Source organism: Heloderma suspectum, chromosome 2 (genome assembly GCF_057233095.1).
Source record: "Heloderma suspectum isolate Gila_16-S chromosome 2, 16-S_ref, whole genome shotgun sequence".
Taxonomy (NCBI): domain Eukaryota; kingdom Metazoa; phylum Chordata; class Lepidosauria; order Squamata; family Helodermatidae; genus Heloderma; species Heloderma suspectum.
The window spans coordinates 82,364,618-82,491,994 of NC_139459.1; the positions used below are offsets into that span (position 1 = coordinate 82,364,618).

General features: G+C 43.4%; 1 protein-coding gene across 1 annotated transcript; it reads left to right on the forward strand.

The window, feature by feature from the left end:
• Positions 1–45,716: 45,716 nt before the first annotated feature.
• GRAMD2B (GRAM domain containing 2B) lies at positions 45,717–102,801 on the forward strand. The gene is made up of 14 exons (XM_084833979.1): positions 45,717–45,853; positions 76,089–76,205; positions 79,544–79,631; positions 80,532–80,598; positions 81,441–81,544; positions 84,969–85,064; positions 86,745–86,816; positions 86,910–86,990; positions 91,701–91,812; positions 92,964–93,074; positions 95,421–95,508; positions 96,772–96,876; positions 98,626–98,719; positions 101,310–102,801. The coding sequence occupies exons 1-14, from the start codon at positions 45,765–45,767 to the stop codon at positions 101,349–101,351; spliced, it is 1,266 nt and encodes a 421-aa protein (XP_084690105.1). The 5' UTR covers positions 45,717–45,764; the 3' UTR covers positions 101,352–102,801.
• The last annotated feature ends 24,576 nt before the right edge of the window (positions 102,802–127,377 follow it).

Consider the following 127,377-nt stretch of genomic DNA (forward strand, 5'->3'; position numbering starts at 1 on the left):
AGATGGCCGCATAACCTTCCCCTGGTCCCACTCCAGACACCAATCATTTGGCGATTTCCTGGCTTTTGTGCCATTTCCCCCCATTCTAAAAACCTGAAGTGCCTCTCCTGAGCAGTGGTGTAGTCCTGGCAGGTCTCACCAGGTCCTCATCCCTGTACCTTTTTTGGAGTCGGGTCGCAGCCGGGTCGCAGGGAAGAAGAAATCCCGCATCCTAGGAAGGGACCATCGAAGTCACTCAGTGGGGGTGGATGTGGCAGAAGTTGTTGGGGAGTGCCTGTGCATTGAGGGTCGCTCTGCTCTGCTCTTCCCACCCCACGTGGCTGACCCGGAAGCTGGTGCCACCAGCGGCTTGTCTCATGGGGGCTCACTCATTGCCTGTTTTACTCAGCACCTCAACAGTGGTGGTGGGTAGTGCAGGAAGAGAGCAAGAGTGCCTCCCCAGCACTTGGCAGGCAAACTTGCGGTGGGGAAGGAGCAAAAAGGGTGGAGGGCACGAAGGGATTTCCCACAAGGAAGGGAAAGGCAGGGTGGGTCCCTCTTTGTGGTGCTGTTCCTGTCACCTCACAAGGGTGGGCAAGCGACCCCCAGTGCGTGTTCTGATGGCCCCATCTCTTTATGGAGACTCAGAGCTACGATGGTTCTCTTTTTTTAAAGGGTTCTGGGGCTCAAGGGTTCCTGGAAGCCCCACCCACTGAACTTAGCAGTCCCCTTGACCCCTACGCTCCAACATGTGAGGTTCTTCAGCTGGGGGCCTTTTGCTCCCTTTTTTTCACATGCTTGGTGCTGGAAATAAGAGGTCCGGGGCTGAGCTCTGGGGGTCTTGAAGCCCTTTCCCTCTCCCGCCCCCTGTACTCTTCTTCCTCCCCTCCCATGTGCAGAACTACTTGGGAGTCCAGCCATTATCGTGGCACACCAATTTTCCTGTTCCCTACCTCGGAGTAAGAAGAAGAGAGAGTGGGAGGCCTTGTAAACCACACTGATGATCAGCTCCTTATGTCTGCCATGGGGAGATTAAAGGGGAATGGAAACCTTGCAGGCCGGTTGTGTTTGTTTCTCTGTCCGTTGTGCGGTGGAGGAGAGAGAGATAAAATGAAATGTAAGAAGAGCAGGGTTTAGAAAAGGCAGAGGAAGTAGAGACCAAATTGCCAATATCCGCTGGATAATGGAGAAAGCCAGGGAGTTTCAGAAAAACATCTATTTCTGTTTTATTGACTATTCTAAAGCCTTTGACTGTGTGGATCATCACAAATTGTGGCAAGTTCTGGGTGGTATGGGGATACCAAATCATCTTGTCTGCCTCCTGAGGAATCTGTATAACGACCAAGTAGCAACGGTAAGAACAGACCACGGAACAACAGACTGGTTAAGATTGGGAAAGGAGTACGGCAGGGTTGTATACTCTCACCCTACCTATTCAACCTGTATGCAGAACACATCATGCAACGTGCTGGGCTTGATGAAGCCAAGGCTGGAGTTAAAATCGCTGGAAGAAACATTAACAATCTAAGATATGCAGATGATACCACTTTGATGGCTGAAAGCGAGGAGGAGCTGAGGATCCTTCTGACGAAGGTGAAAGAAGAAAGTGCAAAAGCTGGGTTGCAGTTAACCTCAAAAAAAACAAGATTATGGCAACCAGCTTGATTGATAACTGGCAAATAGAGGGAGAAAACGTGGAGGCAGTGACAGACTTTGTCTTTCTAGGCACAAAGGTTACTGCAGACGCTGACTGCAGCCAGGAAATCAGAAGACGTTTACTTCTTGGGAGGAACGCAGTGACAAATCTTGATAAAATAGTGAAGAGCAGAGACATCACACTGACAACAAAGGTCCACATAGTTAAAGCAATGGTATTCCCTGTAGTAACCTATGTCTGCGAGAGCTGGACCATAAGGAAAGCTGAGCGAAGGAAGATAGATGCTTTTGAACTGTGGTGCTGGAGGAAAATTCTGAGAGTGCCTTGGACTGCAAGATCAAACCAGTCCATACTCCAGGAAATCAAGCCAGACTGCTCACTTGAGGGAATGATCTTAAAGGCAAAACTGAAGTACTTTGGCCACATCATGAGAAGACAGGATACCCTGGAGAAGATGCTGATGCTAGGGAAAGTGGAAGGCAAAAGGAAGAGGGGCCGACCAAGGGCAAGGTGGATGGATGATATTCTGGGGGTGATGGACTCGACCTTGGGGGAGCTGGGGGTGGCGACGGCCGACAGGAAGCTCTGGCGTGGGCTGGTCCATGAAGTCACGAAGAGTCGGAAGCGACTTACCGAATAAACAACAACAACAAGAAGAAGAGCAGGATAATTCAGTCCAGTTCTGGTGGAATGGGTGTGTTTATTTGGGGGAGGAGGGTAGGTGTTAACGTAGAACAAACACCTCTACAGTATGTTCATTTATTTAAGGTTATAACTGGCTAGTTGTGGGGAAAATAATTCAGATATGCAGGCACCATGATCAGCATTTGAATTCACTTGGCTGCACCTTGAATTTCTCCAGGCACTCTTGCGGGTTTTAATTTTCTAAAATGAGAGATACAGGAGCTCAAATGTCCCCAGGAGTGAACCTATCTGAACTAAAAGCTCTTTCCCTGCTGGGAAAAGGTGGGGAGGAAAAGGCGCTTTGTGCATGCTCAAAGTCATATGGCTGAAGTGAGTTCCCAGTTTTGTCACATTAACCCTGCAATTCCAAATAAGTACATGGGATACTACACTCCAAAATGGCCTTCAGACCACCCCAAATTGTATATCCATACCACCACGTTTCTATATACTCTGTATCCTACAAGTTTCTGTATGCTGCCGCCCAATCCAAAATCCAGACTTCAATCCTTTCTTCATGTTTTTTTAAACTAGTTTTTTTTTTTTTAACTGGAGAGCACACTGGCTGCAGAGTGAAATGCTGCCCTCCAGTGCCATTTTTATTGGGTTCTCAGATCCCACCCCTGCCTTGGTTCTTAGGCAAGTTACTTTTCTTTTAGTTTCACCAGTTTGCCTTCTGGAAAACAAGTGTTTTGTGACTAGCCATGCCCACCATGGCAGTCATTTTATGAATGGATAACCCCCCCATTGCAGCCATTTTGTGAGAGTACCCATAACACACACTAAAAATTCTACACGTTCCCACTGACCCAAAAGGTTTGGGGGGCCCTGTGACCTACAGGGTGACCCAGCTTGTTCATATCATGCAGTATCTCAGGTTGGACACAGAGAACATGCCCCACAATAAGGTATGTTTTTATGATAAACATACAAACCAAGGTGAGACAGATGTTTCAGATGTAGTCTAGAACAGCACAGCCAATAAAAACATTGCCAGGTTCCCCTTCTGCCTCTCTGAACACTGGATTGTCCAGTGCCATGATGTTTTCTGTGGTTAACTTGTTTTCTGTGAGCTAAAGCACATGTTACAAACATGCATAGTCTGCTAGAAATGGCTTAGGGTGCAATCCTATCTGGACGTGGCTGTGAGGGGGCGTGGCTGTGACTATCATGAAGAACCCTGCACATCTGAATTTGCCACTGCACTACTCCTGCGGCTTAGTTACTGGTGGTAAGTTACAATATGCTGGTATTTTTTTTATGCCTCACCGCTTTTGCCTTTGGCTCAGCCCACCATCTATATACAGTCCGTAAGAGGTTCTCTGAAATAAAATCCAGCTCTCAGGCTGGAAGAGATTCCCCACCACTGGTCTACTGCAAGTGACCACCCAACAGAACAGACAAGCCGATTTTAAAATCGGCTTACCTTTCAGCCAGGTATTCTACTGCACCCAGAGCTCTCAAAACACCTCCAGTTGCATCCATATTTCTCCCCAACTGGTGCTATGGCAGTCTAAGCTTGTAGCCCATATCTTGATGCAATTAAAATCTATCTATCATTGAATATGGAGCTTGGTACAATATACAGCCTGGAGTATTGGATAATTGTATTATATTGTGCACCATTATGCCATGTAGAATACTGCTCTTTATTGAAACAAATCAGGTTCCTGTCTATAAGCAAATCCATAATTTGTACAATATCACTGATGGGAAACCATGATCAAACATTAGCTTTCCAGCACTTTAGACAGAGAGATTTGTGTCACAACTGATTGTGAATAACTTAGCTCATGACTATCAGATGTGTTGTTGAAAAAGTCATTCCATCTAACATTTGGTTGCTTTTATATGGGTCATAGCTTACAGGGGTGGCAAGCACTCAAACACCCCCCAGGGATATGAAAGATTCATTTATGGGGGCATGTATAAGTTCAGCTTATAGCTAGGCTTCAACTCTTCTACAGTAGAAACTGGAATAAGATAAAATATTTTTTAATCTTCTCACTGCTCTTCTAAATAAACAGCAGAATGATTGTATTAAAATGTGTGTTGGCCATTTGATGTTTGTCAAGATCCTTTGAAAATTCTCTTTATTATTTTTCCTGGGACATATCCATCTCCAAATAGTGCTTGATAAACCACAGGATGTCATAACCATCAAATCTGATGGATAAATACTCTGCTATATGTCAGCTTCTCTTCAACAGCATTCAGTTTGCCTAGATGGATTGATCCAGGCAGACTTTTCACATCACTCTTTTGCAGTTTTGATGAGAAGCCTTGCCCTCTTATTCAATGTTCTTTGATCTTGGAGTCCCTGGGAGTGTGTTGGTACATTTTCTGTTCGAGTATCTCAATTCCAGCAGAAACATGAATTCTACCATTTTGAATTACTTCTAAATTGCTCTCAGTAATAAACAGTAGCACTCATATCTGTACTTAATTTACATTATTCATAAACATATTCTCATGCTACACTTATTTATTAAAAGTATTTGCATCCCATCTTTGTATATAAAATATCCAAGGTAGCGAACAATGTCAGTTCAATCAAAACAATTAATTAATGGATAACATTAATATATATTTAAATAACATTTGAAACACCAGCTGACAATTAATTAATGGATAGCAGTAATACATTTTAAACAACATTTGAAAAAACAGCTGTTTTTATCTTTTTTCTTTTTGTTGCAACTGATTAACATGGCTACCTCTTTTAAAGTTAAAACTCTGTGGGTTGTATCCAATACTGACTGCCCACAAATGGAACAGAAACTGCTGGCAAAATAGCTTCCCCCACACCATGTACCCCTCCAATCTGCTCTAGAGGGTTGGGGGATCCTCTGGAGCAGATTTGGAAGGTGTCGGAGGGGGGCTGCAAGGAAGAAGGGGAAATCTGTTTGCACAACATTGGATGTAAACCTGTACAACATAATAACTGCTGTTGAGTAGGAATGGATGGTTCTCCATATTCCCATTTCATCTGTATGTTACAATTCTCATATTAAATTCCATTCCATTTCTATAATGCAGATTGTGAGAAACCTTCTGTGTATATGGGTTTGCTAAAATACGTTTAAAAAGTCAGAGTTATACATAAGGTATTTACACAAACCTTTATACTCTTTCCTTAAACATTTGCACCACATCCTTCTGCCTTGTGACAAACCATTTTTGTGAGAGGAGAGGAGGTTAGCTAATATTCGCATCCCTCACTTCCCTCAACCCAATTTGGTTTTCCCTTGCCTAACTTATTTCTCCCATCCTACCTCTTTTTTTTAGGATCAGCTTTAACTCCCTTGAATAACATGGGCCCCATCTACATGAACCATTTGCCCCGGTGCTGCTTCGAAGGGATGATCTTTGCAACAGATGACGCAGTCACCGCTTTGCAACCCAATCGTGGTTTTTATGGAGAAATCCAGGTTTTCTCAAAGTCCATTTGCTGAGAAGTTTTCACTTGCTTCAGGTTCACTGCAGGGGGTTGAGCTGTCTGTCCCTTCCTTGGACTGACATCACAGCATCGTTAGTGATGGTCACTATGTGATGCCTTTTCAGCCCTCCCCGGTCCTCCTCCTTCTCAGCTCTGCAGTTACAGAGGCATGAAGAAGCAGGCTGGTGGAAGGCCCACACACGGTGGTGGTGGTCCACACATTTCCCCTGACTGAAGGGAAAGTAGCCTCGGGTGGGGGTGGGGAGAGAATAGAGGGGCAAACATGTCTACTGGGAAGTACCTTCAATTCCATGTCGCTGCCCCTCTCCCTTTAAATACTGAGCTTGAGAGTGGAGACATTCAGCTACAAAGGAACACAGCTGAGAAACACTGCATGCCTGTGGAGTCGAAGCTGCACAGTTGAGAAAGGGTGGGTGCCAGGGCGGACGATTTTCATAAACATGTACTCAGAAGCACTTCATTGAGCCTGTATTTGTGCGGGGGGGAGGATCCTGTGGATTGGGCAGTTAATAGACTATGTGCTACTCGCTCTCTCCTCCTCCCCAGCTCCGCGCTCTCTGCTCTCAGCGCAGCTCAATCTCCGGAGGCAGTGGCTGCCTGCTTGCCTGCCCGCCTCAGAAATGTGTACGTGGGGCTTATTATGAACATCTACTCACAAGCAAGTCCTACTTGATAGTCATGCACCTTCCTCCCCAGCTCTGCGCCCTCTGCTCTTGGGAAACTTGCTTTAAGCCTCCCATCTACCACCCCAGTTGTTAATTTGCAGCGCTAATACTGCGCAGCTCCTACCAAGCAAACAATGAAATCAGTGCCATGCAGATGCAGCCATGGTCATTCCACATTCCCTCGGCCTCCACACATTTCCCCTAACTTTTGGTAGTCAGGGGAAATTGGTAGTTTGGTAGTTTCCTAGCAGTTGTTATATGTGTATACAATTTGACCACAGAGTTTGGAAAAATGTATCTTAGTACTGGAAGCAGCAAATACACTTGTGGAAGAGACCATTTGATCTGTTAGTTGTGCCACATAGTGGGGATTCATAAAGTATGAAAAGCAATTCATTCTGTGTGGATTCCCCCAGCATCACCACTGCTGAGTCAAGAATTATCTGGGGAGAACTTTCAGCTAAAATGGGGTGACACTTCATAGGAAGTTAAGTTACTCAAGAAGTTTGAGATAAGGGCTCCTTGTCATTAGCGGCTCCTTTTGTTGGTCACTCATGGGCAGCCACCATCACCCCTCCCCTCAATATCCTAAAATGATGCTGTTTGGGTCATTCTGGGGTAAAAATGGTGACTGAGAGTAACTCATTCATTGTAGTCATTGACCCTTTTTTAAAGTAAAAAGAGAGAGAGAACCTGCCCTGCTACTTCCATCAATGAGAAGTTCCCATGGTGAAACTTCTGGAAAAATTCATCAAGTCCCAAAAGATCAACAAAACACCCTCCCTGAATTATCTGCCTACAAAGCACGTGTCACGTTCAGGCCAGTTTCATTCAGCTCTAATAATAACATCAGAAACAATAATATCAAATTGCACCAAAGACCTTCTGAAATGAGAGACTCTTTAGGGTTTCTCTCTAAAGGAGAGGAAGACAGGGAGCTCAGCTCCATGATCCCAAGTGGAAGGACCACTGCGGTGTCAAAACTGTCCTGATTGCACGTTCACATTTGAACAAAGGATGGGGGAGGGCGAGGCCAGGTGGGCTTTCTCTTGCGGTGCCCCAAACTATAGACTGTGCTCCCTCAAGGACTATGATCGCCCCCCCTCCTGGCCTTTAGAAAGGGTGCAAAGACACACCATTTCAATTTAGGCTTTCAAATGTAGTTTTGATGTTTTTACAGTTTGTAATGTTCTTGTTTTTGTTCTAAGGTGGATTTTTTTAGCAGATAAGGTAATGCTCAAGATCTTGCAAGGTAGACTCCAGCGATTCATGGAACGAGAATTGCCAGATGTACAAGCTGGGTTTAGAAAAGGCAGAGAAAGTAGAGACCAAATGGCCAATATCCGCTGGATAGTGGAGAAAGCCAGGGAGTTTCAGAAAAATGTCTATTTCTGTTTTACTGACTATTCTAAAGCCTTTGACTGTGTGGATCATCACAAATTGTGGCAAGTTCTGGGTGGTATGGGGATACCAAGTCATCTTGTCTGCCTCCTGAGGAATCTGTATAACGACCAAGTAGCAATGGTAAGAACAGACCATGGAACAACGGACTGGTTTAAGATTGGGAAAGGAGTACGGCAGGGTTGTATACTCTCACCCTACCTATTCAACCTGTATGCAGAACACATCATGCAACATGCTGGGCTTGATGAAGCCGAGGCTGGAGTTAAAATCGCTGGAAGAAACATTAACAATCTCCGATATGCACATGATACCACTTTGATGGCTGAAAGCGAGGAGGAGCTGAGGAACCTCATGACGAAGGTGAAAGAAGAAAGTGCAAAAGCTGGGTTGCAGTTAAACCTAAAAAAAAAACAAGATTATGGCAACCAGCTTGATTGATAACTGGCAAATAGAGGGAGAAAACATGGAGGCAGTGACAGACTTTGTCTTTCTAGGCACAAAGGTTACTGCAGACGTTGACTGCAGCCAGGAAATCAGAAGACATTTACTTCTAGGGAGGACAGCAATGACAAATCTTGATAAAATAGTGAAGAGCAGAGACATCACACTGACAACAAAGGTCCACATAGTTAAAGCAATGGTATTCCCCATAGTAACCTATGGCTGCGAGAGCTGGACCATAAGGAAGGCTGAGCAAAGGAAGATAGATGCTTTTGAACTGTGGTGCTGGAGGAAAATTCTGAGAGTGCCTTGGACTGCAAGAAGATCAAACCAGTCCATACTCCAGGAAATCAAGCCAGACTGCTCACTTGAGGGAATGATCTTAAAGGCAAAACTGAAGTACTTTGGCCACATCATGAGAAGACAGGATACCCTGGAGAAGATGCTGATGCTAGGGAAAGTGGAAGGCAAAAGGAAGAGGGGCCGACCAAGGGCAAGATGGATGGATGATATTCTGGAGGTGACGGACTCGACCTTGGAGGAGCTGGGGGTGGCGATGGCCGACAGGAAGCTCTGGCGTGGGCTGGTCCATGAAGTCACAAAGTGTCAGAAGCAACTGACCGAATAAACAACAACAAGGTGGTGTGTGCATGCTAATAACTAACTAACTAAATAAGTAGGTCTCCACTGCCCCAGGGGGGAGGGTCATTAACTAGTTGGGGATGCAGAAGTAGAATTCGGGCAGACAGCCTGCTCATGGTGGACTTTATTTCCCACCTTGATTCTCTTCTCAGAAATTAAGGGCTGTTTCACCATGATTTCACTACATGATTTCTCAGGTCATATCTAAGTACAAGCACTCTGAACTGAGCTCAGAAAAAAAAAACTGGAAGCCAATGAAGATCAACTAAAGTTTCCAAATGCTCTTTAAGGGCAGCCCCATATAGAGCATGTTACAGTGGTCTAATCTGGATGTCATCAAGTCATATATATATCTGTGGCCAGATTGAATCTCTTCTCTCCATCTGTTCACATGAACATTTATAACATATATGTCATATGTCAGTGAGTAAAGTTGGATCCCACTGTGAGCAGAAGGAAAGTAGCCACTAGTGCTTCAGAGTTCACACAATGGGCCAGTTCGCATGACACAACTGCCCATCATGGGTTAATTTACCCTCAAGGAGCTGTGGCATGTGCCAGCTGCCATTATGATTATACAACCCCCGACTGGGGTTGTCATGTTAGGCAAACCCAGCCGGCAGGGGTTATTTGAAGATTAAACAACTCATGCATAATCCTATAGCAGACTGTGGGTTATGTGAAGGTTGTTTAACACTCAAATAATTCCTGCCAGCCAGGTTCACATGACAGGACCACCATTGGTAGGAGGTTGCATATCCTTAATGGCATGCAGCACAGGCTGCATCTCCTCAAGGATAAATTAACACACGATGGGCTTCTGTGTCATGCAAACCAAGTCAGTGTGATAGCAGGTCTTGTGTTTCTTGCACACAATCCAACAAGCTGGGCTTATTTTGCTGAATAAATGTGAACCCTAATTTAAAAATAAAATCAAAATGTTGTTTCATTTAACATGCTTCCTTGTGTATTGTGTTCCTTTTCATTTGTTCTACGTTTGAATAATGATTTGGACAAAATCTGATGAGGAACTTTACATAAGCATTCCCCAAACTGGAGCCCTCCACATGTTTTGGATCACAGCTTGACCACTGGCCATGCTGGCTGGAGTTGATGGGAATTGAAATCCAAAATATCTTATGGGCACCAGGTTGGGGAAGGATGCTTTAAGTATTAGAACATGACAGAAAATAATAAGGAATCCTTCTTATGGAAAAGGGTTTCACATCTTGGAAACTTCCTGGCCAACTTATCTTTAATTAATTAATTAATTTAGATCCAGCTTCTCAGCCAAAAAATGGTTCTCAGGATGGCTAGCAATAAAACACCCATTAAAATCAAATAAATAAATTAAAAACACAGTGAAAAACACAACAATAAGAGAAATAAACAGCACCCAACCAATTAACATCCCCTTCAGCAACAGATGTGCCAAAGGCCTGCCTGAATAAAAACATTTTTGCCTGCTGATGGAAGGACAACAGAGAGGGAGCCAGCCTAGCCTCCTGTCTACTACAGTCTCTTCCTCAAAAGTGCTACCTTACTCTCTTCGTCACAGAATAAATATGATCAAAACTCTGACTTTCTTAGACTGAGTTTTTATTGATTGCTGGATGTGATGTAGTTTTCCAATTTTGCAAGACGTGTGTGTGTGTGTAAGAGAGAGAGAGAGAGAGAGAGAGAAAGAGAAAGAGAAAAAGAAAGAACATGAATCATCTTAATAGACAAGCCTTGCTTTATTGCTGCTTTTTCAGCTTGTACATAGGCCTGGGACAGTCATTCTCTGTTTTATACTTTTCTTAATGGAAGTTCTCTCTACCTCAGTGGAATCTGAATCAGGACTAAAATTCATGTCCCTTTACTCAAAGATTACTTGATGTGGACCAAAAGGCATTTAGGATTGTGCTTGGCTGTGAGTTTTACTATCCCTTCCATACCCCATTTTTGTGTTACATAAAGCTTTGTGAAATTGTACATGTAGACAAAAGGCAACAGGTGATATCCAGTGTTTCCTGCACACTAGTGGGACCCGCTGCTAGCGCACCAGGAAGCTAGCGGATCCTGAAGCAAATGGAAATGGAAATACTCATGTCCAGAATAGGGCAGGTCAGCAGAGCTTGCCAAACAGAGCTACGCTGACCAATCCTGCTCTGGAAATGCACGTCCCCAGGGTTGCTTTATGAAGTGTTAGGTTTGTGTTGCACTAGCGGTGGGTCCCGCTGGTGCAACAGAAACAGTGGAGGCACAGCAGCAGTACTGGATTTGTTGTTGTTCAGTCGTTCAGTCATGTCCGACTCTTCGTGACCCCATGGACCATAGCACGCCAGGCCTTCCTGTCCTGTGCTCTCTCCCGGAGCGTGCTCAAGTTCATATTCATTGCATCCGTGATGCTATCTAGCCATCTCATCCTCTGCCATCCCCTTCTCCTTTTGCCTTCAGTCTTTCCCAGCATCAGGGTCTTTTCCAGAGAGTTTTCTCTTCGCATTAGGTGGCCAAAATATTTGAGCTTCACCTTCAGTATCTGTCCTTCCAATGAGCACTCAGGGTTGATTTCCTTTAGGAAGTACTGGATAGTGGCCAGTTATGGTAATTCCTGGGATACAGCCTTCATCTGTCCCAGTCTGAGGGACAAACTACATTACACGAAGGAGATTCATGATCTGATTTCTTGTTCCTAATGTTTTTCTTTCTTAAAAGCAGCCATGGAACTGGAAGAGTACTTTTTTAAAATCCTCTCCCTCATATGGTTTTCCCAGTCAGAATTGTCTCCAAAACTGCTATTTGTTCCACTGGATACAGCATAGCTGTAAGCTGCAAATAGCAGCTTGGGAGGTGGCGGGTTGAAATTAGGACACTGGCATGGGGAGGGAGGCTTCAAAAGGCCTCTCCCAGAGCTGCAGCCCCCCTCCTAACTAAGGGCAACATCGCTGCTGTGAAGTAAACATGGGAGATCCAATCTCGCACTTCTCATTTGACCTCAAGTGCTGGCAGCTTTCCAAAGTCTCAGGAAAAGGTTTTTCCCAGTCTTGCCCCCAACCTTACATATATCGAACATGTATTCTGCTACTTAGCTTTAATCCCATTGAAATCAATGAATTCAACAGGGTTCCATTTGGGATAGGTATGGGGTAGAAATTCATTTAGTTTGCATTTTGATGTAAACCTACCTAATTTAGCACTTAGACCAATACCTGATCCAAAATTCAGTTATTCTTCAAAATTCACACTTCCCTGAATTTTTCAATGAAGTTCTCCAATTGGGAAATACCATTAAAATGCATTATATTGGGGAGATTGCTTGCAAAGAAAATATGCGTAATAGCCAAAATTGCATATAAAATGCATGTATTAGGAGAAATGCACTTAAAAATCCATACAAATTTTCATGCAAACTTCTTTTTTTTAATCTCAATGTTTAGGACGAACTGCATTTAAAACTGAAATAATGAAAAACTCCGAGTAACTGAAATTGACCAATTTCTCTAATTTGAGATAAGATTTACCATTGCTTAGAACAGTGTTCCCCAATGTTGTAGTCTCAATTTGTTTGGGACTACAACCTGACCATTAGCCATGCTGTCTGGGGCTGATGGGAATTGAAGTCCAAAACATCTGCAGGGCTGCAGGTTGAAGAAGGCTGTTTAGACCTATGCAATCCATTTTCAATGCCAGGGCTCAGTTTATAGCACAGATTTGGCAAGCTACATCTACTGATGTTGCTCAGTTCTGTATAAAAGCAGGTTAATGATCCATACTACAAGAGAATACTTTCAAATACTGATTCAATTACCACAAGAAAATATGTTCAACATCTAATCTCTTCCCTCACCTTACTCTGATGCCTTAGCAGCACATCAGTATTACTAATATCCAGAGGACTAAAGTCAATAAGGCTAGCTTCAGACAGGTACACAAAGGGTTGCCTATGAGAAGGTAAAACAGCATGTGACACCATGCCACAAAGTAACTTATTAACTTAAAAACTCCTGCCTGAGCTAGATCCAGAGTAAGAATACACATCAAATGCCAGCAAATGTTTGTGCTGTGGAAATCTACGTTTAGGGACAGATGAGAAGCACAGATTCTTTTTCTAACATCCATTTCATTTTGTTAAAATGGTAAAGAAAAGATATTGTTCCGATTTGGAATTTGGTTCGGATTTTTATTACAAGAGTCAACCCACCTTCCGGATGTCAAGCGGTGAGCCGTCTCCCCTCAGCCCTACTGAAAGTACCAGATCAGGGTTTATAAGGTATGTTAGGTACAATGTGGGGGGGGGCCTTCAGTCTTCGGTCTGTGAGTATTTTGACCTAATAGGTTGTTGTACTGATGACGATGATAATGATGGCATTGCTTCCAACTGGGACACGACATGGATGGCAGCGCATTGTTTCCAATAAAATTTAGGCTTGGCAAACCTTGCATTCTTCAAGGGTAGTCCCCCATAAATAAAAAGTTAGGGAACCACTTCTGAAATAAGTGGAGTGAGGAAAACTTCCTGTTCTACCCCATATAATTGAACTTCCATAAAGTGCAACTTTGCATTGACACAGAGCATTCTGACAGTCTTGGTTGCAGAGACTAAAAGTGGATTCACACAAGTTCCGCCCATCCCGCTCGTATGATAAATATGGAGGGATTAGGGATAAGGGATGAATTCCTATATGACCTCATCCACACCTCTCAGATTTATGTGCAGATCAGAACTTTGCTGTCCCCTAGTTGTTGCACTTTTCCAAATCTTGTGGCACAGTTTTCGGCAGTTTAAATGTATTAAAATACACATTTAAGTATGTATTTTGAGAGAAAGTACACATTTCATTATGTATTTTGAAAGGGTTTCTTTTTAATTGCACATTAATGCAGCAATGGAATCCAACAGAATGATGGGTGAAATATGCAAAAGTATTTCTAGAGCCAATATGGTCTGGTTTCTCAACCAATAAATTTAGGAAACCTATGCTGGACCCCTCACATAACCCACTTCCACATATATCACAACCCTGCTGTCCACAGGTACACAGAACAGTCAATATGACACTTTAAATGATGCATGAGCAACTAGCAGATCAGAGTCTAAGACATTCAGCGTACATTTTACGAGTTGCAATGCCAACCCAATTTAATTGCCTGCACAAAGCACACAGAAATGATTGCTTTTACTAGCATTATTGACAGTTCTTTACATTCTATAGCGAATTTGAATGAGCCACCAAAGGAATTTGGGAAGGTGAGGAGGGGAGACCAAATATTCGGTTTTGTACAGTGTCTTACATTTGCTACGTAAGCAATACTGGAGTGTATAATCAGCATTCTGACAGCGATATGAAAGGATGTCAAAGTTCTTCACTTATGTAAAACTTCACACTTCCACAGTGAATTGGGTCCACACTATCTGTGAAGTATATTTGAATCTCAGCACACAGTTGACTTAAAGCAGGGAAACCTCTTTTAGCCCAAGGGCTGAATTCATTTTTGGAGAAGCTCTCGGGGGCCACATTCCAGTGGTGGACTGGGTCAAAGGCAAAAGCGGCAGGACCAAAACTACCAGCATATTTTAGATTAAGGGCTTTTCTACACGAGGCTTGTAACCCACTGCTTTACTGAGGCTTTTGCGTCCAGACTCTTTATGGAATTAAGATCGGCTCCTTTACATATGATTCTTTCTGGGGGGTTTCTTTCTCTGCTTTTCTCTATGTTCCATAACATAACCACTAGGTGGCACTGTGGTATAGTGGAATTGTGCAAATACACCAGAGTCTCATGCCACCACTCAGAGAAATACCAGACTTTCCTCATTAGAGGGGGGAAAAAAACCACTATAATCATTGAAAAGCATAGGAGAGGCCCTGGAGAATGACAACATCATGTAAAGCACCCACAAAATACCGTGAGTGAGGAATCACAAGGGCACAATAAATGCCTCACATAGAAAGGCTTTAAAGCTCTTACTTCCGGTAACTAAGCCTTAGGAGAGGCAATTCAACCTTTTAGACTGGGGAAAAAACTGCACAAAAGCTGGGAAACTACCAAATAATTGGTGGTTGGGGGAAAGGAGGTGGGGACAAGGGAAGGCCAGACTGGGATCTCAGGAGGACCAGATTGGATCCTGGGCCTAAGGTTCCCCACCCCTGATTTAAAGCACACTAAACTCATGGAGGGGGGAGCTTGGGCAAAGTATTCTCAGTGTGCCCCCTTAACCTGATAGAAATCAAGAATTCTCTCATTTAGACTCTTACTCCTTGGATGCTCAAGCACAGTGAAAATGGTGATTCTGTGGAGTTGGTGGGCCTTTTTCCAGTCAGAAAACCGCAGCAAATGTCTGACCTTACCACCCTCTGGAACCTGTCCCTGATGCTAGAAAAGAAACACAGATAAAACTCCATTACATGTTTTATTCATGCTTGATTTCCCAGATAGTGTTAGAAAGTTATCCACAGAGTTCCGTATGAAAGATACCTTTGGTGATCATATTGTATTTGACATCAGAAAGACATAATAATAATAAACAAAGAAGCTATCAGGTTTTGTTCACATATTGTATTTTACCTTCAGAGTGTAGTAGATTTTAGACTGCTGTTTGACCTTACCAAAGGAAGTTGCTAGCAAGGGTACAATCATTTATAAAAGTGCACACCTTGACATGTCTCCGTGATGATGAAGTATCTGTAACTTGAGAATGTAGATGGAATCAATCTGAAATTACTGTGGTGTAACAAGCAATATTTGTCTGAATCATGCCCAGCTGACCGATGTACCAAGTAATGGGGATTACTGTGTGAAAATGGATACTGCTACAATACGTTCTATTGTACTTCTTATAATGTCATTGTAGCTCTCCTGCTGGGGAAGGAATCTAGAGAGATGTGCTGCCTGGAAAATAGCTTATCTTACTTGACTGTGTTTGTTTTTAAAACGTAAGGGATGAGAAAGTCCCAAGAAATACTTTTGAAAATATGGAGATCCTCCTGTTCTTAATGTTCTTACAGCAATGCTTTAAAAATATCTTGTAAGTAAATATTTTATGGTGGAGAAGATTTATAGTCTTCTCTTACAGTGGAAAAGATTTATAGCTGCCTGGAGTGCCATTTTTTGGTGGAAAGGTGGGGTATAAATCAAATGAATAAATAAATAAAGTTTGGATTCAAAGAGATATTGTTTCCTGAAACTTTCCCGGTCATTTTGTCTCCATGGCAGAAGAAACTGCAGCTGCTAAATTTTTTCAGGTCAGACAGCTATTAAAGGCACAGAAACCCTGCCAGAAAAACTGCTGTTAACCCCACATCACTGAAGGGAAAGGATACAGGAGTAGTCACAACTGGCCGCTTTGCAAGGTTGATTATTTAAGTCACAGTGAGCTGCGGCAAGTGTTGGCACATGTGGGCAGCCATTTTGAATATTCAGTGCCCGGCAGCAGCTTGTTGTGTTATGCAAACCTGGGCAGTAGGGGTTGTGCAAGGGTTAAATAACCCTCACATAACCCAACAATAGACCATGAGTTATGTGAGGGTTATTTAACCCTCACACAAGCCCTGCTGCCTGGGTTCACATGAAAGGACAAGCTGCGGTGGGCTGCTTTGATCATGTGAACTGGGTCAATGTAAAGAAGCAATGCTAGGGTTCTAGCAGAGGGTTCCTCACTTCAGGGAAGAGATCCTTTCAAGAGAATTCCCATCTCTGTAAATGTTTACTGTGAATAATGTATTCTGTTCCTCCAGAATGCCATGTCCTTATTGGGGTTCACTCGAAAACCACTCAAAACCATGTGAAGAAAGATCACATGAGGAAACTGTGGTTGGGGGGGGGTATCTAGACCCAGCCCTGACACACGCTAGCCATGCCCATCCCCCACCAGCCATACATTCCTTGGTTGTGTAGAGGAGCCCTATGTACTGCAGATGTACATGCATGGAGCTCCTCCCTGCAAAGGGGATCCTAATTCTTCTATGATGTGCATAGGGACCCTTCACATGCATGCCAAATACCTATAAGTCATGGCTGGTGCACACATGGTGGCAGGGCTACTGAGTGTGACTCACCACATATTCTTTCAAATGCCTGAGGGGGCTCAAGTGAATCCCTCTCTAGATAGTCTATATGAATTTTAGGTATCATGAACTTGGGCCACCAATATATAATGAATGAAGTCAATCTATACATCTATACCACATTATATTAGATCCAGATAGGCCATTCTGTGAACAGAAGGGCTTCTTCCATTCATGGAAGACAGCAGGAACCAGTGGAGGCTCCTTGCTGGAGGAAAGGGGCAGGGTGGTAATCTCCACTGATTACCACCCTTTCCCCTGCATCACCTCTCATGCTATCCCAAGGAGTCACTCAGCCCTCCAGAGCAGCTTTTCAGGAAGCACAGGGGGCTGCAGGGGGAAGGAGGAATTGCAAAGATCACTTCCCCACCCACTTCCTGCATTACATGTGGAAGTCCACTAAGCACTACTATGGATCCAACCCATCAGGCATATCACTTAGGCCAGATCTACACTCTGTGTCATATCCTTGTGATCCCATCATGGTAACACTATATCCCACTTGCGCATTTATACCTCGTAGGACACACAATGACATTTGTTGTGGTATTTTGGATAATGTAGAATAAAAACAGGAAATAACACTACAAAAATGGTATATTGACTGTATACTGTGTCCCAAGGGTTATCAGTAAGGCTGTGCAGGGACCCCCCGATCTGACTCAGAAGCCACTTCATGGCTTCAGAGGTGGGTCCAATATCGGCTCGTGCTCATTTGGGGGGGGGGCAACCCAACTCAGCCCTGAACCCAAAGCAGGATTCAGATGCCGAACCCCACTTCAGGTCCCCCCGATGCCCCTGCGCAACACCCCAGCTCCTTACCTTGCTGCCGCCTTCTTCTCCATCGCCGACACCAATGCCACCATTGTCACCTTCTCCTCCGCCACCACTGTCACCTCCGCTGCTGCCTTCTCCTCACCGCTGCCTTCTCTGCCACTACCTTCACTACTGTCTTCTCCGCCTTCTCCTCACCACTGCTGTCTCTGCCACTGCCACCACTGCCAGGTCCTGAGGCCTGGATGCATGCTGACTCCTATTACAGGAAGTTGCAATTTTTTAAATGGTGACTCCCTGCAATAAGACTCAGCGCACATCCAGGCCTCAGGACCTGGTGGCAGCAATGACGGAGGTGGAGGAGGAGGAGAAGGCAGTGGCGGTGGTGATGGCAGTGGCAGCGGAGACAGCGATGACACTGGCAGAGGGGGAGAAGAAGGCAGCAGCGTCAATGACAGCAGTGGAGGATGAGGAGAAGGCAGCAATGGCGGCGGCAAAGAAGGCAGCAAAGGTGGTAGCGATGGAGGTGGTGGTGGCAGCAGAGGAGGTAGGCGGCTCAGGTAAGGACCTGGAGGCCCCAGCGTGGCCAGGCCGGAGGTGCCGAAGCTCTGAAGCGCACTGAGCACTTTGGAGAGCCCCCAACCCACTCTGGGTCACTTCGTGCCCCCTCCGCTTCACCTCAGAAGGGGTTCAAAGTGACCCGAAGCAGCCCACTTCAACTCGGGGTTCGGGCCTCAGGCCAAAGCAGTGCACAGCCCTAGTTATCAGTGCACTTCAATGCTGCTATAAAGCAGTAGTGTTTATCTAGCCTGTATGGTGCTGCAGGGAGTCAAGGGCCAATTATGGCTCTTCTCGGTATATATCATACAGCTAGGGATGTCAGAGAATTCTGCCATGGATCTCGGTGAGGCCAAATGCCAGTGCATTCGGCCCCCCGAAATCCGTGGCGGAACAAAGCCCCCCGCCCCCCCGCCCCACGAAAGGTGCGCGAAACTGAGCACTTACCTGCTGCCATCCACGCTGACTTGCGAATGGCGGCCACATCTGTGGCCGCCTTCACTTCCTCATTATAGCTGTGATAGGCTATGTAAATAATTAAATAGCCTATCACGGCTAACGCAGGGACACCATTTGCATCCCTGCGGAGGCCCTGATAGGCTATGTAAGTATTTACGTAGCCTATCACAGCAAAAAAACAAACAAAACAGAGAACGCAAATGGCGGAGGCTACGGCGGCCACCATTTGTGTTCCCTTTTTTCTTTGCCGTTTTAGCCTACGTAAATATTTACACAGGCTATTACAGCAAAAAAAAAAAAAAGGAACGCAAATGGCGGCGGCTACGACTGCCGCCATTGGCGTCCCTGCAGGCTGCCCAGTGACCAGATGTCCAGCTGCAGGCGGCCCCGGCCGGCAGGTCTGTGGAATCTCCACGGAGCGGAGCCGGCCAGAGAGAATTTCGGGGGGAGGGACGGAGTGCCTCCCCCCCACCGCGAATGTCACCCTTCGAAAAGGTAAGTGACTTTCGTAGATCCCTACATACAGCATACACATAGGGATAGATGGAACACTTACCTTCCGTTTTGTTCTGTTTCCGCTGGGGAGGGCGCTCCGTCCCTCCCCCTGGAATCCTCGACGGGGGGGAGGCGATCTGGTCCTCCCCCCCCCAGAATCCTGCCTGGCCGGCTCCGCTCCACTCTGCTGGGTAGCTGGCCAGCTCCGCTCCGCTAGGCAGCCCTGCAGGGACACAAATGGCGGCTGTTGTAGCCGCCGCCATTTGCGTCCCTGTATTTAGCCGTATAGGCTATGTAAATATTTACGTAGCCTATCACGGCAGGGGGGAAAAAACCCAGCGTACGCAAATGGCAGCGGCTACCGCCATTTGCGTCCGCTGGGTTTTTTTCCCCCTGCCGTGATAGGCTACGTAAATACTTACGTAGCCTATCACAGCCTCCGCAGGGACACAAATGGCATCCCTGCATTAGCTGTGATAGGCTACGTAAGTATTTACGTAGCTTATCACGGCAATGAAGAGGAAGCGAATGGCGGCCGCAGGACAGCCGCCATTCGCAAAGCAGCACGGACGGGAGCAGGTAAGTGCTCTGTTTCGCATGCCTTTTGTGGGTTGGGGCGGCGGGGGCTTCATTCCACGACGGATTTCAGGGGGCCGAATGCACTGGCATTCGGCCTCACTGAGATCCGTTGCGGAATTCTCTGACATCCCTACATACACATGGGAAAATAAATGCATATATCCATCTCTGACAATGTGGACCCACTAAACCAGGGCTGTGGAACCTCCTTCAGCCCAAGGGCCAAATTCAAGTTCAGAGAAGCTCTCACGGGCTGCATTCCAGTGTCGGGCAGGCCAAAGGCAAAAGCGGGAGCAAAAAATACCCCCAGATAACAGCCTATTTTAGCTTACAGCACTTAGTGCCAGTAACTAAGCCTTAGGAGAGGTATTCCCACCTTTTTGAATGGGAAAAAACAATGGGAAAGCCAGCAAACCACTAAAAAATATGCACTCAGAGAAAAAGGAACAGGGCTGGGGTAAGCGGGCATGGCCTGCTGGGGAACCCAGAGAGCTGCACTGGGGCCCCAAGCAGGCGAGATGTAGCCCCAGGCCAAAGGTTCAAGACCCCTGTACTAAAGCTATAACATGCGAGGCAGCACCAAGTTTTATTTCCAAGCACAAATCTGTATGAACACTGGAAAGTCATTTTATATTTAAATGTAGAGTCAATAATTCAGGTATAATACTGTTCTCTATTATTTTTAAATTACTGCTGGGCAATCACTCTACTCTTTAAGTGGAGCTGATCAAAGTACAGTATTGCTTATCGTTAGTCTGAGGCACAGCTAAATATACTAAAAGAAAATTATATCACTCTTGTTATCCAGATGTATATTCTTTACAACAGTATTCACAAATATTTGATCTTTAAGTAATTTAATGAGGTGATTTCAGGTTGTCCAACAACCATATCATTGTCAGCTATGACAGGTAAATGATCTGAGGCTGTAATTAGATGAACAGCTGAAAACTGGCAATCAGGAGCCAACACAAGGAGAGGAGGGAGCAAAAGTATTCATTTCTCATATATATTTGGTTAGTACTGCTGAGGAGTTATGAGTAGTGATGGTGAACAACTTAAGAATCCTCCAGATCTCCTGCTATACCATACTTGACATTTAAATGGTTGTAGAAGAAAAACAAGTTATTCATTGGTAATGGACGCTCTTCAAGTACTCTTCAAGTTCAGTCACACGTATGCAGGGGCATTGCTAGGTACTTGAAAGATCTGGGGTACAGGCCCATGACATACATTTGCATGTGTGTGATGTGTGTGCATATATACATTTATATGGATATACTGGGGGTGGGCAACTTCAGGAGGTGGTCTGGAGGCCAGTTTCACTCCTCAGACATCCCCCCCTTCCCCTAACCATAGCAGCTATGGAGAACTACAAGGGCCAAAAAAAGCTTCGAAATGGCCACTCCAGATGCCATTTGTTTATACATACACACAGACATACACACACACACACTATTTCAGGAGGGGATGGAGGCTGCACATAGTACACCCCTGGAATAGACACATGTCTATGTATACACACACAAATATATATATATATATATATATATATATATATATATATATATTTCAATATCACACACACAGGGACAGACAGACAGACAGACAGACATGCTGTGTATGTGTATGTAGGCGTGCAAATTTAGAATTACTAAATTTTATTTAAATTTCATGAATGTTAGTAAAAAATAACAGTGACATAAGGATGGCCTCTGAACATATGCAGAATGCTGTTCTCTCACCACTTAGCAATTACAGCTTACCCCTCCACACACACTTAATAGTGATGGAATATATCCCACACGGTTTAAAGCCTCAGTATTCCCATTTTAGAGATTAAGCACTGACCACACCTGTTGCAAGAAAACTACAACCATATCACATACATTCTGTTCCCCTGCAACAGCAACAGCAACAATCCTTTCTCATTTTTCCATCCTTCAGCAGTGCTTCATCAAAGAGATGCTACATCCTCCTTGTTATGTGCAAGCTCTTCTTGTCTCCTCCTCCCCATAACTTAATTTGTTCCAAGACTTCATCACAGTTCATCCAAGGCATCTGTCTTCCATAAGGATGATGGAGAAATTTGCTGCAGATCCAAATGAGACTGAATTCCCAGGAATCTGACCTTCAGATTTCTCAGCGGACTGGCACTCCCTTACCTGGTGCATTCACCATAGTTTGCGGGCCATAAAGCACTTTGTTCTATGTAAATTGAATGGCCCCAATTACATAGAAGGAAGTACTTTACAGTAGCAAATGCCGTAAACTACACAATTTATGGCCGCCATTTTTTCCCACAATAAGCTAATGGCGGCCACCATTAGCCTGTCATGCCTTTTAGGCAGCTGGAGAGCCACCCAGTGAATTATGGTGGATGTGTCAGGGTTCTGGGGAAATCCACTGGGCACTAAGCAGCCCAGATTTCCCTGCAGCAGACACACACACACCCGAACCCAATGTCAGGGGGTTCACCCATCCCCAGTTTTCAATACTAGGACTTACTTCTGGAGGAAGTACCTCTGAGCATGTACAAAGTGCCTTTCCTTCACACTATGACAAATGTCCATGACAAAACACAAATGACAAAACATGCCTTGGATTGAGCTGAAAGGGTGGCAAGTCAGTGGAGTGGAATGGTGTGGGCAGTTCATTAAACCTACAGTACCATGCCCACAACTCAACTTATTTCTGACTAAGCATGTAGAGGATGAGGCTGCAAAAATAACTTGAGCTGCAACCCAGTGTACATTTCCTAGGAGTATGCCCCATTGAAACATAATGGGACTTACTTCTGAGTAGACATATATAGGATTGCATAAGTAAGCAGTATTTATCCCCCCCTCAAAAAAAACCAGACACACACAGTTAACTCCTTTAAAAAAAAAAAGGCTTTTCAATCCATTGCTTAATGGCAACTGACAAACAAAATAGCTCCAGAATCCTTCTTCTGCAACCATGTTAACCCAAGGAGCTGGAGAAGGAGGAAAATACATACTCTTGTGAAATACAGTTCAAAACATCTCTTACCCACCACCCTCCCCTCCTGAGAATTCTTCAGTACCTGCTCTGGATGGAATAAGGGAGAGAAAGAAAGACTAGGATAGGGTAAAGGAAGGAAGAAGAGGAAAAGAAAAATGGTGATTGGAAATTGAGTGGGGGAGAGATAATTCCTCAACCCAAGTAACTCTTTTCAGATGGATAGCACTTTAGTGAAATTGGGGCGGAGGGTGTGTGAGGGTTGTACATACTTTATTTAACTTTATGCGGTGATGTGGCTGAAAACTTGTTGTTTATTTTTGCTTTTTTTTGCTTTTTTAAACTGTTAAATGTATTTTTTAAAAAACCCATTCAGGAGGGGGCATAACACAGTGATCGCGTACATGGTATGCCTGCAGAAGATCCCAGGTTCAGTCTCTGGCATCTCCTGATGGGGTAGACAAAACCTGCCTGAAACCCTGGAGAACCGCTGCCAGCTGCTGTCAACAATACTGGGCTAGATGGACCAACGGTCTGACTCAACAGAAGGCAGCTTCTGATGTTCCTAAAGAGGGACTCTGCATGTTGCCTCCCCAACCCTTCTTGAAACATGATGTCATACAGCCCTAACCCTCCTTTTGGTATAATCTGCTACATGGCGCTATGTAGAAGAAGTTAAAGGTCGGGGGCGGGGAGAGAAGTTTCTGGAGGCTAATTACATCCTTTGCTGTGCTGAACCCACTGAGCTTCTGTAGAACCCAAAAGTTCCAGTCTCGGGCAGTAAAATCAGATACTGTATGATATACCACTATTCCACATGGAACTCTTCCTGTCCTTCCCCCTCCCTCTTCAAATGTTCATTGCAAGCATTCTCCCAGCAGTGGGCATGTAAAAGTAGAAAGGTAAGAGGAGGGAGAAGAAAAAACAACAACAATGAGCAGCCTGATGAAGGAAAGGTGGCAGTGTCTCCCATAGTTTAAAATGCTTCTGCCTTCATACTACACCTTCATACTACAAGGGAGTGCTAATATCTCCAATTCACTTCAAGGCTGCTGAGCTCAGAAGAAAGATGCAGGCTTGTATTAAGGCAGATGATGTCACTGGGGCATCTCAAAAGATCCAGGGCACAGCTCAGAAGATCTGGGGCACAAGCCCAGATGTGCCTGTATACAGAATCATAGAATCATAGAATAGTAGGGTTGGAAGGGGCCTACAAGGCCATCGAGTCCAACCCCCTGCTCAGTGCAGGAATCCAAGTCAGAGCATCCCCGACAGATGGCTGTCCAGCCTCATCTTGAATGCCTCCAGTGTGGGACAGCCCATTACTTCCCTAGGTAATTGGTTCCATTGTCATATTGCTCGAACAGTCAGGATGTTTTTCCTGATGTTCAGCCGGAATCTGGCTTCCTGTAACTTGAGCCCATGATTCCGTGTCCTGCATTCTGGGATGATCGAGAAGAGATCCTGGCCTTCCTCTCTGTGGCAACCTTTCAAGTACTTGAAGAGCGCTATCCTATCTCCCCTCAGTCTTCTCTTCTCAAGGCTAAACATGCCCAGTTCTTTCAGTCTCTCCTCATAGGGCTTTGTTTCCAGTCCCCTGATCATCTTTGTTGCCCTCCTCTGAACCCCCTCCAGTTTGTCTGCATCCTTCTTAAAATGTGGTGCCCAGAACTGGACATAGTACTCCAGATGAGGCCTAACCAGTGCTGAGTAGAGGGGAACTAGTACTTCCCAGGATTTGGAAGCTATGCTTCTATTAATGCAGCCCAAAATAGCATTTGCCTTTTTTGCAGCCACATCACATTGTTGACTGATATTCAGCTTGTGATCTACAACAATATAACAATGCCCATGCATGTATGCACCAGCAATAGAGCAATGTTTGGGCATTTTCTAGAGCTAAAGTTTTGAAGCTGGCACTGGTACACCTAGGGTGCAATCCTATGATTGTTTAGACAGAGAAAAGGCCTACAACTCCCAGCATTCCCCAGCCAGCCTTTCTGGTTGGGGAATGCTGGGAGTTGTAGGCCTTTTCTCTGAACATGCATAGGATTGCTCTTGCTCTCAAAGGGAAAAGTGTTGTTGTGTTTCTTTCTGTGCATGCCTTGAAAGGTAGGACAAGCACAGCCCCACCCTGTTCCTTCATGACTGCCATAAGAATATCCCATTTAAGGAAAAGAGACTCCTGCAACATGGAAGGAGGAGGGTGGTGTGGCTACACAGATGACCATGCAAAGAACACAAGTGACAGGTAAGCAACCTGGGTTTTTTTTTTTCATGGTCTCTGTTCAGGCAAAATAGAGAGCTGACAGACCCAAATGAGGGTGTTGGCAACATCAGTTGAATAGGTTGTTGGGGACAGCTCTACTGAGAGGAGTATCGGTCTGTTCCCACGAGTATAGGTCATAATGTTTTACAAATGTAGATAGATTTCACCAGAGAGCTTCTCTGCAGAATTCAGAGAACCTTCCAGAGAAGGTAGAGCACATGGTGATTGTCTTTAATGGCCAACACACAAAGAGGCTGGCCTGCCCACCCCGCCCCCTAACTAACATAACGTGATGGTGAAAACAATCAAGTGAAAAGCCATTGAGAAGAGACCCTTTTGAGGCTGTCCATACCAAATCAAGAGAAACATGTTTTTGAAGAAAGGAGCTGTTCTGACAAGTCAGAAGGAAAAAACCTAGGGTCTGGCGGGCCTACTCAGTATCAGTCTTATGGCGAGGCATGAAAACTGGAAGGAGCCATTTAAGTGAATATTAGAGATATCTTAAGAAGAATGAACATATCTAGATGTAAAAACACTTTGTCCTGGTAGATGCAGAGATGTGGTGAATTAGAGAGAAGGAAATACCACCAGAGGTGATAAATCCCAGGAACCCTATCTTGAAAGAAAAGAGATAAAGGTCGCAGGCAGCCAGAGGTTCAAAGTGTTTCCATATAGATTGGATATGAACTAAGTACAAACTCCAAAGAACAATTGGATCTGTTTTGGGGAACCACATGTTGTTAAGGGCTTTCAAGAAACAGTTGACTAACAGGTGAGCAAACACTGAATGTCTGTATCCAGGAGGGTGGAATGCCAAAAGTGAAGTTCACACAAAGTCCCACACACATGGAAAGAATGCATGAGGGGAGTCAGGTACCACAGAAGCAAGGGACCACAGGTGAGTACTTCCATCTTCACTGCTCTAGGCATCCACAGGATTGTTAACAACAGAGTATTGCTGGATTCAATCAAAAATCCATCTAGTTCAGTATTATCCTATTTCTGTCAGCCAGATGCTTCCAGAAAGCTTATGTTCAGGTCATGAAGGCACCCTATCCTTTGTTTCCCAGCACCTGGTATTCAGAGACATGTCTCTGAACATAAAACTACCTCATCTTACCTCAGTGGTTTCTAACAGGCCTATCTGGTGTCCAGATGCTTCCAGATGTGGGTAGTCACACCGCTGTGCATCAATGCCAGATAGCTAGAGGCCACAGTTTCAATTTCTCACAGCACCTCAGGACAATTCTATATTATGGTGAGACATTTAAATGGCGGCTTCCAGACTCAGATGCTTTCTTTTAAAAAAGAAAAAAAGGGGGGAAAGGGTGGTCCTAGGGCAGCTGTTGATGATGGGCCCTCGGCCGCTTCCAAAGGATTAGGGAGGGAGGGATCAGCCAGTTTCTGGTCCATGTCAATTCCACATGTGTTCATTCATAAGTCCCTTCCAGCCTGCAGCTTGGATGTTATTTAGTCATTCTTAGGGTAGACCCATTGACATTAATGGGACTTAAATTAGTCATGACTAACTTAAGTCCCATTGATTTCAATGAGCCTGCTCTGAGTATAACCAAATATAGATCCAACTCTCTTTCCGCATTAATCTGCAATTGTTTAAATCCACGTGAAAATTCACATTTAAATTATTATTTGTGCATTATTTAAATATATATCTATATTTATGGATATATTTCCTTTTACAAATCACATTTATAAACACATTTGAGCTCAATGTACACTATTCCAAATATATTTTATCCTAAAATAAGCATTTTCAATCACATTTTGGTTTCGGAGGTGGCGTTGAGCCAAGAGCTGCATCACAAAATTCACAGAAGTGTGAAATCAATGAAATTCCACTTTTCCCATTAGTCTGGGAAAATATCACAAATATCAAATTCTTCAAACACCCCTATGAAGGATGTTTCACGTGCTGACACGGGATCTGCCTCTGCTTATGTCAGAAGGCTTGAAGGAAAGGCTGGGATTTCTCTTACTTGCCCTAAAGCAGGGGTAGACAACATGTGGCCCTCCAGATCTTTTGGCTTACAACTTCCACCTAACCTTGCCAGCATAGCCAAGGTTGAGGGATCATGGGAATTTTAGGCCAAGACATCTGAAGGGCCACATGTTGTCCACCCCTACACTAAAGTATGGAGAAGCCAAGGAACAGCAGGAGCATCTCCTTCTCTTTCTAGCATTCTCTGAAGTTCAGTCCAAATGAAATAAGACCCACCTCTCAAGATCTGAAATTATTTAGCATTTCAGAATAGTCAGTAGAAAATAAGGAGAATGGCTCGCAATTTAACAAAGGGAAAACATGTAACAATGCTAGAATTTAACTAGTGGGTTTTGCTCATCTCTGTATATACTGTATATAGTATTGCTGGCAGTAGATCATGGCTAGAATGTCATGTTAAGGGGGGAAATGCAATTTTGTTAATCATCTAGATGGGCCTTTAGGGTTTGGATTGCTAGAATGAATCGTGGCTTTCAATTGCGTTGCATTTGCTTTTCAAAGAGATGTTTTACTGCATCCATAATACATAGGCTATTAAGACTACATAATAATACAGCTATTGAGCCTCATACTTGCGTAACAAGATCTTGCCACAGAATAAAAGCTTACAGTTTGAGATTTTCCATCCACATGGGCAACTGCTCGATTTCCTATTTATCTTTTATAAGACTCTGTGAGCTGGAAACATAAGGTCACATTAAGATATTAATGTTTTAATGGCAGTTAAATGGTGAGTAGTTCAGTTCACTTCACAAAAATCTGAGGTATGGTTAAAAAATCTTTCCGCTTTTCCATTGATTGTTCTGATGGGTGTAAAGTTGCCAGATCCAGAGCTGAAGAGGTGTCCTGTCTCTTTAAATGTGGCAGAGAAGAAAGGGGATGTTGTCTTCTGTCTCTTTAAGAGGCAAGTGAGAAGAACCCACACAAAGGGGCCCATATGGATGAACTGGAAGAAATGGTTTCACTTTTGCAGCAGAAGCCTCAACTAGTGTCTGGGCCTGCATTATCTCCTCAGGGGCCTGAATAATCCTGGGTTTATATAAAACAGTAACTAAAGACAATTCTCAGTTAAGTTGGACTTGTTTCTTTTCCTCCAGTCCAAGTTTTTCTGCCCTGAATTTTCCAATGAGTTGTAATAATAATTAGTTGAATTTAGGGGTAAGTATGGTGCATATTGCAGTTTGTATATATACAATAGGAGATAGAATGTCACCATGTGTCGATTTCCCATCACAATGCGGCACAGGCTGAATTTTATCTCCTGAGCAGCTCTTAAAGGGGCAGGTTCCCTCTCAGACTCTCAACCTGGCAACTGTAAATAACTGTGCATGTTTTCCAGTTACTATAGCGGACCAGTGAATATGTAAATACTTTCCATCTTTAACTGTGGTTATACAATGGAGAATAGGCTGTGGAACTATTCACTCCCCCTTCACCTTGGAAATTGTTTCATATCCTCAGTTAAGTGAGAAACCTTGTTGTTGTTCAGTCGTTAAGTTGTATCTGACTCTTTGTGACCCCATGGACCATAGCACGCCAGGCCTTCCTGTCCTCTGCTCTCTCCCGGAGTGTGCTCAAGTTCATATTCGTTGCATCGGTGATGCTATCTAGCAACCCATCCTCTGCCGTCCCCTTCTCCTTTTGCCTTCAATCTTTCCCAGCATCAGGGTCTTTTCCAGGGAGTTTTCTCTTCGCATTAGGTGGCCAAAATATTTCAGCTCCAGCTTCAGTATCTGTCCTTCCAATGAGCACTCAGGGTTGATTTCCTTTAGGATGGACTGATTTGACCTCCTTGCAGTCCAGGGGACTTGTAAGAGTCTTCTCCAGCACCACAGTTGGAACGCATTGATTCTTCGGCGCTCAGCCTTCCTTATAGTCCAGCTCTCACAGCCATATGTTACTACTGGGAAAACCATAGCTTTGATTAGACGGACCTTTGTCGGCAAGGTGATGTCTCTGCTCCTTACTATGCTGTCTAAGTTTGCCATAGCTTTCCTCCCAAGGAGCAAGCATCTTTTAATTTCATGGCTACAGTCACCGTCTGCGGTGATCTTGGAGCCCAAGAAAGTAAAATCTGTCACTGCTTCCATTTCTTCCCCTTCTATATGCCAGGAAGTGATGGGGCCAGATGCCATGATCTTAGTTTTTTTAATGTTGAGTTTCAAACCAGCTTTTGCACCCTCCAACTTCACGCTCAGCAAGAGGCTCTTTAGATCCTCTTCGCTTTCTGCTATTAGGGTGGTATCGTCTGCATATCTGAGGTTGTTGATAATTCTCCTGGCAATCTTAATTCCGACTTGTGATTCATCCAACCTGGCATTTCTCATGATGTACTCTGCATATCAGTTAAATAAGCAGGGCAACAATATACAGCCTTGTCGTACTCCTTTCCCAATTTTGAACCAATCGGTTGTTCCATGTCCGGTTCTTACTGTTGCTTCTTGACCCTCATACAGGTTTCTCAGGAGACAGGTAAGGTGGTCTGGTACTCCCATCCCTTTAAGAATTTGCCACAGTTTGTTGTGATCCACACAATCAAAGGCTTTAGCATATTCAATGAAGCAGAAATAGACGTTTTTCTGGAATTCTCTTGCTTTCTCCATGATCCAGCGAATGTTGGCGATTTGATCTCTAGTTCCTCTGCCTCTTCGAAACCCAGCTTGTACTTCCGGTAGTTCTCGGTTCACATACTGCTGAAGCCTAGCTTGCAGGATTTTGAGCATACCCTTGCTGGCATGTGAAATGAGCGCAATTGTATGGTATTTGAACACTCTGGCATTGCCCTTCTTTGGAATTGAAACGTAAACTGACCTTTTCCAGTCTTGTGGCCACTGTTGAGTGTTCCAAATTTGATGGCATATTGAGTGCAGCACTTCTTTTAGGATTTTAAATAGCTCAGCTGGAATACTGTCATCTCTGCTAGCTTTGTTGTTACTAATGCTTCCTAAGGCCCACTTGACTTCGCTGTCTAGGATGTCCGGCTCAAGTTCAGTGACCGCACTATCATGGCTATCAGGGACATTAAGATCTTTCCTGTATAGTTTTTCTGTGTATTCTTCTTAGTCTCATCTGCTTCTGTTAGGTCCCTGCCTTCTTTGTCCTTGATCATGCCTGTCTTTGCACAAAACGTTCCCTTGAGATCTCCGATTTTCTTGAAGAGATCTCTAGTCTTTCCCATTCTATTGTTTTCCTCGATTTCTTTGCATTGTTCATTTAAGAAGGCCTTCTTGGCTCTCCTTGCTTTTCTCTGGAACACTGCGTTCAGTTGGATATATCTTCCCCTTTCTCCCTTGCTTTTTGCTTCCCTTCTTTCCTCAGCTACTTGTAAAGTACTCATCAGACAGCCACTTTGCTTTCTTGCATTTCTTTTTCTTTGGGATGGATTGAGTTGCTGCCTCCTGAACAATGTTACGGACCTCTGTCCATAGTTCCTCAGGCACTCTTGTCTATCGGGTCTAATCCCTTAAATCTATTCCTCACCTCCACTGTATATTCATAAGGGATATGATTTAAGTCATACCTGGATGGTTTAGTCGTTTTCCCTACATTCTTCAATTTAAGCCGAAATTTTGCAATAAGAAGCTCATGATCTGAGCCACAGTCAGCTCCAGGTCTTGTTTTTACTGACTGTATAGAGCTTCTCCATCTTTGGCTGCAAAGGACATAATCAATCTGATTTCGATATTGACCATCTGGTGATGTCCATGTGTAGAGTAATCTCTTGTGCTGTTGGAAAAGAGTGTTTGCTATGATCAGCGTGTTCTCTTGGCAAAACTCTATTAGCCTTTGTCCTGTTTCATTTTGTACACCAAGGCCATGCTTGCCTGTTATCCTGGTGATTTCTTGACTTCCTACTTTAGCATTCCAAGCCCCTATGATGAAGAGGACATCTTTTTTTGGTGTTAGTTCTAGAAGGTGTTGTAGGTCTTCATAGAACCGATCAACCTCAGCTTCTTTGGCCTCAGTGGTTGGGGCATAGACTTGAATTACTGTGATGTAACCCAGTACTGCTTTTCCCACCCTTTATTGCCTATGAGTGCTACTCCATTTCTTCTAAGGGATTCTTGCCCACAGTAGTAGATACGATGGTCACCTGAATTAAATTTGCCCATGCTTGTCCATTTTAGTTCGCTGATTCCCAAGATGTCGATGTTCAATCTTGCCATCTCATGTTTGACCACCTCCAGCTTACCTTGATTCATTGATCTGACATTCCAGGTTCCTAAACAATATTGTTCTTTACAGCATCGGATTTTCTTTTCACCACCAGACACATCCACAGCTGAGTGTCCTTTTGGCTTTGGCCCAGCAGCTTCACTCTGGCGCTACTTGGAAATTCCCTCTGCTCTTCCCCAGTAGTATTGGACACCTTCCGACCTGAGGGGCTCATCTTCTGGCGTCATCTCTTTTAGCCTTGTGATACGTTCCATGGGGTTTTCTTGGCAAGAATACTGGAGTGGGTTGCCATTTCCTTCTCCAGTGGACCGCATTTTGTCAGAACTCTCCGCCATGACCTGTCCATCTTGGGTGGCCATGCATGACATAGTTTATGGCTTCACTGAGTTACACAAGCCCCTTCACCACAACAAGGCAGTGATCCATGAAGGGGAAGTGAGAAACCTGCTTAGCTTTAACTCATGTTTAACATCAGTGCAGACATAGCATGCACCATGGTTAAAGCCAGAAGAGGGGCATTTGCACTCAAAAGGGAAGATGACAGCATGTTCCAATAGTCCAGTGTGCCCCAACCTGATGCCCTCCATATCTGTTGGCAGTGGAGGCTGATGGCTCTGATGTCAGTGGGGTGGTGAATCTGCTCCAGGTTCCAATCAGAACTCCAAAAGAGCTATTCAAGGTAGATAGTTCCTTTAGAATTCTGATTGAAACCCGGAGTGGATTCACCACCCACTGACATTGGAGCCACCAGCCTCCATTTTGTGTTGGATCTCAACTCTCATAATCCCCAGCCAGCATTATGAGACGGGCAGTCTAGCACATCCGGGGGGTGGGGAGGCATCAAGTTGGGGAAGGCGGCCAGAGCCCATTCCTGGACTCTTTCCTATAGTTAAGGGACAAGAAGTGGTACATCTGCTCAGGCCCAGAGCCTCCCATGCTACACAAAATATGAGTACATCCCTCTGAAAGGGGGGGGGATTGCTTTTGCAAAGTCAGTAACAAGTGCTGAAATCTGCATAATCTTTCCATTTTTGTCACTCATAAGGATTTACCGTTTGCAGATTCCTTACAACCCAAAGACAAGTGAATGAATGCTTTTCACAGATTATATATGTTCCCCAGCTCCTGGTTACTGCATAGTATACCATAAAACAGCTTCTGTAGCCTCTACTTCATCTTAAGGATTGCTGTAAATAGGCTGCTCCTGATGTTTAGCTTCCAAAGGGAAGAGATGCATTCTGGCAGAATCCTCCAGGTGAACTCAGTAAATCCATGTGCATACATAACAGAGATAAAATAAGATAGCATTCTCTATTTTATTGCATGAATAATAGGGAGTTTGGCTCACTTCTAAGTTTCAAAGTTCTTTGTGTGGCAAAAGCAGACAAACATGCTGAAAAATTAACCCCACAGTAAGCCCAGGCCTTACCAAAGACCGACCTTCCGTCCGTCCTTTCTTTCTTTCTTTCTTTCTTTCTTTCTTTCTTTCTTTCTTTCTTGTATAATTATTTTTCGGCCATGTTTTAGGAAGGAACCCTCTCTTTTAAGTATACTATGTTCATAAGGAACCAGGTCTGAACCTGCAAAGAAAGCCAAAACTGTTTCCCATGAGGAGGGCAATTTTGCCAATGTGAGGCATGGAGGGTGGGGGTGTCTCAAACCCAGGGTCCCAACTGTCAGGTTCCACTTCCTTACCTCCTGTGCCACCAGCACTTTGTTCCAACTGCAAGCCTTGTAGACTGAGCTTTGGCTTCCAGGTGCCATCTAGGCAGCAATACCTGCTGTTCTAAACAGCTGACCCCAATGGCCAATCCCAGCACATCAAGGCCAGGCCTCAGATCAATCCCAGCACATCAAGTCCAGGCCTCTTCACCAAGGTTGGCCGTAGAATCTCTGTCCAAATGTCTGGAGACGGTGAGTGGCTGGATGGGGAAGAATAAGCTGAAGCTGAACCCTGACAAGACCGAGGTACTTTTGGTGGGAGACAAGAGGAGGCTGGAGGATGTTGACCTGGTGTTGAATGGGGTACGTCTACTCTTGAAAGACCAGGTCCGCAGCCTGGGGGTCATTTTGGACTCCCAGCTGTCCATGGAGGCTCAGGTGTCAGCTGTGAGCCGGACAGCGCTGTATCAACTCCATCTGATACGGCGGCTGCACCCCTTCCTTCCCGACCATCTGCTCCCATCGGTAGTACATGCCCTGGTCTCCTCTCATTTAGACTACTGTAATGCGCTCTACGTGGGGTTACCCTTGAAGATGGTTCGGAAACTGCAGCTGGTACAGAACGCAGCGGCTCGCCTGATTAAAGGCAGCCGTCGGCGAGATCACATCACTCCAGGGCTGAAGAAGTTGCACTGGTTACCAGTTGTTTTCCAGGCCAAATTCAAGGTGTTGGTTTTGACCTTTAAAACCCTATATGGTTCCGGCCCAGCCTATCTTAAGGAGCGCCTCCAGCAGCACCAGACAGGCCGCTTAACAAGATCAGCCTCGGATGGCCTTCTCTCTGTCCCATCAGCCAAGACAGCTAGACTGGTGGGGACGAGGGAGAGGGCCTTTTCTGTGGTGGCCCCCACTCTGTGGAACTCCCTCCCTAGGGAACTCCGCCATGCCCCCTCTTTAATGAGCTTCCGTCGTGCATTAAAAACGTGGTTGTTCAGGCAGGCATTTGGGTGGGTTAGGGTATTTTAGAAAATGTTTTTATTGTAGAATTTTATTGTTTTAAACTGTTTTATTGTATGTTGTACATCGCCCAGAGTGGCTGGGTGACCAGCCAGATGGGCAATTAATAAATTTAATAATAAATAAATAAATAAATAAATCAGAGCTAACTCCTCAGTCTGAGGAGGGGTGCCAAACCTCAGGCCTATCGCCAAATCAAGCCCACCTATTTCCCCAGATGGCAACGTCCCCTTGCCTCGCCCTCGTTCCTCCAACGACCAATCATTTGGTGGTTTCCCAGCTTTTGCACAGGGCTTTCCCCATTCCAAAAGGCCTCTCCTAAGGCCTAGCTGGGGAATGCTGGGAGTTGTAGGACTTATTTCTGTCTATGCATAGGATTGCACCCTAAAGCTGGTATTTTTGGTATTTTGGCCCTGCCCCATCAACCACTGGAATGTGGCCCCAGAGAGCTTCTATGAAACTGAATTTGACCCTTGGGCTAAAAGAGGTTTGACACCCCTGCTCCAGAGTGAGGACTGTGCCTGGCTCTCTTTTCCTAATTGCTGCTTGAATGACCTCTGCCTGCCTTTGACTAAGTACTTGCTTCTATTAAGTGCTCAGCTCCTATTGCTGCCTTAGATCTTGCTGCCGTGGCTCCTCCTGTTCTTGTTTGCTGCTCTGGTCCCTGACTTTTGACCACACACCAACTTCTGGTCCATCTCATGGACAGCCAGCTCCCTTGATCATGAAACATGACCCTACTGAGACCTGACTGCCAGTAAACCCTGGACATAGTATTTCATCTCAAAAGACTACATAGTCAACAAAAGGGTCAGTGGAGTTGATGGAAGAACCATGTGACAAAGCCTAAACATGTACAAACCAAAACCCATTTATTTCTAGCGAAATATATGTAAGCATAATGAACAGCCTGACACAGTTCAAAAACACACCAAACAGCTTTTAATAACTAGAGTTCATTCAATAAAAGATGTGTCTAATTAAATTAATTTGTTCTGTGTACTAGTTAAAAGGGTCTAAAGGAAGGTTCTGTCCCAATTAACCTGACAATGATACAGCACAACAGAAAATACAAAACTGTATAATAGACAATTCTGGGGATTCTACCCCACCCCACCCCCATCTCACTGCATGTACACAAATCAGACCCACGCACCCACCCCGCAGTGGGGTTATGCTTGATTTTCTCTCCTCGTGTGAAATGAAGCTTTCCAGTCACAATCCAGAGATACCCTCTGTACTTCTGAGGGTACTGAAACAGGAGGAGGATGGACAGCCTGGAACATAAGAACAGCCCTGCTGGATCAAACCAAAGGCCTACCTTGTCCAACATTCTGTTTCCACCATGCCCATCCAGATGCCCAAGGGAAGCGCACAAGTAGGACATGAGTGCAACAGCACCCTCCCACTCATGTTCCCCAGCAACTGGCGCAATGAAGCATACTGCCTCTAATTCTGGAGGTAATATAGAGCCACCATGACTAGTAGCCACTGACAAACATTGGCTGAAGAAAAACAGTCAAGTGAAACACTGGCTCCTTTATATGCCATTTTATCTAGGATTATAGATCCTATAATCCTAGGATTATACTAGGATTATCCTAGAAACCCAACCAATTTCTGGGTTGCTCTATAAGAAAACCCTCTATATAATATTAATGAATTAATGTTATGAATGCCATGAAGGATAAGGAAAAGGGAGAACATGTTCTTTAAAAAAAATCCGTGAGTTTTGAGAAGGAAAAAACTACTACTTTTTCGGGGGGACAGAGAGGTGAGAGAGATGTTTATTTAGGATGCTCCCTGACTCTAGTATCACTTTTCTATCAATACAATCTGCCTCCTTCCTTGGCTTCATCTCTGCTGAACATATTAGGATTAAAATAATAAATGCCATAGGAAAAATAACAAGAATATAGAACCCAGAGCCCATGAAGAAGCAGAACAATTAGAGAAAACCATTGGCACAAGTTGAAATACAAGCCTCTGCAGTAGAAGGAAAAAGAATGGAAACAGGAAATATACAAGTTTCAGTGTTTCTACAGAGCCACACCATATGTTATATCTGGCTCTATAGTTTCCCAGCAGCTGTATTATTCAGAAGAAACATTTAAACCCAGTTATTAGAATACTGTCCTGTAACATAAGATGTATCTGACATCAGACAAACAGATGATAAGATGAAGTAAAATATAAAACACAAGGTCTAGGTATTTATGATAGTCCAAGGCTACAATCCTATATACACCTATCTAGAAGTAAGCCCTATTGTACACTGTGTAGTGACACAGAGTTGTATCCAATGTTAATCTAACTTGTCCCATTCATTTCAATGGGTCTATTCTAACTAACAATGGATACAACCCTTAGAATAAATGCTCATAGGATTGAGTTGTTGCCATTTGTTTCTTTGAGCCTTTCTTCACAAGGCATTTATTGTGCACTCGTGATTCCTCACTGATGGTAGTTTGCGCGTGCTTTACATGATGTTGTCATCCTCCAGGTCCTCTCCTGTTCTTCACAACCATTTTAGGGTTTATCTGTTTTCTAAAGAGGAAGGTCTAGTATATCCATGAATGGCAGCATGAAACTCTAGAGCATGTGTGCAATTCCACTATACCACAGTGCCACCTAGTGGTTGTGTAATGGAACATATAGAAAGGCAAGAGAAAGAAGAACCCCAAGGGTAAAAAAATTTATTTCATTTCTGTACTGCCCAATAACTGAAGCTCTCTGGGCGGTTCACAAAAATTAAAACCCAAAAATGCAGGGTAAAACAATATAAAATGTAAAAGCATTAAAACCACAATATAACAATACAACCAGAATAAAACCTAGCAGCAATGCAGGAATTTAAAATACAGATTTATTGATTTATTTATTTTTATTATTAAATTTATTAATCGCCCATCTGGCTGGTCACCCAGCCACTCTGGGCGATGTACAGCGTATAATGAAACAGTTTTAAAAAAACACAATAAAATTCTACAATAAAAATGTTTTCTAAAATACCCTAACCCACCCAAATGCCTGCCTGAACAACTACATTTTTAATGCACGGCGGAAGCTCATTAAAGAGGGGGCATGGCGGAGTTCCCTAGGGAGGGAGTTCCACAAAGTGGGGGCCACCACAGAAAAGGCCCTCTCCCTCGTCCCCACCAGTCTAGCTGTCCTGGCTGATGGGACAGAGAGAAGGCCATCCGAGGCTGATCTTGTTAAGCAGCCTGTCTGGTGTTGCTGGAGGCGCTCCTTAAGATAGGCTGGGCCGGAACCATATAGGGTTTTAAAGGTCAAAACCAACACCTTGAATTTGGCCCGGAAAACAACTGGTAACCAATGCAACTCCTTCAGCACTGGAGTGATGTGATCTTGCCGGCAGCTGCCTTTAATCAGGCGAGCTGCTGCGTTCTGTACCAGCTGCAGCTTCTGAACCGTTTTCAAGGGTAACCCCACGTAGAGCGCATTACAGTAGTCTAAACAAGAGGAGACCAGGGCATGTACTACCAATGGGAGCAGATGGTCGGGAAGGAAGGGGCGCAGCCGCCGTATCAGATGGAGTTACAGCGCTGTCCGGCTCACAGCTGACACCTGAGCCTCCATGGACAGCTGGGAGTCCAAAATTACCCCCAGGCTGCAGACCTGGTCTTTCAAGGGTAGCCGTACCCCATTCAACACCAGGTCAACATCCTCCAGCCTCCTCTTGTCTCCCACCAAAAGTACCTCGGTCTTGTCAGGGTTCAGCTTCAGCTTATTCCTCCCCATCCAGCCACTCACCATCTCCAGACATTTGGACAGGGATTCTACGGCCAACCTTGGTGAAGATTTGAACGAGAGGTAGAGCTGCATGTCATCCGCATATTGATGACACCGTACCCCAAACCTCCTGATGACAGCCCCAAGTGGCTTCACATAAATGTTAAATAGCATCGGGGAGAGGACAGAACCCTGTGGCACCCCACAAGTGAGTGGCCACAGGTCCGAAACCTCCTCTCCCAGTGCTACCCTCTGGTACCTGCCAGAGAGGAGGGACCAGAGCCACTGCAATATGGTATCTCCAATGCCCAACCCCTCCAGGTGGTCCAGGTGGATACCGTGGTCAACGGTATCAAAAGCTGCTGAGAGGTCGAGGAGAACAAGGAAGGAGCATTCACCCCTATCCAGAGCCCTCCTCATATCATCCACCAAGGCGACCAAGGTTGTTTCTGTCCCATGCTCAAGCCTGAAGCCTGACTGAAATGGGTCTAGATAATCAGTTTCTTCCAAGTGTGCCAATTTAAAACACAAAAGCTAAAAGACCAGGAAGCTAAAATGCTAAAATACTAGGAGAATAAAAAGGTCTTCACCTGGCGCTGGAAGGAGTACAATGTAGGTGCCAGGTGAACCTCTCTAGGGAGCTCATTCCACAGCCGGGGTCGGGGTGCCACAGCAGAAAAGGCCCTTCTCCTAGTAGCCACCCATCTCGCTTCCTTTGACAGGGACTCACAGAGAAGGGCCTCTGAGGATGATCTTAGGGTTTGGACAGGCACATATGGGAGGAGGCGATCCTTCAGATAACCTGGCCCCGAGCCGTTAAGGGCTTTGAATGTTAATACCAGCACTTTGAATCGGGCCCAGAAAAGGACTAGCAGCCAGTGCAGCTGGAAAAGTACTAGCGTAATGTGATCTCATTGGCCAGTTCCTGTTAACAATCTTGCTGCCCTATTTTGGACTAGCTGAAGTTTCCAGACCATTTTCAAACTCAGCCCCACATATAACACACTGCAGTAATCCAAACAAGAGGTTATCAGAACATGGATAACTGTAGCTAGGCTATCTGTCCAGATAAGGGCGTAGTTGGTATATCAGCCTAAGCTGATAAAGGTGCTCTGTGCCACTGAGTTCACATGTGCCTCAAGTGACAGTCCTGGATCCAAGAGCACCCCCAAACTCCAAACCTGATCCTTTAGGGGGAGTGCAACCCCCTCCAGAACAGGTTGAACATCACCTAGCCAGGCAGATGAACCACGTATTAACAGTACCTCAGTCTTGTCAGTATTGAGTTTCAGTTTATTGGCCCTCATCCAGTCCATTACTGCGCCCAGGCACTGATTCACAACAGCCACTGCCTCACCTGGGTTTGATGAGAAAGAGAGGTAAAGCTGGGTGTCATCTGCTTATTGATGGCACCTCGGCCCACACCTCTGGATAATCTCCCCCAGCAGTTTCATGTAGATGTTGAACAGTATAGGGGATAAAATAGAGCCCTGTGGAACCCCATGACACAATTGCCATGGAAGAGAGCAATTATTGTTAACATCCTCCAAGTCCAGGTTAGGCTTTTTTAGGAGTTGCCTGATCACCACCTCTTTTAAAGAGGCCGGCACCACTCCCTCTCTCAAGGAGGAATTTACAACCTCCTGGACCCAGCCTGACCTCCCCTCCTTGTTTGATGTAATAAGCCATGAAGGGCAAGGGTCGAGCACACAAGTGGTCAACCGGACTTGGCCAAGCACCTTGTCTGCATCCTTGGGCCTCAATAACTGAAATGCATCCAATCAAACTGGACCAGATGCCTCCACTAATGCAACTGCATTAATCGTGGTGTCCAATTCATGATGAAACTGAGTGCCTTTATCTTCAAAGTGTGTGCAAACTCGCCACAGCGTGCTACCGTGGGTTCCACAGTCTTTTTCCCTAGCCCATAATGTAACAGGCGGTGAACTACTTGGAAAAGCTCCGCCGGACAACAATGAGAAGACGCAATGCTGGTGGAAAAGAACTGTGTCTTTTCTACCCTCACCACCACAGAGTAGACTCGATAATGAGCTCCAACCTGAGTTCGGTCAGACTCAGCACGAGTTTTCCTCCACCTGCGTTCTAGCCATCTCCCCTCTTGCTTCATTGCCCTCAGCTCGGGTGTATACCAAGGAGCTGGCTGGGCTCTGCACAGAGCAAGAGGGCACTTGGGCATGATCATGTCAACTGCCTGAGTCGTCTCTGCATTTCACAGAGCAAGCAGGGCCTCGACAGGAGCACCAGCCATACCAGCAAGAAAATCCCCCAGAGCCCTCTGGAATCCATCAGAATCCATTAGCCTCTGGGGGCAGAACATTTTAATAGGTCCCCCACCCTTGCAGAGGGCAAAGGCTGCCAAGACTCTAAATCTCAGCAGAAAGTGATCTGAGCATGACAAAGGGGCCCACTTTCAGATCACCATCTGCCTGCCCAGTCAAGAAAACCAGATCAAGCGTGTGTCCTTTTACATGTGTTGGGCCGATGATATGTTGGGGCAGCCCCATGGTTGTCATGGTGGCCATGAAGTCCTGAGAGTGGCCTCAGCATGGAAGTTGAGATTTCCTCCAGGACCATCATCCTAGGGGTCCTCAACACCAAGTCCGGGACCACCTCTGTCAATTCAGGCAGGGAGTCTGATGGGCAGCATGTGTAAAGGAGCCAATCTTAATCCTACAAAGACTCTGGAAGCAGAAGCCTCGGTAAAGTGATGGGTTAACAGTCTCATGTAGAAAAGCCATTCGTTTCAAACATTTCCCCCCTCTCTTTAACCAAAAAGGCTGCCAGAGAAGCTTACATAAGTTGAGTAACAAACAAAACAGTAATCTAAAAGGCTTAACACAAAAGAAAAAAGGATGTGGAAGGAAGAGGAAAACAAGCCTCAGTTCTTAGTTACAAAATTCTAATAATGTCCATCTTGAATGGAAACCATTCAGGGAGAGGAGGAGCCTGATGGAGCTGGTATCTCAGAGCCAGTAGTGTAGCCCTGATTCCCATCCCTCTCTCTGCTGCTCCCCCATGGAATATCCCAGATAGAGGTTCTATGCATGTTTAGACAGAAAAAAGACCTAGAACTCCCAGCATTCCCCAGCATTCCACTTCAGTGAAGGAAAAGAGGGAAATCAACTTGTCCAATCCCTTCTGTATAAGTCCAATGAGAGTAACAGACATGCAACAATCCAAAATAACAGATGCTGGAGAAGAATAAACATTTTCTCTGCAACAGGAGCAGCAAAGGAATGACCATATCTTGCAAGAGAGTCAGATGCACCAAAGCATTTCAGAGATGTATTCAGGTGATCATGTAGGGAGAAGAAGCCTTCATGGCTTCTCCTCCCACTGCCATACGTGCCATGCACATGGCTGCCATTTGCATAATTCCCTGTGATGCAGCTCAGGTTGGTGTGTTGTCTGAACTTGGCACGTGGTGTGGCAGGGATGGCTCCATACCCACCCTACAATGCCTACTGCAAGTCATGAGTTGTGGGGTGGGTGCAAAGCTATCCCTGCTGCGCTGCGCGCTGGGTCTGGACAACATGTCAGCCTGTGCTGCATCGTGGGGAATTATGCAAATGGTGGTTGCACGACTAGCACAGCCAGGGGGAGAAGCCATGAGAGCTCCTTCTCCTACACAATCATCCAAACCCAGTCTATGGGTGGGCTTGCACAGTCATTTTCAGCAGCACGTGCTGCTCAGCCACAGGCGCCCGCTCCGTTACTCAACCCTGGCTCATAGGTTGTTGTGTCGCCTGAACCCAGTGAGGGTAGGTTGTTGGAGTGGTTAATAAACCACCCACAACCCTAAAACAGCCCATGGGTTCTGAGTGGTTTGTTAACCACACCAACAACCCAGCCTCACTGGGTTTGGACAACATGACAACCTACGAGAGGGGATTGGGTTACAGAACAGGCACCCAAAGGCACCTGGCCCATGCTGCAAACCACAGTGACTTACTTTAGCCGCTGTGCCTGATGGTACAAGCCAGGTCAGTGTGTGCTGTTGGTTCTTCCAGCAGACACTTTATGGCATCATTGCCCTGCCTCATTCATGGAAATTAATGGGGGATCCAGGCAATACATCCTCTGCTCGTGACCGTCCTGTATTTTCTTTCTGCTTCTTCCATCTTTCCCTTAATACAGAAAATCAGTTAAGGAAAAAACCTTGGAACAGTTGCACAATGCCTTCAGATTGCTAGCACTGAAGCCCTCTGTCTGGAAGTAACCTAAATAGCATGTATGTGAAATATCATAACATTGTAGCAACTGAATGTGCGTAAAAGGATATTTCATTGAATGGCAGAGTATAAATCTTCAAAATAAATAAATGTGGTGGGGAAGGATATAGTGCCCTATAGAAGGGTACATTTTATCTGTCACTTTAAGAGAAAACAGCTATGCACAAAGAGGACTAGAACAACAAGCTAGAGGAAATCACAAGTTAGGATATATGACTAACTTCATACTGCACTTCCTTCAGTAAAGTATTTTCATTAACTGAAGGTGTTAAAGGAATTATTCACAAGCAAGGGTATATTAATCTGTTTGTTCGATTTGGGGGTCAGTTCCTTTAGTGATTTTAAGATATTTTCAATGTTTACATTTATGTAATTACATGTTTTTCTATTACTGTCTTGCAATGAGCCCTTTGAATTAGTCAGCAGGATACCAAATTTTAGAAATAAATTAAATCAGTAATTGAAAAATTGGCAATCCCTTTCTTAATCCTTATTTTTGGATGTGAGAACACTCACAAGTTACTTAATCTGATATAAATGAATATGGATTAATATGGCTTGAAGAGAAATTGTAGAAAATTCCTGTTTTAGCATGCTCCAATGTTTTCGTTAATCCTGTGTATATGTGAATGAGTTCTTAGTCAAATAACTCGATAAAAATGTAATGCAGATAAGGTACTGGTGATTCATATGAGTAGTTGCTGGAACAATCTCAAGATTAAAATGGTTTGACAGATTTAGGGCTCAATCCTATGGTGTTTAAACTGTCTAAACATGCACAGGATTCTGCCCTTACCCAATTATTAACACAATCCAAGTGGTTAAGGTTGCAAACCTATATTAACTTAGCTGGCAATAACTTTCATTGCTCTCAGTGGAGCTTACTTCTCAGTAGACATGCCCTAAATAAAAGGAATTGGAGTGTGGGGGGGTGTCTCTCCATCTTTCTGTACACACTGCCATAACCAATGGTGTTTCAAACAAGAATGGGTGAATTAGTTTATTTCGAGTCTTTCAGTTTCACACATGTTCACTCATCAGTCCATTTCATTCCATTTCTGTATTAATCTGCAAATGTTTTTAAACTGGACAAAAATCACATTTATATATGTATTTATATCAACATTTTAAATGTACTTTCTCTCAAAATACACATTTCAAATGTGTTTTTACACTGTTTTGAAGTGGAAACAGTACAGAAAATGTGGAAACATAAAAACCAGTGGCTCACTAAGGGGTTCATCACACAGAGCTTGTATCCTGCTATTGAGATGGCTCTCTCTCAGAAGTGTGTGGGCTCTTTAGATGATGCCGTTACCCTCCAGAGCATCTCCCAGCATTCCCGCCAGCCTATCTCGTGTTTTCCCCAAATGCAAAAAAATTGTATTTTTTTCCAGCCCACAGAACAGGAGCGCCATGACCTCCCCGTAAAATTCTCCAATAGCAACAGAAACTGCTGTATCTGCCTGCTGTGGGCATTTGTTTTCAGTTGTTGGGGGTGCAGTCAGGATGAGATTTGGCAGGAGTGAGGGAAAGAATCGCCTGCCATTGCATCTCCTGCCTCTGCATTTCTCAGTTGGAGGGAGAAGAGGGTAAAATACCTCCCTGCAATGAAAGGAGACACATCTGATCCCCCAGCCCACCAAGCTCAGAAGCAATGTCCTCTGTAGTTTCAGAGCACTCTATTAAGTTCAGTGGGGCTTACTCCCAAGTAAATGTGCCGAGGGTTGCAGACTTACAGGGTGATCTTATGTCTACTCAGAAAAGCCCCATTGAGTTCATGTAAGTGTGCCAAGGGTTGCAGACTTACAGCACAATCTTACATTTTATGTCTACTCAGAAGTAAGTCAGAAATTTCCTGGGGCTGTACAGCTATGAAACAGTTAAGCTACTAAAACAAGACTCCCCACTTCCTTTGCACACATGCCAGGGTGGGAGGGAGGCACTCCCTCAATTCAAACCACGTGGCTGCGGTGTAAAGGAGCCCCCCCTAATCCTGCAAAGAAACCGAAAGCAGGAAGCTCTGGAAAGGATATGGGGGGGTTTTTTGCTTAATGTAGAAACACGGTTGGTTCCCCTCAAACATTAGTCTGGAAGATGTGGATCAGGTCAGTTTATTCCAGACTTTGCAATGGTTGAATACCTCAACAATCTGTAGTTTATTTCATTTCATTCTATAATTTTTGTAATTAGCCACTTTTTAGGGTTATGCCCTCACAAAGCAGCATGCAAACAAGAGCACAGTCAGATACAAGCCACAGTGTAGCAAGCATACAGAATACTTTAACCATACAAGCAATTACAAATTTAGTTGAATGCAGTCTTAAACAGAAAAGTCTTTAGTGCTCACGTAAATGCCTACAGAGAAGAGGTTAGGCACATTTCAACAGGAAGGGAGTTCCACTGCATTATGAAATTCAAACCAGTGTTATGAAAGCTATTGTAAATTAAGTAATCCAGAAGGAAGTAACATGATCAGATATGTAAAACTATGAGGGAAAGATTCATAAAAGTATAGGAGGCATTGTTTAAACCTTAGATAGTCATGAATGAGTGGGAGCGAGCAAACTTGTTGGCTCCTGCCAACATGGGATGTTCCATCACTGAGTTGTTTACCGTGAGATCCGAACACATAATGGTGGGTTGTTCAGGCAGAGACATTGCAGAGTTAGAACCCATGGTAGTCTCTCCCCCCAACACCCACAATTAAGGGTTCAGGTAGAGTGTCCTTGGGTTGTTTAGCTCCACCCAGCTGCAGCACACTCACTCGATCCTGTTTCATTCACCAAAAAAACTTGGTTTAAAAAACCATAGGTTGTTCTGACATGTGAATCAGGTCAGTAACTTCTAATGAAACCAGGCTATATGTTGTCTTTCTGCAGTTCTGACAACAATGCCTGAGAGCAACGGCAATATACCTGTCACTGTAACATCATGTCATTCAAGCCTAGCTGGAAATAAGCCTTTTAAATGCCCTTTCATATCAACTTGGAGTGTCCGTGTGTGTGTGTGTTTTTGTGTTTTTACACTTGCTTCGCACTAACAGGTTAGTCACATTAGCCTTTCTTTCCCTTGTCAGTTTTTTCATTCCCATTATTCAGCAGACCTTTTGTTTTAAATAACCAAGAGAGAGTACCTGAAGAGGCAACATCCTGTATGAATATTTTAAGCTGTGTAATAGGCCCGGCTCTTTTGCGTCACATAAACAGCCAGGATCATGATCGGTTGCTGTGGAACTCTCTTCCTCCACTTCTCCATGTCTGGTTTGGCTGAGTTGTAATTAGCACTTCCTACTTGAAGCTTGTCTGAATCCCACTACAAGAGCCTTCTTGACATTAAACAAAAATAATAATAATGCTTTCCAAGTTAAAAAGCATCTGTCAAGCTATTGTTAGAATATTTTCACGTGCTTCACTTGAGTAATCGGTTTTCTGTATGATAAGCTCGTTGAACAGGTTTTATTTATTTTTTGCCCTTCCTCCTGACTAGTTTGTGGGTTGAGAAGAGGGATGTGTCTTCCCCAGCCCGGGTTTTCCCCCCTCCCTTCTCCTCACTCACTTCAGCGTAAAGAGCTGGGCAACAATACCAGTTCAAACTTGCTCAGGTTAGTTAGAGACTTAAAAAAAAAAAAAAAAGCTGTTGGTGTTCTGAGGTTGCAAAGCAGTGTAATGTGACAGGAAGGAGGGAGAAAAAGCTGCAAAAGTTTGGAGTGAGTCCTGCTAGGAGTGGGAGGGAGGAAAGAGAGAAGTCGACTGAGCCAAGCCGACAAGAGGGTTCTTTTCTTCCGATGGTGCTAATGACTGATTTTCAGCATGATGGGGAAGAACTAAAGCCTGTCAGGGGGACCAGTAAAAAAGAAAAAGCTGCCTTAATCCAGTAAGTATTCTACAGACTATTCGATTGTGTGAAAGAGCTCTATGCTTGCCTGTTGTCAAGTCCAACTATATATATAGTTGGACTTGACAACAGTATCCACTTTATGTCAGAGAAAACTTTACAAAAAGTTTTCCCAGTGACTGTTGCTGCTTGTCTGCCTTGAGAATTGTGTCCTTTCTTTGTCCAGACTTTATAAACAACGCCACACAGGTGTCTTGTGTGAATTAATGAATAGTTCGGACTGTCATTCTTTTTGCACTACTGGCCAATTGGGTCATTCAAAAGGTTACAGATAAGGGTTTAGAGAGACAGAGCAGTTTTAATCTGTAAGTACAATAACATGGGTCACAATACCCACAGAAGAGGGTATAATAAAATGGGTTAAGTGGTGTGATCAGTGTAATCCTGAAAGAGGAACTGGTTTTCCCAAGTTTCTCATGTGGTGGTGTATAAAGTGTCCATTATACGAAGTCTGGTTGAGCCTCATTCTCACGTGTGTGTGTGTGTGTGTGTGTGTGTGTATAAATCAGTATTTTCACTTGATCATTCTTAGCTCAGCCTTCCCCAACCTGGTGCACTCCAGATGTTTTGGACTACAATTCTCTTCACCCCTGACCATTGGCTATGTTGGCTGGGGCTGATGGAAGTTGTTAGTCCAAAAGCATCTGGAGGGTACCAAGTTGGGGAAGGCTGTCTTAGCTGAAAGCGTGAATGGGTTATTTCAAAAGCAGATGATACCAGGTGATACGAAAGCTGACTGGTATTGGATTTGTGATGTCTCTTTCACATTCCCAAGTCTTCACTTGATGTTGCAAGTGATGAAAATGCATGTATTCAGTCTTCCATCATCTCTGTTTCCACACATGGCTGCGTAGTACAGAGGCTTCGATTGGGCTGATTAGTAGATCTCATTCTGGGGTATTGTTTCATCTTCTGCAATGTGTGTGAATACAAGGTAATAATACTACAATAGGACCGGGATATAAGGCTGTGCATATATTGTGACGAATATACCCACTGGATAGCATTATGGATTGGACAGCAGGGTATCTCATTGATTTGGACACTAATTCCTCCACACCTGTTTTAACTCCAACTGTTAGCCAGATGAAGTTATTGCTCATTCCCAATTCAGCAATAATGAAGGTGCACATGAAGAGCTTTTCTACATGAGCCTGTTAATCGGCTGTTGATCCGCTGTATCTACTTTCGGTTTTGTTGGTTTTGTTGCAGAATTGAGATCCGAGCACCACACGAGAAACATTTCCTTTCCTGCTTTTCTGCTACATAAAACCTCTAGGTGGCACCGTGGTATAGCAGAATAGTGCAAATACACCAGAGGAAATCACATTTTCTTTCACTTTCACAATTCAGTGCCATATTTTCCCTACTCTAAAAAAACAAACCTCACCAAAAGTGTTGGTTAGACACAGAAGTGAAACTGGAGAGTCACCACATTGTCTAAAGAACCTATAAAACACCATCAGTAGGGAACGAGCAGCACAAAATAAATTCCTCATGTAGAAAACCCTTACATCTTAATTGGATTCCTGCATTGAGCAGGGGGTTGGACTCGATGGCCTTGTAGGCCCCTTCCAACCCTACTATTCTATGATTCTATGATTCTATCTTCCATTGCCTATAAGATTTCCATTCAATGGTCTGTGATTATATAGATCCTAGGCAAGGCATAATTTGTAAGATGACAAGAGCAAGGACCTTGATTGCCCTGTCTTCCAGCCAGCATATTTGGTGCTGTGTTCAGTAGCAAAGAGGAAGCCATTCTGCACTGCAATGGTGTAGTGGAGATAGGGCTTGTAGGGACATAGCATCAACACTTTTTAATTAGCAGGGACACTGATTAGCATCCCTGTGAGCTTAGCGCTGCAGTCCTCACACTAGCTGGGACAGGGCAGGGGGATGGATTTTCCAAGCAACACTGTATTGTTCTTTGTTGCCATGTATTTTGTGGTAGCTTGGGCTTTTTTGGACAATTAAGGCCCATTAGCTTTACAAAAGACCAGTTCCTGGTGGAGATGAAAATTCCTATAATTGGTGTGTTGATATGAGTCAACATAGCTGCCTGCAATTTTGGGGACGTGGCTACAGAGACTGTCATGATGAGTGCCTGTATTTCAGAATTGACCACTACACCACTGGTGCACAGAGGCAGTTCTGTGTCCTGGTTTTAAGTAACCCCATCTGATACCTGCTACAGAACATCCTGTGAGAGGACAATTCAATAGGCCTGCACACTACTACTCCATTTGCCAGTAAGCACAAGGAAAAGTCAATTTGCTCCAACTTGAGCCTTTAGTATGGGGCTCAAGGGATAGGCAAGAGCAAGCCCCTTGAATATTGCTTGTTCCATCGGAGGGGGGCACTGCAACAATGCTGAAGATTAATTTAGGGGGGCAGCTCTTGAACTAGGTATCCAATGTAATGTTCTGCTGCTATCCCTTTGAATTGGGCTTTTGTAGAACTAGAATGGATCCTTTCTACTAGTATCACATGTATCGAGGACCTGAAATACTTTGTTTTTTTAATGAAGCTAGTTTATATTAGTAGTATTCATTTTGTGTCCTGTCCCAGTGGCTTTCTATATGTAAAGTGATAAATGTCATATTGGGCAAAGCTCAAGGTTTCAAATTAATATGCTTAGTAGCACTAGTGTATTAAAGAATATAACAAGGATATATTCAGAACGCACTTCCCTTTTTCTCTCCCCCCCCCCCGTTTCTATCTGGTCTCTGTTGAATGGGATTTGTATTGAATGGCTAGGGTTTATAAATAAAAATTCTCAATAAAATATGAGAATTCAGCCAGAAAATAAATACGCCCTAAGAACTATAGTCTTGAAAAGTTGCTCTTGCAAAATTGCTCTCATAAAGAAAGGGAATAACCATAACACAGTGGGAAGAGCACCTGCTTTGTATGCAGAAGGTCCCAGGTTCGATCCCTGGCTTCTCCAGGTAGGGCTTAGGAAGGAATCCTGCCTGAAACCCTGGAGTGTCGCTGCCAGTCAGTGTTGACATTACGGAGCTAGATGGACCAATGGTCTGGCTCAGTATAAGGCTATTTCCTATGTTCCTTGTCATCTTAATTACACCATTTAACAGCTCTCTCTTTCGGTGCTCAAATTATGGAAGAAAAGGTGGGAGTAATGAAATCCACAAGCACTATCCCCCCGCCCGCATGCAATTTTAGCCAAATCATGCCCCCTATAGCCTTCTAAACATAGTAGCAAAGAGGGGGCATCTCAAAGGGAACAGGGCCAGTCCCCTTCTAAGTCCCCTGTAACTCAAACACTGAACATAGTGGATCTGGATAAACATCTTGAACATCGATGGGTCTGGATAGACAAAGAAATCCAGAGCTGCAGACCAGGTTGCCCTTATTAATCAGGAAGATAGCCACACATATTGGAAACATCTGGGGGCTCAGTGCTTATGAGGGTCCTTGAATGGAGGTGGAGCAAATCTGGAGCTTTCTAAAAGCAAAGGGGTCATCACAAAAGGAAGGGGGTTTGGTCTCCCTGCTCCTCCCACCCCAATTTGAGCTCTCACTTTAAACCAGTAGCTTCCACATTTTTAAGAAGAATTATTTGAAATAAGAACTTTGAACCTGTTTAGGGATTGCGGGGGGAGGTCACCTAACGCAGTTCCTATCTTGGATTTTATCCCAGTTTTTCCTCCTTTTCCAGCTCAAGAATACACATAGGTGCTGGTGCTAGTAAGAAGAGCTAGAATATTCATAGCTTACTGCTCTGTCTTTGAGCTGCTTTTTTCTCTAGCTCTTGTCATTTTTGCCCTATCTAGATAAAACCTGTCACGCAGAAAGCTCCCACTTGTCTGCAAGAGGCCCTAAAGAGTACGAATGCCTAACATATTTGGCTTAGGCAACTTTCCATGTAAAAGTCTGTCATTTGAAGGTAAATTTCTTGCTGTGAATATGAAGAGCTTAATAACTTCTTGTAAATTTAGCAGCTTGCCCTGCTGTTATTGTCTAACTTATGGGCCATCATATTGGGTTGCCACCTCTGTGTCCAGTCCAGATGAGGTTACAGCCTCAGGTAGAGAGAGGCAGGCTTTTTCACTTTAAAACACAGCAAATCAAGCCTTCTGTTCTGGAGATCGCTAGTTTAATTTCAGGTGCCATCAAAAACGGCAGTCCCTTGCTTGACCTCAATATTCCTATTATATTTTTCTTGGTAGGTTGCATGCATATACACAGCTGAGCTTTTATGTTGCCTTGACACAAAACAAAAAATAATCAAAAACATTTTAAATATGCTGTTATAGATTTGTATGTAGTTTGATCACCAGGTGCTTCATTCTACACTGACACTCCACTTAAGCAAATTGTTCTAATGAGAGCCAGTGTGATGTAGTGGCTAGAGGGTTGGATGGGGAGTCGAGAGATCCAGGTTCTAGTCCCCACTCAGCCATGGAAGCTCACTGGGTGACTTTGGGCCAGTCACAGGCTCTCAGCTCAACCTACCTCACAGGGTTGTTGTTGTGAGGATAAAATGGAGAGGAGGAGGATCATGTATGCCACCTTGGGTTCCTTAAGGAGGAGAAAGGTAGGATATAAATGTAATAAATAAATAAAAGAATGCACTGTAAAATACTTGATGAAGGATGAAATTCTATCAAACTCTAAAGAGTAAACAAAAAACAGGCAAATAGTGTCTAACAGGATATACACAAGATAAGGCATCTACATTAAGGCTGCAGCCCTATACAGACATGCTTGGGAGTAAGTCCCATTGAACTCAGTGGGACTTATTTCTGAGTAGACATGCATAGGATTGCATTAGAAGTTGTCTCTTAACACCTTGGGTAACTGCCTGGTCATCCAGGAATCCTTGTATGCAAAAGGATGCCCAATATCAGTCCATGTAATATGCTCTTGATGTGAATCCAAATAGATGAATCCCCATAATGTTTAGGCTCAGCTTACTTCCTTGTATCCTATAAGTTTCCAGGATACTGTAGACCAGGGGTAGGAAAACATTTTTCTGTCCAGGGCCACATTCCCTCAAGAATAATCTGTAGAGGGCCACATACCTGTAGCAGGTACAGCTGAAACCAATAGTGGGCAGGGTCAGAGCCAAAAGTGAGCAGGCCCACATCCCCCCTTTCTAACACCCCATTTTCTCTCTCTGACACCCCCCCCCTTTTCTCCCTGCCCAGCAAGGCGTCAGGAAAGGGGCAGGTTGCTGTTGCCAGAGGTCTGAGGTGACTGTTTATTGAGGGCTTTTGAAATTACACTGAGGGTCCGAAGGCTGCAGGCTACCCACCCTTGGTGCAGACAATATTAGACGGTGACTGTAGCCATGAAATTAAAAGACGCTTGCTCCTTGGGAGGAAAGCTATGGCAAAGCTAGACAGCATAGTAAGAAGCAGAGACATCACCTTGCCAACAAAGGTCCGTCTAATCAAAGCTATGGTTTTCCCAGTAGTAATGTATGGCTGTGAGAGCTGGACTATAAGGAAGGCTGAGCGCTGAAGAATTGATGCTTTCGAACTGTGGTGCTGGAGAAGACTCTTACGAGTCCCCTGGACTGCAAGGAGGTCAAATCAGTCAATCCTAAAGGAAATCAACCCTGAGTGCTCATTGGAAGGACAGATACTGAAGCTGAAGCTGAAATATTTTGGCCACCTAATGCGAAGAGAAAACTCTCTGGAAAAGACCCTGATGCTGGGAAAGACTGAAGGCAAAAGGAGAAGGGGATGGCAGAGGATGAGATGGCTAGATAGCATCACGGATGCAATGAATATGAACTTGAGCACGCTCCGGGAGAGAGCGCAGGACAGGAAGGCCTGGCGTGCTATGGTCCATGGGGTCATGAAGAGTCGGACACGACTGAACGACTGAACAACAATTTATTCACAATACAGAGTTACAAACATGTATTCTGTCGAAGCTGCTGTGCCCTTAACAACAGCATCACAGGCAATGGAGGCTGGTGGTTCTGATTTCAGTGGAGCTATTCATCCATTCTAGGTTTTAGTCAAAAGTAGCCAGAACTCTAAAGGAGCTATCCACAGTGCTGAATCATATCCCCAAAATAGGTTCAGCACCTTGGATAGCTCCTTTAGAGTTCTGGCTCCTTTTGACTAAAACCCAGAACGGGTGAATAGCCCCACCGAAATCAGAACCACCAGCTTCCACTAATGACAGACAAATATTTAGCAGGCAAAGTAGTTCCTGAAACAGAGATGTCATAGCAGTAAACCTCCACTGGCTAAATTCCTACCTATCATGCAGCCATTAAAGCAGCAGCTGGGGGGAAAGCTGACTTCCCTCAGGTTATGTAAAGTGACTTACGTTGTTCCCTGTAGAAGCACTGTGATGGTTTCCAGCTCTTTCACTCTGGGGGCCAGAGCCCAGGCCTGCTGCCTTCCAGATGTTTTGAACTACATCCCCATCATCCCTGACCATTGGCCATGCTGCTGGAGCTGATGGGGGTCCAAAACATCTGGAGGGCACTAGGTTGCCTACCAGTTGAGGCTGGTGGCTCCAATGTCAGTGGGTGGTGAATCTGCTCCAGGTTTGAGTCAGAACCAGACAGAATTCTAAACAACTTATCCAAGGTGCAAAGACTAGCCCCTGGTCTAGGCTAAAACAGCTGGGTATTCAAAATGCTTTTGCTGTATGGTAATGTGTTCCCCAGTATCTAAACCTAGAAGCATCAGTTCAGGAATTATAGGGCATATGGGGAAAAAAAATCAAATGCAGTCCTGGTCTTACTGTGAAATAGGTTGATATTAGATATTTGAACTTGTTCTATGTATGATGTATATAATTTTCCCATGGATGAAGACAGAAATGACGTAAAAAGAAACTCACAATGTTCATATTATGATGTATATTGTACCGTTCATGGGCATGGAATGTTACAAAGTGATGTAAGAAAAAGGGGAAAAGACAGTCCCCTGCTTCAAGGAGCTTACAAACTAAACTTTGATAGTGAAAAAGACAACAGAAAGAAGGGAAGAAGAAACAAAAGAGGCAAGGGTAACAATGAACAAAGAGAAGAAGAAATAGGAGTGGCAAGGGTATGACTTGACTCTCAAATATTCCCACAGTCCCCCCCCCCTCCAGCAACTGAAACATTTCAGGAAAAAGGAAAGTGCTAATAATTGGCTAATGTCATACATTCTTCTAAGTTTCTAATAGTGTTTTGAAACAGGCTCTGTTCTTGCCATATGAGCAAAAGTAATCAACTGTGTCAAAACACACACAACAAAATTCTCTTTAGAAAGTCAAACAGCAGCAAATGGAAACTCAGTTTATGTGATTAATGTTTTCACGTAAGGGTCCTTCTTGCTCTAATTTCTTAAACCTATATTGCTCACATTCTGTTTAATTGCTTTGATTAATCTGAATGTGAACTGTAAATATTCCATTAATAGCTATAGGGCCATGTTTATCATTTTACATAAATACCATGTAAAAAACAAGTCATGTGAACATTTCATTTTATTTGGAGTGCCTAGGTGTGCCCACATCCTTGGATCCTGATGTCTGCACTCAGTTCTGTCTGCCATTCTTGCTACAATAATACAACAGAAAAAAATTGTTTTGTGTCTATTGGATGTAACATCTCTTTAATAAGGGGTTGTCTAATTTGCCTAATTGCTGGTGGTGCAATGCAGCTAATGCTTCTTTTAAACATGTGTTTTGGAAGTGTCTAGTAGTTGCTTCTTTTGGGAAGGAGATTATTATCCGAATAAATTTTGTACCGGAACAGTTGTTAATAATCACTGATGTACACGCTCCTTTAACTTACCTACCTGCTTCATGGAAATTAATCAATGGTCAGAGTAAATGGATTCTCCACTCCCTTTTGACAGCTAAAAGACTGATATTACAACATTGTAAATAGAAATGCTCACCTCCTATAATCCAATGGATTGAGGACCTTATAATGGTTTCAGCATTTGAGCAGGTGGCATATAGATGCCACCTTCAAATCCATACTTTTCTGGATATCTGGCCTGTTTTTGTTGAAGCCCATGTTTAATTGCTATATGTATCTCATGTGTGTGTGTGTGTGTGTATTTGTTGCTATCAATATATACAAATTTGTGTGTGTGTGTGTGTGTGTGTGTGTATACATACACACACACACACACATTTTAAAACTCTATAAAAATTCTTGCTAGAATAATAATTACTGCTGTAGAATGTCTTGGGAGGTCAGGTCATAAGAGCAGGTTGGTACTGAGAGGACTACTGTGAATTCAGAACTTTGTTTTGCTGCATTTTTAGTTGGTCATAGGCAGACAAGGCAAATAGCTGAGCAGATAGAATCCCAGACCCATGTGTTTCTGTTTCTACCTATACTATAATTTGCACTGTATCTCGTATGGTTTTACACAGAACCTGGCATCTTATATGGAATTTAGCATTGATTTCTAGGGCTCCCATTTCAGTCTGAGAACATGCCAGCAGTGTCAGCTAAAGGCTCTATATTTCAAGGGTTGTTGTTGCGCTCTGTTTATCATGGCTTCCAAATGCATTCCTTTCCCACGTGGTCATACTACCTTCTGCTTACCTATACCTTTCTCGTCATTGCTATATCTGCCATTGCTAAAGACAATCAAGTTCTTTAACAACTCAGACACCAGATTCAGGACCAAGAATGCATATTGGGATACTATGCAAAAGAAAAAGTGTAGAATGAGAGTTTCATTGGCACTGATATTTGACTTCATCGCACATGGTGAACAGCCAAGAAAGATGCAGAAAAGGGCAACTAACATGATCAAGGAGCACCTCCCCTGTGAGGGAAGGTTACAACAGCTGGGATTGTTTCGCTTGGAAAAAGGAAGGTAAAGGGAGACATGATAAAGGTGTGCAAAATTATGCATGGTGTGGAGAATGTGGATAGGGAGACATTTTTTTCTCCCTCACTCATAATACTAGAAACCTGGGTCATCCCATGAAGCTGATTGGTGGGAGATTCAGGACAAATTAAAGGAAGTACTTCTTCACATATGGCTTCCACAAGACATAGTGATGGCCACCCATTTGGATGGCTTTAAAAGGGGGCTGAACAAATTCCTGGAGAAGGCTATCAATGGCTACTGGTCCTGATGGCTATGTGCTACCTCCAGTAGCAGAGGCACTAAGCATATCTACTCCAGTTGCTGGGGAACATGGGCGGGAGGGTGCTGTTGCACTCGTGTCCTGCTTGTGGGTTCCTGGTCAACAGGTGGTTGGCCACTGTGTGAACAGAATGCTGGACTAGATGGACCCTTGGTCCAATCCAGCATGGCCCTTCTTATGTTCTTATGTAAGATGCTGCCTAAGGATTGACAGCAAACACAGAAGCTACTTTACTGCTCAGCATTATTCACTTTAAATGGATAGGAATGATAAAGGGTCACAAGAATTTTGTGTCCACATGCTGCAAAAACTTAAGTTCTCTGACATGTAACTCCAGGTAGCTAGGTTGGTATCCCAATAAGGAGCTCCACTTCATCTTCCTATTGCCCTGCTTGCACAGTTACTCTTCATGTCCTCATTTAGGAGGATGCACTAACACTTCAACACTGGAACAGTATGTTCTGTATGTTGCTCAGCAAGGAAGAAAAAGCATTGAACTGTGGGTCTTGGAAATATCATTTGCTTGATGAAAAATACTGTTCCTCGAAAATCCTACATGAGCAGGCACTTGTAAAATTTGAACTCAGAGCCCATTAATTGACTGGTCAATATATTAAAATTTCTACCCTGCTCCATCCTGAAGAATAGCTGCAAACAATGATGGCAGGCAACATATATATAAAAACATCATATGGGCTCAGAATCCTGCTAACCAGCAGGGTGGCCATGTTTCCTACTTTAGAGAAGACAGCCCTGTTTTTGAAGGCATCTTCTATTTGAAGGGCTGTCCAGTCCAAGTCTGGTTGGATCTGCAATCTGAGAGCCACTACCTAGATCCCCAGGTTAAATGTTATCACTCTTTGAACTTGAACCACAAATGGCATAGTCAACCTCTGTGACTGAAATATATTTATTATATTTATTAGCCACTATATACAATAATTCTCTAAGCGACATACAAGAACAAATTGTAATGGGACTAAGTGAAGAGGGTGATCTCCTAGGCCAGGGATGGGCAACCTGTGGCCCTCCAGATATTTTGGCCTACAACTCCCATCATTCCTCACCATTGGCTATGCTGGCTAGGGCTGATGGGAGTTGTAGGCCACAAAATCTGGTGGGCCGCAGGTTCCCCGCCCCTGCCCTAGGCATTTATGGCTCATGTCATTAATGGCTTCATCGGTTAATCCGTGTGCAGAATGCTGTAAGGTAGCCAGTTCAGACACTGCAGCAGTGTGGTTTGCAGTTACTGGAAACAATCTCCCTTGCAGCCTCTCTGTTCCTTTCTCCAAAGTGAAGCTGAAACTGCTGTTTTTCCCTCTTGTTGCCTGAAAAGCCTTTTTTCTTTAGGTGCTATGCTACTGCTAATGTGTTTGATCTATCAAAAGAAGCTGTTCCCTTCTGCCTTTCAGAGTGTGCAGCTAGTTTAAGGCCATTTTAAAACAATTAAGAGAAGTGCTGCCTGTTTCTGACGGTCTCATTTTATCATAGGGTCCATGAATCCACAATTTTCCTTACACTTGACTTTGTTTTTGTCTCTGGGTTCCTGTGGGTGTTTGCAATATTATTCAAGCATGTTGCCTTCTCAGTTGACTTATCTGGATCTCTGTAAGTTGCTCTAGGAGCCTTTCTGCATGAAGGGTGGGGCAAAAATGCTTTAATTAATTAAGCAATGGAGGGAGCAATCCTATGGCTGCTAGTCGGCAGCTAGATGGCCATAGGATATGTGGTTTTCCGGGAACTGACCTCAGAGCCCACACTCCGAGGTCGGTTCCGGGAGAACTGACCTTCCTGTCAAGGGCTCCTTGGAGGGCTCTCAGTCTAATCCAGTAGCCAAGTCCAGACACAGACAAAGGGATTCTTTTCAAAGCTTTATTCTTCTTTTACAACTTAACAGCTCTACAGGTAGCAACTAGATCTGAGCAGCAGCATCCCTATGCCCTAAGTTAGAACAGTTGGTCCCCGTTTGAAGGGCAATTACTGGCAGACCCCTGAATATAAGGACTAGGGAGAATCCCTCCCCTTTTCCCTTGGATCCTCTGGGCGCAACCGTTCTTTGAGCGCGAACCATCTGGCGCCGCTCTCTGCGTCTGCGCCGCGCATCCCCCCCAGTCTGCTATCTGTGCTGAGTCACTCCCTGGACTGCTTTCTAAACTAGGAATGTGGGTGGGAGGAAGCTCCGTCAGCTGTTGGTCCTGGGAAAAAAGGAGCGCGCTCCTCTCCCGAAGGAGCGACTGCTCTTCCTCAGCAGCAGAACTACTCTGGGATTCTATGGGCTCAGTGTCCACCCTGCCACTTCCCCCCTTCCACACTGCCTCGCAGGCAGCACGGAAAATCCCCGTGCTCCACACTCACAAGAGGAGCATAGAACGGCCAAAACGGGGCATTCCAGGGGGGCATTCCGGGGCGGGGAGGGCAGAAACACTGGTACAACACATCCAATGTGTCGTCTGGCAGCCTCCTCCCCCGCTCTGCCCTCCTGCAACTAGACAGGAGGTCTAGCCGAAAATGCAGGGCAGGAGAAGTGCAGAGGGAATGATCCCCTCCGTGCTTCTCCTGCCCTGCATCGGATAGGCGGTTGCCTCCGAGTTTGGAGGTGGCTGCCTATCTCCATAGGATTGTGCCCTAAGCCAAGGCATTGTACCCTGGCTGAGGCATGCTGGGAGTTGTAGAACTTTTTTCGGGCTAAACATGCATAGGGTTGTGCCCTAACTGAACTTACAGTATTAGGCTGCAAACGTAAACAAACTTACAAGAGAGTAAGCCCATTTAAACATAATGGGACTTACTTCTGAGTAAACATCCACAAGTTTGCCCTATTAGTGTGATTTGTTCTTTTAAATGATTTGCCTACTGATGTTTCAATTTGCATCCTGTATCTCCTGCCAGGAACGAGGAAGTGTACCCGTTGCCTAATGACCTCGTGTCTATAATGATGTTAATAGGCTGTACATCTAATGAGTATCTGCCTGCTTAATTCTCGAAACCACCTCCACAAAACCATATCTGAAATTGCTGTATGGTTACTTTAGGTTGTTCAATCCTCCCTTCTCCTGTACTAAATTATTGCACATGTTTCAGAGACTCAGTTTATATAATCTCCCAAATGGATGCTAAATTTGGCTCTGACATTGTCACACAAATAAAAGGACTGCTTCCTGCCTTCTGTTTTGAAAACTAACCACTCCTTGATCATCCACAGTACTGGTTCAGTTACTGGAAAGGCAAAGACATTTCATTTGGCAGTTAGATGTGTATGTTCTGCAGAGACCTATGCCAGAGAAACAATTTGGTACATAAAAATAGTTCTGTAACAAATAGCATGCCTTAGGACTTCTGCAAAAGTGCAACTGACATTGCAGTCCACTACATGGGCTGCAAACCTATACCTTAAACCTACACCTGCAATCCTACAACTTACATAGGAGTAAGTTCCATTGAACTAAATGGGGCTTATGTCTGAGTGTATATGCATAGGACTGCACTGTAACTTCTCTGTCGATCAGTGAAGGAGGATTTATTCTTCAATCAACCAAAACAGTGACTTCTCTATCACAGTTATTTCCTCAAATATTACATCACGCTTGCTTTAGATGTGCCTATGGTCAAACAAATCAGCTGATCCTTATCCCTGAATATTTCACAGAGAAGGTACTTGAAGAGCTGCCAAGCAAGCAGTGCTTGAGCAACATGGCTTGTGGAAGGAGGAAGTACTGGTTCATATCTGAATACAATTCAAAATGCCGGACATTACCTTTTGAAAACCCTAAAAGGGCATGCTGGGAGTTGTAGGCCTTTTTCTGTCGAAACATAAATAGGATTGCACCCTAAATGGCATAGGATCAGGACACCTGAAAGGCTATTTCCACCCATATGATCCTGCAGGGATTTAATCCATGAGGAGTAACTACACTCCCTCAGACTTGAGGATGCTTCCAAGTGAGGCTTTTATTGTGAAATCTCAGTGCCTCATTCATGGAATATTACTGGGACGGGGGGTGTCTAGATATCATATTCCATTTGTAGCCCTCCTAAGTTCCCACAACCTCTTCTATCTTTTTTCTTATCACAAAAAATAAATTGTTAAGGAGGAAAAGTTTTAATTGCCTTTTGATTGGTAGGGCGTGTGTCTAGAAGCACCCTTAGAGTCCAATCTGTCTGTGTAAAACAAAACAAAAAGACCTAGAAGATCACAAGCCATAGTGTCAGGACCATCACTTCATTTATTATTAGAAATACCTGGCTTATAGGCAAAGATGGAGACACATCAGGACTACAGAGAAAGGTCTGAAAAGATTAGGCACCGTCTTGTTCAGATTATAGCAGAGGCTTTCCATCTTTTCGTCCACAGCAATTTTTGCAGCACTTTAGAAACAAGACTTCTCAAAATGGGGTGTAAGGGTCCCATGAATTCCCAGACAAAATCAAAAGTGACTTATCAAAAGCTATTTATTTAGATACCTAACTGTTGTTGTTGTTCAGTCGTTAAGTCATCTCTGACTCTTCGTGACCCCATGGACCATAGCATGCCAGGCCCTCCTGTCCTCCACTCTCTCCCGGAGTGTGCTCAAGTTCATATTCGTTGCATCGGTGATGCTATCTAGCATCTCATCCTCTGCCGTCCCCTTCTCCTTTTGCCTTCAGTCTTTCCCAGCATCAGGGTCTTTTCCAGAGAGTTTTCTCTTCGCATTAGGTGGCCAAAATATTTGAGCTTCAGCTTCAGTATCTGTCCTTCCAATGAGCACTCAGGATTGATTCCCTTTAGGATTGACTGATTTGACCTCCTTGAAGTCCAGGGGACTCATAAGAGTCTTCTCCAGCACCACAGTTCAAAAGCATCAATTCTTCATCGGCGCTCAGCCTTCCTTATAGTCCAGCTCTCACAGCCATATGTTACTACTGGGAAAACCATAGCTTTGATTAGATGGACCTTTGTCGGCATGGTGATGTCTCTGCTTCTTACTATGCTGTCTAGGTTTGCCATAGCTTTCCTCCCAAGGAGCAAGCGTCTTTTAATTTCATGGCTACAGTCACCGTTTGCGGTGATCTTGGAGCCCAAGAAAATAAAATCTTTCACTGCTTCCATTTCTTCCCCTTCTATATGCCAGGAAGTGATGGGGCCAGATGCCATGATCTTCTTTTTTTTAATGTTGAGTTTCAAACCAGCTTTGGCACTCTCCACTTTCACCCTCAGTAAGAGGCTCTTTAGATCCTCTTCGCTTTCTGCCATTAGGGTGGTATCGTCTGCGTATCTGAGGTTGTTGATAATTCTCCCGGCAATCTTAATTCCAACCTGTGATTCATCCAACCTGGCGTTTCTCATGATGTACTCTGTGTATCAGTTAAATAAGCAGGGCGACAATATACAGCTTTGTCGTACTCCTTTCCCAATTTGGAACCAATCGGTTGTTCCATGTCCGGTTCTTACTGTTGCTTCTTGACCCTCGTACAGGTTTCTCAGGAGACAGGTAAGGTGGTCTGGTATTCCCATCTCTTTAAGAATTTGCCACATTTTGTTGTGATCCACACAATCAAAGGCTTTAGCGTAGTCAATGACACAGAAATAGACATTTTTCTGGAACTCTCTTGCTTTCTCCATGATCCAGCAAATGTTGGCGATTTGATCTCTAGTTCCTCTGCCTCTTCGAAACCCAGCTTGTACTTCCGGTAGTTCTTGGTTCACATACTGCTGAAGGCTAGCTTGTAGGATTTTGAGCATCACCTTGCTGGCATGTGAAATGAGCGCAATTGTACGGTAGTTTGAACAGTCTTTGGCATTGTCCTTCTTTGGAATTGGAATGTAAACTGACCTTTTCCAGTCTTGTGGCCACTGTTGAGTGTTCCAAATTTGTTGGCATATTGAGTGCAGCACTTTAACAGCATCATCTTTTAGGATTTTAAATAGCTCAGCTGGAGTTTTGTCATCTCCGCTAGCTTTGTTGTTACTAATGCTTCTTAAGGCCCATTTGACTTCACTCTCTAGGATGTCTGGCTCAAGTTCAGTGACCGCACTAGCATGGCTATCAGGGACATTCAGATCTTTCCTGTATAGTTCTTCTGTGTATTCTTTCCACCTCTTCTTAAACTCATCTGCTTCTGTTAGGTCCCTGCCTCCTTTGTCCTTTATCATGCCCATCTTTGCACAAAATGTTCCCTTGATATCTCCGATTTTCTTGAAAAGATCTCTAGTCTTTCCCATTCTATTGTTTTCCTTGATTTCTTTGCATTGCTCATTTAAGAAGGCCTTCTTGTCTCTCCTTGCTATTCTCTGGAAATCTGCATTCAGTTGGATATATTTTCCCCTTTCTCCCTTGCTTTTTGCTTCCCTTCTTTCCTCAGCTACTTGTAAAGCTTCATCAGGCAGCCACTTGCATTTGTTTTTCTTTGGGATGGACTTAGTTGCTGCCTCCTGAACAATGTTACGGAGAGGGATGTTAGAGAATTTTGCCACAGATCCCAGGGGGGGCGAATTCCAGTGAATTCGCCCCCCCCCCCGGAATCCGTGGCGGAACGGAGCAACCTGCCCCACCAACCCGCAAAACGGAGCCTACCTGGCTCCGGCTTCGGCAGTGGCAGCTCCGGCTGCTGCCGGGCTGCTGCAGAAGCAAATGGCATCCTGAGTAGGGGACGCCATTTGCGTCCCTATGGTAGTCCGTGACAGGCTACGTAAATATTTACATAGCCTATCATGGCTAAAGCAGGGACGTAAATGGCGTCCCCTACTCAGGACGCCATTTGCGTCCGGAGCAGCCCGTCAGCGGCTGGAGGCCCTGCTGCAGGTTGGCCTGGCCGGCGGCTCCGCAGCCTGGCAGGATTCCGAGGGGGAGGAACGGATCACCTCTCCCCCTGTCGAGGATTTTGGGGGGAGGGACGGAGCACCTCCCCCCACCGCGGATGTCCCTGGGCGAAACCAGGTAAGTGTTTCGTACATCCCTAGAACTTACGGAGCTCTGTCCATAGTTCCTCAGGCACTCTGTCTATCAGGTCTAATCCCTGAAATCTCTTCCTCACCTCCACTGTATATTCAGAAGGGATATGATTTAGGTCATACCTGAATGGTTTCATGGTCTTCCCGATGTTCTTCAATTTAAGCTGAAATTTTGCATTAAGAAGCTCATGATCTGAGCCACAGTCAGCTCCAGGTCTTGTTTTTACTGACTGTATAGAGCTTCTCCATCTTTGGCTGTAAAGTACATAATCAATCTGATTTCAGTATTGACCACCTGATGATGTCCATGTGTAGAGTCACCTCTTGTGCTGTTGGAAAAGCATGTTTGCTATGTTCAGCGTGTTCTCTTGGCAAAACTCTATTAGCCTTTGTCCTGCTTCATTTTGTACACCAAGGCCATGCTTGCCTGTTATCCCGGTGATTTCTTGACTTCTTACTTTAGCATTCCAAGCCCCTATGATGAAAAGGACATCTTTTTTTGGTGTTAGTTCTAGAAGGTGTTGTAGGTCTTCATAGAACCAATCAACCTCAGCTTCTTCGGCTTAGTGGTTGGGGCATAGATTTGAATTACTGTGATGTTGAATGGTTTGCCTTGGATTCGTACTGAGATCATTCTATTGTTTTTGAGATTGTACCCCAGTACTGCTTTTCCCACCCTTTTGTTAACTATGAGTGCTGCTCCATTTCTTCTAAGGGATTCTTGCCCACAGTAGTAGATATGATGGTCACCTGAATTAAATTTGCCCATGCTTGTCCATTTTAGTTCATTGATTCCCAAGATATCAATGTTCAATCTTCCCATCTCATGTTTGACCATCTCCAGCTTACCTTGATTCTTTGATCTTATATTCCAGGTTCCTAAACAATATTGTTCTTTACAGCATCGGACTTTCTTTTCACCACCAGACACATCCACAGCTGAGTGTCCTTTCGGCTTTGGCCCAGCCGCTTCACTCTTTCTGGCGCTACTTGGAAATACCCTCTGCTCTTCCCCAGTAGTATATTGGACACCTTCTGACCTGAGGGGCTCATCTTCCGGCGTCATATCTTTTAGCCTTGTGATACGTTCCATGGGGTTTTCTTGGCAGGAATACTGGAGTGGGTTGCCATTTCCTTCTCCAGTGGACCACATTTTGTCAGAACTGTCCGCCATGACCTATCCGTCTTAGGTGGCCCTGCATGGCATAGCTTATGGCTTCACTGAGTTACGCAAGCCCCTTCGCCACAACAAGGCAGTGATCCATGAAGGGGATTCCAGACAGAAAAAGTGGATGAGGAATATGTAGAAGTTAAGATTCCACGGACTGATCTGGTGTCTTAATATGTAACTTTTTTTTTTTAATTCCAGACAGACAAAGTTACATATTAAGACACCAGATCAGTCCGTGGAATCTTTACTTTTACATATTCCTCATCCACGACATCAAGACCCTCCATTCAAAGACACATACATATAAGTATGCAAACAAATGTAGCTATTTGGGTATCTGCTCTGCTTTTGGCTTCAGTGACTAACCATAGGGATTATCATCAATGCTTTATCCATCCTTTAATCAGGAACTAACATCCTAAATTTCAACAGTCCTTAACTATTCTTTGGTGAAAGCAAGAAAAAGGCATGGAACTGGTCATTTTACATTTCAAATAACACAGCTCAAAAGGTGATGTGTTATTATAGGAACAAGCCCATTCATTGTGGAACATAACTTCAATGTCAGGAAGCATTCACAATCACAATCACAGACACACATCTTATGATTAGAAAGAATAGAAAAATGCCTCAAATCTACGCTATACAGACCAACACATATGATGGCTACAATGTGTAATTGATTAATTAGTTAATTGGTTTTAAATGCTCAGAAATACTGTTTTTACCCATCTACAAATTTAATTGATGATTAATTGACTAAAAGTCATGATAAATTGATTAAAATGTCTTTAATTGGGCTGCTGCCCTAACAAATATGTAGGCTCTTCTAGACTGGAGAAACATAGGAGTATTACCTATCTGTAATCCAGTTTATGGCTATTTATTTATTTATTTATTTATTTTTACATTTCTATATTATCTAATCTTCTGATGAGGAGCAGTATATAAATATTGTAAATAAATAAAAATAAATAAATAGCCAAACATAATTATTAGAGAGTCTGGGTTGGGGAAAAGAAAAAAAAACCTTTTGGCTCTGTGAACTGCAATAAAAGAACAGAATGGGGCAGAGGGAGTCAGAAACAAGGCTTCATTGAATTCAGTGGAAGACTAGAGAAGGGTTACTTCTCATAATGCAATTTCTTACATGAGGTCCTACAGTGCCTCCAGATGGTTCTTAACACTACCAATCAAAATACAGTGTGTAGCTATTCCATCTTTTCCACCTTGATTTATTTTTTTTAGTAGAAAGAAAAAAGATGGAAGAAGTGGTACGAAAACACAGGAGGACTACAAATAGAAGACAACAACATCTGGACACACACACACACACATGTAAAATTCCATGGATGATGCAGGGTGATTACACTGTAAAAGCCTCACCTGGAAGCACTCTTCATCTTCAGTCAAATTAAAAACTCTTCAAACCCTTCTCAAGGGAAATTTCCTAAAACAAAGCCACTTGACCTGACAGCATTTTTCTATAGCAGAACCAAACAAGTCCCTTCAGGGCCAGTAGCATACTATCCTGTTCACATGTTATCGAACGGGGAGAAGAGATTTCCCCCCTGTCCCCATTAAATCTAGGTACAAGCATACTCGTCCCTGCTCCTTGCCCCCTGCCCAAGTCCAGTACAGAATACTTGGACAGCAGGATGCTCTTACTCTTTACATTAGTTTGTTTGTTTGTTTGTTTATTAAATTTATTAATCGCCCATCTGGCTGGTCACCCAGCCACTCTGGGTGATGTACAATAATAAAAACAATTTAAAACAATAAAATTCTACATTTAAAAACATCATATTTCTAAAAATACCCTAACCCACCCCAAATGCCTGCCTGAACAAACACGTTTTTAATGCATGGCGGAAGCTCGTTAAAGAGGGGCATGGCAGAGTTCACTAGGGAGGGAGTTCCACAGAGTGGGGGCCACCACAGAGAAGGCCTCTCCCTCATCCTCACTAGTCTAGCTGTCCTGACTGATGGGACAGAGACAAGGCTATCCAAGGCTGATTTTGTTAAGCGGCCTGTCTGGTGTTGCTTGAGGCGCTCCTTGAGATAGGCTGGGCCGGAACCATATAGAGTTTTAAAGGTCAAAACCAACACCTTGAATTTGACCCAGAAAACAACTGGTAACCAGTGCAATCAGCACCGGAGTGATGTGATCACACCGGCGGCTGCCTTTAATCAGGCAAGCCGCCGCGTTCTGTACCAGCTGCAGCTTCCAAACTGTCTACAAGGGTAACCCCACGTAGAGCGCATTACAGTAATCTAAATGAGAGGAGACCACGGCATGTACTACCGATGGGAGCAGATGGTCGGGAAGGAAGGGGCGCAGCCGCTGTATCAGATGGAGTTGGAACAGTGCTGTCCGGCTCATGGCTGACACCTGAGCCTCCATGGACAGCTGGGAGTCTAAAATGACTCCCAGGCTGTGGACCTGGTCTTTCAAGGGTAACCGTACCCCATTCAACACCAGGTCAACATCCCCCACCCTCCTCTTGTCTCCCACCAAAGGTACCTCAGTCTTGTTCTTTCCTGACAAAGAGTAACAAGTTTGAGTAACATTTGTATCAGTGGATTTTTTCATCAATAAATGCTGGTGCACCAACAGGAATATGCTGTGATAGAGGTATACAAAATTATGCATAGTGTGGAGAAAGTGGATAGGGAGATATTTTTCTCCCTCTCTCATAATACCTTGGGTCATCCCATGAAACTGAATGGTGACAGATTTAGGACAGAAAAAATGAAATACTCCTTCACGCAGCTCATAATTAAACTAAAGAATTAACTGCCACAAAATATAATGATGGGGACCAATTTAGATGGTTTTAAAAGGCAATTTGACAAATTCATGGAGGATAAGGCTATCAGTGGTTATGATGGCTATGTGTGATGTCTGATGGCTATGTGTGTCATCCCTGATTCCAAGCACCTTGAGATGTCTGACAGCTTCGATTCTGAATGAGAGTTTGAGCACCTATATCAGAGGCCAGGAGAGGGTCCCTCCCTAAGGAGCCAAGATGCTGGGAAAGTTTCCTTCAAAGACCTTGACAAACAGATGGCACAGGCTGAGTTGCTGCCCCCCCACCACCATGAGAACTCAAGTTTCGGAGGAGAAGGAGGGGCGTGACTTGAGAGATACTAGAGCATGTCGCAAAGCAAAGCAAGAAAAGTTAGGGGCAGGGCTCAGATGCTTGGCCAGACTAGCCACTCTTGGAAGCCAATGTAGGAGGGAGCCACGCTAGGGAGGGGCATCACTGTGAAGCAAGTCTGGCAGTGAGGTTCATGCCCAAACTATCAGCAACTTCGCTATCCTCCAAGTTCATCTCCTCTAATTAGGGATCACAGATTAGTTGTTTAGGGGCCCAAGGCAGTCTGAGAGTTTCCTGGAACCTGCATTTGTGAAGAGGCTAGTTTCTAGCAAAATAAAGTAGTATTAGCCTGAAGCTTTGTCTCTTTGTAGTGTTGACTGTGAAGGGGGAAGGACAATCCATTTCTGACAATATGCTACCTCCATTATCAGAGGCAATATGCCTATGTACACCAGTTTCATGAGAACATGGGTGGGAAGGTGCTATTGCATTCATGTCCTACTTGTGGGCTTCCCACAGGCAGCTGGTTGGCCACTGCCTGAACAGAATGCTGGACTAGATGGATCTTTGGTCTGATCCAGCATGGCTCTTCTTATGTTCTTATGAGCTTCTGCACTCTGTTGGCTGAATTAAATCATATTATACTAGTTCTAACTCATCTGCTTTGCCTTGGAACCAATTCAGAAGTGCAAAGTTGAGGGGGAAACATATGAACTGTGCACAAGTGTGCATATATTGCACAAAAAATGGACTTGGCAGAAAGGTCCCCACTGTGTTGTTCCTGTTGGCCCATATGGACATTGTCCTTTGCTAATAGTCCTCTCTTTATTCAGACATCAGATTCTAAGGATGTTTTCTGTCCTTTCAGGTCACTAATATAAAAGAGTTTGTAAAAAATCATCATTTTATAAAATTATAAAGGGAGAATAACATGTAATTTTCATACCATTGGCTGAAAAATCTGCTTACTTCTGGTGAACATGACTGAAATTTGGCATGGATTTGTTTCCACCTAGTACATATCACACTAGGATGTGGAGATTAATGTTTAAGGAGTGGCTGTACAGATTTTGGAAATAATTGACAGTTTCATCCTAGAACTGGCTTAAACACATGATGAATCCTTTTCCTCTACATTGCAAATATATGAGTTATTAATTCAACTTCCTGTACAGATCACTTTATGGCTTTTTTTTAATTGCCCGTGCACAATGCCATTCCAAAAGCTTTGGTAATCCTAACGTTAATATTACTGTAAAACTGAAGAAATGTCTTTCCATTCTTGGATGAGCTAATTACTCCGTTGTCCTTTTAAATTACCTTAGCAATTGGTGCATTAACATCTGCTATTTCACACATACAGCTGTCAGACAAATAGGTTTCATATGATGTATTTCATGAAGGTTAATAGCAAGTTACACAGAGCAGTACATTAATTTATATCAGGATATTATTTAAAAGCAAAACATAGGTGGGAAAAGTGGATTTTGAGAAAGTCCCACAGCAGTTCTGGACTGTTACTCTGTTACAGACTGTTACTTAAAGATGAAAATATCTAATGGTGGAAACCATCATTTTCCAATTACATTTTTTTAGAAGGACATTTTTATCTATGATCTCTCTTAAATTTTATGAAGCAGGGAAATTCTTTGGGCTATGAGACAGAAGCAAGGCACCTCCAAAAACCCTAATTAACAACAATCTAAAGGTGTTTCTGTTTTCTCTTTCAAAACACTTCAATGGACAGTTTCCAGAGTTCTTTCTATATTTCAAGCCTCCCTTTTTATTTACCAGTTTTAAATGTCATGTCACACAGCAATTAGATTGCCAATGGAGATATCCGAAGATAGAATGGAAATATGCATGGACGTCATCTTCCTCTTCTGCAGATTTCCAAACCTGTTTACCATCCACATTTTATAGTCTAGGGGCTCTACTGTGAAAAACAACATGCTTCCTTGTGGATAATATTAATCAGATCAAGTTATTTTGACTCGATGGAAGCAAGGACAGGATGCAAATGCAAATTCTCTCATTTAAATGGGAATTGCTAGGATTTGCAGCACAGGTTTGAATAACATATTAATACCTCTCTGTATCTTCTCCACTGGGTCTAAACACAGTTCATTCTTACACATGGTTACAAGCAAACACCCCCCTCAACTGTGTAAGTTATTACTATTTTTAACTGGGCTATATAAAGTATGTACTTTTAAAATTATCTTTATCCTTTTTATGGCACATGCAGTATTGGCTGATTGGGTGTTAACTAGCAGAAGGCCTGTAAAATTCACAAGTAGGCTGAGGGAGTCCACATGAGTGCATGGAAGAGCCTTACCTTTCAAAATTCCCCACTCACCCTTTCTCTTCCCTTGCTCTTCCCTTTCTCCTATGCTCCTCACTCCATCCCTTCTCTTCAGCTAGCTGAGGCTCCTGCAAAGCCATGATTGTCAGGGAGTATCTAAGGAACACAACCTGCATTGGCTACAGGGCTGGTCCAAGACATTTTGCTGCCTGAGAAGGAGCAGCAAATGGCACCTCCCACCCAAGTCTAGGTGGGCAGTAGCACCTAAGGCCAATCGAGTTATTTTGGCACCTGAGGCTAATGGGGCACCTCTCCCACTCCCATAATAAATGAATAATTAACCATTTGCTGCCTTACCATGTCACCAACTATCTCTTGTCTGAGGAATCTGCCTCACTCCACCTGGTGGTAGGGCCAGCCCTGATTGGTTAAGTGTCCTTGTTAGCAGCAACACTCTGGGGTTTATATTGCATTGTCCAGTTAGCTCTGATCAGTGACTCCACTGTGTCTGCATCCCCACCAGAAAGGGGGAAAGGCAAAGGATGGGTTGAAAGTGGGTGGGAACACCCAGCACTCCCAAACTAGTTCAAAGATGTCCATGGGAGGCAAAGCATTTTCAGTGCAAACACTTTGTCCAGAAGTGTTTGCACAGAAGCCAGGACTTTCTTTGACCCTTCCAACATGTTGTCTTCTACAAATGTGAAGAAGTGAACCAACTACCTTTTAAATATAGGCATTTCTTTAAATATAGACACCCAAATCTTCGTAAATACTTGACTGGGGGCTATGTTCCAATTTCAACAAGGCTTGAAGAAGACTTACATTTACAATCTTTTATTAGCTAATCAAACTCCATATGCAAAAATAACTCCTAAAGAGGCATCTACCATATGCTTTAATTTAAATTACAACCATTTTTAAAACAGTGATAGTAGTGTGAACTTCCTTCCTCCTGGGTGGAGAAGTACAGTTTGCCCCTCACTGCCATCTTTTTGGCAACAAGTAAAAGCCATCATATTTCAGAGGCCATTGGGGTCTTCTGAGCTGCTATTCTAAGATTTGTGCTTTTATGGTGTAGGTGGAATTTGTTCTACTGTTGCTTGGGTTTTATTTTATATTTTTATTATCGTTTGTTTTACTATGCAATATTATTGGTGTTTATGCTACCTGACTGTAAGACACCTCAAAGTGCACTGGCACAAGATGGCAAAATGCAACCATCTTAATAAATAAAATGGTAGCTAAAAGAAAACCTCTCTCTTTCCAGTGTGTAACCTAAAATTACATCATTTTAACTGCATTTTTTCTTCCCCTCGTACATTACTTAACAAGCATAAAGCAAAAATAACATTCTAAGTTATGCTTGCTCATAATGCTGATGAAAATAATGATCGCAGCGCTCAGATACAATCCCTGAAAAAAATGCCAATAATATTGTCTAGGAGAGATGAACATATGAAGCTTTGGTATTGAGCTGTTTTATCCCCCTCTTGCTATGCACAACTTGGATTATTAATCCCATAGCGGAAAGACTGTTTATCAGTACAACTGCCAAAGCATCTCTATCTCAGGAGTTCAGAAAGGGGAAAGATAAATTTTAAAGTTACTGTTCAATGACTGTTTTCATTCTGAGCTGTTGCGTTCCTAGAGAATGAGAAACACTGAATCAATTTCTATTGGTGAAAAACTATGCAACTTGTCTAGTTACAGAGGAAAACACTCTTGCATTTTTCATTGTCACTGGATATAAGCTTGAAGAATTCTTGAACTTCAGAACTTTTTATTAAAGGGAACTTAACTCAGGTTACCTGGGTGAAAATGTGGAGACGCAGACAGAGAGCAATGGTTTATTTTGTTACTTTAAACAAGTTTCATTTTACAGGAACAATTTACCAGTCGCTAAAGGTTACAATACTAAGCATGTTTACTTGGAAACAAGTTCCACTGACATAAATGAAACTGGCTTCCACACAGGAATGGGGGAGAAATTCTTTCAGTTCACATTTTAACGTGAACGTACCTAATTTTGCATTTTTTTTAACCACTTCGCATACTGAAACTCAGTTATCCTTCGAAATTTGCACTTTTCCCAATTTTGAGTGATGTTCAATCAAAAAATGCATACAAAAATTTGTATATTAGAGAAAATAATGTTCAAATATGCACTATAGTAAAATTGTTTGCAAAAATGTGTATATTAGGCAAAAATGCATCCAAATTGGATGTATTAGGAGAAATGTCCACAAAAATGTATATGGATTTTCATGCAAACTTTAGGAAAAAAAACATTCTTAAAGTTTGGGATGAACTGAATTTAAGACTGGAAAAATGAGAAATTGATCTTGGCAGATTTGTTCATCCCTATTTCCACATACACATGTTTAGGACTGAGCATAGTGCATTTTACATTTGATTGCTAATCAAGCCATTTCCTGCCCAAAAGTTGGATCTAGTCCTTTTGTGCAGAACCAGTCAAGTGATTCTATGGGCTGCAAACTCACTGAGGCAGCTATTTCTTCTCTGACCTTTGCTGGGCAGCTCATCTTGCTCAGAACAGATACAACATTTGCTTCCTGTATTAGCAAAACAAAGTAGTCTTATTTCAATATACCAAGTAGCTTTCTTTATTTGCCTTTCAACAAGGTATTTTACCTTCATCTTGCTCCTGTTGGCAAGATTCACAAAAAGAACCCTGAAGTGCTATATGTACAGACTGACACAGTAGTCTCTCTGTTATAATAATGCCTTATGATTCCTAAGACTATCATCTAAGGGCTGGCCCTGCCACATAGGAGGGCAAAGTGACCTGATTTAGGTAGCACCATAGGGTGGCCACTGATGAATTGCCAAAAAAGAGAAACAAAAGGGGAAACCAATCTGCATAAAATTTGCATATGTGTATAGATATAGATTCAAATTTAGAAATAACTATTATATTTAAAGATAAATACTGTACATCTCACCATATTCTGGGTGACTGTGACCAGGTGACCTCTGTGTCTTGCTCAGTCTGATGTCCAGGCACTGTTGATGGGCAACTTCAAGAACCAGCTTTTCCCTCTGATGGTTCTTCATCTTTAAACTGGACTGGAAAGCCCTTCAAACAGAGGTCATCTTCAAAACAGAGGACAGCCCTCTGGCAACCCTTCAAATACAGGACTGTCCTCTGTAAGAGAGAACACATGGCCACCCTACAGGGGGCAGTTGAAGGCAGGGGTGGAATTCTATGTCAAGAAGAAGGTTGGTCCCCACAGATGATAGGAGGGCACTACTATCATTCATTGTTAAGCACATAGGCCAAGAGGCAAGGCAATCTAACATACATGGGGCATTCTGGAACAGCCTATTTAACTGGGGGGCAGGGTAATAATCTTTTGATTAAAATAAAAACCCAGACAGTTAATTTTCTAAATATTTGGATTGTTTTTTTTATTAACCTAACACAAGTAATTACATATTGAGACACGTAAGATGGGCCCACCCTTTACAATAACTAGGTCAGCTGGAGGGACCTTGGGCCCAGACTGAATTCCACTGCTGGATGAAGGTAGAAATTAGTGTCTGAATGATGCAGCAAGACTTCTTAGGGCACAATCCTATGCATTTTTAGACAGAAAAAAGTCCTATGCTGGCTGGGGAATGCTGGGAGTTGTAGGACTTTTTTCTATCTAAACATACATAGGATTGCACCCTTAAAGTATTTGCCCTTTGGACTCTGCTGCCTGAAATGTCTTGGACTAGCACTGTTTGTCTTGCATCCAAGAATGGATAAAGACTTTAATCCAGGACAATTTTGGGGGGGAGGAGGATTAATAGAGTGGGGGGAGTGAACTCTGGGGCTGTTCACACAACACCTGCTGCAGGGCATGCAAGGCTGCCATTTGGAATAAGCAACCCTCACATAACCCATGGTCTGTTTTAGGGTTATGTGAGGGTTGTTTAACTCTCACATAACCCATGTTCCCTGGGTTTGCACAACATGACAGCCCCCAAGTGGGGGTTACATATGCAATATGGTGCCCATGGGCAGCACGGATCATCATGTGTTAAATAACTCACAGGACCTCCAGCATGTCATCTGAACCCAGTCTGTGTCTCAAATACTGCAGTCTTCCTGAGCAGAAAATCTCTATGTTTCACAGTAATGACCCCATCCTAAGCACATTTCCTTATCAATACCTCCCATTGATTTCAATTGGATTATGCCCAATTAAAATATTATTGGGCTTGTAGTATTAGATAAAACTGGCATTTGAGATTCAATTTTTTCTATATATTTTTAATTTCAGATCTTGGATTGCATCATAATGTTTTAGTAAGGCTAAAACCCGGAACCCGGCAGCCTCCAATCAATGACAGTGGTGGAGGAGGGGGTGGGAATATTGGAGTGGAGAGATCAGCCTGTGTTTGCTCATTGTGTATGAGAGAGAGAGCGCTGGTTAGGTGGTGGTGTTGTTGTTAGAGATCCTGTGTGTGCAGCTTTGTGTTTCTTCTTTATTAATTTAACTATTCTCTTTGTTTCTTTTGTAGATTCTTCATTTTAAAAACCAAACATTTAGTACTTAGTTTGAGTTTCCTCTGTGGTTCTTAGTCTCCCCCCACCCCACCCTTCCCTAATAGGTTTTACCTTTCATTCTTCTTGTTTGTTCATTTAAAAAACTAGAAAATTTCAGTTTAGTTGCTTCGCCTCGTTCTTTACTTCCCCCCACCCCACATTCTCAATTCTCTCCCAACCATCACTTTGCCCTTATTTTCATTCTGTGTATATGTGTGTGTATATACACACACACACACACACACATTACTTTCTTGTCCTTGTTCTTGGCTGCCCTCCACCCCTCTTCTGTATTCCTGTATTCCTTCCATTCCCATTTTTTAAATCAATTTTCCTTACAAAAAAGCCCTTTTCTCTTCTGTTAGGATAATAGTCCTCCTCCCTCCTTTGCTTGTAGGTAGTTCAGTGTTTGCTTTTCTTTTGCTCATGTGTGTGTGCGCTTGTGCTGTGGGGACAGGCAAACAGTGTGTGGCAAAGCACTACACAGTCCACATTTCAAAAAACAGTGGGCAAAGCACCGCACACACATTAACAGCTATTATTTAAATAACATAACACTACACTGTGTGTCGCAAAGCAAGCAAGCCCAATATGGGGCATCTTTGGGGTCTTGTTGGCGGGGCAGGGGCGGGCGAGGTGCCACTGGGACTAGCAGTGCTGGTAGGCAAAGCAAGTAAGCCCAATATGAGGCATCTTCAGGGTGTTGTTGGCAGGGGCAGAGGTGGGCGAGGTGCCGCTGAGAGTAGCAGCAGTGGTAGGCAAGCTGGCTCTCCCCCAGTCTGGATAGTGTGTCCTGGTGTAGCAGGGCAGCAGAGCGTGGAGGAGAGTTGCAGTACCCGGGAGTCACTGTTTGAGGAGGCTGGTTCAGGCAGCAGCAGTGGCACTGCTGCCAAAGGAGCACTGTCTCCTTCTGTAGTGGAAGAGGGGAGCCCGATGATGGATGTTACGTCGGAGGTGTCTGATGTCCTCAGCATGGTGGAGGACGAAGAGCAGGAGAGCCTCCAGCATGTGGGGGAGGACGAGCTGCAGGCAGAGACTCCAGTACCCAACTCTTCTTCCATTGTTTGCCCTGCTCGTGTGGTGACTCCCAAGACTCGAGGCGGGTGGTCTCTGTCTCCACAGAAATGTCAGGGCAGCATTGTGTGGGACCACTTTGAGGTGGGAGCGGATCCCAGCACTGGCATCTGCCACCACTGCAAGACATCTCTGAGCAGGGGGAAACAGCCAGGGCACTACAGCACAGCAGCCTGCTCCTGCACTTGAGGAGGCAACACCAAATGGTCCTGCTCAGGGAAGAGGGCCCCAGGTCCCAGCAGGCGCAAGCAGAAGGCTGGTAGTGCTGCTGGGACTCCTGCAAGCTCTCAGTCTCCCACCCCCAAGAGACTTAGGCAGGACCCCATGGAGGAGATGGGGGGGGGGAAATATGGGTCCACAAGGTGGAGGTTTACAGCGCCTGAACAGATCACCAACTGCATATATAAAGATAAACTGGATAATGATGTCCACTTTGCTACACTCTCAATTCCTTTGGTTCCCTTGCATCATTTTTTAAAATTAAAAACTGTCTAAAATTTGGCAGGTGTGGTGTGGCTAAAATTTGTTTAATTAAAATATAAAATAAATATAAAATGTTTGTTTTGTGTGTGCCAAAAAAAAAAAAAATAGCACATTAGCACAAAAACTACTCCAGCCAGTTTTCCCAGGTAATGTATATTCCAAATTCAGCCAAAGAGAACCTGAGGTCATCCACTGTGAAGCTGAATGGGAAAGGGGAGAGGGGTATTGCACTTCAAAGAAACCTACAGCAGAGATTAAGGATCGTGAATAATCACCGCTTAAACACCTAACTTCTCTGATTATCCCTTTATGACCTTTGGTTTCAGTTTCTGAGAACAGCACATTTTACCTTGCATAACACACAAACTACTTGGCCAAACTGTCTGATATTTGGCAGGTGGGATTGTCTCCATGGGAGCTGACAGGACCCCAAATTTCATGCAGTTCTGTGGAAACAGTGACATGTTATAGCCTTTGCTTTCAGAGTTTTTGTTGGAAAAATATTTATTTATTTATTTATTCATTCATTCATTCATTCATTTCATTTCTATACCGCCCAATAGCCGAAGCTCTCTGGGCGGTTCACAAAAAATGATAATGTAACTCTGCCTAGCACATAGACCACTGGATCAAACTCTCTGAAATTTGGCAGGTGGAATCCCCTCCATGAGGGCTGACAGAACCCCAAATGTCATGTATTTATCATGAAAACCAAAAACGTTATGGCCATTTCTATTTTCCAATGCAAGTCAATGGGAAAACATAATATCAGAATAATTTCGATATCCGATTCTTGCTCCGGATCCAAAGCGAAGTGAATGGGGTTTGAATCAGTTCAAAGTGAAGTAGAGCTGCTTTGGAAGGTCTGAAGCAGCATCTGAAGCAAAGCGGGGGATCCGTGCACAGCCTAATTTTTAGATATGCATTTCTAAAAATGCATTGATGGAACGGTATAACCCAATCTTCTCCAAACAGGTGCCGTCCAGATGTGTTGGGCTGCAACTCCCATCATTCTGAGCCAGCATGACTATTGGCATGCTGGCTGGGTATGATGGGATTTGCAGTCCAACCCATCTGGAGAGCACCAAGTTGGGAAAGCCTGGTATAACCAATTCCACATACTACCATTGGTTCCAGATACAGACATCTCACTGTTATTACACATAAATAAAATGTCAGTAGATGTGCAAACTTGACCTTGCGTCAGGAGCTTGTGCATCTCATAGGAAAGATATATGCACGTTCAATTTTCCATTTTTCAAAGGTGCACACAGTAAAAGTCACATCTGCTTCTGGTTCTCCACCTTCGACATGACATAATGTCTGAAGCCACTCTAACATTAGGAACTGGTTTTGTTCGGTTTTTTAAACTTCTGCTTTTAAAATGTAGAAAGCCAGACTATACCAGTGCAGCTTGGAATTGGCAACTGGAATTTGGGCAGTTAGATAGCAATTTTATCTCTTGTTAGTTCTAAGAAAGAACATTCCTTTCTTGCAGTTCAGAGGCTGAAAATGGAGCAGAAGAAAAGAGGAAGACTGGAAAACCATCCCCTGGGGTGAGACCACCTAGTGATGTTGAATGTTATGAAGACCAGAAGAAAGTTTCAACTTCATGGTAATAAAGAATCCAAACAGCAGAAGCTTTTAAACTGTTAAAACTCTTCCAAAGAAAGCCATTAGGAGCACAACTGTTTATTTTGTGAACAGAGGCCGCTTAGAATTTATCCACCTAAGCAGATATGCCTGTTCTTTGAATCAGAATAAGAACTTTGGGCAAAATCCAACACAAGTCCTACTTAGAGGAGAACCACTGAAATGAATGGGAGTTAAGTTAGTCATGACTAACTGAAGTCCCATGTATTTCAGTGGCTCTACTCAAAGTAGGGTTTGTGTTGAATTTTACCTTTTGAATCAACAACCCTCACTCACATAAGGCCTTACCTTCTGTCCTGGGTTACTCCCTAGCCCAAGCACGGCAAACTTCCTGATTGCAGGTTGCATACAGGTTCTCTATCCAGCCCACCACCTTCTTCTCTAGGCCCCTACCCCCCTCTCCCCCTCCCCCCTCCCCCTCCCCCTCCCCCTCCCCCCTCCCCCTCCCCCTCCCCAGCAGCTGATCAAAGATACAAACTTTCCCTGGCTGAAAATATCATTCCTGTCATTCTTACAGCATCTTATCTCTGATCAGCAGCTGTGTACACATGCTATGCTACAATCAGGATTTTAAAGGGGGGGAGGAAGCCTAATTGCTGCATGTGTGGGGCATTTGGGGGAGGGGTCACTGTCAGAGAGGGAGGGGCTAAGGATCTTCCAACGCTGCAGCCATCCTTGTAAAATCACAGTGCCTGTGCTGCATTCAGGCTTTTTAAAAACCTAATTGCCACAGGATGGGCATTTCCAGAGAAAGGGTTGCTGCTAGGGAGGGAAGGGCTAACCCTCTTCTTCCCAAACACGGCAAGCCCCCTCGAAAAATCACTCCCCACTCTGCAATCAGGCTTTGAAAAAGCTTCCATTGGTGCAAATGAAGGCTTTTTAAAAGCCTGTTTGCCACACAGGGGCTGGAGGGGGGCTTTTCCGGAGGGAGGAGTATGTGTTGCACCTCTATATCTGCATGTTGTGTGTGTGTCCTGTTTGTATGTGTTATGACTGAAAATGGATGTGTATGTGTGAATGAATGGGTGTTTGTGTATGAGTGGGTGGCGTGTGTGACCTGATTTGTATGACATGGCAGGTTATCATGGGTTAAATACTCACTGTAAGCTGTGGTGTGTGCCAAGCGTGTGCAGCTGCCATTTTGAATATGCAAACCCTGATCAGGGTGATCATGGGTTGCACCATCTTGTGCGAACCCAGCCAGGATGGGTTATTTGAAGGTTAAACAACCCTTGTGTAAACCTGTACTCTGGGACAGGGTACAGTGAGGTTACACCTGATTAGGGATGGTATGGGCACCTGATTCCATCCAGGAATCCAGCAGAAACCGACCCCTGCCGCCCGCACCCAAAACCACACCTGCTGAGCCCCTGCCCCTGCTCACCCCCTCCCTGTGCTTGCCAAGCTGTCCACACTCACCCAGGTGGTGAGCTCCATGATCGCCATTGGGGTGGGGTGGGGAATGGTGATCACAAAAAAGCGTGTGTTTGCATATATGCAAAATGGGGCCATGAATACCCCATATAGGCAAGATTACAGGCAAGCAAACACCTATAATCTTGCCTATATGGGCTATTCACGGCCCCATTTTGTGTTTACTCAAATATGCGCATTTGCGAAAATGCCCATACTCACGTATATGCAAATATGCACATTTTTGCGATTGCCATTTTATTTTTCAAAAAATGGCAATCATGGAGCTCGATGAGGCCACCCAGGTGAGCTCGGCAAGTGGCGGGGAACTCGAGCATGGGTCCAGGTGCACGCAAGTGGGGGCAGGGGCTGGGCAGGCACCTGGAGAACCCGGAAGCGGGGGTGCCTGCCCATCCCTAGACCTGATTATTGTTGCCTGTGAGAAGGGTACTTCAATCATCAGCTTGGCATGACATGGTGACAGTGGAGAGCCCCTAATTATCCACAGGCATTTTTCTTTCTTTTTCTTCCCCTCCTCCCTCTCAGTTCACAAACATCTGATTTTAACTTTTTTGATCACATAAAGAAATTTGACATTGGAGTTATGTAACTACTCATATATAATCCTTTTATTCACCTTCCCCCTCTTAAATCTGCAAATGCAAAATTACTCCTTAGTTATTGGAAACTGGAGTAATAATGCTGTAGAAACCTGGAAATATATTTTGTGGTCCTTCCAGTTCCTTAGCTAAATAATCATTTTGAGACACCCTTGGATTAAGATCACAGTGGATGTATGATAGCTCTTCAGTTTGTCTATCCAAGATTCTGAGCAGCTTCAGCTATGGGAAGGCATAGTAATGTAATAAATAAATAAAGTAACAGCAGGTATGTACCCACTGCACATTGTTTTCTAGTTACCTGCAGACATTTTGCGTATACTTTTCACAATGTACTCATTATTGACAGACCCTGCCCGTGCATGCATCCCAATTCATATTTCCATCCTTCTTTCCCTGTGTATCTGTACATGCAGCCAAATTCCTCCTTACTCTGTTCACATGATGAGTGGACCAGCTAGTTTTATTTCCTCCACTGAAGTTAGACACCCAGCTGAGCAACAGGGCAGAACAGATGTGATTGCCATGCTTCATTAGTGTGCATCTCAATAAGGCACCATTGTCAATAATTAGGGGTTTGGAACAGGGTACAGTCAGGTTACACCTGATTAATGTTGCCTGTGAGAAGGGTAGAGTCAGTCATCAGCCTAGCATGACAGGGTGTTCAGTCTGTTCAGTACGTTGTACTTCTGTGCTGGTATCCTTACAATGAATAATTTACACATTACTTTGAAGACATAGCTAGCAACCAGGTCTTTCTTATTTACTCTAAAGTAAGTGCAGGGGCCTAATATGTATCAAGACTCTAGTGTGAGGATATTGGACTCTAACCCCTTGCCTCTTTAACTTTGATCCCAATCCAGATTGGGAGCCCTGTACCTGTAATTTTCATTGCGCAAAAGTGATTCATTTGTTTTACAAGGGGAAAAAAGAATGACGTAACTGCTAGTTATGTCTTCAAAGTAATGTGTGGCTTAGGTCTGAGTGGGACTGTCTGTGATTCAAAGCGTCTAGTGGTAGTAATTCAAAAACCCCAAAGTAAGCACATTGGTTCAAGACCTAGCTACTATATTTCTGGAGTTGTTCTTAAAATATGGTAAGGGAAAACAAAGCTATCAGGAGCAAGTTGATTCAGTAAAAGAACCTTTATTCTTATCTTTTAAAGGCTAACAATAAATCCACCCATGAGCTTTTGAAAGAGAAAAGTCTGCTTTGGTGAACAAGAATATCAAAACAGTACTAAGCATGCAATGTTTCCTTATTCTAGGTCAAAGACAATTGTGGACAATAATTTCTTGGTAACAGATGGCAAGAACGACTCAAAGTCTGAAAGGAAGAAACATCGCACAAATCAGGTACTGAGGATGAGGAATATCCACTGGCTTGGGATCTGCAGACTAAGGGAACAAAAGTATTGCAAATGATAGGATTGAAATAATAAGGCAAAGCTGACATACAGCTCCCCCCACACACACACAACTGAAGTGGGGGCAGGATCTAGAAACAGTAGGATGACGTTTACCTCATTTTACCCACTGTCATGGAAGGCCTAGAGGACACACCGGTCAGGAAGCTAGACAAAAACTTTATTGGCTCCCTTCAACAGGAACAGAACAGTAACAAGAAACTTCTGACTCCACCCAGTTGCAACTTAAGTCTAATGCCACCTAGTGACTAAACTATATAATAACACTATTCGCACATCTGGCCTACTCCCATTGCCTCAGAATGGTGAGCTGTTGTCAGCTGGTGCATCCATAGGCCTTCCTATTCTCAACAGTAGGGAAGAAACAGGGTTGAGGCTATTTACCCGGTTTAAGGAAATATGGTGTGTGTTTCCACTGTCACTGGGATCCATTCCATGGAATGTCATTCCCTTCTTATCAGACCCATAATCCTTATTTGTCCCATCTATTTCAGAGATGCATATGCACTCATTGGCTTGGTTTGCATGATTGCCACAGCTCACTGTGGTTTATTTAAGCCATGGTGGGTTGAGGCACATGCTGGGAGCCATTGTGGGAGCCACAGAGGCTGGTCACCCTGAATTATAGTGATGTCTGAACCACCCCAATCTAAAAACAGCCCATGGGTTTTTTTGACATGACCCCTGATCCCTTTAACCTGCTATTGCAGAAAAAGTGCTCCTAGTTACATAAAATAGGCACAGGCTAAGAAGTGGCAAGTAGAAATGTGGTAAATAACGTGAATGCAGCAATAACCAAAATATATTCCCTTGTTTTTTTCAACTTTAGTTTAAGTCAAATGCACACTTTCACAAGCTGTTTCTAGATGTCCCTGTTGATGAACCTTTGAGACAAAGTAAGCTGAATACTTCCCTTTTACTTGTTTTATTATGCTGCATTCTTATAGGTTGCATTTTCCATTGCACTACCCATTTTTAATGCTTCCTTTGCCAAAAGGATTATGCAGGAACCTCTGTTGTTATTTATCATGTTAGTGAGAGATTTTGGTCCATTTGCCTTGTGAATTTAGATGTTTGATCTTTTGATGGACTGCTCTGGTTCACAGCCAAGATGTAATTGCAGGTTTGCTTTTCCACATAGGGCTGTATCCAATGTTAGTCCTACATAGAGTAGAGCAATTGAAATGAATGGGACTTAGACTAACATTGGATACAACCCATCAAATCCAGTGGCTATTTAGTTGTTGTTCAGTCGTTCAGTCGTGTCCGACTCTTCATGACCCCGTGGACCATAGCACGTCAGGCCTTCCTGTCCTCCACTCTCTCCCAGAGTGTGCTCAAGTTCATATTCATTGCATCGCTGATGCTATCTAGCCACCTCATCCTCTGCCGTCCCCTTCTCCTTTTGCCTTCAGTCTTTCCCAGCATCAGGGTCTTTTCCAGGGAGTTTTCTCTTCGCATGAGGTGGCCAAAATATTTGAGCTTCAGCTTCAGTATCTGTCCTTCCAATGAGCATAGCTTTTCCCCAAATTTCAAAATTGAGGTTAAAAGAAAACTAGGATATGATCCAAGACCATTTGGCTTTTGCAAAGTTACTTTTTCCCATGAATAACATCCCTTGTACTTGTGGTGGCAGGGTTTTTAAGGAATTTATCTTGTGTGTGTATATTATATTAAATACATTGCTTGCAGCATCGCACAAGTGAAACAGATAACATGGTACATGTGACCTTTGTAGATTTCACCTGCGCTTTACAGAAAGAAATTTTGTACCAAGGGAAGCTATTCATATCAGAGAACTGGATTTGCTTCCATTCTAAGGTCTTTGGCAAAGACACTAAGGTAAGTAAATTCATGTGTTGTTCTTGTTGTTTTTTAATGATTCAATTGAGTCATGCCTAATTCTTAATTAATATGGATGAGGATGATGCAAATATTAATGGAAACAACAAGATACACGTAGGAATAGTAAATAAATATTTTGTTGTTTCAACTTCCTTAGCACTGGCTGCAGTCATGTTTCTTAATAAAGGTGACCTGATACATTATTATCACAGCTGCTGCTATGACCAACATGGCACTGTACATTGACTAGCATTTTCAGTTCTAGATGTCTCTTTGGACAGGTCAAATTGTAAGAGAACAAGGAACTATTCATTCATCCCTCATAGACTAAAGTTACATTAGAGACGTAGCTGGTCACAGCTACATCTCCTATACATACGTGCCCTTTTAAATCTTTTAAAAATTATTATTACTATTATTACTGGTTAGTAAGATTTTTAGCTGGTTAAATGGTTAAGCTTTATTACTATATGTTAGCTGAAGGGCAATATATGGTTACTGGAAATGAATTGTAGGCCTGCTTCCTTGCTATAAGACTGATGATATGATATTGAAATGTTAGGTTGATTATTTATGCTGTACTGAATTGTAATATTGCCCATGTCATAGGTATAATTTTTAAGCAGAATGGGATTTGAAGTTTCTGTGTAATGGAGTTTAAATTTAATTTCTTTAAATAATTCTTTATATTTTTTCATGGGTTTTTTTTCTTCCTTCTCCTTCTTCTGTTTTCTTTTTCTTTTCTGTTATTGCTGTGCCCTCCTAAGAATACTGTATTGTTGGGAAATTGTAGTTATTGATTAGGTTGTTGGTATTGTTTATTTCATTTATAAAGTTAAAAAATAGAATAAAAAGTATTTTTTTAAAAAACAAAACATTCCTATACATGTGTATTCGCATGTATGTCCTATTGGGTTCAGTGGGGCTTACTCCCAGGTAAGTGGATATAGGACTGCAGCCTCATGTAGTGCAATACTATGTGTGTTAACTCAGAAGCAAGTCCCACTGTCTTCAGTGGGACTTACTCTCAGACAAGTATGTTTAGCAGGGCTCTCTACCATGAGGCTGAGTGAGACAACTGCTTCATGCGGCAAACGCTGGGGGTCAGCAATGGCAACTCCCACAGTTGTTCCACCTGAGCCCTCCAGCCATTCCTCTCTCTTCAAGGACAGAACTGTGTGTGCCACACAGCCTGTCTTGTACCCACTAAGCTAGCCTGCTGTCCTTGGGTATCTCATTGCCAGCGTTGAGGTAAGATTTGACTGCCAGTCCATTTGGCTTCATGGAATGGAGGGACGGCATTTTGTCCTTTGCCTCAGGCAGCAAAATGTCCTGAGCCAGCCCTGAAGTTTAAGCCTGCAGCCTTAAGTGTTTCCTGAAAGCCCCGAACTGGGAAACCATTGCAAGTTCCTTATTCAGAGAAATAATAATAGAAACTCAAGACTGATGGCCCTGAGTGTCAGGGTTCCCTTGACTCCCTCCTTCTTCAAGCACTCACAAACACACAAAAAGAGAGGCTTTAGTCTCACGCCTTTAATTCATTATTCACAGGTTCATTACAGATGCAAATCCTCGAAGACTCTGTGGCTACAAAGGAAAGCCTCCAGGGGATTCAAATGGGAATAAACAAAAGTTGTGTGCAGTTTGAAAGGGCAGCTATCTGACTAGGCTAACTTAGAGAGGGAGGTTCCACCCCTCGCTTGCTGCTCCCCTGCGTAGACTCTCATGCATTGCTAACTGGTTCAAACATCTAAGCTCCACCCCTAATGTTTCCCTCTTAGCTCTGCGTCTCCACCTGGTGTCCCTTAGGTCACAAACCTCAAGCTCCCCCTCCTCCTCCTCGCTGTTTCCCCCAGAGGGGAGTGAGGATGAGGTTTCATGCCCAGCCTTCTGGGAGCTGGTAACCTGAGAAGCATACCTACCCATATCTGAACTGGCCTGTGAAAAAACCTGCCCCAGTTCTGGCTGCTCCTCTTCTGAATCTGAGCTGCTGACTATCTCCCTGTGCTCAGAATCAATCCTGACACCAAGTCACTTTCTTCATAACAAGAAATCTCAGAACTATTTATTTGGTTATAACATTGTCAAAAGGATCATAAAGCTGTGGGGCGCTTCTCATCTTGTAGCTGAAACATGACTCCATTGACCATTTTGCAGTGTTCAGAATAGTCTTTAGCATCAAGACGTTTGCTAATACGTCAGTTTTATTACATTTCTAATTTCTCTATTTTCAAATTTTTGGAATTGTCATAACTGCATTTTTAAGAGAAATTAATGCTATAACACTGAGCATTTTTGTAACTTTGAATAACATGTGTTTAAAAGCATTATTTCCTGTTTGGTTTCAAATGGTAGATGATGAAACAGACAACCCACACCAAACACTGTTCACAAGCTTATTGTTGTTGTTAGTACAGATGGAAACATCAACATTTTTAAGCTTCATGAAAATAACTGTCATCCAGTTAACACATTTTATTATTTCTGTCATAACATAGTATAGCCAATAGACTGGCACTCACACCCAAACTTCAATACCAAAAGAGAAACTTGTTTTAGTTTATCTGAAAGTATCTAGGTATCCTCAAAGCGGAAATTGCATTGCGAGTAGTCTGTGCAAAAATCCACTGACTCCCAATGGGCTATTTCCAGGAAACCATAAAGAATAGGGAAGTTAATGCTGCAAACATATACACACTTACCTGGGAGTAAATCCCATGGAACAGTGGATGTCACTTCTGAGTAGAATTCCATTTTGAAGAAGTTCTTGGGGGCCACACTGCAGTGTTGGGCAGGGCTGAAACCAAAGGGGTGGAGCCAAATGCCAAAAATACCAGGATATTTTAGCTTAAAGCTCTTACCGCTAGTAACTCAGGCTGCCTTTACACTAAAGAAAACTCTCACAGTCCTCCCATCCTTTCCGCGTTTACAGCAGGCTTCCAGACAGCAGCCACGTGATTGCTGAGAGGGGAAGCTTTTAATTTTCAAGGTTCCATAGAACTCACTGAAACAGCTCCATCTAGTAGCTGTTTTAATGGCACAACATACCAAGTTAAAAAGATGGTTCATTAGTTCCGGATCTTTTTGAGAGGAAATAACCAGGAAACACATCTGGATGTGTCCTGGAGGCTCACAATGTCATGAAAAGGACCCACAAACTACCATGAGTGAGCAATCTCAATAGCAGGGTAAAAGCTCCATGTGAAGGAGCCCCTGGTCTTAGAAGAGACATTTCAACCTGTTAGAATGGGGAAAAAACTGCACAAAAGCTGGGAAACCTCAAAATGATCTGTGGTTGGAGGAAAGGGGCAGGGCCAGCAGAAGGGGGCATGGCCAAGTGGGGAACCCCGGAGGGCCAGATTGGCTCCCAAGCCTGAGGTCTTGCACCTCTGCTCTAATGAGTTACATGATCTCATTTCAGATTATTATACCAGTGCTCTCTGTAACACAACTAAAGAAAAGTAAAACTGCCCTTCTAGTGCCAAATGCTCTGGTTATAACAACAGTCTCTGATAGGGTAAGTTCACATTTGGCACTTTTTTATTTCCCATGTTCTTTTGTTTTCTCCTATCCTTTCTGTGTTCCCCTTCTTTCAGATTTATTCTGTTAATTGTCTGTTCTGTTTCTTATTGATGTTTTTTATTGTTTTGATTTATTTGATTACTACTTTGAATTTATTCAAAAAAGAAATTCTGGAGATAACTTCTCTTCATATCCTGTGTTTTCACCCTCTGACTTAGCCCAACAGCAGTTATGGGAATCTATCTGGAATGCTAACACAGAATAGGTCAGTGAGGGGAAAAATTGAACCAGAAGATGCTGAACAGAGGTGTCTCCAGTAATGTAGTAGGAAGAGTGATACTTGAGCTCTTGTCTTCATAATTAGGGATAAGGAACTAGGGGCCTCTGGGCCAATCCAGTCACATGAGAACTGCCCTCCATAGTTGTCAAACCTGGATATATGGTTTTCAGGACATATGGTAGGAGTGGTGGCTGCATCCTCAGGGCTTGCACGCATGCCACTTGGAACCATGGTAATGGAGATACAGGCCTATCGTGTTCTACTCCCTCATGAAAGTCCTTCCAGGAAAGCTGGCTGCTGGCCAGGCTCATATGTGAGTGCATCCATTGAACTGAAACATCCCAATAGTGGCTGATTTATAGGTTGAGCTCAGTATTGATACCAGCAGATTGCTTCCACATCAGGGACTGAAGCAATCAGCGTGAAAGCTGCAGCCCCTGAGAGCTGTATTGTGGCTTTGGAGCTGAAGGGAAAGCTATTTAGTGATACCAGTCAATACTGATACTGGGGGGTGGGGGAGATATTAGAAAGGGGGCAAAGCGGATTCTGAAAGGACAGCTCTGTCTTGCATATTAAACCATTCCAAAGGAACACAAACATATCTATAATTTATGCTAGTGCTCTGATTCCAAACATATTATGTTTAGAATTGCAGCCCTAATTAATATTAAGGATCTGCTCTTCAATTGTAATCTCTAGGTCCTGTTAAAAATGCATTCCCCATGCCACCCCAAATGGTGAACAGTAATGTGGTGCTGTCCAGATATATCTTACTGAAGTAGGTCTTGCACAGGTAGAAAGGTTTGCTTTTAAGAGCTGTAGAACAGGAAATCAGCAGGTTTTTGCAGCATGAAAATGTGGTGAGGGAAAGAACACTTCACCTGTAGAATTTCATGCCGGTTGTGCAACTATTAAAGATGAAGGATCAATGTCAGAAAAAAGGGGAACAAGCATGCATACATACCAAGCTGTAGAGGGAGTGCTTTAAGAAGTGGTTCATTAAAACTATCGGGATGGCAAAAGTAAGTGAGCCAGAAAGCATACCACAATATACAAGGGCAAGGGGTGACAGAAAGCAACTCTTGACCCAAGATATCCAGTCCAGAGAGTCCTGTATAACCTTGAACAAAAATGATCAAGATACATGATAAGAAGTAGCTTAGGGTGCAAGCCTACACATGTTGAGACAGAAAACAAGTGCTACAATTCCCAGCATTCCCCAGCCAGCATGGAGTTGTATGACTTTTTCTGTCTAAACATGCATGAGATTGTGCCCTTACTGCATGCAATGCCTTTTAGATACCAGGATGTACATCAGTAAAAAATACTAGGTAAGGAAATCTCCAGCAAACTACCCTGGGTTTAATTAATAATTATTGCCGATTTTCTTTTCAGTATATATTTGGCTCCTTTCTGTCAAGGGACACCGCTTACAAACTATTAAAATCTGTTTGTCGACATATAGAGGTGAGTTATAACTGTCTTCAGATGTGTCTTTGTATGTGTTGTCCTTAGTGTTACTAGTTGATCTAACTGTTTCATTTAAAACTGCGTTTTCAGGATGTGAGCGTTGGCAACAGTCCCAATCCTCCTTCTCCGGAAAATAGTTTCAGGAACGATCGGCCTACAACCTTACCTCTGGCAAGTTTGATTTTATAACAAAATGCATAGTGAAAAACTAATGATGGATAACATAGAATTAGCATAAACTATAATAATGTTCAGTAAAAAGATTCCTGTTGTGATTATGGCTGTGTTCACATATAATGCTAAACTGTAGTTTAGCATTATGATCACATGCTGCAGTGAGCCTCAGACTTGTGCACTCTTCCTCTCCTCTGCAGCAAAGCTATGAGGAGGAGTTCAGAGGCTTTTGCTTCCATGTAGTGGTTAATAAACTTCAGAATAACCACTGCTTGTCATGATGTTGGAACCTGGACAAACTGCCATTAGGTTAGTGGAAAGAAGCCAACTTAAAACCATAGTTTACTAAGCTGGCTTGTTTTCAGTAACATAGTTAAGACTAACCACAGTTTAGGATTCAGACAACATGTTAAACTACAGTATATCTAAAAGAGAAGTTGAAGCTTCCAATCCCTTCCTTATGATAGCATCAGGAAGGCAAGGGGGAGCATGTCAGTCTGCAGCACATCTTCATAATGTGAAACCATGGTTTAGCATTATGTGTGAACTTGGCCGGTATTTGGGGATCTATAAGAAATCCATAGCTCAAAGTTCATCATGGACAATCTCTTAAGTGTGTGTCTGTGTGTGTGTGTGTGTGTGTGTGTGTGTGTGTACACTGGACTTGAAATCATTCTGATTATTTAAAATTCCCTGCAATCAATTAGCAAACAAATGCTTATCCAAGCTCTTGCCCATATAAGTTACTGTCACCCTCTTCTGTTCTCCATGTCTAGCTTCTACAGAAGTCTGAAAGGTGATGCCTATGCATGAGCAGCTGCTTGAGTAAGATTGGGACCCCTGCACAACTACACATGAGTAGCTGCTCACACACAGGCTTTCCCTTTTAGATGTCACTATCAACTGTCAACACATGGATGTCGAGGGGACATAATTTTTCATGAATTCAGCTGTGGCATATCAAGTATGTTTTTCTCTGTTGCATAGTAATGTAAATGGTCCCTTGCGCCTGTTGTTGTTCAGTCGTTAAGTCATGTCTGACTCTTCGTGACCCCATGGACCATAGCACACCAGGCCTTCCTGTCCTCTGCTCTCTCCCGGAGTGTGCTCAAGTTCACATTCATTGCATTGGTGATGCTATCTAGCCATCTCATCCTCTGCCGTCCCCTTCTCCTTTTGCCTTCAGTCTTTCCCAGCATCAGGGTCTTTTCCAGTGACTTCTCTCTTCACATTAGGTGGCCAAAACATTTGAGCTTCAGCTTCAGTATCTGTCCTTCCAATGAGCAGTCAGGGTTGATTTCCTTTAGGATGGACTGATCTGACCTCCTTGCAGTCCAAGGGACTCGTAAGAGTCTTCTCCAGCACCACAGTTGGAAAACATCAAGTCTTCGGCGCTCAGCCTTCCTTATAGTCCAGCTCTCACAGCCATACATTACTACTGGGAAAACCATAGCTTTGATTAGATGGACCTTTGTCGGCAAGGTGATGTCTCTGCTTCTTACTATGCTGTCTAGGTTTGCCATAGCTTTCCTTCCAAGGAGCAAGCGTCTTTTAATTTCATGGCTACAGTCACCGTCTCTGGTGATCTTGAAGCCCAATAAAATAACATCTGTCACTGCTTCCATTTCTTCCCCTTCTATATGCCAGGACGTGATGGGGCCAGATGCCATGATCTTCTTTTTTTTAATGTTGAGTTTCAAACCAGCTTTTGCACTCTCCACTTTCACCCTAAACAAGAGGCTCTTGAGATCCTCTTCGCTTTCTGCTATTAGGGTGGTATCGTCTGCGTATCTGAGGTTGTTGATAATTCTCCCGGCAATCTTAATTCCGACCTGTGATTCATCCAACCCAGCGTTTCTCATGATGTACTCTGCATATAAGTTAAATAAGCAGGGCGACAATATACAGCCTTGTCGTACTCCTTTCCCAATTTGGAACCAATTGGTTGTTCCATGTCGGGTTCTTACTGTTGCTTCTTGACCCTCGTACAGGTTTCTCAGGAGACAGGTAAGGTGGTCTGGTACTCCCATCTCTTTAAGAATTTGACAGTTTGTTGTGATCCACACAATCAAAGGCTTTAGCGTACTCAATGAAGCAGAAATAGATGTTTTTCTGGAATTCTCTTGTTTTCTCCATGATCCAGTGAATGTTGGCGATTTGATCTCTAGTTCCTCTACCTCTTCGAAACCCAGCTTGTACTTCCGGTAGTTCTCGGTTCACATGCTGCTGAAGCCTAGCTTGTAGGATTTTGAGCATCACTTTGCTGGCATGTGAAATGAGCGCAATTGTACAGTAGTTTGAGCACTCTTTGGCATTGCCCTTCTTTGGAATTGGAATGTAAACTGACCTTTTCCAGTCTTGTGGCCACTGTTGAGCGTTCCAAATTTGTTGGCATATTGAGTGCAGCACTTTAACAGCATCATCTTTTAGGATTTTAAATAGCTCAGCTGGAATACTGTCATCTCTGCTAGCTTTGTTGTTAGTAATGCTTCCTAAGGCCCACTTGACTTCACTCTCTAGAATGTCTGGCTCAAGTTCAGTGACCGCACTATCATGGCTATCAGGATCATTAAGATCTTTCCTGTATAGTTCTTCTATGTATTCTTTCCACTTCTTCTTAATCTCATCTGCTTCTGTTAGGTCCCCGCCTTCTTTGTCCTTTACCATGCCCATCTTTGCACAAAACATTCCCTTGAGATCTCCGATTTTCTTGAAAAGATCTCTAGTCTTTCCCATTCTATTGTTTTCTTCGATTTCTTTGCACTGTTCATTTAAGAAGGCCTTCTTGTCTCTTCTTGCTATTCTCTGGAACACTGCATTCAGTTGGATATATCTTCCCCTTTCTCCCTTGCTTTTCGCTTCTTTTCTTTCCTCAGCTACTTGTAAAGCCTCATCAGACAGCCACTTTGCTTTCTTGCATTTCTTTTTCTTTGGGATGGATTGAGTTGCTGCCTCCTGAACAATGTTACGGACCTCCGTCCATAGTTCCTCATGCACTCTGTCTATAAGGTCTAATCCCTGAAATCTATTCCTCACCTCCACTGTATATTCATAAGGGATATGATTTAGGTCATACCTGAATGGTTTCGTGGTTTTCCCGACGTTCTTCAATTTAAGCCGAAATTTGGCAACAAGAAGCTCATGATCTGAGCTACAGTCAGCTCCAGGTCTTGTTTTGACTGACTGTATAGAGCTTCTCCATCTTTGGCTGCAAAGGACATAATCAATCTGATTTCGATATTGACCATCTGGTGATGTCCATGTGTAGAGTCGCCTCTTGTGCTGTTGGAAAAGAGTGTTTGCTATGATCAGCGTGTTCTCTTGGCAAAACTCTGTTAGCCTTTGTCCTGCTTCATTTTGTACACCAAAGCCATGCTTGCCTATTATCCCGGTGATTTCTTGACTTCCTACTTTAGCATTCCAATCCCCTGTGATGAAAAGGACATCTTTTTTTGGTGTTAGTTCTAGAAGGTGTTATAGGTCTTCATAGAACTGATCCCTTCCGCTACACTTCCCTTAAATGAGCTAATCAGTCTTTATATATATTGGTATGGTGGATCACGTTTTGTATAGTTATGTTTGTTTTGCCCTTTTCCCCTTTTCAAGATTTTAAGCCTGAGGTTAAGTGAGTTTCTTTATATGTATAAGCCTGGAGCTTTGTTCACGTTTTATAGGTTTGCAACACTTACTCAGAATTTTCAGTCTCCATGTTAAATGAGCAGAAGCCTGCAGTTTTATCTCACACAATGAATTTTCTCTTACAACTGCCTAGATATAGACTTGCTACTTCTTCAGATTAAACAGTACTTACTGGTCACTGTACTAAGAGGTTAAATAACATCAGGTCAAGCCCCAGTATTGTTTCCCACTATATTCCAAGAGTTTGAGATAAATTATATTGTCTGCAGGCTATATTAGGTTGAGAGAGCACTGACTGATGAAGATAGTCTTTTGATCTTTATGGGACTGTAACCTAGAACTTTCACTTTCAGTTCCAGTGTTCGATTTACTACAACATGTTGCCTTGGATACACTTAGGGTGCAATCCCATGGCTGCTAGACAGCAGCTAGACAGCCGTAGGATTGTTTGGTTTTGGGGAACTGACCTTGGAGCCTGTGCTCCAAGGTGATTCCCGGAAACCCGCTTCCCCACCCCCTCCCCCACCACCTTGTACGCAGCACAGATCATCCTTGGGCTCTGCGCTCGGATGAGCAGTGTGGAGCGGGGCAAAAGGCAGCGTTCCCAGGGCGGGGAGGGGTGGGGAGTGCGGAAGTGCACACAACACTTCCTATGTGTCATCTGGCCTCTCCCCCCAACACACACACTGCTCTGAAGTCCCATGGCTAGATAGCAGAAATCAACCATTGAGCCACAAATGCAGGGCAGCTGGAGTGCAGAGGAGAAGATCCCCTCCACGCTCCATCCGCCCTGCATTGGATAGGCAGTCGCCTCCATGTTCGGAGGCAGCCACCTATCCTGATAAGATTGCTCCCTTAGCCTGAAATCCTATGTCCACTTACCTGGACATAAGTCCCATTGAACTCAGTGGGGCTTACTTCTGTGTAGACATATATGGGATTGTGCTGTGAACGTCTGTTATATGATGAGGGTGGTGGCAGTAACTGAAATTACTGAAGGCATGGGGGGAAATATCTAATAGACTCTTAATCCTTAAGTGTCATTTTTGATGTGTTGACCCTTTTCAGGATTTCAATGAAGATTTTTCTGAACTAGATGGCATCATCCACCAGCGCAGACAGGAGATGGAAGAATCAAGCAGCACTGGTTCTCAGACTCCAGAAATGGAACATTTCCAAGGTTTGGCTAATAAACTCTTTCCAGACTATGCAGACTACAGCCTTTCTGTCTAGGAGTTTAGAATGCTTTCCCCAAAAGAGGGGAATGTCATTGTTGTTTTTGCATTACTTCTTTAGTGCGCAAACAGCTTTACATTCTCTATAGTGGTTGTTTTCGCAACATAGTGTGAGTTCTGTCCATATAATGCCTGGTTTTAATTTTTATTCTCCCTGTCTGAGACAGATTGGTACTTGTTCAAGGGAATTCATAGCTTAGCCCTAATATCCTCTATGCAAAATCATACTGTGGATGAAGTATGAACTATTCGTTAGCATCAAGGGAACATAATTGTGTGAAGCCTCGTCTTGAGGCTTCAATTTCCTTCTTCAAGTGCTTACACCAAATCAAAGTATTTCTTCTCAATATATTCATGCTCATCCATTCATCCCTTGAGCAGCCTGAAACCACCACCTTTAACTACCTTCTCCCATTTCCTCCCTCCTCCACCAAATGTTCAGAATCCAGATAAACTATTTTGGGTTTTTCTACATGGAGCAATTATTATACATTCGTCATTCCCTACGCACAGTTGTTTATGGATTCTTTAGATGACATCAAGACCCTCCAGTTTTGCTTCTGTGTCTAAAAAGACTTTTGGCAAGTTTTTTTAGAGCAGGGAAAGTGCTCTAAATGTTAATTGTAAAAGCGAAAGAAAACATTTTTTTACTTGTGTATTTATGCTATTCCGCTATACCACAGTGCCACCTACAGGTTATGTAGTGGAAAAGCAGGAAAGGAAACATTCTTTGTGTAGTGCTTGGATTTCAATTCTGCAATGAAACTGGAAGTAAATATAGTGGATTAACAACAAATTAACAGCAGCCTCATGTAGAAAAGCTCTTTGTCTCCTTGGAATTCTGTTATGCTAAACACTAAAATGTTATTGACATTTGAAATACTAAAATGTTATTAACCTGGCCATTAAGCATCTGTTCCTTGATTGTGACAGCTACAAAAATCCCATCATGAATGCAAGGCACATCCTACTGAAATGTGGCGAAATTCACATTATTAATGTAGCTGGATTGAGTTCTGTGGTGTTGTACAGTGTCTAGTTATTAATGATGTTCTAAATACTTTTGCTTTTAGTTTAAATTCTTGTTCTCCAACAGATTACCGTGTTGTTGAGACCCAAACTCATCTGAAAGCCTCCAAGATGGAGACAAAGCCTGTCCATACAGATGCACAGTCTAAATGTTTGTATGATGATCAAGTCAGAAATGGTAAATAAACCAAATCCACATTTGGAGATGGTGCTGGGGCTAGGCTGATATAGTCAGGTGAGGTTGGGTTTTCTGCAATAAAAATATGTCACAGATTGGTTCCAGGATCTGCCTTCTGTTGACAAAAGGGCTTTGCTCACAACAAATGTGTCTGACTGATTTGGGGGGATCTCCTCCTCTGCCCCACTCCACAGCTCATCCCCTGACCCTCTGTTTAGTGACTTCCAGGGCCTGGAGGAGCAGCCATGGGGAGAAAGGAGCAGGGAAATCAGCTTCTACCAGCCCAGTTGTACGTACCTAGGGGTGTACGAAACCCCATTTACCTGGCTCCGCCGGCTTCTGCAGGTGGGGGGAGGCACTCCATCCCTCCCCCCGGAATCCTCAATGGGGGGGAGGCGCTCCGTACCTCCCCCCGGAATCCTGGCCGGCTGGCTCTGCTCCGCGGCCAAGCCGCAGAGCCGCTGTCTGGCTCTGGCCGCCCACAGCTGGACATCCGGCTGCTGGGCAGCTCTCAGGGACGCAAATGGCGGCTGTCGTAGCTGCTGCCATTTGCGTAGGCTGGGGTTTTTTTCCCCTTGCCGTGATAGGCTATGTAAATATTTATGTAGCCTATCACGGCAGGGGGGAAAACCCCCAGCGTATGCAAATGGCGGTGGCTACCGCCATTTGCATATGCTGGGGTCGTCCCCCCCGCCGTGATGGGCTACGTAAATACTTATGTAGCCTATCACAGCCTCCGCAGGGACGCAAATGGCGTCCCTGCATTAGCCGTGATAGGCTACGTAAGTATTTACGTAGCCTATCACGGCTAAAGAAGAAGGAAGCGCAGATGGGAGCAGGTACGTGCTCTGTTTCGCGCGCCTTTCGTGGGGTGGGGGCGGCGGGCACTTCGTCCCACGCGCCTTTCGTGGGGGGGGGCGGTGGTTTCGTTCTGCGATGGTTTTCGGGGGGCCGAATGCACTGGCATTCAGCCTCACCAAGATCCGTCGCAGAATTCTCTGACATCCCTATGTAGGGGTGTACGAAACCCTGCTTACCTGGCTCCGCCGGGTTCCGCAGTTGGGGGGACGCACTCTGTCCCTCCCCCCAGAATCCTCGCCGGGGGGGAGGTGCTCCGTGCCTCCCCCCAGAATCCTGGCTGGCCAGCTCCGCTCCGCAGCCAAGCCACAGAGCCACCGGCTGGCTCCAGCCGCCCGCAGCTGGACATCCAGCTGCTGGGCAGCCCTGCAGGGACACAATTGGCGGCTGTCATAGCCACCGTCATTTGTGTCCCTGTAGTGAGCTGTGATAGGCTACATAAATATTTACATAGCCTATCACGGCAGGGGGAAAACCTCAGCATACGCAAATGGTGGTAGCCGCCGCCATTTGCGTAGGCTGAGGGTTTTTTCCCCTTGCTGTGATAGGCTACGTAAATATTTACGTACCCTATCATGGCAGGGGGAAAAAAAACCCAGCGTACGCAAATGGCAGCGGCTACCGCCATTTGCGTACGCTGGGCCCGACCCCCCCCCGCCGTGATGGGCTACATAAATACTTACGTAGCCTATCACGGCCTCCGCAGGGACGCAAATGGCGTCCCTGCGTTAGCCATGGTAGGCTACGTAAGTATTTACATAGCCTATCATGGCTGAAGAAGGAGGAAGCAAATGGCGGCCGCAGGACGGCCGCCATTCGCAAAGCAGCGTGGACGGGAGCAGATAAGTGCTCCGTTTCGCACGCCTTTCATGGGGTGGGTGTGGTGTGCACTTCATCCTGCACGCCTTTCGTGGGTTGGGGGGGCGGGGGCTTCGTTCCGTGACGGTTTTTGGGGGGCCAAATGCACTGGCATTCGGCCTCACCGAGATCCGTCGCGGAATTCTCTGACATCCCTAGTAGCATGACTACGGCCTTTTGTATTTCTACAATTCCTCTCTTTGCCCCACTGTTCTGACTATAGCTCTATTCAGATCAGTTTACACTTTGGAATGCTATCTTCCATATGCTTGAGAATGTGAGCTCACTAATTTGTTAATCACATATTGAAGCTGTAGATTTTAATCAAGGTTTCCTGAGGTGTAAACGTGTCCAGTGCTGATGGCATTACTGTACGCAACATGCTCAGTAGGGTTAGCATATATTGTATTCATGTTGCATAGTAGACAAAAGCCTGTTAACCTTCATTAAGTCATGTCAAAACATAACCTGCGTTAGCATACTGGAATATTTTTAATTGGTGAGAAAAACCACAACAATCAACGTATAGTTGTTTGGCAGTTCTAGTCTCCCACCATGTGTTTAGCCATGGCATTTTCAGCTTTTTCAAAGTCTAGGCTGGTGATCATAAATATTTTGTTCATCTCCTAGTTCCTCCTGGAGTCCTTGGATTCTTCTACAGAGTGAATTACCACAGGTCTTTGTCTGTGAATCACATACTTATTCTCTATGCAATTCTGTAAGTATACATATTACCCATTTCCCCAAACCATAAGGCATAAAGGCAAAGCACAGGGCATCTTCTCTGGGACTGTACTGGTATTACTCTGGTATTAATCAGAAAGCTGGACTTCCTGTGGCAAAATAAATAGCTTACACATTCCTTTTTCTTATTTGCTGCACACCCATAAGGACCTGACTATGTTCCACAGTAAAATTTTCCACTGTGGAAAATGGGAGGAGAACAATGTGACCTTTTTAAACTGCTCAGGGTATGGATATGTAGTTTTCCAAAAGCATTTTGCCAAACTCCTAGAGGCTAACTCAAAGAAGATAGATATGTTCAAGGATTATTGTCAGATTGGAACAGCCAGCAAGATCCGAACCCAAGCTGCCAATAGGTGGACTGGTGGAGGAGGCATTAGTGGAACATCATGGAGTAAATCCTGCTGTATTTATTGTGCAGTGATATCTATTGGCCTCCTGGTTGCAGCATGCAGTGGGGAGATAAAGAGCATCTCTACACCAGCCTAAAATGCTGCATTTAAAATAGGGTTTTCTGCTTCCATTGTAAATGCAGGATCACAGCGACTCCTTTTACACACGCTTCCTTCTCCCCCTCCCCTTCTCCCCCATAGCTGAGTCTTCCATTATCTTTCATTGACCTCGCTCCTCTTCTTGCCGCTTTTCCTCTTTTCACAGAGGGAACTCAAGCGGAGCACAACGGGGTAACTTGATAGCTCATTATCTGTGATCTATTTAAAAACATAACAAAGGGCATTTAGTGCAGGAGATGCTCTGGAGGGTCAGGGCATCATGAAAAAAGCCCGCAAACTTCTGTGATTGAGCAATCTCAATCACAGGATAAAAGCTCAATGTGAAGAAAGCCAAGCACATGGAATCTTCTAGACTTTAGAAGATTGTAAAGGGTAAAGCTCTCGATAAGTTTATATGGCCAAAGGCCCACCTAAATTTGTTTTCCTTATTTATAGGATGTGGGGTTTTCTATCATTTCCACTAAAGCCTATATGAAGGAAAATAATAATATCTCCAAACTTATTCCAACAATTGTTTTGCATGGCTTTGCTGTATTAAAATGAAGCATGCCAACTTAATTGGGATGGAAATTTGACTGTTATATCCTTAATTATTTTACATGGCTATATTAATGTAACAGCAGTCTGTGTATCTTAATATGTTTCCATGTCAACAAATGCATTCCTATGATGTTTGGTAATCACACATGTATGTACGTTTGTTTCCCACCACACTTCTCCTGCAGGGTTTGTGTACTCATTTTCTCTACATTCTACATGCGATATAAAATCCAAATTCTGGAAGAGCAACTTGGGTCCATGGCTTCAGTTGTGGATTCACATATTAAGGAGTAAGATTGCATATCTTTTTTGTTGGAACCTTCTGCATCTTCCAGTTTTTTACAATTATATCCATCCTGCTGGACCTAGTTTCATCATCACTCTCTCTGATATTCTAGATTTATAGAGGTTTCCCCCTGCCTTCTTCAAATAATCATTTTAAAGCACACTTTAATGGCTTGCCCCATTTTGCAATACTAGAGAGAGAAACCTCATACCGCAAAGTTATTGGGATGACATCATTAACCTATGGAGCTAGTTTTTTAAAATGCATGTTATTTCCCAACCTTAAGTCCCTAAGCTATTTTCTTTTCTTTTCTTTTTTCCTTATTGAAATAGCTTTTAATTCATGACTGAGAAGACACTTATGTGAACATGATATGAAAGGCTTCGAAACCCAGAAAGCAAAAAATATATGAAGCTGGGCCCAGATTTAAGAGATTTTGTTGTTGTTGCATATTTGCCTTTGGCATCTCTACCCTGTTGAGAAATGTACAGTTGGATGTGGTTATAAATAGGGATTGCCAATTTCTAACTGCTTATCCTCCTGTGCCTTTTACAAGCAGCCAGACATGCAGAAATTCAGCATGTGAGTCTTTTCCTGGCATCGAGATACAGTGATGGGAACATATCTCTATCTGTTAATTTCTGCATGCCAGGCTGCTGTTAAAGCCACAGGAGCATAGCTGGTTTTTAAAAACTGCCTAGAAATATTTGGTATTGTGCAGAATGTGGTTTTATCCAGTTACACTTATGCAATTTCAGCATATACCTAATACCCTATATAGATTGCAGAAACCTTAATGGAAAACAATTTATGCAAATTTGGAACCTGCCATTGAGGGCTGGCCCAAGGGAATTTGCTGCCTGAGGTGAAGGACAAAATGGCGCCTCTCTCCATTCCATGCTGACTAAACTGGTAGTTGACTCTCCACCACACCTGAGGACAGCAGGCTAACTTGGGGGGGGGGGTGAACAGGGCAGGCTGCATGGTAGGCTGCGTGGCACAAACAGCTTTGTCCTCCAATGCTCCATATCCCTCAGCATCTGCTGCCTGAGGCAGCTGTTTCACTCTGCCTAATGATAAGTGGTACCATTGTGAGGACCTCCATATCATGCCTCTTTGCCCCAGTACTGCAAGGTAGACGGTAATGGAGCTCCTTTTTCAGGCTGCCATGATCATGGCAGTAGCCCCAACCATCCCCGTCTAGACAGCCTGACAGCCTGGCATATTCCCAAAGAGCTTTGGTGGGCACTTCCCAATATGAATGAACTGGGCCCAAGTTTCCTTCATCTTTTCCTTTTCTAAATCTGTGAGATAAATAAACACTAAGGGGCAGTATCCAGGCAACACAAGCACTAGCATAAGGGACCTCTAATGCACTGGCAATGGTATTAGCTGATGCAACAGAATTATCTGGAAGACCCACAGTGCCAGCTAACACTATTGGTATTATGCTAGCGGTCCTTTACGCTAGTATAACATAAATTACGTTAGCACTCATGTCAACTTGGACCCTGCCAAAGGTTTCCTGAGTGCAGAGAAGTCAGCACCATGTTTGCCTCTAGAACACTAGAACAAAATATGTGACTTGGATGTGGATTGTCAATAGATGTATACTTTAGCTCAATGTTTCTGTTCCTGTACATTCTAATTCTGAGTGCTTGCGCCCACTGTTCAGTAAAACTCCTATTATCTGATTTATTTAAATTGTAATCGTCCTCTGTCTCCCTTTCCCCACCCATATCCTCAATTTCAGACATCCAGTACAAGAAGGTTCGGACTCTCCTCTGCATCTTGATGTTGATGGTCTCTGCGAGGAGCTAACAGCTAATCTTATCAAACTGGAAAAGGTGAATATAGAGAGTTGCTAAACTAATAATGGTTAGACTAAAAAAAACATTTACTGCAAGTAGCCAGGCCTTGTAAATGCTGGGGCGGGGGGAGCTGTTGGGATGTGTTAGTATGGAAGGTGGAGCTAATGTTTATATGGGTGGCCTGTAGGGTGGCCAGGTGCAAAAGTGCTCCACGTGCTCCTGCACCTTTAACAGGTGCTGCATTTCAGCAGGTGTGAGGTTTGGCAGGGGAAGGAGAGATCCCCCCAGATGATAAGCACTGTGGCATGGTGCTTAATAACAAATGCCAAACCTCACTGGTGCATTTGTGCACACGTGTGTGGCAGAGTAGGAAGGAAAAATTGGGTTGGGCCCAGATTTACGCTGGATCAACTGCACTGACGGAGGAAGTTTTCCCTGCCCTCTCCTTCCCATGGCAGCCCCTCCGGCCCACTGAAGATGCTAACAGAGAGTCAGGAGGCCCTGCTGAATGCAGTGCGCTTTGGCATGTGGGGGGGAAGGGGGGGATCCCCCTCCCAAATTGGCAGAGGGTGCTTCTGTGAGCAGAGCCCTTATTCTCATGGAAGGCAGATCCTGGATCCGACCGTTAATAAATGAAGGCTGCAATCTTAACTTTGTTCCTGGCATCAAGGATTTAGCCTGAACTCTGAAAGCCCCCAGATGAGTTGTGTATATGTGGGAATTATTTTGCATGGAGAGTTCTACGATGTGAATCATCCCCTCCACAGATAGAGACATGGCTTCTCATAGGGCATCTCTACACTAGCCTGAAATCCTGCATTTAAAATGGGGCTTTCTGCTTCCATTTTAAATGCAGGATCATGACTCCCTTTTCACATGCTTCCTTTCCCCCCTCCCCTTTCCCTTTCCCCTTTCCCCTTTCCCCCTCCTTCTTCCCGTATGTGAGTCTTCCGTTATTTTGCATTGATCTCGCTCCTCCTCTTGCTGTGTTTCCTCTTTTCATGGAGGGAACTCAAGCAGAACACAACGGGGTAATTTGATAGCTCATTATCTGCAAGCTATTTAAAAACGGATTCACAGGCAGCAGCTTTCCATGAGAACGTGTCCTTGTGGACAGCTGGAACAGAGCACGTTAAGCCCTTTTACAATATGCGAACCCGCCCTTTTTTGCTTACACAACAAATAAGAAAGCCTACCTTAAAAAAATATTCTTAATCATTCACTCTGTTTCCCAAACAGTCTTGGAATGCCATTGGATGAGGTTTGCTTTCTGCTCTTCATCATTAGGAGCACTGTTTGTCTAGTTGTCTGCTCCCTGCAGATGGTATCAGTTCTGGTTCATTTGCTAATTGCAGAAATAAATGCACTTGCTAACCCCTAAAAGGGAGATTCAATGAAGTCTAAAACTAGGCAAGAGGGCCCCGTCCACTTGGCTCAGTTAAGCTGCAATCCCATATCCAGTTTCCTGAGTAAGCTCAATTGAACTTGGTAGGGCTTACTTTTGAGTAGCCATGGATAAGATTGTGCTAATAATCTCTCCATTGCAGTAAAGTATTTAAAATGGGGAGGTTTTCTCTCTGAATGACTTGACTTGTCAGATGTACTCCTACCATGAGAATAATGGAGAGTCAGTGTAATGTAATGATTAGAACATTAGACTGGGACTCAGGAGATCTGGGTTCTGGTCTCCACTCAGCCATGGAGCTCACTGGGTGATTTTGGATCAGTCACGGTCTTTCAGACTAACCTACCTCACATGGTTGCTGTGAGGATAAAATGGTAAGGAGGAGGTCCATGTAAGCTGCCTTGGGTTCCTTACAAGAGGGGAAAAGGCAACGAGATAGATAGATAGATAGATAGATAGATAGATAGCTTATTAGCTTATTTCACTTTCCACATTCAAAGAGGTGTGGACATTCAGTAATGGCCCAGTTCAGACATAACAGGAAACCATGGTGCACATTGTCTTTTTGCTGCAAAAGGTTAATACAGGTACGTGTCTGCCATGTGTTCTGTAGTACAGACAATAGGAAACTCCTCCTAAGTTACATTTGTCAAAACTTTTCATCACAAGAAGAAGAGCAGAGTCTTCACAGAGCTTGCAGAAGAGGCGATCAAATCACCTTAAGCTCACTAGACCCAACTCTAGTTGATTCACACACAATTTTTTTTTTTCTTCCAACCCATCTCCTGGGACACACTCATGTGAAGAAACATATTGTGCAAACTGAGCAATCATAGAAATGGCCAGCAGGTATTTCTTGTGAATGTGGAGGCACTTTTTCCAGGTGTCATAATAAGGGAAAATGGATTTGGCAAGTTCACATAATGTGTTTCTCCATGCAAGTGCATACCTGAGGAAGATGGGTGAGGAAAATTTGTTTGTTTCTACAAACCATTGCAATAGAATTAACAAGCTTACGTAGCTTATGCTGCATAGTTTCATATAATGTAATCCACAGTCTGTTTATGATAGATTTAACCAGATTGAGTCCCATTGACTTCAGGTTTGAATAAAACTGTTCCAGCATAGAGAGATAGTGGCACTGGGCTGTTCATGCATTGTGCAAGGGACAGCTGGTCTTATCTATGTCCTTCCTTTTGTGTTTTTCTTTCCTTACTAAAGATACAAAGCAATTTACAAAGGCTGCTTGAAGACAGTGAATGAATTGCCAGTTCCCTTTGAACTACTTTGTTCATACCTCATTTTCCTCCTGATAAACAACTCTAAAGGTGACATCAGGCTCTGCAGGCCAGGGTGTATGTCCTTCAGCTCAATCCAAAGCTGCACTGTTTTGCAGCTCTTGTACTCTGCAATGAAGGTTTGTATCTGTGCAATAAAGTGTGTCTATTCAGAGGATGATGCCTTTCTATTATCTGTAATGGTGTGTGAATAACAGAGAAGACTGATCTTGACACTTTGTTATATTGCTCATATCTAGTATCTACAGTAATTCCATTTTCTTTGACTGTTTGGCTTTTAGACTTAAACTGGTATGACTAAGAGCAGTGCTTGGCCTTGGATATACAATTTGCTGTACAACTATGTCTAGGAAGCTTCATGCCTTTCATACGCTTGTGTCTGAATATACACCCCGATAGGAACTCTTTTTCCTATCCAGACATAGGAGTTGGGCACATTTGGACCCTATGGGCTTCATTCTGCAAGGTACTCAGTGACCTCTGTTTCCCCTTGGTCAAGTTCTTGCCTAATGTGAGTTGGCATATTCCATACAGAGTTGCCAAATGCCCGTGTTCTGCATGTTATGCTGCAGTCAACAAAGTTTAGCAATTGAAACTTTTCTTGGTACAGAGATTCTTTTGAGGAGGTAAACTTCAATTGCTAATGTTTTTCATGCTCAGTTGTTGTTAGAGGCACATCAGAAGAGCTAATTAAAAAGTTGACAACCCTCATTCCATAGAGTAGGATCCAAAACAAGTTAGTTGCACTTGCGTCACTTTGAAATCAAGGGGACTTAAGTTAGTCATGACTAACTTCTTACATTGATTTCAGTGGGACCCAAGTGCAGTTAACTTGTTCTGGATCTAACTCATACATTTTACTGGAGCTTAAATATACCAGCAGGATTTAGCCCATTAAGGATGCAATCCTATGCATGAAGAACATTTTTCTGTCTAAACAACTCCCAGCATTCCACAGCCAGCTGTGCCAGTTTGAGAATGTGTCCCAAATGGCCTTGAGTTTGGGGGATTGTGTTTGGGGGGTTGCAACCCGTCGTATTCTCATTAGGGTTGTAATTGTGTTGCTTCCATTCAATCTGTTGAGAGAATGGCTACTCAATGAGGGCCAGTTCTCAAAAGTGATGCTATAACGGGCCCCAGTAGCTCAGTGACATTTTAATTGTGAAGAAAACTTTATTTTTGCCACTAGAATATCCATATTAACCCATCTTCTGCTATATACTGTTATCTTCACAGTGCCTTACCAATGACAAACCTGGTGATTTAATTATTTTTGTTTGCCAGATGTTAAAGTTATTTAAAATACCTTAGATCTGTAAAATACAGTGTTCTGTTTACATAGTAGATATATATCTTATCATTTCTGTGAAATGTAACTTATTTGTTTTTAAAATAAACTATTTCTAAAAGTGCAGTGTGTAAGTGTTCTTTCAAATGGATCTGAATCAGTAACGAATTCGGAATAGTGTTAATATAATCCTAACATTGGGCTAAATTGAGATATGGAAGGAGCAATCTTATGGCCGCTAGTCAGCAGCTAGACGGCCATGGGATATGTGGTTTTCCAGGAACTGACCTCAGAGACTGAGCTCTGAGGTCGGTTCCTGGAGAACCAACCTTTCCCCCCCCCCCATCTGCACTGCCTCACAGGCAGCGCGGAACGGCTCCGCGCTCGCAAGAGGAGCACGGAGCAGCCAAAATGGGGCATTCTAGGGTGGGGAAGGCAGAAATGCTGGTATGACACATACTATGTGTCCTCTGTCAGCCTCCTCCCCTGCTCCACCTTCCCGTGGCTAGACAGCCAAAACTGGCTGCCTAGCCACAAATGCAGGGCAGGAGTAGCGTGGGAGAAATGATCCCCTCCGTGCTTCTCCTGCCCTGCATTGGATAGGTAGTCACCTCTAAGTTTGGAGGCAGCTGCCTATCCCCATAGGATTGCGCCCTAAGTGCAATAGCGGTTTTAGGTAATGTTTCATATGACCACTCCTTCTATTTCTAATGTTTAGAGGAGAGTGCCGTTGCTTATGTAGCCAAAACTGCACTATCTACACCAAAGAGAGTGGTATCGGCAGGCTACAAAAAAACCCAAGTTTGCAAAAGTACAAAAAATATTTAGGAGAAAAAGTGTAAGGGGGAAGGAACTGCCCAAATAGTCAGATGAGGACTGAAAATGCTCAGTGGCCATGGAAAATGCCTGCCTGTTGCAGGGGAAATGGAAAACTGGGAGGTAGAGGGATTGGAATGGAGTTACAATCTCAATTGTAGAAATTCTATGCGTAAATAAATTAGATCATTCATGGCAGTAAATGTTTCTTTAATTAGAGTTTTAGATACCTTAAATTGTTTCTCAAGACAAATGTTGCAACTGTATTCTGTTCATATGCAGCTGTGTGTATGCTGAGATCCTATGCAAGTGCAGTGAATGTGGGTAATTTGGCGCTGGGAGCAAAACACAGAACTCAAGGATCTTTGTTTCCATTAAAATACACACGAATTTTCTAACCCCTAGGGTAGGCCTGGAGGTGTGCTGGCAATGCCTACAATCTCAGAAACTTGGAGTAAATGGACATATTAGGACTTCCAACAGCTGGAGATACAATGCTCTCTCTAGTTCACTGCTGCTCCTATGACCAGCTGAAGCACAATAAATTATGCAAAATAGATGCAAATTGGCTTAATTCGAATAATTGAATACAACTTGAAGAGTTAAGTTTTTTTCAGCACATAATTCTAACACCTAATTTAAAAAACTGGTTGAGTTATACAAAAAGTCTCTAAGTAGACAAGCGGTGCCTGAGACAATAATCCTATTCATTATATTCCCTTCCCACCTTTAAGTCTAGAAACATGATCTGCCTATCACCTGACTGGGTTTTATCATGCTGTTGCAAGTCACAAGCAAACTCTTCTATTCACTGTAGATTTCCAACTTATCCTTTTGTCATTCTTGAGTGAACTGAAAAGGTCTTAGAGTAGAAATGTCCTTTGTCCTACAGGCAACATTCCAATAAAGGTAGGGCTAAATGGAAGCAAATATATTAGGTAAGGATATTGTGTAATGGCAAGATCTGGACACTGACACTATCATTACATATCTTACAGGTGTGTCATACATTAAATAATCATATGAGCTCTAGCAGATTGCAAACAAAAACCAATAGTCTGTGGACATTTCTCCAGATAATATTTTAAAAGCTACCGCTCTGTTTAAACATAGCTTTAACAGCCAGGTGCCACAGCTTCCATTTAATAAAGAACCTGAGCAGGTGTTTTTCAGTGGGCAATGGTTTGGTATTTTTAAACTCATATCAGTTACTCAGCATATTCAGTAGTAACAAGTTAAAACCTGATGCAAAACTTTTTAATGAAATATACTGGAGCCAGTTTACACAGTATCATTCCTGAACAAACACACAGATCATTTAAACAGGTACTGGGTACTCAAAGCTTGATATATACATGGGTTCATGCAATTCCCTGCCTAGAAGTAGGACATTCATCTTCAATGAGGCAACCCTTAAACTGTGAGTTAGTTTCATTAAGTGCTACCACCATAGTCTAACTGGGTCATGGATCCAACTCTAAAGAAGTAAAATAAGACAAACGGATTAAAGGCCATACTCCATGTTCTGCTGTAGTTCTGCTATTGGAATTTCCAATGTAACTTTCTCCTTCAAAAAGCAGCTGTGGAGATAGGGATTTGGATAGGAATTGGGGTGTCGGTGGATCCAACCTTTCCTGGGTGCAATTCCCCTAAGCCAAGTTGTCTTCCTGGAATTTGATGGAGGGGGAAACATATGGGCACAAATATTGTTCCTCTGTTTCTTTTCCTGCTGCAGCTAATAGGCTATTTAAGTTGTGGGGAACTGGTGCAGGGGCAAAGGTTTAAACTCCCTGTATTATGGCCTTGACCCAAATCACTTATCCACATCTCTGCTCTTTAAAGAAGAAATTGAGAGTTCCATTCATGGAACTCCAACATAAAATACAGCTTGGCCTTAAGGACATACAGAACGTGTCTTCTCATAATATGTTTTGCAGATCAGGAATGGTTTCCTGACTCATATTTTTTATAGATTAAAAAAATCTCATAAGAGTGAAGTTTTGTTTGTACTGTTTCCTGTGAGCCACCCTTGAGTTGAAAGTTGATGTCTCCAGTAGTTGACTTACAGCATCTACACTGAATATATATCTGGGACTTTTGTCAAGTATTCTTGAAATATGCCCAGATGACTTGCTTAGCTTTAAACCTCTTGCTTAATATCACTATATTCTCTTGTGACTACCTACAACTGCTACCTCCTGTGCTACTTTTTCTCACTGCTCATGAGCAACAAGATCCACCTCCATTACCATACGCATCTTATATGCCTAACAGTTTTCCTGATGAAACTCAGATACCAATATTGGGTTTGGCTGCCAAGAGTAAAATTAAAGATATAGGAATGATCTCCTGTACCCACATAAATTATTCTAGTAATTAGTATCACATTGTTATTGCTTAAACACTGGGACTAACATGACAATTGTCTGTTCAGTTGCTTAGCTTGACATGGACCAACAAGTGAGCCAGACAGCAACAACACGGAGCAGCTTTATAGGTTACAAACAGTTGAGCCAAAATTTGCACTTACACTGTGTGTAGAACAATATTTAAATATCACTGCATATACACTTCACAATTTATACATGTGAGATCATGAAGTAGAATGACATACTGCTACTGGTGGCATCAATATAAGCTTCAAACAAAAAAAGTGACTTTGTGTTGGCATTTTATATGTGAAACTCCACTCAGCCACAGGATGTCAAGTCACTGGATACCCCAGAGGATTATGGCTTCAGTCTATACTCACTTACCGTGGGGTAAGCTCCATTGAATTCAGTGGGCCTTACTTCTGAGTAGACATGTATACGATTGAACAGTAAATTAGATAATGATCTATTTAACCTGACCTGTGCCCCAAGATAGGGCAGAAAAGAAATCCAGGTTCCATATATTTCAGAAGAGTAGCCATGTTAGTTTGTGATTATAAATATAACAAAGAGTTCTATGGCACCTCAGAGCCCAAATACATGTGATGCTAAATGCATCGTTACAAACTACATCAGGATTGTTGCTGTTGTTTTTTTATAACAATGTAAGTGCAGACACTAGTCGGCAGAAGGGTTTACCAGGGTTATACAAACAGTGTATTCAAGAACAGAAATCAAGATCACAAAGGGGAAAGGTATAACAGAGTTTATTGATTACAAGTATAATATATTGGCCCATAAGGCTACACTACAATGCATTTGCTCCTGAGGATACCAAACATTACAGAGCATTTGCCTGTATGCTGCAACAAAGCTTTCAGCAAAGATGGCCTGTTCTCTGCCCTTCTTCAGGTGGAAGCAAGTCCTGAACCTTTCAGTTCAGGAACAGGTTTTGATAATGGAACAGACTTGGAGGCAGTCAACCAAGGAGTTCTTCTTTAAAGCTTAAAATATCACTGATCATTGATCTTAAATCATCAAAAATGGAGCCAATTATTGTTAGACAGTTCTCATTAAATTTATCTTTGTCTCTTCTCATTTTAAAGCCCCTTTATTTGAGCAACCTTCTCTTCCTCCTTTTTCCCTGCATGAACCTGCCTGGACTTTGAGATCAACATCTAAGGCATCTCTCTCCATGCCCCCTTTGAGAGATGTTCAGAGAATGGCTATGAGATAATGGGCCTTTTCTGTGGTAATGCCCTTATTATGGAATGCTCTCTCAAGCGTAGTTTGCCTGGCACCAACTTTGTCATCTTTTCAGCACCATCTTCTCTTAGGCACTTGAATAGTTTAGGTCGGAATCCTATGGGATTCACCCTGGGTACCCATAAGCCTCTGAACTTGGAGGCTTATGAGTATCCCGTGCAGAGCAGGCAGTGCAATGCCTGTCTAGCAGAGGCTTCAGAGAGCAGGAGGGAGGGAGACTGGGGATGGCTAGGGATACCTCATAGCCCCACATCCCCAGTCTCTTCCACTTCCAGCCCCTAGGAACACCCCCTTTCACCCCCTATGCGCTTGCGAGCTCATAGCAGCAGCCAGTATGGTTGTCTGTGAGGGGAAGGGGAGTGCATTTTCCTGGCTCCAAGCTCAGAGCCAGGAAACTGAAATATCCTATATCCCTCAAAAGCTGTCTAGGAGGCACAGGGTTGCTCCCTTAACGACTATTTTTGGTGCTATTTTTGTTGTTCGATCTTATGTTAAAGCGGAGGGTGGCTTTAAGTCTTTCGGATGGATACACTCAGTAAATTTGTGTGGTTTTAATTAATATGCTATTCTATGGGGGGGTTATGTTTTATTGTTTTCAGAAAATTGCTTCAGGAGTCTGGTTGTGTGAAGTGATGTATAAATGTAATAAAATAAACTATCTGTCTAAATGTCTTTGTCAGTATTATTTTTAACCATGATGTAGTTTGTAATGACATATTAAGCATTACATGCAGTTTGGCCCTGTGATGACAAATATATTGCAGCATAAGCTTTTATTAAAAGCTTACTTCATCACGTGCATCTTTATCTTCTAGTTTTCCCACAGATGTACCTGGAAGTACATTTTTATTATAGCTGAGCTTTAGTACTCACTTATTACCTCAACTATAAATGCATTCCACACTGGCTAATCATGCTTTAATCCTCTTGCATTTATAATGGTTGCATTTATGCCCTCCCAAGAGAGGTCCACCTTTCTCTGTGTCTGTTCACCTTTTCCTATGCATACGTTTAGGGTGCTGCTTACTACTGTGCTGGGCTGCTCTCATTTTAAAATATTTGTTTAACTGTTTATTTGTTCAGCCCACCCCGCAAAAAGAATGTTTTTTCCCCATTATAATAACTTCTGTTATTATTGCTTATTGCTTACATTGTTAGCTCCCTTGATAATGATTTAATAGAACAAGAGAATAAATCAAATATTTTAAGCAGGTTTATTTCAGTATTGAACTCAATCAGCTCTTCATAAACAAGTTTGTTGATCTTTGACAATATAGACAACACAGATGTAGGTCAAGAACGTGAAGGCAATTGCTAGCTCCTGTTCTCTTAAATAACAGGATTTGATGAAGTAATTTTCCATTGAGAAGGCATTTTGCCAATGCTTAGCAGGAGACTGGAAGGCAATAATTTGAATGTGCTGCCAAGTGAAAAATTAAAAATTAACTCTCTTTGTACTAGTCACAGATATATACAAAATGGTTCTTACCAATATAAAAATGAAAGAACTGGGGGCTCAAACCTAAACATCACTGTGACTTTAAATAAATGTGTAGAATGGGATTGGGCATCCATCCCCCCTCCTATGCCAACATTATGCCACTGATTGTGATATTATAGTAGCTCTGCAGACAGACAGGTTTGCTGCAATTAATATGGGTGATTTCATACATTACATTCCTCAGTATTAATCTCTATGTCAGGAAAAAAAAACTGGATACCAATGTGGCCCAGGGGTAATAGGCAAAGAATCGAAAGAATGTAGAGAATGGAATAGTATAGTACTGATTTTTTAAAAATAGTAATCATGTTTATTGAACATTTTTTGTCAGTATCAGAATGCATAATGTGACTAAACCCTGGATAACTTCCCCCTACTTCTGTGGTACAAATCCAGCTAAGACAAAGGAAGATAAAGAAAACAACAAGAGAGGATGGGGGAGGGGAGGTGACCCACCCCAGTTACCCAGAAATGGGGGAAGGGATCAATTAGGATACCAAAAAACTCTAAGAAACCAGACTAAATCCAAATTTAAATAACACATCATCTAACCTTATCACTGACTAGGTAAGAAAAGCACGCAATTTAACATTAATTTTTAATGAACAGTACATAAACTAATGGCAACAAAATTGTACATTATGCAACCCCCGGTCTTGAAAAACATATGCTTTGATTTAAGCAAATTTTACACTACCCTTGGTAATATTCTTTGTTGTTGTTCAGTCGTTCAGTCGTGTCCGACTCTTCGTGACCCCATGGACCATAGCACGCCAGGCCTTCCTGTCCTCTGCTCTCTCCCGGAGTGTGCTCAAGTTCATATTCATTGCATCGGTGATGCTATCTAGCCATCTCATCCTCTGCCGTCCCCTTCTCCTTTTGCCTTCAGTCTTTCCCAGCATCAGGGTCTTTTCCAGAGAGTTTTCTCTTCGCATTAGGTGGCCAAAATATTTGAGCTTCACCTTCAGTATCTGTCCTTCCAATGAGCACTCAGGGTTGATTTCCTTTAGGATGGACTGATGGAGGTCAATCCTTGCAGTCCAGGGGACTCGTAAGAGTCTTCTCCAGCACCACAGTTCGAAAGCATCAATTCTTCGGCGCTCAGCCTTCCTTATAGTCCAGCTCTCACAGCCATACATTACTACTGGGAAAACCATAGCTTTGATTAGACAGACCTTTGTCGGCAAGGTGATGTCTCTGCTTCTTACTATGCTGTCTAGGTTGGCCATAGCTTTCCTCCCAAGGAGCAAGCGTCTTTTAATTTCATGGCTACAGTCACTGTCTGCGGTGATCTTGGAGCCCAAGAGAGTAAAATCTGTCACTGCTTCCATTTCTTCCCCTTCTAAATGCCAGGGAGTAATGGGGCCAGATGCCATGATCTTAGTTTTTTTAATGTTGAGTTTCAAACCAGCTTTTGCACTCTCCTCTTTCACCCTCAACAAGAGGCTCTTGAAATCCTCTTCGCTTTCTGCCATTAGGGTGGTATCGTCTGCATATCGGAGGTTGTTGATAATTCTCCCAGCAATCTTAATTCCGACCTCTGATTCATCCAACCCGGCATTTCTCATGATGTACTCTGCATATAAGTTAAATAAGCAGGGTGACAATATGCAGCCTTGTCGTACTCCTTTCCCAATTTTGAACCAATCGGTTGTTCCATCTCTGGTTCTTAATGTTGCTTCTTGACCCTCGTACAGGTTTCTCAGGAGACAGGTAAGGTGGTCTGGTACTCCCATCACTTTAAGAATTTGCCACAGTTTGTTGTGATCCACACAATCAAAGGCTTTAGCATAGTCAATGAAGCAGAAAGAGACGTTTTTCTGGAATTCTCTTGCTTTCTCCATGATGCAGCGAATGTTGGCGATTTGATCTGTCGTTCCTCTGCCTCTTCGAAACCCAGCTTGTACTTCCGGTAGTTCTCGGTTCGCATACTGCTGAAGCCTAGCTTGTAGGATTTTGAGCATCACCTTGCTGGCATGTGAAATGAGCACAATTGTGTGGTAGTATGAACACTCTTTGGCATTGCCCTTCTTTGGAATTGGAATGTAAACTGACCTTTTCCAGTCTTGCGGCCATTGTTGAGTGTTCCAAATTTGTTGGCATATTGAATGCAGCACTTTAACAGCATCATCTTTTAGGATTTTAAATAGCTCAGCTGGAATACTGTCATCTCCACTAGCTTTGTTGTTAGTAATGCTTCCTAAGGCCCACTTGACTTCACTTTCTAGGATGTCCGGCTCAAGTTCAGTGACCGCACTATCATGGCTATCAGGGACATTCAGATCTTTCCTGTATAGTTCTTCTGTGTATTCTTGCCACCTCTTCTTAATCTCATCTGCTTCTGTTAGGTCCCTGCCTTCTTTGTCCTTTATCATGCCAGTCTTTGCACAAAACGTTCCCTTGAGATCTCCGATTTTCTTGAAGAGATCTCTAGTCTTTCCCATTCTGTTGTTTTCCTCGATTTCTTTGCATTGTTCATTTAAGAAGGCCTTCTTGTCTCTCCTTGCTATTCTCTGGAACTCTGCATTCAGTTGGGTATATCTTCCCCTTTCTCCCTTGCTTTTCGCTTCCCTTCTTTCCTCAGCTACTTGTAAAGCCTCATCAGACAGCCACTTTGCTTTCTTGCATTTCTTTTTCTTCGGGATGGATTGAGTTGCTGCCTCCTGAACAATGTTACGGACCTCCGTCCATAGTTCCTCAGGCACTCTGTCTATCAGGTCTAAATCCCTGAAATCTATTCCTCACCTCCACTGTGTATTCATAAGGGATATGATTTAGGTCATACCTGAATGGTTTCGTGGTTTTCCCGACGTTCTTCAATTTAAGCCGAAATTTGGCAACAAGAAGCTCATGATCTGAGCTACAGTCAGCTCCAGGTCTTCTTTTTACTGACTGTATAGAGCTTCTCCATCTTAGGCTGCAAAGGACATAATCAATCTGATTTCGATATTGACCATCTGGTGATGTCCATGTGTAGAGTCGTCTCTTGTGCTGTTGGAAAAGAGTGTTTGCTATGATCAGCGTGTTCTCTTGGCAAAACTCTATTAGCCTTTGTCCTGCTTCATTTTGTACACCAAGGCCATGCTTGCCTGTTATCCTGGTGATTTCTTGACTTCCTACTTTAGCATTCCAATCCCCTATGATGAAGAGGACATCTTTTTTTGGTGTTAGTTCTAGAAGGTGTTGTAGGTCTTCATAGAACTGATCAACCTCAGCTTCTTCAGTATCAGTGGTTGGGGCGTAGACTTGAATTACTGTGATGTTGAATGGTTTGCCTTGGATTCGTACTGAGATCATTCTATCATTTTTAAGATTGTACCCCAGTACTGTTTTTCCCACCCTTTTGTTGACTATGAGTGCTACTCCATTTCTTCTAAGGGATTCTTGCCCACAATAGTAGATATGATGGTCACCTGAATTAAATTCGCCCATGCCTGTCCATTTTAGTTCGCTGATTCCCAAGATGTCGATGTTCAATCTTGCTATCTCATGTTTGACCACCTCCAACTTACCTTGATTCATTGATCTGACATTCCAGGTTCCTAAACAATATTGTTCTTTACAGCATCGGATTTTCTTTTCACCACCAGACACATCCACAGCTGAGTGTCCTTTCGGCTTTGGCCCAGCCGCTTCACTCTTTCTGGCGCTACTTGGAAATACCCTCTGCTCTTCCCCAGTAGTATATTGGACACCTTCCGACCTGAGGGGCTCATCTTCCGGTGTCATCTCTTTTAGCCTTGTGATACGTTCCATGGGGTTTTCTTGGCAAGAATACTGGAGTGGGTTGCCATTTCCTTCTCCTGTAATATTCTAGTAATATTCTTCTGTAATATTCTAGTGAAACACTTTCTCTCCCATCACAGGCCAACCTTAAAATGTAATGGGTTGTATCCAATCTTAGTTCCCCTTAGAGTAGACCCACTGAAATGAATGGGACTTAAGCTAGACTAACATTGGATATAATCCACTGTGCCAGAAATCAAGGAAGTATTTCAGGTGGGCCCTAAAGCTGCTGTTCCAAAATGGCCAGCTGCAAACATAACACTGCCCATTTGCCTAAGCATGGCAGGGTGATTGGGAGACTGATCTAGGCTCCTACAGCCGCAGTCAGCACCAGCACTTTCAGAGTGAACTATGTAACGTCACAGCTACACTAGTGTAATCCTTGTGAAAGACCACAATGTCATTCAGCAAATATCTGACCAAAAACCTTGGGTATGCATGACTCACTGAATCATTTGTGAGTTCCAGTCACATGAGGCCACCCTAAAAGGGTACAGGAGAGAAACTTGTTATATTTATAGCCATCCTTTCCTTCAAGGAGCTCAAGGCAATGTAAATGGTTCTTCCCCCATCCCCTTTAGCCTCACTACAACCCTTGGAAGTAGGTTCAGCTGAGGGACAGTGATTGATCCAAGGTCACCCAGTTCCTTCCTCACCGAGTAGGGATTTGAACTTGAGTCTCCCCAGTCATAGGTCAATACCCTAACATGTTTTAGAAGTACAGCCACCTTCTCCTGCTCACATGAGCTTGTCTGGAATGCAAATATATGCCTTCTCACACCCAGAGCAAGGACATCTCTACACCAGCCTAAAATCCTGCATTTAAAATTGGGCTTTCTGCTTCCATTTTAAATGCAGGATCACAATGACTCCCTTTCCCCCTGCTTCCTTCCCCCCCTCCTTCTCCCCATATCTGAGTCTTCCATTATCTTTCACTGATCTCGCTCCTCTTCTTGCCGCTTTTCCTCTTTTCACGGAGGGAACTCAAGTGGAACAGAATGGAGTAATTTGATCGCTCATTATCTTCGATCTATTTTATAAAGGAACAAAGGGCATTTAGTGCAGGAGATGCCTTGGAGGTTCATGGCATCATGTAAAGAGCCTGCAAACTTCTGTGAAGGAGCCATCTCCATCACAGGATAAAAGCTCAGTGTGATGAAAGCCCAAGATTCATGCCCCTAGCCCAGCCTTCCCCAACATGGTGTCTTCCAGATATTTTGGACTTCAGCTCCCATCAGTCCCAACTAGCATGGCTAATGGTCAGGAATGCTGGAAGTTGTAGTCTAAAACATCTGGAGGGCACCAGGTTGGGGGAAGCTCCCCTAGATCAACAACGCTGACAGTTCAGGAAAGGCCATGCAATTCTACCCTCCCTTCATTTCAAAACATGGGTGACTTAAGAATCAGTAGCTACTATTCATATTGGCTATTTATTACTCTAGTAACAGAGGCAATTGCTGGGGAACACAAGCAGGAAAGCACTGTTGTGCTTATCACCTTATGTCTTGTTTGTGGGCTTCCAATAGGCCTTTTGTTGACCACGGTCAGAACAGAGCGCTGGAATTGATAGGCCTTTAATCTGATCCAGCAGAGCTCTTCTTATATTCCTTTGGCCGATTATTCCTCAGAAGCACCAATATCTCTGACACATTTCTTTAAAAAAATATTGTCCTGTCATGTGTGTAAGACTACTTTCATTTTATGAGGTATATAAATAGAAAATAATTACAAAAATATTATTTAAATTAGGCCTGGGTTGAAATGATAAAGGCAAATTCAATGTTTCTCTTATCTTGAAATGTGCTTTTTGATTCTCGTTATTTCACTAATGAAGGAAAATTTGATTTGAAAAGGGAGAAGCAGAACTCCAACAGGCAAGCAGCTGCCATTTTGTTCATTGCATTTGGGGAAAATAGAAATGGCTGGCCTTCCTCCTGCTATTTCATTTCTCTACCTCCCAACAGCCGAGGCTCTCTGGGCAGTTCACAAAAATTAAAACCACAAAGCACCACATAAAAAAACATAAAATCTGAAAGCTTAAAAATACAATATAAAAGTATAACCAGAGTAAAACCTAGCAGCAACACAGAGTTTTAAAATACAGATTTAAAACAGCATTGCTAAAGGATTGGAGTGCTAAAATGCTGGGAAAATAAAAAGGTCTTCACCTGGTACCAAAAGGAGAACAACATAGGTGCCAGGCAAACCTCTCTAGGAAGGTCATTCCACAGCCGGGGTGCCACAGCCGAAAAGGCCCTCTTCCTGGTAGCCATCCACCTCACTTTCTTTGGCAGGGGCTCCCAGAGAAGGACCCCTGAAGATGATCTTAGGGTCTGGCCAGGTACATTTTATTCAAAAGGTGCAATGCCAGCTACCTCTGCAAGGAATGAAGCAGACCTAGTTAAAAAAAAAAAGAGAGAGATAAAGTCACCCATAGTGTGTTGTTCAATACAACACTATTTTAAACCTGAAATACTGGGGGAAACCTGCTTTACTGGATCCCATTATGCCCCCAACAGGGATAAGGAGATTTCCATGCCCCCCAGAAATATTTAAGCATATACTGTGCTCTTTAAATATCCACACAGGATGAATACTAAGCATTTTTAGGAGTATTTTTTTACCAGCTTAGGCTGGTACACCAACTGCAATGCTATCTGAAGAGGGAGGATCTTGCCTCACTTATTCATCCTCTGGTGACATCCAGGCTGGACTAGTCAAAGAACTGAGATCCAATCACAGAATTTGTTTCACCACATAACTGAGATCCAAACACTACATGAAGAGGGTTCCCTTTCTTGCTTCCACTACATAGCCTCTAGGTGGCACTGTGGTTTAACAGAATAGCACAAATACACAAGTTAAAAAGTGGTTTCTTTCGCTTTCACAATTAAATGCCACATTTTCCCTTGTTTTAAAAAAAAACTCACTGAAAGTACTCTTTAGATACAGAAGTGAAATTGGAGGGTCACAATGTCATCTAAAGAACCTGTAAACAACTAAGTAGGGAATGACATGTGCACAATAAATTCCTCATGTAGGAAATCCCTCTGAGGTCATCAGTACAGGTTCCTCTCACTTGCCCACTGACAACGGCAATTAGGCTGATGAGCACAAGGGAGAGGGCCCTTTTAGTGGTGGCCCCAGACTCTGGAACCAGCTTCCATCAAGGGTTCTTCAGGCCCCTTCTTTGCAGGTCTTCAGAAAGGCTGTGAAGATCCACTTGTTTTCAGTAGCCTATCCATAATCTGTGGGGTCCAGATATTATTGGTGTTATCTGTTTTGATAGTGTTGTTATACTCTTTTATTGAATATGTATTGCTATTTGTTTTTACATATTTTGTATTGTTTTTATCTTATATGATTCCTTGAGAGGGTTCTACCCTTGAAGGAAGCATTAAAATCATTATCTCTCTATCTCTCTATCTATCAATCAAATATTACCCAACTTGATGAGATGAAAGAATGAAATGACAGCACCTCTTCACCCTGGATTCTGCGCACATACTCTGAGAGTCTTTCTGCCTACACATGCAGAGCCCTTGATTTCTGATCACAAAAAAAATAATATATAAAATGAGTACTGATGCCACATACATACTAGGTTTCCCCACAGAAATCTTTGTTGGTTCACGTGGTGATCATAGCATTATTTGTGTGGGACTGCTGCTACTGCCATCATTTAGCCACTTAGGGTGCAATCCTATCCATGTTTAGACAGAAAAAATTCCTACAACTCCTAGCATTCCCCAGCCATCTATGCTAAACTGTCTAAACACGGATAGGGTTGTTGTTGTTGTTGTTGTTGTTGTTGTTACATTACATTTCTATACCACCCAATAGCCAGAGCTCTCTGGGCTGTTTACAAAGATTAAAAACATTAAAAATACAGTATACAGAGGTTAAAAGCTATTTACATTAAAAAAAACACACGAACAGACAATATACACAAGAGGACATATATCTAAAACAACTTCAAGCAAGCAATCTCAAGCAATCAACCATAACCATAAGACAATCCAGGATCGATTAAAACTCATCATATTCTGCCAAATGCCTGGGAGAAGAGAAAAGTCTTAACCTGGTGCCAAAAAGATAACAATGTTGGTGCCAGGCAGGCCTCATCAGGGAGATCATTCCATAATTGGGGGGCCACCACTGAGAAGGCCCTCTGCCTTGTTGCTGTCTTCTGAGCTTCCCTCGGAGTAGGCAGCCGGAGGAGGACCTTAGATGTTGAGCGTAGTGTACTGGTAGGTTCGTGCTGGGAGAGGCACTCCATCAGGTATTGCAGTCCTGAGCTGTGCAAGGCTTTATAGGTTAAAACCAGCACCTTGAATTGGGCTCAGAAACATACAGGCAGCCAGGGCAAGTGGGCCAGAGTTGGTCTTATATGTTTGGACCTACTGGTCCCCCTTATCAATCTGGCCACCGCATTTTGCACAAGCTGCATCTTCTGAACCATCTTCAAAGGCAGCCCCACATAGAGTACAATGCAGTAATCTAGGATTGTGCCCTTAGGGCAGAATCCTATACTGCCTGCCCTCTAGCGAGAGCTCCCACTTGCACAGTGGGAACCTAGCAGTTCCAGAAGCAAGCAGAAACAAGCCAAACCACTCTCTTCAAACTTTTACCTCAGCACAGCAAGGGCGGGGACTGACGGGGCAGGGCCTGGTGCACATGGGGACGTAGGGGCGGAGCTACCATCCACAACTCCTTCCTTTTTATGTGTGTTTGTGTATCCCATTAGGCTGAATGTCTGAACGGGGCTACAGTATTCTGTTACGTAAAATTAGCAACATCTTATCAATGGTGTACAAAATGCTTGGAAACATTCTGGACATAGGCTGGGATTCTTGTTTTTTTTACTTTTTCACAGGGTCTCCGTAAGCTGACCTATAGGTTCAGACCTGCTGGACTCAATCCACGCAAACTTTGAACATTGCCGTTTGAATGCTGCTGTCTTAAGATAATCCACCTTTATATTTTTATATATACTATAAAGTCATGGAAGTAAAGGAGCTGTACAATAAGCAGAAATATTTAATATCTCTTTACAAAAGCAGCAGAACAACTGGAGAACTCTGACAGGCTTTACCTAGAAATGATTTAGGGCAATTAAACACAATGCAGAGTCCTTAGCAGATGTTTACCTTTGTTCTCTTTAGGTACCTACAGTATTTCCTACTGTTTATCAATGGAGTGCCACATGATCGGCTTCTTCTAAAAAGCCACCATTGTCCATTGTTCTTACTAGACTAGGCTAAAAGCTTCATTAAACTACTGTTATTAACAACAGGAGCAGCCCAGCCCTGCCATGCAACAGGGTGAAACAAACTTCTTCAGGCTGTACCGTGAGGGGTCAGGAAATAGTATCTGGATAGTGCAGTAAGTGGGTAAGGTTTTATTATGAGAGGCTTTGTTTAAAACTGGTTTGAGAATTCTGGTCACAGAAACTTGCCCTACATCATAATGAAGAAGCAGCATCCAGAGGTCTCAGAAGCAAGGTAGTGAAGATACAGGCTGTAATCTTATATCCACCTTACCTCAGAGTAAGCCCCATTGAATTCTATGGGACTTACTACTCTGTAGACATATATAGGATTGTGGTGGTGGTGGATAAACTACTTACAGAGCAATACTACTGGTGGGTGGGAGATATGAAGGCAGAGGAACTGCCATATCCAAAGCCCTGCTGGGCTTGTGCCAACAGTGTAGAATAGAAGGAGGAATGGCATTTTTGTATTTCCCTCCCCCACCCCACCCCACCCCACCCCACTTCAGGTTTTTTTCTTTTCTTTTATGATTTTCCTCCCATTGGTTGTATTGGAAGATAAATTATATCCACCAGCTCCAGGGCTGGTGTACATTTCTCCCTACTATGGGGCACATGAGGAGAATGGGAAAGCTATAGATCCTGCAGATCCAAACCTTTCCCACAATCTACCCCAACACACCCACAGAACAGCCTCCCCCTTTGCCCCCATCAGTGTTGGACCTCCGACAGAGGAGTGGCAAAGGCCACCAATGTTTTTGGCAACAGCTGGGAGGGGGTTGTGAGGTCATATTTCCTTCTCCAAGGTCAGACATCCTTTGGCCCCTGGATCTCCCTCCCAGGAACCACAGGACTGCAGCCTTAATGTCTGTTCTTTATTCTGTCCTTGCTATAAAAATATCTGCCACATTTTTTTCCCTTGCTATTAAAAAAAAAAATCTACAGTTACCTCATGGGGGTGGTACAGACGTCCTTTATATCTGCAGTGATTTGCAAGCTTAAATCTACCTCAGCAGCACTAAGTAGGCCGTTTGGCTCATTCATATACAGAATTATCATTAGCTGCCACCCAGTACAAATACAGTAAGTAAATCCTAGATTAATCCTTCAATTAGCTTTCTGCCCATCATTCCAGGAAACTGAACAAGGAGAAATTTGTTAGGCAAACTGCATGTAGAAAACCAGGGTGGCGAAAGGTCTACCCTTCTGCAGGTTTTTTTTCCTCCATATTTCAGAACTCTACAGTGCCATAATATCCCTTTTTTGAAACTTTAATAGCAGGAAAATCTTTAACATTCTCAGAAAAGGAGAACTATCCTGCTCTCAGATACCAGATTGATAATGAATGTCAGTCTTTGATTTATTTTGCAATATTCAAACGTTCTTTACTCTTTCTTTCTTTCTTTCTTTTTTGTTTGTTTGTTAGAGCTGTAAGAGGAAAAACATTCACCAGGGGCAAAATCTGACAAAAGCTAATCCAGCATTATATACCCTCTTCTGCAACCCTACTTCCCCCCCCACACACCCACACACACCTGGTTTTGCAGCACAGTAGCACTAATCAAGAACTGGGGAGAGTACTGAAGAGGTGCCTCATAGCATAAGAAATTGCACCACCATTGATGGTGCCACCCATGCTAACCCAGTTGGGTTAGGTTTGCTGTACTAGTATGGATCAGGACAGTCCCCATGTGACTTGTGAGTAGGAGGTGTGTTGCACCTAATACACAAAACTTTCCTACGTGGAAGTAAACTAAAGAAAAAAGGTTCACCATACAAATCAGTTTTGCTGTGAACTTGACTGAGAGAACTACTGGAGCTAAGCTATTCAATTTTTGATCCGAGAGAAAATTTCCCAAACCATATCACCCTAATATCACCTCAAAGGTCACAAGATACTGTGAAAGCTTTTGAGTTCTCCAGAACTCTTTGGCAGGCAGGGTAGTATACAAGATCGCTCTGGGGTACTGCTTGGTCCTGTCTAAAAGATGTTGTTTGTTGCAAATCTTAGGGTCATTTCTGACACTATACTTAGCACAGCAGAAAGATTTCCACCTGCATCTATATTATGAACCAAACTAGTATACTGGGGCTAAATCAGAAGTTATATTTCGTGATATTTGCCTTCCCATGCATGGGGGGGGGGGAACTGTATTGGAAGCAATTTTGCAAACATGCAGGTCCATGAGATTTCAGATTCCAAACCAACGTCTAGGATCCAATTCACAGGGCTTCTCAACATGAAGCTAAAATCCCGTAACTTTACCAGACTTCTGCTACCAGATTCCTTCAGGATTACAATGGGCTCCTTTCCACATGTTTTCTTCTTTTCTTTTTCTTTCTGGGCAAGTTCTGTATGTTTCAGTATAAAGCCACTAGATGGCACTGTAATATTGCTGCGATAAAGCACCATTTCATCCATACACCATAGATTTACTACGGTTCATAGGAGGAGGAGGAAAAATGCCGGACTTTCGTCATGAAAAAACCCTTGATAAAGGTTGCAAAGAGCAGGAGGTGCTCTGGAGGATGACAACATCATGTATAGGACCCATGAACTTCCGTGAGTGACCAATCACAAGCACACTATAAATGCCTCATGTAGAAGTGGCCATAGTTTGTGGGTGAGATCAGTCTATTACTACTTCCATTACTACCTTATTCTTATGTATAGAGAGGCGAGCAGTTATCCTGCATTTGGAAAAATGTATTGTTTGAGGTTACCTTAACAAGAATTTATATTACAGTTATTTTGTAAGCAGGCAAAAATCATCATGGTGTGCCTGATTCATCCCATGTTGTTCAGAACATCTCCCTTGCCATCCAGAGGGGTTCTTTGGGGGTGCAGGTGGATTCAGGAGAGAGGAGAAGAGAAACCTATTTTAGGACCAAAACCCATATTTTCCCCATTTCTTTCCCAAGGTTAATGTTTCTCATGATGGCACCCAAGTTGTCAAATGTGTATTTCATCACATTTGAGAACCTTTAAAAAAAAGCTGCATTAACTTGTGTTATATGACCGTTGTTTTTAATTGGGGAGGGGTGCCTTCAACCACACCCCACAGAAGCAGAACAAAGAGATGCCTGGTGACGTGATAAAATATCAGTAATAACACTAGCTCGATCTGGAAGGTAGCCTATTGCATGAAGTGAGGAAACACAGATTTAAAAGTAGGATGGGCAATGTACAGATTGGTTAAATAATATGGTATTTCACAGTAGAATATGGTTGATAGACTGCAATTAAACTGAAACACTATTTTCATCTTACTTGTTGGAGCTGTGTGTATGTGTAGAATGATATTAATCAACTGAGACTTAAGCTGAGTGAAGTAGATGTAATTATCAACTAAAAAAAAAAGCAATGTCCCCAGCTGTGCTCATAAAAGTGGAGGCTTGCATTTCACACATCTGCCTTAATGAATGCAAAGGCTGATCTATTGTGACCTCATGAGAAGAAAAAGAGAGAACTGGGAAAAGCACACTCCTCCAAATGATCAAGGGTGTTTGTTTTTTTTTTTTTCCCTCTGACCAACAGTGACACCTAAAGGCTACAAAATAATAATAGTCAAGAAACTCATACATATCACACAACTGGTGTTTCCCTCTTCCTCCAAGCTTCACTTCCATACATAGGTCTCTTTGTTCCTTTTTCAATCTTTAATGAAACATTACTGTGAAGGCCTAGACATTGCACACTAATAATGTATACAAAGAAATCAGAATATGAAAATGTGTAGTACTGCTGCAGTTACTGTCTATGTTATGCCAGAGCAGTAGCTGTGTTAGTCCGTTGGAAGAAAAAACAGCAAATATTCTTGCAGCACCTTAAAGACTAACAGATTTATTGTGGCATGAGTTTCAGTGGATTAGAGCCAACTTACTTAGGCAGCATGTTATATTCCTGCCCCACCCCCGTCTCTCACATATATGAGTAATGAGGGGGGAAATTTTATTTATTTATTATGCTTGTTAAACATGGCATATAAAATACAGTTGTTCACTTTAAAACATAATAAAAATACAACAGTATCACAACCATAAAATCTAACACAACATAAAACCAATAGACATACCAACACAAGATAAAAATATACAAATACAAAAACTAAAACCACCATCGGGTAGAGTTAAAGCCATACTGCAGAGACTAAAACAGCAGATTTTATGTACTGAAAATACTGAAATACGTAAAAATGCCTGAATAAACAGCAAAGACTTAGCCTGACACCAAACACATAGCAATGTGTGTGTCAGTCAAGCATGCTTCCCTAGAGAAAGCAATCCAGAACTGTGGGCTATCTCCAAGGTCCTCTCTTGTTTCCACCCTCCAAGCCTCAGCATGAGGGGGCACTTGAAGAGCTTAATGCTTATATGGGGGAAGCATTCTTGTCAGGTACTCGGGTCCTTGATGGGAAATGTAAACAAGTCTAAAAGTCCGTGAAATACAAGTGTCTGCAGAGCTCAGATATATACAAGGTCAAAACAGTGACCAATTCATCATCTCAGTACTGGTGTTGGTGATAATAGTATCTTTCCAGTGATGCTAAGTTAACATCTACAATATGAAAGATACCCCATGCTATCAATTAAGCCAGAATTTAATTTAATTTGCTGAATGGTAGCACTGAGGCAATCTGGGTTGATTTCAAAACATGGTTGCCGTGTGCTGAGGGGGCTCAGATTATGTGTTTTGAGCTCAAACACATGGCTGCCACATGCAGAAATGATTCTAAGAATGAGCCCTGAGGGTTCCTGTATCAGAGGAAAACTAAGCAAAACAGTCTAGGTTCATGTGCACAAATAAGGATATGACAGCAATCGTATCAGAAAATGATTTGATGCCTTGATCTCTGAAAACTCTCTACAAAACTGAAGAAAAGCAAAGAAGATTCTGGAAAAACTGTAGCCCCTTGTAGGCATTTCCCACCATGCAATCAACAAATTGCACTGAGGACAAGAACCCCTGACCCTCCCCCCCCCCGCTGTTGTGGCTCCTGTTGTCCACATGTTTTGGGGCAATGATTGTAAAGGGCAACCCTGCTGTATGTGCATGGCCTCTCCCCATGATTCAAATGCTGATTGTGTAGGGTTCCAAGTCCTGGGAGAGCAGGCTTCCTCTTTACAGACATTCCTCCCATATATACCTGCCTGGACCCTAAGATCTTCAGAGGCCCTCCTCGAGGTGTCCCCACTAAAAGAAGTGGGATGGGTAGCTACTAAGGAGAGGCCCTTTTCAGTGGTGGCACCCTGGTGGTGGAATGGCATCCCCAGAGAGCTTGCCTGGTGCCTGCACTGGGATATTTTCAGTGCCAAGTGAAGATTTTTATTCTCCCAGGCATTTTAGTTCTTCAGTTTTTGTTTTTTAAAATGTGTTACTTGAATCTTTACATTGCTGCTGGCTTTTACAGTGGTTTCATATAGCAGTTTTAAAGGTTTACAGGTTTTATGTCACTTTTATCATTTTTAAATGGTTTTAACTTCTGGGAACCATCCAGAGAGCTTTGGCCATTGGATGGTATTGAAATTAAATAAATGAATAAACATTCACCAATGTGTGGGCAGCAGAGGGTGAGCTAATGGGAATGTGATGGCAGCCATGTCCCCCTCTTTCCCTCCACACAATTGTGGCCATGTAGAGAGTAAAGCCTACAAAGGACTTATGTGGGATGCAAATACAAACCATTGGACAAAACACACTGGTAACAACTAGTGCATTTTTAAAAAGCCACCATAAGCTTGTACCCTTCAACATATATCCTTGGGTCATGAGCATTCTTGTAAAAGGCTACACAAGACTGGTCAGTCCAGCCCTGTGGTAAAAGGCAGTCACACACTGGTCACATGCGATACTGTACATTTAGCTTTCCGACATAAAAGCTATATCCACATGCAACACTGACATTTCTTCAACTGATCCTGTCTTCGGGTAGAGAACATAGAGGGAGTGAAAGCCACTTCTTGAGTGAATTGGCTCTTTTAGACTCACAGTTAACAACTATGATCCATCAGTCATAGCATTAGCATGTACAAGTAGTTACCAAGTAACTGAGCAAATAAACCCAACAGCCACTTGCAAGCGTTTTTGCAGCCAACCTATAGCATTATGTTTTTGTCTTTTTTCCATTGTCCAAACTCTAAAGATGCTGTGAGAGGGGAACAGTAATTTTCAGACCTTATATTCTTGCAAGGTCATTCTGTAGTAAAACAATACACTGCTAGCAAATTAATTATTGATCATCCATGTAATTTAACATTCAGGATTCACCAACATTATGCATTCAATGGTAATTAAGTGTATGTAACAGCAGAAGCTACAAACAGCAGCTGTATTAAACTGTAAGCAGGTTTTTTTGCAACACATAATACAGTAGCAGCTCTAGGACATATTTTACAACTACTCAAACAGTGTTCCCCTGGGAACAATAATCAACTAGCAGCTACTGCAGTTTATAATCTACTCAATAGCCTTTGATAATTAAACCAGAAATTAAGGAACATCAACTTGTTTACAGTATCTCTAAACTTGCCTTTGTTTTATTAGCTCCTCATAAATACTGCTGTTCTAAAAAGCTTATCTGTAACATTGGAATCCATGCCAAGAATGTTTGCTAAGAGTCGCATGTGCTCGTTTTGAAATGGCTCTTCCCACTGGAGTGGTTGTGAACGCTAGATAGCAGCCCTGATGCATACGCAGTTATTTCTTAGGAACTCTTTAAAAAACAATTGCCAGGACAGAGCTTGGAGGACAGCAGACACACCAGAATCAGTTAGGTGTTGTTGTTTTCCACACACACAATTTAGACTAAATTCCTTATCAGCTCTATTAAGTACAGTAGTCACTCTGCAAGATCAGATACCCCTAGATGGAATAACAGCGAGTCTGCTTGAAATTGCCTGTAGGCACAGTAGATATGGCTGCAACAAAGAGGTCCTGTGGATTCACCTTGCCGCTGAGCATTCAGGCATAGCTAAAGCTGCTGTAGTGATAAGCGAAGAGCCAATGACAATTTGCTCCCATAAAGCTGGGTGCATGTTAGGGACGTGAGGAACACGTCTTCCCCAAATGTTTCAGATGATCACCATGAGTCACTGGCATGTTCGCATACACAAAGGAATCCCCTCCCCAAAGGCATACTAAGCAAAGGCTTGTGTAAACAAGATTGCTGTCTTCCCACACCACAGTGCTCAGCAGATACACAGTGCTCTGCAGGAAAGGGTACAATACCTTCAGATGGAATTCTATTAGTCACAGAGGACCCGAAAGAGATGTTTTACCAGTACCTTGAATTCTACAGCAAGTTAATATAGCAAGGGTTATTTGAGAGAGAGGGAGAGAATGTTTTATTGTTTCCACCCTCCCCATGAGACCTAAGGGGCCAAACAACCAGACAAGATGGAGGCAGCCCCATTTGTTCATCTTCAAAATTGAGTTGGGGTGTCTGTTTTACAACAAAAAGGCTAGCTTGGTAAAACTGAAATTCCCATCTACTCCTCCCCATGCAACATTGTTGCTTACTGAAAGTAAACCAGGCTTGGTGGAAAATGTTCCCCCTTACTTTGTAAAAGGTAGTGTTCAACTCATCATTTCAACAGACCCAGGAATAAATAAACCTGGCTGCTCCTGTCACATCTAGCTTGACCATAATATGGTGTCATGTGTTTCTGTGTCCTGCTTCCCCACTGCCTAAAAAAAAAAACGGTTTTGGTCAGTTGTTGCTCATTAGACACCATTTTAGATTAGGAGGGTCAAGGACTGCAGGAGAGAAATGTCATTGCCCGTGATGGATCACTGATACTTTGGAGCAGTTTTAAGTGGGACCTGTAGGATTTGGTCTGCATTTCAAAGTAAACCAATGCGATCTGCTTTGCCTGGACTAACGTGTGAATCAGGCCTGGTTTCAGAGGTTGGCACAGTTGGGCACCTCCCAGTATCTCCAGTGCCCAGCATCAACACTGCCACTCACCCCACCGTTGGGCCTTTTGGCACTGCTGCCTGCTGTTTCTGCCACTTGCTCACTCTCTCCCAAAACATGTTGACCTGGCCGGCCTCCACCCTCTCACACAGCCTACCTCCCCTGCTTGCCTTTGCCCTCAGAGGAAGAAACCTGCAAATTCCTCCATCTCCCACCTGCCTTTATGTAGTTCCTGGAGCTGCTACCCAATAGCAGGTTTATCTTCATAGGGAGACAGACAGTGATAGAAAGCACTGGGGCTGCTGTTGCGCCTTCTCGCTCCTCAGCATTGCACCCATCCTTCCTGCCAAGTTAGGAAGGCTCTGAGAGATTCCATGGAGACAGCCTCCTTGTCCAGCCAGGTTTAGCTTTTTCTGAGTCTGAAGCAGCTGTTGCCATTGTGACTCTCGGGAGAGGTTTTCCCACACGGCAGGAGATTGGCTGGGAAGGAAGGACAGACTGGGTGCAGAGGGAGTGTGGGTGAAGGGGGAAGAAAGCATAGCAGCAGCCAACCCAGGTGCTTCCCCAACTCCCTCAGTCCATCCTTCTGACATTTTGTCCCCTGCTTCTGTCATTCTCCACCTCATACTTGGCCACTGTCTTTTTTATCCTTTCTTTTCTTTTCCTCTCCTCCATCCCTGCTCTCTTGGTGGTGACACCAACCTCAGCAGACACACAAGCAATGCTGCAAAGAGTGTTGGCATTTAACCTTTCTCTGCCCATGCAAAAGTGTTGCCACCCACCAGGTAAACAGGTTTTGGGGCAAGTGACTGGCAGCGGGGAAAAGTAGCAGGGGAGGTGGTGGGGAGAGTATGGTGGCGGCTAGATTGGCATAGACAGAAATCTGACTTTAAAAATGGCAGCCTCAAAAAGCAAGTGGGAGAACATTTCAGTCTCCAAGAAGACATGGCTGTTGACTTGAAAGTCCCAATTCTTCAGCAACAACAAAACTTCAAAGGGAGAATCCAGCATGGAAAGTACTAGACTTTTACCAGCAAATTTGATTCTATGCATTTAGGCTTTAATTGAGAGGGAGATAGTGATGTGAAGGTTCCCCCCACCCAACCCCATGGGTTCTGTAGCTGATTTTATATTTATTTATTTATTTATTTCATTTCTATACCACCCAATAGCCGAAGCTCTCTTATTTTGTGTAAGCTGCCTTGCGAGGGGGCTCTTGCCTTAAAGGTGCCCCAGAAATATTTTAAACCGGGGCAATATCAAGCACAACACTACTGCTAACTTAACAGATAGCACTGGCATAAACCATCAGTAGCACAACGCCAATAGTGCTCGCTGGTGCAATGGTTTCTCTGAAAAACCCGTTGTGCCAGCAAGCACTATCAGCATTGCACTAGAGACAGTTTACACTAGTGCAACATCTTTTCCATTAGTGGTGGCATTACACTGGATACTGCCCCAAACCCCGAGAAAAATACCAGTCTTAGAAGAAATGTCACCAACCGATGGTACCTCTTGCATTTTATGCTCATGTGTTTGTCTCTCAAAGCCACAGACACACCGACTGGCATCTCAACTTCCCTCATAGTCCTAGAATTGATCCAGAACTGCACCTATTCTGTGATCACGAGTCTTACATACACAAATTTGGTACAGAGCACAGAATTATGCAAGCTTAGATATAAAACAAAATTTTCACACATACACACCCCAATGTCTGAGGAAGTATCAGAATCTGGAGCGTCTGTGTGAGAGAGTGTGATCAGGTTTGCCT

What these genes read in the sequence shown, in the direction of transcription:
- GRAMD2B (XM_084833979.1), top strand. Translation starts at nt 45,765, where the DNA reads ATGGTGCTAATGACTGATTTTCAGCATGATGGGGAAGAACTAAAGCCT. An exon ending in AAGAAAGTTTCAACTTCATG is followed by an intron (nt 76,206 to 79,543) that starts GTAATAAAGAAT and finishes TCCTTATTCTAG; the next exon opens with GTCAAAGACAATTGTGGACA. An exon ending in ATCTTATCAAACTGGAAAAG is followed by an intron (nt 98,720 to 101,309) that starts GTGAATATAGAG and finishes TCCTTACTAAAG; the next exon opens with ATACAAAGCAATTTACAAAG.